At 43.3% G+C, this 143,264-nt stretch overlaps 2 protein-coding genes and 1 long non-coding RNA gene across 3 annotated transcripts; 1 reads left to right on the top strand and 2 right to left on the bottom strand.

Moving 5' to 3' along the window:
- Window positions 1-41,490: 41,490 nt before the first annotated feature.
- Window positions 41,491-122,688, bottom strand: LOC311241725 (uncharacterized protein; the record flags this gene model as incomplete). The annotated part of the gene is made up of 7 exons (XM_084330609.1): window positions 122,562-122,688; window positions 103,519-103,742; window positions 78,975-79,043; window positions 78,377-78,511; window positions 55,788-55,898; window positions 50,932-51,516; window positions 41,491-41,564 (listed from the first exon to the last, which is right to left on the bottom strand). The coding sequence occupies exons 2-7, from the start codon at window positions 103,649-103,651 to the stop codon at window positions 41,491-41,493; spliced, it is 1,107 nt and encodes a 368-aa protein (XP_084186735.1). The 5' UTR covers window positions 103,652-103,742; window positions 122,562-122,688.
- LOC311238739 (uncharacterized protein) lies at window positions 60,768-65,021 on the top strand (the record flags this gene model as incomplete). The annotated part of the gene is made up of 7 exons (XM_084326913.1): window positions 60,768-60,833; window positions 60,934-61,010; window positions 62,311-62,491; window positions 62,658-62,906; window positions 63,036-63,207; window positions 63,335-63,483; window positions 64,843-65,021. The coding sequence occupies exons 1-7, from the start codon at window positions 60,815-60,817 to the stop codon at window positions 65,019-65,021; spliced, it is 1,026 nt and encodes a 341-aa protein (XP_084183039.1). The 5' UTR covers window positions 60,768-60,814.
- Window positions 65,244-67,927, bottom strand: LOC311227640. Its single transcript, XR_014619607.1, has 4 exons — window positions 67,804-67,927; window positions 67,503-67,572; window positions 67,005-67,159; window positions 65,244-65,400 (listed from the first exon to the last, which is right to left on the bottom strand). It is a non-coding gene; the product is annotated as an uncharacterized lncRNA (long non-coding RNA).
- Window positions 122,689-143,264: the final 20,576 nt, after the last annotated feature.

The raw sequence follows: 143,264 nt of genomic DNA, 5'->3' as shown, positions 1-143,264 counted from the left end.
GCACTCATTCAGGGGTACTACGACTATGCTTGCACCTCATGGTACCAAAGCACCTCAAAGGCGCTAAAAACAAAATTACAAACATCTCAAAACAAACTGGTCAGACTACTGCTTGACCTTACTCCTAGAACCCACCTCACCCCTGCCCACTTTGACAACCTAGGATGGCTTAGAGTAGACGACAGAGTACAGCAACTTGCAATGGGCCTGGTCTACAAGATACACTACACGACCAAGGTACCCATGTACATGTCAAAATACTTCCCAAAGGTCAGTGAATACCATGATCACAACACCAGAGGGAGCTCCACAAATCATGTTAAACCCAGATTCGGCTCAAATAAGGGACTAAACACGTTTCGCAATTATGCCACATCAATGTGGAACGCCCTACCCAAAGCTGTAAAGGAATGTGGATCACTACCCACTTTCAAAACCTCTCTCAAGGGACACCTACGGGAGACTGCAATTCAACACTGGCCCCTGTAAATATCCTAACCCAACCCCCTCCAATGTACAGTCATTTATCTAGTATGGTTTTGTCAATAGTCCAATGTACAATTTTGTTTGTTTGTACAGTGTCTCCCCCCCCCCCTCAATGTACAGTTTTGCTTGTTTATACAGTGTGCCCCCCCCCCCCCCCAACCACCTCCAATGTAAATTACCCAGTATGGTTGTCAATATCCCAATGTACCCAACCCCCCCCCACCCAACCTCCTCCAATGTACAGTTTCTACGTCAAATGTATATACTCCCTATTCTTGACTCCTTCTGTATCACAAACAGTACTGTATTTGCAAATCTGGTATGTCATAAATGTATAGATGTAGCAGTACTGACTATCTGTATGTCATGTATGTCATATATGTCCTGATGAATTGAAAATGGGGGACCCTGATGTAAACAAGACGAAAGTCTTTCTCTGGTCTGCATCCCCTTAACAATTGTGTGTATTGAGTTGTACTGTATTGTACCCATTCTGCAATCTGTTAATAAAGTTTTCAATCAATCAATCAATCAACTATAACCAAGTTCTGTTAACACTAGTGGACGCTCAGCGTCTCATTGCATATATCTCGCTTCAGCATATATATACTGAATACATTTCAAAATGTACCTTTAAATGCCAGCATTCATCTGGCCACACCCCCATCCGCTTACCTACATAAGCAGGGGTGGTGCCACACACTCATCTCCTTCCCAACAAATTTCACCACAATGAAAAATCAAGGGCCGCAGCGGCGTCTAGACGCTGAGCGTCCACTAGTGTTAACAGAACTTGGTTATAGTCATAACCTAACGTTCTGTATCACACTAGCTCCCGCTCAGCGTCTCATTGCATAATAGGAGCTGAGCGGGAGCTAGAAGCTCGACAAATGTACCCCGCTGAGGCCCCCCACAACCATCAGATCAGGGAGGACCGAGCCCTCCCGACCCCCCCTAATGGAGGGCACCCCCCCTATTGGGGGCTTCAAGGGAGGGCGACGGACCCGACCGTGCGAAGAGGCACTCAAGCAACTCAACGCACAGGGTGAGCAGACCGTGGCTTGACCCCACGACTACACACACGCACAACCCGCATGCCACCCGGGAACAAACGGAGGGAACAACCTCGTTACTGCCCCCAGAATCACGGGGTCAAGGGCAAACCCAACCCTGTGGCAAGGCCGTAGCAGCGGAGCGCGAAGGAAGACCCAGACCCACCAAAGGGACTGGACCCCCTGGAACGGGGGCCCGGAGAAGTCCATGATGCCAGCATCAAGACCCCACCAGGTGGGCACTTAGTGACCCCGCCCCCCACATCGCCAGCGTATTCGGACAAAGGCCCCTCAGCCGAGCGGGCCCTGTCCCCCCAATAGTACACCGCCTGGCACACTGACCCTGCAGAACAGGCAGTCAGCATGGCCGTAAGCACACAAAAAAGGTCAACCAACGGAAGCAGGCAGCGCACCGGGGAAAAACCAGGCAACAGGCTGTTAACCCTAGCCTGGAGACTGCGGACGAGACAGGTGCCAGAGGGGACAGCTGAACACAGCCGCACCGGCGGAAGGGGCGTAAGCTGGCGTTGTTGCATGACCAAGCCTCCATTTAAAAAGCCCCCACCCAGAGGGGTTGAGGCAGAGAAGGCCGACACGATTGGCAGACGTCATGAACGTGCAGGGGCACCCTCAACCGGTGAACCCGGGAGTTGACACTGCTCCAACACACCAGGGAATCAACCACCTTGGTGTTACCCAATGCGGTGGTTGTTCCTATAACCCATAAAAAAAAATCCAAAACACACCTGCGGGTATACACCGGCTATACCGCAGTACAAGTGTTTCAGTTTTTCAAAAAAGGGTTAACCCAGGCCTACGGGTCGACGAAACATGACTTCGGACCGGGCCCGGCGATACGGGAAGCACAGGGTCACCAGAGGAGGTCAAAGACCACCCCAACAGGCCCCTCTTCGCCATGCGTGAGAGAGGAGCGAAAAAGAATGGAGAACTGATTGATTGATTGATTGAAAACTTTATTAACAGATTGCAGAATGGGTACAATACAGTACAGCTCAATACACACAATTGTTAAGGGGATGCAGACCAGAGAAAGACTTTCGTCTTGTTTACATCAGGGTCCCCCATTTTCAATTCATCAGGAGAACCAGCCCCAAGCACACCGTACTTGGTATTCCCAGGCGGTCTCCCAACCAAGTACTAACCAGGACCAACCTGTGTAGCGGCCGAGATCTGACGAGATCGAGCGCGTACAGGTTGGCATGGCCGTAAGCCATTACGACAGTGCTGAGTAAAAAATGTACCCAACCAGGGTCTCCATAGCGCTTAACCCTGTGACACCCGGACCGACCTGGCATTTTTCCCCCTGAAAAAAGTCCCTCAGGGTACCAGAACAGCAGATCTGCATCCCCGGCGGACAACGGGTTCAACTGATCCGGACCAGCGTGACCAGAACCAGTCCCGTGCCCTAACCACGCCGACATGCCTACTCCAGGAGAAGGGGCAGATATGCGTGTTGATCTTAAACATGAAAAGAAGGCGCCACCCAGACGTTCGGGCGAACCGCGCCCGGTGGCCCACCCCCAGGGCGTGAGACCCCTCTACATATGTTCAGATCCATTCCGTCATCATCCCCCAGATATGAACGAGAATCCGTCAATAACCAAACCAGGTCGTCGGATTTGGTCGTCGGAAGAGGAAAAACCTCCATCCCAGTTGCTTTATAAAAACGCCGTTTTAACCTCAAGCAACCAAGGCGTGCCAGTCAGTCGCCTGTTTACAGAACACCCCGAGCTAGCACTATACGTGCGTCGAGACACACCCACATCAATGAACAGGCTATTTAAACCTGTCATTGAATCCCCAAGGCGCCCAGGGGAACGACAAGAGGGGTGTGATACTTCCTAACTCCAACTCTTTTTAATAGAAAAGAAGGAAGCACCAACAGTATGTATCCCAGTCTACACATCCCACCACCCTCCCATAGGAAGGAGACGGGAATCCCCAGAGAGACTTCCCACGCGAGCTGTACAGATTGAAAAGAATATATTGCACCTTGAGCCATGTAAAAAATTGGTTTTAGGGCTCTCCGGGGAAGAGGCACTGAACCCATACACACTCAATAATCGAATTGAATCGAATACATACACAATAGAGTAGGACTCCTTCTTGAGGGTCCACTCACCTTGACAATCTGAGGAGGAGGCTCTGTACTCTGAAGGAGGCTCCCTCACATGGAAGGAGAGTCCCAACTCACAGAAGGCCCGAATAGGAGCTTGGTGAGGAGGAGCCCTGACCACCCCCCGAAACAGATCCATCACATGGACCTGAACAGCACACGGAAGTCCTACCAACAGAGACGCGCACAGTGACGTACTCTATGGCGGGGGAATTTCTGCGGTGCACACGCCCAATATTCCAGGCCGTGGGACCAGGAAACTCCCCCCCCCCCCCCCCCCTCACCCTGTAACGTGCCGAACCGCAACGTGACAGGAACCTTGAAGGACAGGTGGGTTTACCCCTGACCAACAGAAAAAAGGGGGAGGAAAGGTTACCAGTTCACCCCTTTACGACCCCACACCCATGATACGATGTAATGACAAAAAGAGAGTATGACACAGTCATAGTCAGCTCCATGAAGCGTCTGACAGCTTCACACAGCGCATGAGCTAACCTGCTATCTGATTTTTACTAAGGAAAAAACACAGAATAGAGAGGGCTCTCCAAGAGCCCCGGTACCAAACTTACACATGTGCTTCTGTGGCCAGTCCAACCCAGTTGTAGGTCACATGACACACACAACCCATCATCACCTACAAAAAATGGCAAAAACACTCTACAGAGGAACGCCGTTTTTCATAATGAGAGAATACATAATTCTCGATTAGTATCGGCCACAGGCCTTGCTAAGCACACACGAAAGCGACCAAACAATCTTTTCTTTTAGGAAAATAAAGTTTCTCCAGCAGTTTTAGCACAACCTCAGCAATCAAGCTAAGGGTTACATCGTATCCCTACTCCACACAGTGACACAATGTAGTGCAACAACATGTCTGAGAGGACGATGAAGAAGTCCCCAGGGAACTGGGGGGAAACACAATCCTCCTACTTTACCCTTAATACGGCCAGTTAAAACAGGAAAACCTGTTAATATGTGAACACACTGTTCATTGTCATTACAGGCTGAGAAAAGAATCATTCTTTACTCATTTGTCACTAAGCATAGCTTTATAGCAGGGGTGGGCAACTTTGTATATGGTGAGGGCCACAAAATGTCCACAATCAATCTGGGGGGCCGCATTGTTTATCGGCAGTCCCGCCAGTAGTACCCCATCACTCAAATAGCCCATAATAGTCACAGATGTGATAAATAAGGTATATAAACAATTATAATTTGTTGTAACTTTGTTTTTATTCCATTTCAAATGCATTTAGTAATGCAATTTCAACTTTATGAATTTATAAACAGCTGAATTTAAAAGTATTGCTGTAACCCCAAATATATACAAAAATTATCAATTATAATTAAGGCTTCTAATAAAATAAATGTATGAACTTAAAGCCCACTGCTCAACAAACACAAAGCAGCATTCCTGCTGCATTTCACTACAACAGTAAATCAAAAGTGCAATAATAAATGATTTTGTTAAATGTATAAACTTTTATCCTGCTACTAAACAAAACATTATAACACTGAAATGCATGTTATGGATATGAAGCACTCAGGAATGTTTTGTTTAGTAGCAGGATACAAGTTTATACATTTAACAAAATCATTTATTATTGCACTTTTGATTTACTGTTGTAGTGAAATGCAGCAGGAATGCTGCTTTGTGTTTGTGTTATTAGTGTTATCTGAACACTACAAAAGTAAACAAGTAAAGTGCACGTAAAGTAAAGTGCAATACTACATGCCTCCCATTGACCCTTTATCAAACTGGCATGACATTCACCCTCGCCCCACAGTGGGTCAATAATGGTTATAATAATAATAATAATGGTCCCCTCTCTACACCTCTCCATCATCTCCCCCCCCCCTCTCTACACCTCTTCATCATCTCTCCCCCCCTCTCTACACCTCTTCATCATCTCCTTCCCCCCCTCTACACCTCTTCATCATCTCATCCCCCCCCCCTGTCTTTAATGAGACACTTGTGGTCTCTCCATTTGGCGCACAATAGCAGGAATGTCAACTTCAATGTTTGTGCATGCAATCTGTATCAGATGAAATAATGTTTCATCCGACAGCCTGTTTCTCTCCTTTGACTTGATGTGCTTCATGTTTGAGAAATTGCTCTCACGTATGTATGTGCTCCCAAACATACTGGCCATAGAGAGGGCAAAGTCCCTGAGGAGTGGGAAGCGGGGCTCAGGTAGCAGTTTCCAAAACGAAATTCCCCTCTCATTTCTCTTTGCTTGAAAAAAAGGATCTGACTGTAGCTCGCACAGTTCAAGCTGCAACGGTGGGGGCTGCTCTGACACCGTAGCGGTGAGGGGGCCGGCAAACAGCGCTATCCGTGACTGCATGCTGTTGAAATCTTCAAACCGATCATTGAATTGCATTTGCAGTGTTTCAATGTTGCTCCTGTACTTTCCGACGGCTCAGCCATCGGATTTCTGTGTGTAGCTGCAAGTCGCCATAATCAGTGTCCATCTCTTCCAAAAAGGAGACAAACTTTCTATGGTTTAGTGACCTGTTGCCTCCACGAATTAGATTGGTAACCTTGGTAACCAAATCCATAACATGGCTGTATTCAAGCTTCTTGGCGCAGAGAGCCTCCTATATCAGATAAAAAAAAAGAAAAACGATTTAACGACTCTCGCATATAATTTGACTACACTCGACTCGCATTGGTCATTATAGTGACGCACAATAGATGGAAATTATGTTAGCGAACTTACCTGATGTATAATGCAGTGCAGCATTGGACACTCAACGCCACTCTGCCTTAGAAGCCCGGCGAATCCATCGGTAACAACAGCCGACAGTTTATCAAAACCCCCATATTGCTGCACGGCACTTTCAACAGTGTTGAATATGTGCACACTAGGGCTGACCCCTATTAGTCAAATAGTCGACTAATCGATCGAAAGGAGCCATAGTTGACTGCCAACTCTTCTTAGTCGAATACAATACAAAAAAATAAAAAAATAAAAAAAATAAAAAAAATAAAAAAATAAAAAAATACAAAAATATTATAATTTTTTTTTTTTTTTAATATTGGCCTGGGGCCGCATGGAACGTCGGTGAGGGCCGCATGCGGCCCGCGGGCCGCCAGTTGCCCCTCCCTGCTTTATAGGTTAGTTAACCCCCTTAGTTGTGAGTACACGGTACATATAAACACACATGATGTTTCTCAACACAACAAACCAGATCATTTTCACATCTGTAACAACAACCCGATTTGCATGGAGAAGCTAAATACCAGTGACAAGACAATTCACACATAACTCACGTCGTATCCTAAATGTAGTGCAGCAACACTCGTTTTGGAAAACATCGTTATTTACAAAACATTTAGAAGGGAAAGCCAGAAGAAGTGTACAAGGTCTGGTCAGGCCTTGCCTACCCGGAGCGTAGATCAAGCGAAGTGCAGTCTCAAGGCACCGTAGTAAACACAGCCGTTCTGTGTTGTCTATCTGGGCAGCGTCGCCGCTCCATCCCGTCGCTACGGTCCCCCTTGTTGACGCAGTCCTTGCCGTCCTGGCCCAGGGCAGGTTCGACGAACATCCTCTGACAAAGATGACGTCGTAGTCAAGAGTGTTTAAAACATGTTATAATCAAAGCACGTTCAACAGAGTAGCATTAAGCTAACGGCCGCTCTAACCGTCGGGCGCTACCGCCCCTGCCCGCGAGACACCGAGCGAACGGCGCACGCGACCAGAGGGGAGACTTCGAATCCCCCCCGCCTCTCCCCGTGAGGGAGAGGGGAGTTGGGAACCTCGGCGGCGCGCGAGGGGCCGGAGCCACCCCGCGCTGGGCTAACGTTTCCTAGCCTAGCCCAGGTAGGCCACCTAGTGATCACAGCAGGCTAGCGCCGCAGCTAACAGCTGACTGGCTAACAGTAGCCACCACTAGCACGTAAGCTAAGCAGCTATCACCTGAACTTGTACACAATGATATAACACTCACTCAGACAGGCCGCCGTTCTGAAACCCTCCTCACTTTTTAAGAGAAACAAGATGTTAACACAGTTTTACAACAGTGATTTTACCAACACCCGACGGAGCCAGCACAATACCAAACTGGCCTGTAGCTGACTTGAACACAGATCTTCCACTAACGAAAATCTATGCCCATATTTCCTCGTGAGGGAATACTCTCATTTGGATATGAAAGATGGGGCCTACACGGTGACAGAGAAAACATCCACTCGTCCAGAAAACACAGGGATCACCAGTGTTAATGGTCGTGGTCCACTAGTTAACTAAAATGGGCTTCAGACTAAGGTCTTCCGCTGTTGCCTAAGAGGCTGAACAAAAGACTTTAATCTGGGGCCGGTTTTCGTAAACATTGTCAGTTAGCCCCCATAGCACTAACAGACAAGTGGAGCCGCAAGCAAACAGTACTCACCAACCTGAAACCCACCGCTTCTCACAACAGCGGCAAGTCCTACAGTTCAGCTGTGTCCTGAAAGGTTTCACCCCAACCAGCACAGCAAGGAACTGCAGTTGAGAGGCATGCAGCGGCGTGCTCCCAATACGAAACCCGGTGGAGGATTTTAGAATGATCACCATCTTCCAGACACTCCAGTGACGAAGACAATATCGCCGTATTTTCTCGAAAATAGTGAGAGAGAAAATAAAGATATGATGTCAACGTATCTCTTGTTCTTCCTTTCCTCGTAAACATTGTCAGCCAATATCTTTCTCCACGTCAAGTGGGCATATGAGCAACACGTTGCTTGTGATGAAATTTGAGAAGGAGATGAGTGTGTGGCACCACCCCTGCTTATGTAGGTAAGCGGATGGGGGTGTGGCCAGATGAATCTATGTCCCCTCCAAAACAAGTTACAATCTAAAATAACACCAAGAGGCTTTGTTTCTTCTTCTTGCTCAACAGCTACATTGTTTAACATCAGGTTCAGCTGAGGTTTAAAGCTCAACAGATAATTTGAACCAAATAAAATGCTTTTAGTTTTTGGTATGTTTAAGACTTGTTTATTGCTGGTAACCAATTCTAGTACTGTTTGCAATTCTTTGCAATTCAAATTATCTGATTTTGTTCAAGGTTCATTAACGGTGGGTGCTTTCGTGTATATTGTTGCATCGTCAGAATACATGGACATGTGTGGTTTTTTTTTTTTTTTTTTTTTTAAGCAAATGGAAAATCATTAGTAAAATAGAGATAAGTAAAGGGCCAAGCAAACTTCCTTGTGGAACTTCACTCTCAACGTGTCTAGCATCTGAAAAGCTGCCAATAAAGAAAACTCTTTGAGTCCTATTGGATAGACAGAATTCTATCCATGATATAAGCCATAATATGAGTTTATTCAATAGTAGTTTGTGGTCAAACCACATCGAATGAAGCACTAAAATCTAACAATACCGCTCCCGCAATGTCCTTTTGATCAATTTCTTTCAGTAATTTGTGTAAGTGAGGTAGCTGTTGAGTGGCCCGCCTGCCTCTATATGCGTGTTGGAGTGGTCACTTGTCAGATTGTTAACAGAGAAATACCATTGTGTTTGTTAAGAACAGGTGGCAAGCTTATTGGTCGGCTGTTACAGCCAGTAAAGGCATTCCTAGCATCCTTAGGTAGTTGGATGACTTTACCTTATTTCCAAGGTTGAGGGCAGGGGTGTAAAGTACTTGAGTAATTGTACTTTGTTACAATACATAAGTCCTGTTTTGGGGGATTTGTACTTTACTAGTATTAATAGGTTTGTATACTTGTACTTTTACTCAATTACATTTCAGAGAAAAAAAACATACTTTTTACTCCTTACATCACTCCTTACATCACCCGACTCCATCACCCGGCATATTAAGCTAGGTAAGCCAGCCAAGATCAAATGTTTTGGGGGAGCCAGAGCTACCGACATTGAAACCAACCTGAGATTTCTGGCGAATAGCATAGTCAAGGGAAAAGGTAACCCACATATCACACCCACTGAAGATAAATTCGACCATATTGTTATACACGTCGGAATTAATGACTGTAGGATGAAAGTCTCTGAGGTCACAAAGATCAACATAGTTAGGCTTTCTGACCTCGCCAGAAAGATGAGTCGGCATTGAGTAATCTTCTCTGGCCCCCTGCCTGTAAACCGGCATGATGATGAGTTCATGAGTAGGACAGCTTCTCTACACCGATGGCTGGAAAAATACTGTAAAGAACAGGGCTTAGGGTTTGTGGATAACTGGTCCTCCTTCTGGGGGCACCCTGGCTTGCTGAGAAAGGACGGTGTGCATCCTAACATGCAAGGCGCCTCTCTCTTATCTCGCAATATAGACAAGATTATAGCTTTGGGCTGACAGCCACCCCACAAGCATGCCAGGGTGCAGGCTCTTAGCGAGCCTGCTAGTCATGCTAAACCGATGGAGCCTGCCAATCCTTATACCTTTCTTGCTGGGTCCCTCCTCCACCAGGCTCCCCACTCCTCTCTTTCTATCTCTACCCTTAAACCGGTATACCCAATCAAAACTAGAATATCTCGTTACGCTCCGCTTTACCCAGCTCGTCCTTGTGCGATAAACCATGCCAACTTAATTGCGATTAAACCTACCCGCATGGCTGAAAATCGCGCTGCTAAGTATACAGAGTGTGTGAAGGTTGGTCTTATCAACATCCGCTCTCTGCCAACCAAAGCTCTTTTGGTAAATGAACTGATAACAGACCATAGTCTCGACCTATTGGGCCTCACTGAGACATGGCTTAAACCTAATGACTTTCTGCCCTTAAACAAGGCCTCACCCCCTAATTTTAGTAGCTCCCACATCGCACGCACCTCCAAGAAAGGAGGCGGAGTTGCTCTAATTTACGACTCTAAGCACAACTTTACATCCGACGCAAACTGTAAGTTTTCCTCGTTTGAGGTGCTCCTGTTGCGTCCCTCTCCACCCAACAGAAAGTGTGGCGGTCTGATTCCTACCTCCACTGCATCCTTTGTAATGGCTGTCCTATACCGCCCCCCAGGCCCTTACACCCTCTTCCTAGATGAATTTTCAACTTTCATCTCTGAGCGTGTTATGCGCTCAGATAACATTTTAATTGTTGGTGATTTTAACATTCATTCCAACAAAACTCTAGATCCACTAAATAAGGCTTTTACCGACATCATTGACTCTGTCGGTCTCATTCAAATCGTTGACCAACCCACTCACAGTGGTGGGAACACCCTTGATCTAGTCCTAGCCCGCGGTCTCACTGTGTCAAATTTGACTGTCTCCCCCTATGTTCCTGCTCTCTCAGACCACTACAGTACCTCATCAAATTTCAAATTGATCTGACGGTTTCTCGCCCAGACAGTGTAGAATCCTACATGAGCCGTCGTATTAACGCCTCAACTGTCCCAACTCTAGTTAACTGCCTACCAGACACCCTCTCTCCCTCCCTCTCTTACTCTGGCCCCCTTGATCTCTTTACAGACAAACTTAATGCCGCCCTTCGTAGCACGCTCGACATTGTCGCTCCCCTTAAGCCTAAAATTAAACGTGCTCCGCAAAAACTAACTCCCTGGTTTACGGAGGAAACTCGCTCCTTTAAAAAGGCTTGTCGCAAACTTGAACATAAATGGCGTTCGACCAAACTCGAAGTATTCCTCCTCGCCTGGAATGATAGTTTACGTAACTACAAAAAGGCGCTCTCACTTGCCAAAACCTCATATTTTTCCAGGCTCATAAATGAAAACAAAAACAACTCAAAGTTTCTGTTAGACACAGTTGCAAAACTTACGCAGAAACAACCAAGTGCCCTAAACCATGCGTTCTCGGCTAACGAATTCATGACATTTTTTACCAAGAAAATTGACCTCATTAGAGATGAAATTGTTGCTTTACTCAACAATCAGAGTCCCTCCCAACCTCTGATGGGCCTTCCCCCTGACTTTGATTCCAGCCATACGCTATGCTGCCTTGAAAACGTCTCACTTAGTGCCCTCTCTAAACTGGTTGGCGCGGCTAAACCCTCAACCTGTCTGTTTGACCCTCTTCCAGCAACTCTCATCAAAAAACTATTCCCAACTCTAGGCCCTGCCCTACTCAATATCTTCAACACCTCCTTGTCTACTGGCGTGGTGCCCCTGGCCTTTAAATCAGCCGTCATTAAACCACTACTTAAAAAACCGAACCTCGACCCTCTAATCTTGAAAAATTACAGACCTATCTCCAATCTTCCGTTCCTATCCAAAGTGTTAGAACGGATCGTCGCAACGCAACTTACTGACCATTTATCAAACAATAATCTTAATGAATCTTTTCAATCTGGCTTTAGAGCCTTACACTCCACCGAAACGGCGGTTACCAAAGTCACAAATGACTTACTGCTCTCTCTTGATTCAAACCTCACTTCTGTGCTCTTATTGCTTGATCTCAGTGCAGCCTTTGACACTATCGATCACTCGATTCTTCTAGGTCGGCTTGAGAATTATGTTGGCATTCGGGGTCTCGCACTAGCTTGGTTTAAATCCTATTTAACTGATAGAACACACTGCATGGTCTATAATGATTTAACATCTGAGACCCTCCCAGTGCAATGTGGTGTCCCACAAGGCTCTGTCCTGGGCCCTTTGCTATTTTCGATTTACATACTACCCCTCGGCGATATCATACGCAAATTTGGCATAAACTTTCATTTTACGCTGATGACACCCAATTATATATACCTATTAAGCCAAATGATTCCTCCCAACTACAAAACCTTGAGGCCTGCTTGCTTGCCGTCAAAAAATGGATGTCGCAAAACGTTCTACTCCTTAATGCAGATAAAACTGAGATGTTAATTGTTGGCCCCCCAAACCACAGAGGCCTGTTTCAGGACATCTCCCTCAACTTTGATACCTGTCATGTATCCCAGAGCTCCACCATAAAAAACCTCTGAGTCATTCTTGATTCCTCCCTCTCATTTAATGCACATATAAAAAATGTCACCAAAATTGCATTCTTCCATCTTCGTAATATCGCAAAAATTCGCCCCATTTTAACTCTGGCTGATGCTGAGACCCTGATTCATGCTTTTGTCTCATCACGTCTGGACTACTGTAATGCACTTTTTTCAGGCCTACCTAATTCAAGCATCAAAAATCTTCAACTCGTGCAAAATGCGGCTGCACGGATACTAACTAGAACTAGAAAATTTGATCACATCACACCAGTTTTGTCCGCCCTACACTGGCTTCCTATCCAAGCCCAATCTGACTTTAAAGTGCTACTCATCACCTACAAAATGTTTAATGGGCTTGCACCGCTCTATCTATCCGATCTCATCTCCCGATACTCGCCTGCTCGTGCTCTGCGCTCACAAAATGCGGGGCTTCTATCGATCCCTAGGGTTAAAAAGAAATCCGCCGGCCACAGAGCCTTTGTCTACCGCGCTCCCTACCTGTGGAACAAATTACCTGCCGTCATCAGGGGCGCCTGCTCTGTCGAAGCTTTTAAATCCCTGCTTAAGACTCATCTTTTCTCTCTCTCCTTCAACCTACCCTGATCTTACCTGGTCGGGGACTGACCTTTAGATTAATCTGTCTAGTTTAGTTAGGGTACAGGGTACTACATGGTACTACAGGGTACTACATGGTACTACATGGCACTACAGGGTACTACATGGTACTACATGGCACTACATGGCACTACATGGTACTACAGGGTACTACAGGGCACTACAGAGCACTACATGGCACTACAGGGTACTACAGGGTACTACAGGGTACTACATGGTACTACATGGCACTACAGGGTACTACATGGCACTACAGGGTACTACATGGTACTACATGGCACTACAGGGTACTACATGGCACTACAGTGTACTACATGTCTGCTCTTTTGCAGCACCACAAACATGGGAACTCTCTAACTCCCCCCCCTCCCTCCCCCTTCTCCCCCCTCTCCCCCCCCCCCCTTCCCTCCCCCATCTCTCTGAGTGCCCGTCTCCTAGCGCTGACTAAGGTGATGGATGCCTCGGGGTCTTGGCCAAGATTGCAGTGACTGCTCTACATGCACCACCGTGGCCTTGGATCAGTTATCTACCGTCGTCTGTCCGTGGTCCTGTCAACTGATTAACAGTATTAACAGACTGTTAACAGATTAACAGTCAACGCGGTTTCATTGCTGGGTTAAGTACTTCTATTCTATTCACATAATATGCTTACTTCATATATCTACTCCATTCACATATATGCTTACCACTTGTATCTATTGCTATGTCCGCCCACTACAATCACATGAGCTGTCTAACGCCTGTCCCGTCTCCCTGTCCCCCTGTGAGTTGCCGTCCTGGAGTGCTGACCGGAGTGTCGGACGTCCCGTGATGAAGGCCGGGAGGTTGCGACCCCCTCTGCGTGCCCCCCTGTCTCCGGAGGTCTCGTAGTGGTGACCGGAGTGCCGGACGTCCCGCGATGATGTCGGGGAGTTTGCGACCCTCTCTGCGCCGCCCCCTATCTCCCTGTCTCCGGCTGTCCCTGAGCAATGACCGGAGTGTTGAATGTCCCGTGATTAAGACGGGGAGGACGCGACCCTCTCTGCGCCGCCCCTGTGCCTCAAATCTATCTTCAATCTTTCAAAATGTTCAGTTGCTATCGCTATCAGCTCTATCTTTAATCTTTCAAAATGTTCAGTTGCTATTGCATGCACTCATCTGTGTTTCACTACACACTTGAGTGCATGCTTACCAACTGTCCGTCTGCAACACTACTATCACCGACATCTAAGAAGGGAGATCCCCCCTTGAATGGCCGTTCTAAGGTTTCTCTCCTCCACACTGCCTGTGGAGCATTTTTACCTATTGTTAGGTTTTAGTGAGTTTTTCCTTACCTTCGCGTGGGGTATGTCTGGGAGTGCTTGCATTCTTTCATTTATTTGCATTTATTTTAAATTTGTTGGACCTTATGGTGTCCTTGTTCTGTTCTTGACTTATTGTTATGTTTTCTTCTTGACTTGTTTAAAGAAGACCTGTACGGCCCATGGGGACATTAACGTGTGTTGTTGGGCCTTATAAATCAATTTGATTTGATTTGATTTGATTTAAAATGCAGACCTACAGTACAAAGTACAAATCTCGCAGGTTCAACCATTTTAATTAGTATATTTGTTTCTTTGGCCGAACTAACGTTAACGTTATTAATCCTGCGGTCACTCTTTATTTAAAAACAGCCAATCAAATCCCCATCAATGGAAAATGAACCCGCCCGCCCATACCCATGCTGATTGGTCCTTGTGCAAGACTAGTGTAGAAGGGTGGATTATCCCTGCTTATGGGAGTAGTAGTACACAGCCACCTGGTAGCAGGATACTATAGAATTGGATCTATATGTACCCCCGTCTTTGGCCCGGAACGTCGTTCTGGAGGGCTTGCAGCAGGAGTGGATGGGGCCCAGGATTTACTAACCTGGGGAATGGTACTCTGGTCTCCCTCGCCTTCCTAGGCGGTCAGCAGTAGCTCCCCACACACTCTCACTTCCCCCAGTACCTCCGACAGCCCTCCCACACCCGGTGACTGTCAGTTCAATAGTGTTATTGGGCTTCCCTTTAAGCAGTACCCTTCCTTGACCACCTGTATAGACCCTTTAAATGCTATGCTGTGAATGGGGTGGAAGGGTTAAATAGTTATACCAGTCACAAGTATTTACCCAGGGTTTAGGTTAGCATATATGGAAGAAACAGACACACACACAGCGCTCCCAATTCTGTCTACTTTATATGAAGCCTGGGCAGTTTATCAGTTACAGGTTGTACTTCAGATTTATTCAGATAGCACGTATTCATAAATGGCACCGGGTGCTCTCACTGGTAATGTAGGGGAACACTATTCCCATCATAGGCACCTCGTGCTCAATACATTAATAATAACCCCGCTTGGATTAGGGGAGACCCAGGCATAAAGTAGATGATTCATTGGGAATTCAAACAACCATAATAAAAATACAAAAGAAACCAAGTAAATGTGGGCCCACGTTACCAAAATAAAACCTACACTAAAGCCGGCTTATATTGTTTGGGGTACCCCTTAGACACTGGTCGTTAGCGTTCACTTGAATGGACATTGCTGTGGACACACGAGGTACCGTTCGTACTTAGCCACCTCTCGTCCAGGTGACAAGATGGCATCGGGCGATCCCGCAAGCACAGCCAGCGGGCTGGGGTGAACAGCATGGGCAGTGGTGAACTGGAGGAGCGTGCTGTGATGGCGACTTCTGCTGGTGGGAAGAGGCGTCCTCTGCGGCGTCGGGGAGACGTTCACTGCTGGCTGTTGTTTGCTGCTGTCGCGCGAGCTAATACTGTTTGGCTACCCTAAACACAGCTAAACAACTGCGGGTCTGAATGCACCCTCCTGCTATATCGGTTGTACTACTAATGCAACGTGGCTGACTGTGCCACCGGTCTTCAGCGCCGCGCGCCCGGTAGTCTACTGGAGTCAGATGGAGCCGTTAGCAGCATGCTAATACACCGCACACTTACTACTATAACCCGTTAACTATGGACGTTAGTCCTTCGTTCTGTATCGCTTACTCACACACTATCGCTGGTACTTCTAGGATAACACGTCAACTAGCAAGTACTTCTTATCACCTGTCGCTCTCCAATGGGGCTCTTCAACATAACTTCTCCAACGGGACTCTTCAGGAGCACACGCCCGTTGTGACTGTTCATGGTCGAGTTCACTGCCGAAGAGAGCTTCCTGGTGCTCTGGCTCATAGATATCTATAGAACACTAGATAGCTTAAGGCGGAGTCACCAGCGTCACTGAACCGCCGCCATCTTGCTCCAGTTAGCCTTGAGTGAGAGTGAGTGAGCTGCACAGACAAAAATACTCATAACTTGCTGAAATATTGACGGATTTACAAACGGGTTGGTTTGCTATTAAACATCAAAGATGTAGTTATGATACTGCATACTTATAATTTTTTTCTTTTAAAGATGTTTTTTTTTACAAACCGCTTGAATCATAGCCACGTTAATAATGCTTGTAATAAACCAAACCGTTTGTAAATCCGTCAATATTTCAGCGAGTTATGAGTATTTTTGTCTGTGCAGCTCACTCACTCTCACTCAAGGCTAACTGGAGCAAGATGGCGGCGGTTCAGTGACGTCGCTCTCCATTGGCCGGCAGCGCGGGCAAGCTATCTAGTGTTCTATATATATCTATGCTCTGGCTCCCAGGTAATCCTCTCTTCCTCATTGCTTCCCTCTCTCCTCCGCTCCACCTGCCACCACCGCCACCGCTGCCCCCTGCTGGCAACCGCCACTGATCCCACTATAGGACCACTTCAGCACGGGAGAAAGATGCTTCAATTTTATTGTTAGTGATCCATAATGAAGCCGGAGAAGAGTAGCACCTCACCTCGTTATTAGACCGGGCGAGATATCAAAAGGAATACTGTTTATCACACTTTATACACACACAGGGAAAGTAACAGTTAGTCAGCACTTCTGAATACTTAGTAGAATATTCAGGATGCTACACTAGAATGCGGGGATCTTTGATTAAACACCTGCTATCAGAAGAATACAGTCAGAGTGACAAGCTACAGAAGATGGTCGCAAACGATAGTACGAGTGATGAAGAGGATGAAAAAACGTATGTTTTACTTTTATAGTACTTAAGTACATTTAAAAAAGTAGAAACTTTTTTCCTTTTACCCAAGTGTGTTTTTAGCCAGATACTCTGACTTCTACTTGAGTACAATTTTGAGATGGTACCCATACTTTCTGGGTACTTTTTACACCCCTGGTTGAGGGCACACATTACATTCAATGTAATCTGTGCCCTCAAACCTGGAAGGAAGCAAGTCATTCCACTACCTAAGAATGTTAGGAATGCCAAGGAGCATGAGGACGAGAGAAAATAAAACAGATAAAACTTGTAGAGCTTTATGCGTGATGTACCAGTTTCCCTCAACCTGTCCTGAACCCAACGTCATTCAACAGTATGCTATAATCATATTGTAATGGGAGTCCAAGACAAGTCAGAGGAGGCAAATGATTATGTAGCACCCTTCATATTAAAGCAAGTGGTTTGGTAGGCTATGTCGATATCATATTTACTTATTGTATGATATTATAAAGTGACCTTATCGATACCTTAATATAGATACAAGATAAAATCCTTTTATTCAACGATTATAAGTATTTGGATAGAGAACCACCCCTAATCAACCATATATGGTAATTAAATACACATGTGGAATGTGGAATAATGGCTATAAGCGAACTATAAAGAGAGCGAGATTGATCACGGAGGTCATCTAATGAACAAATTGAAGGTAGAAAGCATTTAGTTGTGAATGTGAACAATCTTATTTGGAAACATGACACACAAAATAATATTCCGCTTTTCTTAAAAACAATATTTAATCGTTTAATGATTTTAAATATTTTTTGAAAATAAATAAATCCTATGAAGTTGTCCATTCCAGTGGACACCCAGGAGGAAGGAGCATCTAAGGGTGTTGACTGACGCAGTCCTATACAGACCCAGCACATTGACAGAAATAAATGACAAGCTGACCCGACATTTGCACTATAATGACTGAAATGAACAAGTCATTGAAGAAAATTGCTACCTGTGCAACCAGGGCCGCCTTAGGGGGTGTGCGAGCAGTGCGGTCGCACAGGGCCTCGCGGGAAGGGGGGCCTCGCAAATTTTTTATTTTTTTTTGCGAGGCCCCCCTTCCCGCGAGGCCCTTTTTCATCACAGACCTAAAATCTAGTTTTGCTTATATGCTTATATATTTCACATTAGACACGTTTGTAGAATGTGTCTGACTTGTTCCTGGGTCTGCAGTGACATACTATTGGTTTCAACGAAGGGAGCTCTGGTGCTCTGCAGCAGACATACTATTGGTTTCAACGAAGGGAGCGGAGTGGTTACTTACTTGTGTAGTACGCCGGCGTGAGTCAGCTGCGTTTGACTATTTCGCGCATGCAGCTTTTGACTATTATGCTTAGTTATGCCAGCCAACTCGAAGAGGTCGGTCATTATCAGTCGGTCGGTCACCAAGGAACGTTGACGAAAGGCGGGACAAATGGCCGGAGCCTTGTCATGATGCAGTCGGGATATAGCCATGATGATGTCGGCTAGTAGCTAGCTTAGCTAAAGGCTATCTAGCGTTAGCTAACCTAGAGACATGCAGCCAAGATGAAGAGGATGGTCGTTTGGCAGATGAACTTCGTCAACTCCACGCGGTTGTCTCCATCCTCTTGGACGTTTGGTGAGTTTTTAACCTATTCTATTAACTCTATTCTATTCCCGCCGTGGACATCGCTCTCTCTCTCTCTCTCTCTCTCTGGAGCTAAACTGGCCGACTAGCTGTTGTAGTACTACTAGTAGCTAACGGTGTGTGCCTGGTGTCAGCACCTGTATGTAGCCGCATAGCTTGCTTCTGCGTTAGCTAATGGTTAGCGATAGCCTGGTTGAGCTAACTGTTAGCCAGTTAGCTGTTTAGCTTCGACGTTCGTTTGGGAACGTTCGTTTGATGCTATCAGTTAGCCTTGAGTTAGCTGTTAGCTTGTGCTACGACCATTGACATTAGCCGTGAGAATAGCAGGGGGTTCTGGCACTCTGACTACGACATCATCTTTGACAGAAGATGTAGTCGGGCCTGCACCATGACAAGGCTCTGGCCATAGCTTATTTTTGTCCCGACAGCGAGAGGCCTTTCGTCAACGTGGAGACCTGTGTTGCGGCCTTTCGCCCTGCGTTCCTTGGTGCAGGTAAGATTAATGAAAATGTCATGACATTACCCCACTCTTCCTTCCTTCCCCTCCCGAATGTTTTGTTAATAACGATGTTTTTTTCCAGGCAAAACATATGCTACTTCACAACATTTGGAGATACGACATGTGCTGTGTGTGAATGTCTTGGTCGTTTGTGTAGCTTGGGTAGCGTTGGGCCGTTGGCCAAAGCTGTGTGTGGCCTGGTGTCACAGTACCTGGCTAGCCTATTTAGCTGATGTCGGCCATTGGCTCCTTGCTGCTTTGGTTTCTCTGGTATAGACCCTCTTCTCTTTGGATTTAAGTGTTGATCTTTGTCCTTTTGGATCTCTCATACATGCTCTCTCTCTAACACACACACACATGACAAACACACATGCTCTCTCTCTCTCTCTTTCTAACACACACAGTCTGCCTATGGCGGCCTTTCTCGATGGCTAGGCTGTGCTCGCTGAGTCTGTACATAGTCAAGGATCTTCAGTCACAGTGCTCAGGTATTCTGCCACTGTGTACTCTCTGTTTAGGGCCAAATAGCATTTCAATTTCTTTCCAATGTGTCTCTCTCTCTCTCTCTCTTTGGATTTAAGTGTTGATCTTTGTCCTTTTGGATCTCTCATACATGCTCTCTCTCTAACACACACACACATGACAAACACACATGCTCTCTCTCTCTCTCTCTCTCTTTCTAACACACACAGTCTGCCTATGGCGGCCTTTCTCGATGGCTAGGCTGTGCTCGCTGAGTCTGTACATAGTCAAGGATCTTCAGTCACAGTGCTCAGGTATTCTGCCACTGTGTACTCTCTGTTTAGGGCCAAATAGCATTTCAATTTCTTTCCAATGTGTCTCTCTCTCTCTCTCTCTCTCTTTGGATTTAAGTGTTGATCTTTGTCCTTTTGGATCTCTCATACATGCTCTCTCTCTAACACACACACACATGACAAACACACATGCTCTCTCTCTCTCTCTCTCTCTCTCTCTCTCTCTCTCTCTTTCTAACACACACAGTCTGCCTATGGCGGCCTTTCTCGATGGCTAGGCTGTGCTCGCTGAGTATGTACAGACTCAGCGAGCACAGCCTAGCCATCGAGAAAGGCCGCCATAGGCAGACTGTGTGTGTTAGAAAGAGAGAGAGAGAGAGAGAGAGAGAGCATGTGTGTTTGTCATGTGTGTGTGTGTTAGAGAGAGAGCATGTATGAGAGATCCAAAAGGACAAAGATCAACACTTAAATCCAAAGAGAGAGAGAGAGAGACACATTGGAAAGAAATTGAAATGCTATTTGGCCCTAAACAGAGAGTACACAGTGGCAGAATACCTGAGCACTGTGACTGAAGATCCTTGACTATGTACAGACTCAGCGAGCACAGCCTAGCCATCGAGAAAGGCCGCCATAGGCAGACTGTGTGTGTTAGAAAGAGAGAGAGAGAGAGAGAGAGAGAGAGAGAGAGAGAGCATGTGTGTTTGTCATGTGTGTGTGTGTTAGAGAGAGAGCATGTATGAGCGATCCAAAAGGACAAAGATCAACACTTAAATCCAAAGAGAGAGAGAGAGAGACACATTGGAAAGAAATTGAAATGCTATTTGGCCCTAAACAGAGAGTACACAGTGGCAGAATACCTGAGCACTGTGACTGAAGATCCTTGACTATGTACAGTGTACATAGTCAAGGATCTTCAGTCACAGTGCTCAGGTATTCTGCCACTGTGTACTCTCTGTTTAGGGCCAAATAGCATTTCAATTTCTTTCCAATGTGTGTCTCTCTCTCTCTCTTTGGATTTAAGTGTTGATCTTTGTCCTTTTGGATCTCTCATACATGCTCTCTCTCTAACACACACACACACGACAAACACACATGCTCTCGCTCTCTCTCTTTCTAACACACACAGTCTGCCTATGGCGGCCTTTCTCGATGGCTAGGCTGTGCTCGCTGAGTCTGTACCTAGTCAAGGATCTTCAGTCACAGTGCTCAGGTATTCTGCCACTGTGTACTCTCTGTTTAGGGCCAAATAGCATTTCAATTTCTTTCCAATGTGTCTCTCTCTCTCTCTCTCTCTGTACACTGTATATTGACTGTAGAACGGGAGCTCTCTCTCGCTCTCTCTCTTGCTATATGTTGACTGTATCATGCCCCGCCTCGGGCAGCGCTATTATTTAAGAATATGTTGACTGTATGAAAAAAAAAATATATATATATATATATATATAATTTTTTTTTTTTTTAAACCTTTTGGGGGGGGGGGGGGGGGGGGGGGGGGGGCTCGCGTTTAAATCTCGCACAGGGCCTCGCATTTCTCCCAGGCGGCCCTGTGTGCAACCCAATGTAGAATACAAACTCGTAACCACTATTTTGTGCTTGCGTTTACTGTAAAGCGCTGGCTTTAGAATGTTGTAGAAAGTTTCAACTGCCATTCATCAAACGGAAACTGTCAACATGACCTACTCCACGGACAATGTTACGTTTGATTTAACGTACCACCGGTTAACTATAAATGAGTGGATAGATATAGAGCTTTAAATTAATGGGTGGGGTGCTGCCGGACTAGATGTGTCAATTCACGCTGTAATTTAGCATCCCATACATTCTCAACAAAGGTGTCAGGAATGACCATGTCTGGGTTTGGAACACCCCGTGGATCTTTGCTTTTAAGAAAAAATCCAATAACTCCAACAGTGCCTGGGCAAATTCACGAATGGATTCATTTCCTCATTGCTGCCGCTGAAAGAACTGTTTTTGCAGCGTCACATATTACATTTTTTATTTTTATACCTTTATTTACCCAGGGTAGGTTCGCTGAGCACAGATGCTCTTTTTCAGGAACGCCCTGCTTCACATTCACACAGTTCCATTCACACCTGGGAGCTGCCCAGTACAACCACAGTCTGACACCATTGGCCACTGAGCAACTCCACTGGAGCAGTTGGGGGTTAAGTGCCTTGCTCAAGGGCACTTCAGCGGCAGATTTTTCCTGCCTGTCCCGGGGATCGAACCGGCGACCCTCCGGTCACAAACCCGCTTCTCTAACCATTAGGCCACCGCTGCCCCCAATATGTCTGATCACAGCCAAAATTATCCAACAGCATAGTAAAGATTGCCTCCGGGTTAGCTTTATCTGTAGCAGAGCTAAACTTAACCTCCCTCTTAGCCTCTCCATCTAGAAGATCACAGAGGAATGCTGTCTGTTCTACCAGGGATGTTTACTGCACAGACAATGACTTTCGTGCTTCCTCCACCCACTCCTCCACAGTCATATGATCCTGGGCCATAACGCCGGAAAAACGTGGACACTTCCTCTCCCTGGGTGCATAAATATACACTCTCTCAGGTGCTGGGTTAATAGTGACAATATTACTCGCTGTCTGGGCTAGAGGCCCAGAGGATCCTGCTTGGACTCATGCTTCAGGGGTTGGTATATTTCCCCTGTCTCGAAGCAGAGTATTTTCTGCCTGCAGCTGTTTAACAAGCTCAGTCAAGGCCTTAATTTGTTCTTGAATGTCAGTATCCGTCAGACTCATTTTAACTGTCTTTGTCTCCCGCACACACAGGGAAGGTAGAAATGTTCACTGTGAGACTTCCGGTTTGAGATGTTCGGGTAGACGACCATTTAAAAGAGCTCCTGGTCAAAGAACATCGAAAAAGGAAGTTAAAATATCTAAAACAAAATAAAAAGTGACAATTCAATGATAAAAGAGAAAAGGAAGGATGAACACGAGAAAAAGCTAAAGATATGCGACCCCAGAAGAAATACAAGCAACGGAGGAAAGTTATAGACACGAGGAGGTGACGCAGGAGGTAAATCAAGCTAGCATGGTGCAAGGCGACTGTGAGGGCTGTGTGTGTGTGTGTGGGTCATGAGCAGATAACAGGGACTCTTAAAGTTATCCGTAAAACGGACAACCACTAGACTGCTTACGCAGATATTTTAGGAGAGGGAAAAAATTAAACAACAGAAAACAACCTTTACAGGTGGACATCTCAAAGTGAGTAATTAAGAAAATAAATCAAGTCCCAAAAAACAGGACTACTCTCAATAAAGAGGTATAGTATAAAAGTAAATAAGCCACAAAGCCACCTCCTAATAAAAGGAGTTTATATTGGAAAAAGTAAAACAATAAACCTCCACTAAGGGAGTTTATGTGTAGAATCACGTGAGTAGCCTAAAATAAGAATGACTACCATAAAGCTCAATTCTGAATCAGAAATCAGACTACACTTCAATATAATGAATGTGACCAAAAGGACAGCCAACACTAGGAAATGAAAAGGCAGTTGACACTGCGATCTCCAAACTTAAATAGACTCCACATGGCCATAGGCACAGCTGCACTGCATCAGGTGTAATCAAGCCCACACACCTGCCGACCCATGAGGCAATTAACCACAGGGAACAGGGATTGACAGCTATCCCTCACAGAGAGGTGAAATAAAGCAAAAATAGACAGCTGTCCCTCACAGAAAGGTGAAATAAGGCAAAAACCATGACAGCGACAGAGATGAGGTGCCCACTTGGGTAGAGGAGCTACAAGCTAGCATACAGACTAGCATCCAAGCTAACATGCAGAACATTCAGAATAACATTGACAGACTCAGAGAAGAATTAAAGAAGGGTCAGGACGAGCTCAGAGAAGAAATAAATAAGAGACTCGAGACAATGGATGAAAAGTTACAGAAACAAGCGAAAGACATAAGGATGTTAGAAAAAAGGACTGCTGAAATGGAGGAATGGAATACAAGGAATTCTAATGGCGACGTTCGAACAACAAAACACGATGAGAGAAAAGCTAACGGACTTGGAGGGGAGGTCAAGGAGAAATAATATACGAATATGGGGACTGAGAGAAGGGATAGGAGACTCGATGACCAAATATGTAGACAACCTAATTCGAAAAGAATTAGAAATGTCAGACCTCGCCAAGATAGAGATTCAAAGGGCGCACAGGACCCAGGCGCCGAAGCCACAGACAAACAGACCACAAGAGCAGTTATAGTTAATTTCTTGAAATTCGAAGTCAAAGAAAACATTCTCAGAGCAGCCTGGCAAACGAAGATGGAGGTGGAGGGACGGAGGATAACCTTTGATCATGACTATTCAACAGAGGTGGCTGTAAAACGTCTGAGCTATGTAGAAATAAAAAAGGCTTTGAAAGAGAAAGGAATCAGATTTCAATCACCAATGACCACGCTGAAGGTCCATTGGAAAGAAGGCATCAAGGTGTACAACGACGTGCAGGAAGTGACGAGGGACATGAATCGGAGAGGATGGAAGGTGCTGGGAGGAGAAGGAGAGAGACTGACGCTGATGCAGAGGTTGGAGAAGGCGCGCAGATGGACCAGAGTCGAGGGGCGAGGACGAGGAGGACGGGAAGGTGACGGGGATCTGAACTGATTCAAAGCGGACCAACTGAGAAGAACGACAAAAAGACACGGGGAAGGGGAGCAGAGAGGAGACGAGGGGGAACACGGTGATCCAAGGAAGGATAAGTACAATATCAATATGAAATTACAACAAATGTTATGAAAAAAAGACAAGGAAATTCAAGAAATACACATTGGACTGGTATACACGTGACACACACAATACAAGTAAATGTGAACATGCAAATGACTTATGCAATGAGAAGATGGTAAAGTACATACGAGATAATTATACCAAAAGTTCAAAAAAAAGGACATGGAGATTCAAGAGATAAGTTGGGAAAAAACACATGAAAGAACCACAGGATTACACGTGACACATAATACAAATAAACATGAACATGAAAGTGACTAATGCAGAGCTTTGACCGGGAGCTCGGAGGTCGCACACAGAACAAGTTGGACATGTATAGTGCGCATCTTCTTGCCACTAGGGGGAGGCCTCTCACTAGGAGAGCCACTACTCCCCACCCGCCAGCGGGGGAAAGAGGGATACGACTGAGATCCTCTACTACCATGGAAGTACCAAATGTTATTGTTGATGTTACTGTTTATTATGGTTCTATATATGTAAGTCAGACAGGGATAGCAGTGGCTACAACCACAAATATTATTTTATGTGACATGGGTAGAATGGGAGAACATTTGGAAAAGAAATATGACACAAGTTAAGGGTATCAAAATGATGTCGTTGAATGTTAATGGTATGAATAGTCCGATCAAAAGGAGTAAGGTGATGACGAAACTTAAGAAAGAAGAGGCACAGGTTATCTTCTTACAAGAAACACATCTAATATCACAAGAACATGAAAAACTGAAGAGATTCGGGTATGCGAATTTGTTTTATAGTTATTTTAAACAGAACCTTAGAAGAGGAGTAGCAATACTAATTAAGAACACAGTGAAGTTTGAAATGATCAGGGAAATAAGGGATAAAGAGGGGAGGTATGTAATGGTCAAGGGGAAAATGGAAGGTCAAATGGTAACACTAGTGAATGTGTATGCTTTGCCAGAAAGTGAGAAATATCTATTTGAAACAATCTTTGATATCATAGCGATGGAAGGGGAAGGGGTCCTAATCTGTACAGGTGATTTTAATGTAGTATTGAACTATGACATAGACACAACAAGCACAAAGAAATGGAGGACAAACATTAGCAAATATATGAATATACAAAAGACAGAATTAGGAATCATGGATATATGGAGAGAAATGCACACACTAGACAGAGAATACACACATTATTCACATCCACACACAACATATTCAAGGATAGACTATTTTCTCATGACAACAGGGGACAGATACAGGGTAGGAGACTGCAGGATAAGGGTAACAGACATATCAGACCATAGTGCAATATATTTGACGGTAAATCTTAAAAGTAGATGGAGAAATACAGTTTGGAGACTGAACGTAGGGCTATTAAATAACAAAGGTTTGGTTAACGAAGTAAAAGGAGACATAATTAGATACAGAGAAGAAAATGACAATGGAGAGGTAGACCCAAACATTTTATGGGATGCACTAAAGGTAGTAATACGAGGAAAATTGATAGCAAAGACGGCATTACTCAAGAAGGCCAAAATAGAGACATACCAGAACTTAATAAAGGAACTGAAAGAATTAGAGAAAGAACACCAAAACTCAAAGAACCAAAGGACACTTATGGAGGTAAAGGACATTAGAGAAAAGATAAACAAAGAACTGCTGACAGAAATAGAGAAGAAAGCTAGATACATGAAACAGACATACTATGAAGGAGGACCGAGAGCGACCAGACTTTTAGCTAGATGAATCAGGACACAACAAAAACTGAACACAATACACACACAAGTGACACGAACACAAACTAAATACTAAGAGAACCAGCTGAAATAGAGAAGACATTTGAAGAATACTATAAGAAACTATACACACAACCGATAGCGGCAGGAGAAGAGGAGATAAAGAAATTTTAGAAAAACTAGATTTACCGTCGATAGGGAAGGAACAGAACGAAATATTAAATGCAGAGATTACAGAACAGGAAGTGGGGGATGCGATCAGTAAAGCAAAGAACAGTAAGTCACGGGGTAGCGACGGATTCCCTTCTGAATTCTACAAAACATTTAGACAGGAACTGAGCCCCATATTAGAAGCAGCATTCAGACACACTATGAAAGAAGGCACAATGCCACCCTCATGGAAAGAAGCCATAATTACTATAATTCCAAAAGAAGGGAAAGATAGAGAACTATGTAGCAGTTTCAGACCAGTGTCCATACTTAATGTAGATTACAAGATGTATACATCAATAATATCCAAAAGATTTGAGACATTTATTTTTAAACAATGTTTTTATTGCATTTTTTTCTTTTATACAAACATACATATATACAGACAATAACACATGACAAAAATAAAAAGACACCCTCCAATCCCCTCCCTTCCCTACTTATAATACAAATGACATTTCTGCAGACATACTACAATAGAAATAATTATTGTTAATGTTAATTTATAAAGGGGAACTATCCTATACACGGCATTCCTCAGTGTCCAGTACCTTTCCCCAGCTCTATGGATCCACATCAACAGTATCCACGTATCCAACTCTCAATGTCCGAGATTTCTCACCCGCCTAAGTGGCAGCCTGTGTGGCATTTGGCACCCGTCCACACAGTGGTGGGAGCCCAGCCTTAAAATGTCCCAAGATCCTGAGATAGAACCATGTTGCTTTTCAGTACCTGATTAGAAATATAGAACAATGATCCTCTTATTTTATTTATTTATATATATATATTATTTTTTCAAACCTTTCCGAGGTGTTCCATAGATTCACCGGAACTGTGCAAAAGTCCCCACATAGTGAAAGAAACATCCCAATAGCTCTCCTTTAAATTACCTACCAGAAACCACGGAAATATAAGCACAAAAATAAAAATAAAAATACCATAAAAGACAAACTAATAAAATACATAAAATAAAATAAATAAAAAAAATTAAAAATTAAATAAAGATAAAAATAAACAACTGTTCTTCGGCTTCTCTACCTCCATCCACATTTCTTTTTTTTCTTCTCTTTTTTCCTTCTCCTTTTTCCCCTAAACCTTCCTCCCATTTTCCCTTTCCTTTCCTTTCCCTTACCTTTCATGTTTCCTATCTCTCTCCTTTAGATTCTTACCCTTTCCAGGAAATGTATAAACGATGACCAAGTCCTCTCAAATTGTTCTGTTTTTCCCTTCTGTATGTATGTTAGTTTCTCCATTGCTAAGTTTTCTGACACTTCCTTTAACCATTGTTTAGCCCCTGGTCTCTGTATCTCCTTCCAGTTTAGAGCTATCACTCTCTTGGCCTGTAGCAAACAAAAATTTATCAATTTCCTCTTTCTAATATAAGCTGGGAACTTCTCCGGGTATAAGTGTAGTATACATAACTTAGGATCGGTCGGGATTTCTATCTCTGTCATCTCCGATATGAGTTCCAATACTCCTGTATCTTCTCACATTCCCACATACAGTGGTATAGTTCAAGTTCAAGTTCAAGTTCTTTAATAGTTGTCATACAGAAGTACAGAATACTTTCGTACAAAATGCTTCTTACTGTTACGCTCCAGAGACTGTGCTAGACAAGATAGTATCAAATAACATAATAACATAATATAGCATGAATTTAGAAGAAGAAAATGAGGTCACAGTGTTCGGTATAGACATATGTACAATGTTCTGAGTTACCATATAATATACAATACACAATACTATGCAGTGTACTAATGTACAGTACTATCTAGTGCAAAGCAGAAATGGGATGAGGTACAATTTTAGGTACAATTTACAGTAAGGTGTACGAGTTGTAGTGCAATCCTTCATCCATAAATATAAAGTGTGGGGAGTGGGTGCTACAGTGTGTTTGTTTAAAGTGGGTGTGTGCTATAAGTGTGTGGAGTGGGTGCTACAGTGTGTTTGTTTAAAGTGAGTGTGTGCGTGTGGATGTGTGTGCTATGTGCGTTTGGTGGTTGTTGTTGTGTAGTGTTCATTCATTGTTCGTTTAGCAGCCTGATGGCCTGGGGATAGAAGCTTCTTCTGAGTCTTTCTGTGCTCGCCTTGAGACTCCTGTATCGCTTGCCTGACCGCAGCAGTTCAAAGAGGCAGTTGTTCGGGTGACTGGAGTCTTTAATGATTCTCTTAGCCTTGCCCTTGCAATGCTTGTAGTAAATGTTCTGGAGGGTGGGGAGCCCCCCTCCAATTGTGCGTTCGGCTGAACGTGTCACTCTTTGTAGTCTGCTTTGGTCTTGTGCAGTGCTATTCCCAAACCAGGAGGTGATGTTGCCGGTCAAGATGCTCTCTATTGTACATGAGTAGAAGTTCTTAAGGATCTTCTGGCTGACTTGGAACTTCCTTAGGCGCCTGAGGAAGTAGAGGCGTTGTCGTGCCTTCTTCACAACACTGTTAATGTGTGTGGTCCATGTCAAGTCCTCGGATATGTAGGCTCCGAGGTACTTAAAGCTGTTGACTCTCTCAACCGGTGCCCCGTCGATGCTGAGGGGGCTGTAGTCCTTGACCCCCGACCTCCTGAAGTCCACAATCATCTCCTTTGTTTTGCTGACGTTCAGGGAGAGGCTGTTTTCCTGGCACCATCCCGCCAGGACCTTGACCTCTTCCAGGTAGGCCCTCTCGTCGTTGGCAGAGATCAGGCCCACCACCACTGTGTCGTCAGCAAATTTGACGATTGTATTGCTACTCCGCTGAGCCACACAGTCGTGTGTGTACAGGGAGTAGAGGAGGGGACTCAGAACACAGCCCTGGGGGGCCCCTATGTTGAGGGTGATGGATGAGGAGGTGCAGTTGCCTGCTCTCACCACCTGGGGTCTGCCAGTCAGGAAGTCCAAGACCCACTGGCAGAGGTCATAGCCCAAGCCCAGGTCCCTGAGCTTGGCTATGAGTATGGAGGGGACTATGGTATTGAATGCCGAGCTGTAGTCGATGAATAGCATTCTCACATAGTTCCCCTGCCTCTTGTCCAGGTGTGATGCTGCTGTGTGCAGCACATGGGATATGGCGTCCTCCGTGGACCTGTTGGGGCGGTATGCAAATTGCAGGGGGTCCATGTTGATGGGGAGGGAGGAGCAGATGTAGCCCTTTACTAGCTTCTCGAAGCACTTCATGGCTATGGAGGTGAGAGCTACAGGGCGGTAGTCGTTGAGGCAAGCAGGCTTGGATTTTTTGGGTACAGGGATAATAGTGGACTTCTTCAGGCAGGTGGGGATGACAGCCTGTTCTAAGGACAGGTTAAATATGTCAGTGAATACTGGGGCCAGTTGGTCGGCACAGACTTTTAGGACGCGGCCGGGGATGCCGTCTGGACCTGCTGCCTTCCTGATATTCACTTTTTTAAAGGTCCGCCTCACCTCATGCTCTGTTACCCTGAACACTGCGCCTCCATCAGCAGCCGACCCCCCCCCCCCCATTGCCGAGGCTTGTGAGCTGGTGTTGTTATTACCAGCATCAAACCTCGCATAGAAGGTATTGAGGTCATTTGCTAAGGAGATGTCACTGTTCAGTTTGAGGGAGGCGCCTTTGTAGTCTGTCATCGTTTTGAGCCCCTGCCACATAGCTCTAGAGTCAGCTTGTTCAAACTGGAGTTCAATTTTATCCCTGTAGCGTCGTTTGGCCTCTGACACAGTCCTCCTTACGTTGTATCGCGCCACCTTGTGGTCATTCATGTTGCCTGCCTCTAGGCCGTCGTTGTATGCTTTGGTGCGCTCTCTCAGAGCTTCACGGACGGATTTGTCTACCCAGGGTTTTTGATTTGGGTAAACTTTCATTTTGGTAGTGGGGATTGTTTCTTTCACCCTAGTACAGACATAGTCCAGCACTGTCTCCGTGTAGGCATTAATGTTATCTGTGTCGCGGAACACATTCCAGTCTGTGTTGTGAAACACTGACCGGATCGTATCCTCTGACGTCACATCCCATTTCTGCACCTCTCGCGAGACTACGGGAGTACTTTTAATTCTCTGTCTGTACTTCGGTGTAAGAAAAATTGATGCGTGATCTGACTTACCGAAGCCACTATCAGAATGAGCCTTGTAGCCACCTTTAAATTGCGTGTAACAGTGATCTAGGATGTTACCGCCTCTGGTGTTGCAAGTCACATGCTGATAGAAGTCGGGCAATACCTTTCTCAGATTGGCGCTATTGAAATCTCCCAGAACTAAAATGGCGGCGTTAACATTCGCCTCTTGGATTCTATTTACCTCGTCGTGTAGTCTGGAGAGCGCGACCTTGTTGCTGGCTTGCGGTGGAATATACACTCCGACCAGGACGATCGCCGTTAACTCCCTCGGGAGGAAGAAAGGACGACACTTGATGGTTATATATTCCAGTTCTGGGGAGCAGTGGTTGGATAATTCCTTCACGTTAGTTGGGTCACTCCAATTTTTGTTCAACATGAAGGCAATACCTCCTCCACGTTGTTTACCGGATTCTGCTGTTCTATCCTTGCGGTGAATGAAGAAATGATCGGCCGGTTGGATGGCGTGGTCTGGGACTTCTGGCGCCAGCCACGTCTCGATGAAGCAGAGAACGTTACAGTCCCTAACGTCTCTCTGGAATTGAATCCTTGCTCGGATGTCGTCTAGTTTATTGTCTATTGATTGTACATTGGCTAGCAATATACTGGGTAGTGGTGTCCTGTGCCGCCTGGTTCTCAGCCTGTTACGGACTCCAGCTCTCTTTCCTCGCCGTCTGGGTCCTTTGTCCCTGGGGGCGAGATCCGGTCCTGATGTCCTCAAGATCTCAACGGGCCATTGTTGCGGTTCAGAGAGCTGATCCAGAGAGTAATCCAGTCGGTAAGTTTCCCGTAATCCAATGTCTATAAGTGACTGACGGTCATACACATTAAATGCACCTACTGTTGGTACAGACAAAACTCTTAAAACTATAAATATTAACAAAAGTATGCACAGTCTCGACGGAGCGCACAGACAGGCAGCCGGTCGTAGCGGCGCCATCTTTTAGTCTAGGGTCCCTATCTCTACCCCACACCTAGTACATTCATTCGGGATCACGTGTTAGGGTTTGTAACCGACCCCAAGCGCAACGGCACAGAGAGAGTTGTTTCAGAGTTAGCCAAAGCAAGGGCGTATTTATTCTCAGAGTCACAAGATAGAATTAGGTTGAGCAACAGAACAAACTGGGAATCTGGCATGTGAAGAATGTTGCGGCTCTGCAGATTCTCCCAGTAGGTGGTGGTGAGGAATTAGCTTGTGACGTCTGAGCCGCTCTGCAGATCCTCCCAGCATACACTCCAGGTGGAAACAGAGGGAGAGAGAGAAATCCCAGTTAGCCCAGCGCACAACAGAAACAGAGAGGTGACTGATCCAAATAAATATCCAAGTGACTTGATCTTCGGTGTGATACACACAGTTAGCAGAGTCCAGAGAAAAAACAATACGGTAATCCAAAGTGTAAATCCAACAACAAAAATTAGGTGAGAACAGTATAACAAAAACGGGATCTCTTCGGTGTTTCACAAACACACAAAAAACGGGTGATCCAAAAAGAACTGTTTCCAAAAACTCACCAGAGCGCAACGCGTAAAGCGGGCAGATAAACGAGGCGCAGCTTCGTACGGGGAATCAGGTTCTCCACAGGGATACTTCACGAAAGTCCTGGGGAGCAACAGACAGGGAACAGCGACGGGAAAGAAAGGCAGATGCAGGGAATATTCAAAACGATCCAACATCGATACTAGGGGAATCAGGGTATATAAAGCCACAGGGCGCTGATGACAAGCTGTGACAGCTGCGGGATGAAATTGATCATTGCTCCAGAAGCGTGTGGTGGGAAGAGCACCAATCAACACGGCATCTTACAGGAAAGAAGCGTGTGGCGGGGAATGCAATTAATTAACAAAATACCTTAAAGGAACGGAGCGAGTGGGTGGGGAGCGGACCAAACCTCACATCACGGGGTAAAACTTGTGTAATTTCTCTGGTGTCATATATACTCTGTGTATCACTTATATTGTAGGAGTTTACATCTGGTATTGATTGAAAGTGTCTGTGACATCTCACATGCTTGTTCCCAGTCCTCTTCTGCTATTTCTACCCCCATGTCCCTCTCCCATGCCCGCAAACTGCTCAAAGAGCTCTCATCTGATCCTGATAACATCACATCATAAAACTTGGATAATTGTCCTCTTCCCACCATATTGTTCCTAGTAAGTCTTTCTATTATGGATGTGGGTGGTTCCTCTGTGCCCCTGTTCTTTGATACTACGTAGCTCCTGATTTGAAAGTATTTAAATCTATGTGATCTTGGGATTTCAAATGTGCTTACTATCTGTTCGAAAGTCATCAATTCCCCCTCTTTGTATAAGTCTTTAATCTTACCCAAACCCCTTTCTGCCCACTTTTTGAATCCCCCATCATTCCTTCCCAGTTTAAATTCCTCATTCCCCCAGATTGGTGTATACCCCGATAATTTATCTCTTCTACCTAAGTGTAAGTGTGCCTTGTGCCAGATCCTTACTGTATTTTTGAGGAACGGGTTCTTTGTATTTTTTATCAACAAGTTACTCTGTCGTGAATACATATATGCGTCTAGTGTTATCTTTGTCTCCTCTTTTTCTATCTCCATCCAAGCCGGTATATCTGTCTGTTGAAAGTAAAACATTGCTGTCCTGAGCTGTGCCGCCCAGTAATAAAGCCTCATATCTGGAAGTCTAAGCCCTCCTCTGTCATACGGGAGGTAAAGGAGTGTCAGTCTCAACCTGGGTTTTTTATTGTTCCATATGAAACGTGTGAACATCGTTTTCAATCTCCGAAAGAAGGTTTCAGGCAAGGGCATTGGGATTGATTGGAATAGGTATAGGAAATTAGGCAATATAGTCATTTTAATAACATTCACTCTGCCTATCATTAATATTGGTAATTTGCTCCATCTTTCAAGGCTATTTTCTACATCTGTCATTATTGGATCGTAATTACTCTGTACTAAGTCTTTAATCTCCGGGGTTATCTTTATCCCCAAATATGTAAACCCCTTGGGGGAGCTCGCAAACTGCGTGTGCACCGGCGCTTTTCCCCTTTCTCTTTTATTAAGTAACATAAGTGCGCTTTTATTTTAATTCGTTTTATATCCTGAAAATACTCCAAATTTCTCTAGTATTTCATTCGCATTTCTAATTGAGGTATCTAATTTTGTTAAAGGATAACTCCACTATTTTGGGAAATTAGCTTATTTAACATCTTCCCTGGAGTTAGACAAGAAGATGCATACCTTTTTTGTCTCTGTGCGTGCATTTTAGCTTTGGGAATAGATGCTCCGTTAGCATAGCTTAGCTTCATCACTGGAAGTGAGGCAGGACAGTAGCCTTACAGTGCCTTACAGTGTATTGCAAGGTCTGACATTGACCAAACTTGATATGCATGACCTTGGTGGGCTCTAGGTCAACTCCTGAAAAGGGGGTCAATGTCAGACCTTGCAATCAAAAGTTAGGGGCGCACTGAAATTATGGCAAGGGTTATTAGCCCCCTAGACCTAGCTAGCGCCTTACATAAAATCTTCGTATCACAGGACATGAGGGACACAGGACGATATGAAGTTGTGTCCGAGGGTGGTTTACCCGGTTTCTTAAGTACAGAAATCATCGCCGATCTTAAGGATGGAGGCAAAGTCCCCTCTTCATATGCTTCATTGAACATTTCCAGTAGATGGGGTAGCAGTTTCCCTGCGAATATATTGTATATTTCTGTTGGTATCCCATCTGGGCCCGCCACCTTCCCACTATTCATAACCGTAAGCGCCTCGTTTAATTCTTCTATCGTTAGCTCTTGGTCAAACTGTTTCTGTTCCTCCTCCGTTTTTTTGGCGAATTCTAACTTGTCCAGGAATTCCTTTTGTTGCTCTGTGTGTTTCGGGTATTCCGATTTATATAACTTTTCATAATATTCCTTAAAGGCGTTATTTATTTCTATTGGTTCATTCGTTTCAAGTCCATTCCCTAATTTGATCGTATTTATCATTCTTTCCGCTTGTGCCTTCCTAATTCTCCACGCTAGTATCTTGCCTGCTTTTTCCCCTTGGTCGTAGTACGATTGTTTTAGCCACTGTAAGTCCGATGTTATCTTTGTAGTGGATAGATGTTTGTACTGGGCCTTTAATACCCGCAGTTCCCTCTGTTTTGCTCGGTCTTCTCCTCTATATAGCTGTTTTTCCACTTCTTTCACCTGTCTTTCTATGTCCTCCATTTGTTTATAATGTTCTTTAGATTTATGCTTAGTATAGCTTATCATTTCTCCCCTTATATACGCCTTAAATGCCTCCCATCTCACCGTTGCACTTGTCTGGTCTGTATTTATAGAGAAGTACATGTCTATTTTTTCACCTATAAAAGTCATAAATTTCGGCATTCCCAGATTTCTAACACTACTTTAAGGCATACACTTTAAGACCACTAACAACATGGTTTGATCCCCAAGCATCAGTATCCTGGAGAAATTTAGAAGAAAATATAGTAGCTCCACATAGGCTGAAGGGCATAGTATACACCAAATTATCAATTAAGCAATGCGAACGGAAATTTGGCCCCATAATCACTCATGCGATCAGGACATGGCGTGAAACACACAAAAAATATTCTATCCCACATAAATGGCATAATCATACTCCCTTATTCAATAACAATGCACTCTTGATTGGAAAACAACCTATAAGATTCCCTAGATGGGAAAAGCAAGGCATACACTCATTAGGAGACGTTTTCAACAAACAGGGTTTTTGTAGTTTCAATGAAATACGCAAAAAAATGTATCTCACCAAGTCCACATACTATTATTATGCACAGTTATTGGCATGTTTGAAAGCTCACGGTGTTCCATTAAAGATACCAATTGTACACCACAGATACCACAAATGTTTCTATGAAAGAGAGACATCGAGAGGTTTTGTTTCAGATTTTTACCATCAATTACTAACGGCCTCGTATGAAACCCTCCATCTAGACTCTGTCTGGAGGAGGGATATACCAGACCTGGAGACAGACTTTGACTGGCAAGAGGCCTGGGTAAATGTACGACTTGCATCAAGGAACCCGGACCATCAACAAATCAATCTTAACTACATTCACAGGACATACTTAACTCCTATAAGACTGAACAAAATGGGTCTTAAACAAGACTCCAAATGCTCCCTATGTACAAATGGGGACGAAGGGACATTTATGCACATGTACTGGGACTGCCCACCAGTTAAGATATTTTGGAAAGAAGTGACCCAGCAATTATAAAATCTCTTGGATCTGGATATACCTGTACACCCCTCTGTATTACTGCTGAATGATGTCTTTGAACATGCAGTACCTCCACAGCTAAAGAGATTGGTTTTATCCGGTATCACAGTGGCTAAAAAGCTGATAGCATCACGATGGTTTCAACCGGAAAAAATTTGCCAGAAGGTCTGGACTCTTACATATCTCGATGTGATTTATCAAGAAATATCTACAGCAAGAATTTTGGGTCTCAATGAATCCAAAATGACTGTGGTTAGAAGTGGTGGAGAGAGGCGGTTAGGTGGCCGAGCGGAGATTGCGTTCGTCACCAACCCCGGAGCTGTGAGCTGGATTCGCCTGTTCGAATCCAGCTCACAGCTCCGGGGTTGTCACCAGCTTGGCTGGCCGTCTGCACTAATACAATTGGCTGTATTAGAGGGTGGGAGAAGCTGGCGGGGTGGGTCCGGGTCGTTGTAAACAGCGACTCCTACAGTTCGGTCGGGGCGCCTGCTAAGCGCGGATAGGACTTGAGGGGGATAGTGTGATCCTCCCACACGCTACGCCCTCTCGATGAGAATCCGCGCTGCCAGGTGAAAAGAAGCGGTGATTGGCTGGACGTGTGTCAGAGGAAGCATGTGGTAGCCTCCACTCTCCCAGATGATCTGACTGTGGGGGGTAAGTGCGCAGCGACCAGGAAGGGACTGGGAATTGGCATACGACTAACATTGGGATGGGAGAAAATCGGAGGAAAATGGAGGGGGAAAAAGATCAAAAAAAAAAAAAAAAAAAAGAAGTGGTGGAGAGAATAAAAGCTAGCATATAATGGTAGTGTCTGGTTAGGAACAAGTTATAATGGTTGGATTATCCAATGGGGGGTCCGGGAGGGGGGGGTACGAGCTAGAGCATATGTGTGTAGGTTTTTAGATAACAGGTATTAGGGGTATATCCTGTATAAGACATTTGACTAAATGGTAATTTCATTGGATATGCACTGTAATTAATGCTTGTATATCTTATCGTGTGTTGTCATGTTTGTTTATATGTTTGTTTAAAAAATAATAAAAAAATTAAAACAAAAACAAACAAAAATTCGGGTTGTTGAGCCATGTGGTTTGGAGTCTAAATCTAGGGGGTGCCTTCGCTATTTCCGGCATGTTCATACTTAACGTCATTGGAGAATGGTCAGACAGTAATCTACTGTCATATTCACTTCCTGTAAATTTAGATATCAAGCTCGTTGAAACTAGAAAATCTCCACCAAGTCGAGGTCTCTCATAAACGTATCCATTACTTTCCTTGTTCTTCCGTGGGAGGTATCCCCTCCCCCTGACTTATCTATTTCCGGTCTCCTCACGCAGTTAAAGTCTCCCCCCATGATGAACTGGCCCGTGAGAGTCGCCATTTTCATAAACAGTTCTTGAAAAAACAGCGGGTCATCATTGTTTGGTCCATATATATTTACTATGTTCACCTACATGGAGACTATAGTACCGCTTAATATTATAAATCTCCCTCCCGGGTCTACAATTTTATTTCTTAAAGTAAATGGTATCGACTTGTCTATCAGTATCATCACTCCTCTAGCTTGTGAGTTGAATGGGGCCGAGTAGACCTGTCCTTGCCACCTATTCTCAACTCTCCTGACATCTTCCCCAGTGCTGTGTGTTTCCTGTAAATAAACTATTTTCGCTCCTGATCTTTTTATCTTCCCTAGAATCTGTTTTAGCTTAATAATGTGGCTCATTCCCCTCACGTTCCAGCTCATATATTTTATTTCGTTCCTACTCATCCCTATGTCCTATGTTGCCCACTCTCTTCTTGCCCCCCTCCCCCTCTCTCTTCCATGTTTTGTGATGTGGTGTTCCAGCCGAAGTGTCCTGTAATAGTAAATAAAAAAAGAGAAAAAACACAAATATCCCCAGACCCCACAAAGCTAACGTCCCCCCCTATTGGGCGTGGACTTCTGACCCTCCTCTTTTCCGACTTCCCACAGGTCCCTTTCTGCTTCCTATTAACAGGATGCATCTTACCTGCCTTTCTCTCTCTCCTGCCGCTCTCTCCTCCTAGTATGCCCTAACCCCATGCTCCCTTTTTCTCATTTCTGTTATTTAACGTCTAACTTGACTAAACTATCTTCAACTTGAGTCTGTATCATTACTCTCCCCCTTCCTCCTCCCGTAACCATCTCGAGGAGTCCTCTATTTCAGCCTCCAAACTCCTAGGTCTCCATCACTTTAAAACATTGGAACATTGAAACAAAACTCTTGAAACAAAACAAAACCAAGTCCGCCACCTACCGGGCATCAACCATATCCAATACCTGTTAAGAAAGGGGATATGGCCTACGAAAATCCCTAAGCTATACCCATTACCCGTTAAGAAGGGGGGTATCCTTTGTAGAGTTAAACCAGAACTTGTTGCGCTTCTATGTAATATACTCTTCCCCTTCCTCCACAGACCCTAACTATCCACCCCTCCTCACTTCTATGCTGGGTCCTTGACCTCTCCGTTGTATTCCTATATAGCTATCCCTTTTTTCTGTCTGCGTGTGTCCAGTACTTATACTGAACGGTAGAGGTCGCCAGGCCTTCTAGCTTACACACTTTTCCCTCTCTATTAGTTTCCCTTGTCTGTACCAAAAATGTCAGTGTTTTTATGAAATATACATTTTCCCTTCATCCCCATTTCCTAACTATCCACTCTTCCTTCTGTCTATGTTTGGCCCTCGGCCTCTCCATATTACCTTTAACTAACTATAACTACTTAACTATACCCGCCCAGTCCACATATTGAAAAATAGAAATTACCCTTTCCCCCAGAATATACCATTCCCCTGCTTCAGCTGTTCTCAGAATTCCCTCCCCCCCCCCCCCCTCTTCCCTCTTTTAAGTTGGGACCTTGTACCTCTTATTCCTACATAAAGCCCCCATCCACATATTATATTCATATCAATTATCTGGTAAGAAGGGGGGCCCGCCATATATACCCATGCCTTTTCCCTTGTATATCAAGCATGGGGGAATGTCTCTTAGAGATTTCCCTTAGAAATTACAATCCCTAATGTCTCCGTACCCGTACTGCCTATATATTGAATAATTGAAATTGCCCGATTTTATAGATTATTTCCCTTACCCCCCTCCCTTCCCTAATATACCATTCTTATCTACCCGTGTCATCCTACTGTGTCGGTCCTTCCTGTTGCTTTTCCTCTGCTCCTTGCCGCGGGTGACTGTCCCCGTCGCGCTGGGTCTGTCCCCACCGTCATACCACAGGCTTGTCGTGCTTGGTCGGGAGTTTCACACAGAGTGGTCCTTCCTTCCCATGTCACCTTCAGGATGGCTCCCCGTACAAAGCCCATCTGTCCTCTCCCCCGAAAGCAGTAGTCTCTCACTTCCCTGTACTCCTCCCGTTTCTTGACCAGGGTCGGGGCGAGGTCTTGGTATATCCTCAATTGTAATCCTTCGTGTGTCAAAACTCGTTTCTTCTTTGCGATGTCTAGTATGGTTTCTTTGTCCCGTTTGTTGGAGAATACCACTATGAGTGGCCTCCTCCCGGTTTCCTTTTTCGCCTTTCTTTTTCCTTCTTGCGGGGGCTCCTCTGTACACCGCCTCCAGCTTGGGACTTTTAGTGAAGACTCCTGCCCCCGCTAGCCCCCCAAACATCTTTGAGTAGTATTCTGTCATCGTCCCTCTCTGTCCTTTCGGGTCCTGTTCCTCTGGTATGCCGATCACTCTCAGATTCTACCGTTTAGCATAGTTGATCATATTCTCCATATTCTCTCCCATCTCTTTACTATCAGTTCGGAGCCTCTGGCACTCCCTCTCCCAATGATCTTGGTCCGTAGCTTTGCTGTCCAACGAGGCCTCTCTTTCCGTGTACCTTCTCTCCTGTTCCCTCATCCTCGCTTCTAGGTTAGCCACGGTAGCCTCACATGTCTCCATCTTTTCCTCCAACCCGTCTTTTATCTTTCTTTCCCAACTTGCCCATAAAGTTTCGCTTTGTTTCTCCAGCTTTTCCTCCAACCTCGCAAATTCCCCCATTAACTGCTGGTTCCTTTTTTCCGCTTCTTCTTTCAACAGTAAGCGCATGGCTTCCATCGTCTGTTGGTTTCTTTTTTCGGCTTCTTCTGACAAGAGCGTGCGCATGGCTTCCATTGTCTGGTGGCTTCTTCTTTCTGCATCTTCTCTCAAGAGTGAGCGCATGTTTTCCATTGTCATAGCCGTCTTTCCTTCTCCCTCTCCCGTCTCCACGCCCGCTGTTATCTCTTCCTTGTTTATCTCTTTGCTAGCGCTTAGTTCAGCCCTACTTGCCATCTGTACCCTGGCGTCTACCGCTGTTAGCTTCTTGCTAATCGTTCCTAGGCCCAAAGCCTCCGGGATATGGGTCTGGCTGTGCCTGGTGGAGCGTCTGCTTATCTCCGACTCCTTATCGCCTTTTCCTTCTGATTCAGAGTTCTCCATTTCATCTTCACGACAGGGTAACCTTGAAATTGTCTTCCCCTTCGTTTTTCTCTGGGGGTATTCAGAATTCAACCGTGTTTTCAGATAGTTTAGTCAATTACCACCGGGAACATGTGGTGTGAGTTGCTTACTGCACGGCCGCCATCTTGAAGTAATTTGAGACATTTATGACATATATTATAGACGAAGACCAGACCGGATTCATTAAAGGAAGACAGACACAGGATAACATAAGGAAGACAGTGCAGATAGTAGAGGAGTTACAAAAGGAAGGAGGAAGTGCCTAGTTAGTTAGCCTAGTCGCAGAAAAAGCATTCGACAGTGTGAGCTGGATATTTTTATATAAAGTATTGGAGAAATTTGGATTAGACAAAAACGCTATGAAAACAATTAGGGCATTATATCAAGAACCGACGGCAAGGATTAAGGTAAATGGTAGTCTGACGGACCGGATTCAACTAGAGAGAGCTACCAGACAGGGTTGTTGTCTTTCGCCCGACGCTCTTCGATGTATTCATCGAACCACTGGCTCAACTAATTAGACAGACCAAAGACATCAAAGGGGTGGAGATAAGGGGAATAGAACATAAATTGGGACTGTTCGCAGACGACGTGATAGTATATATGAGACAACCAGACACAAGCTTCCCGATACTGATGGATTTACTGACAGAATATGGACATTACTCAGGGTATAGACTCAACGTGACGAAGACACAGACTTTAGCACTGAACTACACTCCAATGATAGAGATAAAAGAAAAATACAAAATTAAATGGGACATGGACAGGATCAAGTACCTAGGGGTGAACATTACAAGAGGGGTGGAGGGGTTATACGATGCAAACTATACACTGTTAGGATAGGGGTTTGGCGGAGCCCAATTGCAGAACACAGGAGGAGAGAGAATGGAGCGGTTTAGGTGGGTTTTAATTATGATTCCCCAAGCAGACAGTTTCACAAATAGGAAATGTGCGACAGGTACAAGAATGTTCACGGGATGATGAATGGTGCGTTCCATGTGCCGCACGGGGCGTCCAGGTGAGCGGAGTACCGGGGCGGTGGTCCTGGGGCACAGAGAGAACAGGATTAGCGACAAGGCAATTCAACAAAGTTTTGAGTAGCAAGGCTAGAGCTAGTCGTCGTACCTAGGAAGTAAGGTTAACACTCCGACGAGGGTAGAACAGGATCTGTTGGCTGAAGTATCCTCACGCTGATGAGGGAATCCGTCACAGCCGTATTGATTGATGGGCTGGCAGCGTGGGAAACCGGGGAACGGATGCTGCCCATATAAGGGTGTGAGAGGATAAGGGGTGAGGGAGGCTTCCGCCGTGATGGTGAGGAAGGAGGAGGGGTGAGGAAGGCTCTCGCCGTGATTACAACATACACAGATTAATCAGAAAATCAAGAGAGACCTAGAAAGATGGACAGTAATGCCTCTAGACTTTAGCTCAAGGATCGTCAGTGACGTCCATGAGCGCCCTGACAGACATTGGGATTAAGCCTAATGCCGCGTTCATGCAGACAATTTCTTGGCTCACCCATCCAGCTCAGTCTGCAAATGGTAAATGGCTGCATAACAGCTTTTACCCAAAGCGCTTTACAATTTGTTCCTCACATTTGACCCATTCACTCACACATTCACACACAGACCATGCAAGGTGCCAACCTGCTCACAGGGAGCAGTTTGGGGTTAAGTGTCTTGCTCAAGGACACGCTGCTGGGAGGAGCGGGAATCAAACCGGGAACCTCCGGATAACCAGACGACTGCTCTACCTACCTGTCGCCCCAGTGTTCATAAGGGTCCATGGTCGATTACCTTGCCGTTAAATTATTATCATCTTTTTATTGTTGTGTAGTAAGTCTAGTTTGGACTTGAATAGTCTAGTTTTCACACAATATTAACTTCTGTGGCTGCTGATAATGGCTTATCCTCGTTTTCTGGTGATGTTGGACCTATGTACAGGAATGTGGGAAGGGCCAATTGTAGGCTTGCCACCACTGAGCTTTTAATTAGAAATGTCTGGCCCTCCCCATGCGTCTGTATGTAGGTCCAATGTCACCAGGAAATAAGGATTGGCTTATGGAGTTAAAAAAACATTTCCACCAGGAAAGACTAGGTTTAAATAGTTGAATTATAGCTTTTATTTTCACATAACAAAAAAAATCACTGAAATTATTGTTACAAGAAATGCACAAAAGAATTTTTCCTTTTCCTGTAAAATCAACTGAAGAGTTGCATACTGAAATGGCACACATGGTATAACAATTTGAATGAGAGAACTGTCAAGTTCATGCTATGCCACAAATTGACATGCTAACATAAAAAAAGCAATACTTTCAGTAAGTACATTGTATATCATATTTCACTGCTTCATGTGTAAAGCTGTTTATGTGAGAAATGGCAATTACTGGCAAATGGACAAGACAAGCTGAATGACAATAATTATCTGGGATTGTTTAAATCTGTTGTTTTGGTGCATTGATTTAGTCTCGGATAGTGATGGATAAAACAGTGAGATGGCGATCCCATTCAACTCAGTGTCAGCCAAATTGGTGTTTCTTTAAAGATTCTTGGTGACTAAAGCTATTCCCACATTTGTCACAGGAGTAGGGCTTCTCTCCTGTGTGAAATCTCTTGTGTAATTTCAGTTTACTCAGATGACTAAAGCTCACTGGTCACAGGAGTAGGGTTTTTCTCCTGTATGAATTATCTGGTGTGATTGCAGATTACCCAGATGACTAAAGCGCTTCCCACATTGGTCACAGGAGTAGGGTTTCTCTCCTGTGTGAATTCTCTGGTGTGATTGCAGATTATGCAGATGACTAAAGCTCTTCCCACATTGGTCACAGCAGTAGGGCTTCTCTCCTGTGTGAATTCTCTGATGCAATTTCAGACGAGACAGTAGACTAAAGCTCTTCCCACACTGGTCACAGGAGTAGGGCGTCTCTCCTGTGTGAATTCTCTGGTGTAATTTCAGACTCTTCAGTTGACTAAAGCTCTTCCCACACTTGTCACAGGAGTAAGGTATGAGATTTCTCTTTGTAGTAACGATTGTCCCATATTGGTCAAACCATTGCCTTGGTTTGTCAATGTTCTTCTGTTTGTTAGTAGAGGGAAGGCCAGGGAAGATATCTGTGTTGGAGAAAAGAGGGAAGAAAAAAGAGATTTAACTCAAATAAATAAGAGAACATAGAGGGTCAAGCATGAACAGGGATGACTAAAAAGGTACAATCAAAGTTTTGTTAAATCCACAAAATGTAAGCACTTTACTTTTAGATGGAAAATAAGCTTTGTGGTTAGTTCATCATAACTCAAAATACAATTATTTTGTACTCTGATGTTTACAAACAAAAGATACACATTCATTTTGAAACTGTTGCATTTAAGCTTTTGTGTGGTCAGTGTTATCAGTATATCGTAAACAGAACATGTTAGCATTTGTTAGAAGGCCCTGGTCAATGGCAAGTTGATCCTCCCTCAACATAGGGGCCCCCCAGGGCTGTGTTCTGAGTCCCCTCCTCTACCCGCTTTACACACACGACTGTGTGGCACAGCGGAACAACAACACAATCATCAAATTAGCTGACGACACAGTAGTGGTGGGCCTGATCTCTGCAAACGATGAGAGGGCCTACCTGGAAGAGATAGAGAATCTGGCGCGGTGGTGTCAGGAGAACTGCCTCTCCCTGAACGTCAGCAAAACAAAAGAGATGATTGTGGACTTTAGGAGGTTGGGGGTCAGGGACTACAGCCCCCTCAGCACCAACGAGGCACCAGTTGAGAGAGTGAGCAGTTTTAAGTACCTCGGAGTCCACATATCTGAGGACTTGACATGGACCACACACATTGACAGTGTAATCAAGAAGGCAAGGCAATGCCTCTACTTCCTTAGGCGCCTAAGGAAGTTCAAAGTAAGTCAGAAGATCCTTAAGAACTTCTACTCATGCACAATAGAGAGCATCCTGACTGGCAATATCACCTCCTGGTTTGGGAATAGCATCGCTAAGACCGTAGCAGACTATAGAGAGTGGCCCATTCAGCCGAACGCACAATTGGAGGTGGGCTTCCCACTCTCCAAGACATTTACAACAAGTGTTGCATGGGTAAGGCTAAGAGAATAATTAAAGACTCTAGCCACCCAAACAACTGCCTCTTTGAACTGCTGCGGTCAGGCAAGCGATACCGGAGTCTAATGGCCAGCACAGAGAGACTCAGAAGGAGCTTCTATCCCCAGGCCATCAGGATGCTCAACGACAATAACACTATGTAACAAACCATCAAATACACTCACAGCACACACACTAACTTTAAATAAACAACTCACTGTAGCACCAACTTTAGACACTTTACACACTTTATATTTATTGGTCAAAAGAGTTGCACTACAACTCATACCTCATTGCACCTTACCCTAAGTTGTACCTCATCCCATTCTGCATTGTACTCTATATTGTATTGTAACTCAGTTACACATTTTTCTTTCTACTCTGTATACTCTATAATATTGAACACTTTTGTTTACACTTGTTACATACTTTTGACTTCTATTTGTACTTATCTATTTTATTTTTATCTAGCACACTCTCAGGAGCAGAACAGGAACAAGCATTTCATATAAAAGTACTCTGTATTTTTGTATGACAACTAATAAAGAAACTTGAACTCCCTGGTGGAGTGAAGTAATTTTCACTGGCATCTGTTCGTATAAAAGGCCATTATTGGTGATCTTCCATCTGATATCTCCACACTGATGAAATGGTCCTGTGGATTTTACTCGTTCCAGTGACTGGCTTGTACTTCAGGTACCTAAAGTTAACTCTTTATCTTCTCTGCCCTCAACACATGGAACATCTTACAATTCATTCTGAAACGCAATACACTGGTATCCATTGGTCAGTTTAGATATTTGAACACTAATAATTCTGTCAGTCTGCAGCTGTCCTCTGTGATGTAGTGGCAAGTGACAGTATCATAGCGGTCGGTCGTCATGGCAGTCCAGCTGTCTTTCGTCAATGCAACCTTGCGAGTGGCGGTAACGTTAGCTAGCTGCACGAGCAACTCCAAACTTTGCATCGGTGTTAGGGATGCTCGATATTGGCTTTTTTACCGATACCGATATTGTCCAACTCTTAATTTCCAATACCGATCAATCAACCGATACCGATATATGCTGGGTCCCCCCCCCCCCCCCCCCCCCCCCCCCCAAAACGGAATAATTTCAGGTAATTAACATTACATATCTCTTGTTGTGGAATGAACACAACATTATGCATACTTTTGACAATAAATAAAATCAGAATTTTTTCTTACTTGCTTGCCTGGGTAAATAAAGGTTATATAAAAAAAATTAAAAAAATTAAACCGATAGATATTTTCCGATATCACATTTTAATGCCAATATCGGCCGATAATATTGGACATCCCTAATCGGTGTAGCTCTCCTTGATGCGCGAGGTGGTTGTGCCTCAGGATGGGATATGGTACGCTGGCTCAAGCAGTTGAATCATTTGCCAAAATCCTTTGCAGTCAACCATATCGATCATGTCGTTTTTGATAAATGCAGACTGACTTGGGTTACTTTTTTCAAAATCAACGCTTCTCTTAGCCTGCTTAATTTTGCAAGTTGCTGTTGCTCTTGTTTTTTTCCCTCGCTTATTTTCCAGACACGGATGTAGTTGCCTCCTCGTCATAGTTATATTGCACCCTCTATCTGTTCATTGAAACATGCTTTGAAAATACACCATTCTACTGATGGCTACAATGTAATAAGAGACAGACAACATTGTAACATATCATTGTTTGATAGTAGATTGAGTAAATGCACCACAGTTTGGGAACCACTGAAGTAAGCTATAATACAGTATATAATATGGCCACCAGACATATTCTCTCTGTGAAATTGCATTTCTCCGTCGCGCAAAAAGCAGTTTTCTTTTACTTTGAAAAATGGTCACTTCCGCCTAAGTACTCAGCTACAGTATGAATGAAAATACGTTGCTAAGCTAGCGAACATATTTGCATTCCTTATTAATTTCAGTAAACGTTATGTTTTCTTTTTTCCCCCCGATCAAACTTTATTAATTTTCTTTTTTTTCAAAAACAAGACAAGACACAACACAGTAATAATAATTATAAACAGGACTTCACATGACAATAACAGTTTTCCTAAACTATTCGGTGGTTTAGACATGCATACTATATTGTAAAATAAACACTTCTTCTTGTGAAAGTAAAAAACATGTCCTACTAGGAATATTGACAATATGTGTGACATTAGTTAACTAAAGGGGACATGCATTATAAATGGCTTTTTTCAGTGTTTAGCATTGTTTTATAGTAATAGGGGTTAGTATCAATGGATCTGTGTCTCTAATTACCATATTGGCGGATTCCTCTAATTCAGTTGAGACCATTTCCTCCTCCATTGAATTAGGTAATTCTGATTTGACTCGCATGGTGACGTAACAAGGAGCTGGTGGAGCTGATTGTGATCTGATTGGCTCTGTGGTTGACAGCGACAGCAGAGCGAGTGGAAATATCTTCATTTAAATGTTTTCCATCCTATCTTCACTTCCTCAAACAGAGCGAGGCAGAGAGAGAACGAGCGAGAGAACGAGCGAGCGAGAGAGAGGGAGAGATAGAGGAGCTTCTGTCGGGGAAACACAAACACACACATTTTACACACAACCTGACACGCAGGGCTTCTCCCTGGTAGAGAGAGAGAGAGGGACCGCGGCGCAGGAGTGTGTGAAACACAAACGCATTTGACGCACAGGGCTTCTCCCTGGTAGAGAGGGACCGCGGCGCAGGAGTGTGTGAAACACAAACACACGCATTTGACGAGCGGGGCTTCTCCCTGGTAGTGAGAGAGAAAAAAGGGCCGCGGTGCAGGAGTGTGTGAAACACAAACACACACGCATTTACACACACAACCTGGACCGCGCGGGGGAAGCAGTGGAGAGAGAACTTTATGCTCCATGCCACTCTCTCCCTCCCTCTCTATCTCTCTCTCTGTCTGCCAGTCGCAGACTATGGGTGACCCTCACTCAAATCGCTTATGGGCGGAGCCCATCCAAGAATAGCCTGAAATCCTGAGGCTGAAAAATTATGCTTTTGAGTACTTGATCAAAAATATAAAATGCATTTTTTTGAAAAACTTGAGTTGTGTAAAGTTGCCCAAATAGTGCAAGGAATAGCAATGCATGTCCCCTTTAACTAAATCACTAGTGTCCACATACAAATATAAAAGTCCATACCAGAAGCAGTTTTCCCCTCCAGCTAACTAGCTTGGCTTATGGCTGGTCACCCCATACTGCGGTCAGAAAGTTCCTATGATCCCAGTATTTAAAACACTAGAACAATGTGTGTTCACTCTTATACCAATGACACATTGTCCCAGGAACATCCACACCGTCTGTCTCACTCCTCAGAGCGACATAAACACAACTGTTGTTGTCAATGAAAACTGTGTAGTACTGCTTCTCTCTCACAGATGCTTCTGTGCAGGTCAAACGCTCATGGTAGTAGTTTTTCATTTAAAAAGAACGGTCAAATATTACTACCACTATTATTCTTGATGGTCTGATAGCTGTAATGACATACTGAAGTGTTTTCAACACTGGGCCACACATTCATTATAAGTGGAACTCTTCTAACACTGGCTACAGCAGTAGGGGTTCTCTCCTCTAAGAATGTAGGTGAATTGACAGGTTTGACATTTCACTGAATCTTCTCTCTCACGTGAATTTTCTCAAATGTACTGAATATCTTATCACAGACCACTATGATGTGGCTTCACTCCTGTGTGAATCGTCTGGTGTGATTTAAGACTAGACTAATTATGAAAAGCTCTTCTCACACTGGTCACAGGAGTAGGGCTTCCATCCTGTGTGATTGCAGACTAGACAGTTGCATAAAGCTCTTCTAACACTGGTCACAGGAGTAGAGCTTTTCTCCTGTGTGAATTCTTTGGTGTAATTTCAGAGTAGACAGTTGCCTAAAGCTCTTCCCACATTGGTCACAGAGGTAGGATTTCGCTCCTGTATGAACATGTTGGTGTTTCTTTAAAGGGGAACTATTTTACTATTTCTTTCACTATTTGGGCACTTTTACACAATTCCTGTGAGTCTATGGAACACCTCTGTAATATATATATATTTTTTTATTCATTGTTTTGTATTTCTAATCAAGTCCTCAAAAACAGCATTTTTCTACCTCAAGATCTCGAGCTGTTTTGAGCCTGGGCTCCTAAACCACTGCGCAGCGTCGGCCCCGCCTGAACATTAACATGCAGCGGTGTCTTTATGACATCACATATAGGGCACATTTTCAAATGACTCAGTTCAGTGAGGGTGAATATTGTGAGAGGAGAATTGGAAGAATGCGCCAATATGAGAATTTTGAGACATAGATCATATTAATATAAGTTCACATAGCTAGGAAACAATGCTAAACACTCAAAAAGGCCATTTATAGGTGACATGCATTATAAATGTCATTTTTCAGTCTCTAGCATTGTATTATAGTAATAGGAGTTAGTATCAATGTGTTTTTGTGTCTAAATACCATATTGGCAGATTGCTCTGATTCAGCTCAGACCATTTCCTGCTCCAGTAAATTAGGCCATCCTGATTTGAGCCATGTCATGACGTCACTCGGGCTCTGGGTAGCGGACAGTGATGTGATTGGCTCTGTGGTTGTAGCTAATGCCCGCCCACAATCTACCTAGACTGACTACACAGCGAGTGGAAACCACTTCCTCATACTGCGGCAGAGTGAAACCCACCTCTGCATGCACTCTGGAGGGAGAGAGAGAGATAGAGGGAGAGAGAGAGGGAGGGAGAGACAGAGAGAGGGAGAGACTGAGAGAGAGACGGAGAAAGAGACACCACTGTGCAAACACTCCACGCGCAGGTGCCCCCCCCCCCCCCATTCGGGAGCACTTGGGAGGGGGGGGGTGGTTGGACCTGCCGCGTGGCACACACCCCCGAACGGGAGAGGGAGAGAGTGAAAAAAAGAAAGGAAGAAAGGAAGAGAGAGGGAGGGAGAGAGGGGGCCTTATCAATAACGGCCTGTCTTTTTTTTTTCTCTCTCTCTCTCTAACTCTCTCTCTCTCTCTCCAACTCTCTCTCTCCCACCCCCCTCTCTCTCTCTCTATCTCTCTCTGTCTACCAGTCGCAGACTGTGTGGACTGACTGTCACTCAAAGTGCTTATGGGCGGAACCAGGCCTTACAGATGTCTTCAATAGACCCACAGGAATTGTGTAAAGTTGCCCAAATAGTGCTAGGAATAGCACTGCATGTCCCCTTTAAAGATTCTTGGTGACTGAAGCTCTTCCCACATTAGTCACAGCAGTAGGGCTTCGCTCCTGTGTGAAATCTCTGGTGTAATTTCAGACGAGACAGTCGACTAAAGCTCTTCCCACATTGGTCACAGCAGTAGGGCTTCTCTCCTGTGTGAATTCTCTGGTGTAATTTCAGTCTATCCAGTTGACTAAAACTCTTCTCACACTGGTCACAGGAGTAGGGTTTTTCTCCTGTGTGAATTCTCTGGTGTGATTGCAGATTATTCAGATTACTAAAGCTCTTCCCACACTGGTCACAGCAGTAGGGCTTCTCTCGCTTCTCTCCTGTGTGAATTCTTTGGTGCGTTTTCAGAGTAGACAGTTGCCTAAAACTCTTCTCACACTGGTCACAGGAGTAGGGTTTTTCTCCTGTGTGAATTCTCTGGTGTGATTGCAGATTAACCAGATGACTAAAGCTCTTCCCACACTGGTCACAGCAGTAGGGCTTCTCCCTTGTGTGAATTCTCTGGTGCGTTTTCAGAGTATACCGTTGGCTAAAACTCTTCTCACACTGGTCACAGGAGTAGGGCTTCTCTCCTGTGTGAATTCTCTGGTGTAATTTCAGTCTATCCAGTCGACTAAAACTCTTCTCACACTGGTCACAGGAGTAGGGTTTTTCTCCTGTGTGAATTCTCTGGTGTGATTGCAGATTATTCAGATTACTAAAGCTCTTCCCACACTGGTCACAGCAGTAGGGCTTCTCTCGCTTCTCTCCTGTGTGAATTCTCTGGTGCGTTTTCAGAGTAGACCGTTGCCTAAAACTCTTCTCACACTGGTCACAGGAGTAGGGTTTTTCTCCTGTGTGAATTCTCTGGTGTGATTGCAGATTACCCAGATGACTAAAGCTCTTCCCACACTGCTCACAGTAGTAGGGCTTCTCTCTTGTGTGAATTCTCTGGTGCGTTTTCAGAGTAGACCGTTGGCTAAAACTCTTCTCACACTGGTCACAGGAGTAGGGTTTTTCTCCTGTGTGAATTCTTATCTGGTGTATTTTCAGAATACCCAGTCGCCTAAAACTCTTCTCACACTGGTCACAGGAGTAGGGTTTTTCTCCTGTGTGAATTCTCTGGTGTATTTTCAGAATACCCAGTCGCCTAAAACTCTTCTCACACTGGTCACAGGAGTAGGGTTTTTCTCCTGTGTGAATTCTCTGGTGTGATTGCAGATTAGTCAATTGACTAAAGCTCTTCCCACACTGGTCACAGGAGTAGGGCTTCTCTCCTGTGTGAATTCTCTGGTGTAATTTCAGACTATCCAGTCGACTAAAACTCTTCTCACACTGGTCACAGGAGTAGGGTTTTTTTCCTGTGTGAATTCTCTGGTGTGATTGCAGATTATTCAGATTACTAAAGCTCTTCCCACACTGGTCACAGGAGTAGGGCTTCTCTCCTGTGTGAATTATCTGGTGTGATTGCAGATTACTCTGATTACTAAAGCTCTTCCCACACTGGTCACAGCAGTAGGGCTTCTCTCCTGTGTGAATTCTCTGGTGCGTTTTCAGAGTAGACAGTTTCCTAAAGCTCTTCTCACACTGGTCACAGCAGTACGGTACACAGGAGTAAGGTATGAGATTTCTCTTTGTAGTAATGTTTGTCCCATATTGGTCAAACCATTGCCTTGGTTTGTCAATGTTCTTCTGTTTGTTAGTGGAGGGAAGGCCAGGGAAGATATCTGTGTTGGAGAAAAGAGGGAAGAAAAAAGAAATTTAACTCAAATAACTAAGAGAACATAGAGCGCGTCAGCTGCGGTCAGGCAAGCAATACCAGAGTCTCATGGCAAGCACAGAGAGACTCAGAAGGAGCTTCTATCTCCAGGCAATCAGGATGCTCAATGAACAATAACACTATGTAACAAACCATCAAATACACCCACAGCACCCCACCCACCCAACCACCTCCAATGTACAGTCCCCCCCCCCCCCCCCACCACCCACCCAACCCCACCCCACCCCACCCCCCCAACCTCCTCCAATGTACAGTTTCTACATCAAATGTATATACTCTCTTTTCTGGACTCTTTTTGTATCACAAACAGTACTGTATTTGCAAATCTGGTATGTCATAAATGTATAGATGTAGCAGTACTGTCTATCTGTATGTCGTGTGTGTCATATATGTTATGATGAATTGAAAATGGGGGACCCTGATGTAAACAAGACGAAAGTCTTTCTCTGGTCTGCATCCCCTTAACAATTGTATGTATTGAGCTGTACTGTACTGTACCCATTCTGCAATCTGTTAATAAAGTTTTCAATCAATCAATCAAAACGCCAATGTGACCCCAGTGGCTGGGAGCGAACAAGTTAGGAGCCAAGTCTCCCTGGTTCGACGTCCCGACGATGCAACGAATAGAATAGACTAGAAATATTTTATTAATCGCGAAGGAAATTCAGCACCACAGATCGCTCACAATAAACATTTAGGTAGACAAAAATAAGAATACCCAGTCAATCATTTTAGCATTTTTGTATAAAAAAAAGAAAAAAGCTGCATTCTGTACTTCATTCATTGTTTGCATTTTGTACTTTAGTTTGTACTTTGTATATTGTATAATATAGTGTTTTGTCTTTATTCTTTTAACTTTTTGTTACTGTATGAAGCACAATCTCAGGATCTAGGCTCATAAAACCAAGCATTTCAATGTAATGTACAGTTACCCCCCCCCCCACCCCCAGTTTCTTCCCCCTCAAATGTATACTCTCTTTTTTAGACCCTTTTTGTATCACAGTACTGTATTTGTAGATCTGGTATGTCATAAATGTCTAGATGTAGCAGTACTGTCTATCTGTATGTCATGTATGTCATATATGTTATGATGAATTGAAAATGGGGGACCCTGATGTAAACAAGACGAAAGTCTTTCTCTGGTCTGCATCGCCTTAACAATTGTGTGTATTGAGCTGTACTGTACTGTACTCATTCTCCAATCTGTTAATAACATTTTCAATCAAGCACACATCCACACGCACACACTCACTTTAAATAATCAACTCACTGTAGCACCCACTTTAGACAGTTAACACACTTTATATTTATTGGTAAGGAGATTTGCACATCATCTCATACCTCATTGCACCTCACCACCACAAGGTGGCACCACAAGCTAAGCTATACCTCACCATTTCTACACTGTACTGTATATTGCTGTACCTCAGTTACTTTTATTTTTTGTTTTGTTTACACTTGTTTACGTACTTGACTTTCTATTTTATACTTATATTATACTTATTTTACACTATCTTTTTATTTTATCTAGCACACTCTCAGGAGCAAAACAGAAAGAAGCATTTCATGCAAAAGTATTCTGTATTTCTGTATGACAACTAATAAAGAAATTTTTTTTGTATCCACTTTTTCTCCCCATTTTTCAATTTTTCTCCCATCCCAATTTCGTATTTCCAATTCTTCCCTCCCCTGTCTTGAACGTTGCTATACTATGCCTCCCACTGGTCGGCTGTAGTGAGGATAGAAGCCTTGCATCACGCGTCCCCTCCGGTACACGAGGAGGCAGCCTGTCACATCTTTTCACCGCAGCAGCTCGTGGCGTGGGAGGCTCACGCTGCCCCCGCTACTTCCTGCTTCCGCCGCACCGGCGTCACCCAACCGACCTGTAGGAGTCACTGTCCACAATTCCGATCCCCACCCACCGGCTTTCCCACCCTCTAACACTGCCAATTGTGTTAGTATGACGGCCGGCCAAGCCGGTAGCAACGCAGAGAGCTGGGCTCGATACCAGCATATCCTGCGTTAGTGGCGAGCGCCTTGCCCACTGTGCCACTCAGCCGCCCGCAACTAATAAAGAAACTTGAACTTGCGGGTCAAGCATGAACAGGGACAACTAAAAAGGTACAATCAAAGTTTTGTTAAATCCACAAAATGTAAGCACTTTACTTTTAGATGGAAAATAAGCTTTGTGGTTAGTTCATCATAACTCAAAATACAATTATTTTGTACTCCGATGTTTACAAACAAAAGATAGACATTCATTTAGAAACTGTTGCGTTTAAGCTTTTGTGTGGTCAGTGTTATCAGTATATCGTAAACAGAACATGTTAGCATTTGTTAGAAGGCCCTGGTCAATGGCAAGTTGGTCCTCCCTGGTGGAGAGAAGTCATTTTCACTGGCATCCGTTCGTATAAAAGGCCATTATTGGTGATCTTCCATCTGATATCTCCACACTGATGAAATGGTCCTGTGGATTTTACTCGTTCCAGTGACTGGCTTGTACTTCAGGTACCTAAGTTAACTCTTTATCTTCTCTGCCTCCAACACATGGAACATCTTACAATTCACCCTGAAACTCAATACACTGGTATCCATTGGTCAGTTTAGATATTTGAACACTAATAATTCTGTCAGTCTGCAGCTGTTTCAAAATATTTAAATTAATATTATAATTGTATTGGTTTAATTGTCCTCTGTGGTGTAGTGGCAAGTGACAGTAACATAGCGTTCGGTCGTCATGGCAGTCCAGCTGTCTGTCGTCAATGCAACCTTGCGAGCAGCGGTAACGTTAGCTAGCTGCGTGAGCAGGGCATGAAATTAACTTTTTGACTCACCGGCCAGTGGCGGGTAGATGGGAAAAATCGACCCGCCAAGCATATTTCTTACCGGCCAAAAAAACGCATTTTTGTGTCACATATAAGAAAATCTCCATTATGCTTCAATAACAGGTTTCATATAGTAGTCATAGTGATACTAATTTAAGAGAATAAACATGTTCACTTACTCGCACATCCACTCGAAGTCCATAAAGGGTCTTGCCTTCTTTCCAATGGCATGTACAGTCTGAAACAGCATCTTCATTTTTGTGCTGGTCTGATCTGACATGGCTGTTAGCCTAGCCACAGAGGGTCTTGAAAAGAGAGGCTCCGATGTAATCTGGGACGCAGACATGCAGCCAATGTGACACTGGCTCTGTTCATGGTCACGATTTACTCCCAATGACAAAAGTGTTGTTTCTGTTTTTTACATACTTGCGGCACACCGAACAAGTCATCACTCCAGCCCCAGCATCATACTGGAGCCAGTCTCTTGAGACACCGCTAACGGCATCTCCAAATGTCCACTCCTCTCTAAACTTTATTTTATTCGGTGGTCCCGCTCTCGCTGCCACTTCTTCCCCCTTTTCGTGTGAGAAAGCCGCGGTGAGTTCTCTTTTTACCGGCCGGCTTACTCCTTCAATATGGTTCCACATACTTATTTGTATCACATTTAACGTTAATATACGCTAACGTTGGCTAACCGGCGGATAGCTAGGTGGGCGTAACGTTAGCTCCCTACAGAGCACTAAGAGCAGAAGAAGAGTAGCGGATGTGACGTGGGTAAACAAGCCAACGAGATGCCGCGCCGTGAGAGACGGCGCTGCAAAAAAAGGCGACTGTCGTAAGACCAAAACACAGCCATTTTAATAATTTTACATGACTATTTGGTTGCCCGCCACATGACGGACAGACCTCTCAGTCTCACTCGCCACGAGGTGATGCACAAGGTGGTTGTGCCTCAGGATGGGATATTGTACGCTGGCTCAAGCAGTTGTATCATTTGCCCAAATCCTTTGCAGTCAACCATATCGATCATGTCGTTTTTGATAAATGCAGACCGACTTGGGTTACTTTTTTCAAAATCAACGCTTGTCTTAGCCTGCTTAATTTTGCAGTTGCTGTTGCTCTTGTTTTTTTCCCTCGCTTATTTTCCAGACACGGATGTAGTTGCCTCCTCGTCATAGTTATATTGCACCCTCTATCTGTTCATTGAAACATGCTTTGAAAATACACCATTCTACTGATGGCTACAATGTAATAAGAGACAGACAACATTGTAACATATCATTGTTTGATAGTAGATTGAGTAAATGTCATGTGTTCGAGTAAATCCTTAACAACAATCAATCGATCTTTGATTAATTGTTAACCTCCCTAGTAGAAAGAGAAAGTAACATACCGATATCCTGGTCTGTGTCGCCCTCCTTCATCTCAAAGGAAATATCCCCGGGTGGGTCAAGTGTGTCCTCCTCCTCTTCTGTTTTAATAATCAGTAGGTCGCTGGCTGAACCTGGGGCAGAGGGAGACATTTATAGTAGGGCTGGGCAATTAATCAAAAAGAAATCACGATCTCGATTCATAGACCTATGCAATCTCATTTCCAAGTTATGACGTTTTTTTTTTAATATAATATATATATATATATATATATAAAAATTACTTTTTACTTTTTAAATGATTTTATTGAAAGAATAAGAATCGTGAGATAATCGTGATCTCAATTCTTAGAGAGAAAAATCGTGATTCACATTTTAGCAAGAATCGCCCAGCCCTAATTTATAGTATGTGTTAGGGGTGTAACGGTACACAGAAGCCACGGTTCGGTACGTACCTCGGTATTGGGGTCACGGTTCGGTACAACAGAAGAAATTATTATAATAATTATTATTAATATAATATTTTTTTTTATATATTATATTTATGATAATTATTATAATTAAATAGAATAATTTTCTATAGGAAAAGTATGTTTCTTTTTTTTATTTGATCAGCTGTGCCTGTGAGTCCGGCAATGTATGGGGCTGCGGCACTGCAGATTTACCCTACTTGAGTCCGGCGGGGGAGAATGTTGGTGTGTTTGTTGGTGCGTTTCTTTCCATTGGTTTCATTTGGTTAACATTATTGGGCGAACAAGAAAACGAAAGAAAACTGTAAAATTGTAATGACCCTGCAGCTATTCCAATGTAAATGTGCCTCGGTGTGCCCGGCCACGCGCGCTGTTCTCGCACCGACCTCGCGAGTGCCTGCATGTGCGACTGGTGTGTTTGCGCTGTAAAGAGGGAAGGCTCCTCTGTGCCGCGCGAGGGAAGGCTCCTCTGTGCCGCGCGAGGGAAGGCTCCTCTGTGCCACGCGAGGGAAGGCTCCTCTGTGCCGCGCGAGGGAAGGCTCCTCTGTGCCGCACGAGGGAAGGCGCCGAGGCGTATCCTTCGTATGGCTGCACGTACCGCACCGTGACGGCCGTACCGTAAATTCACGGGACGAATACACGTACCGTTACACCCCTAGTATGTATAGTCCAGTACTTTGTAAAGCATTTTAAAACCAAAAAGAAAATAATCTATCTAAAACGGCATTACCAATTTCTTGGAAGGAGCAGCTTGATAAGACTCACACAACAACAATGAAGTATTTTGGGAATATTACAAACAAGAGGACTCGCATCACATTTAGCCTAAAGGCAGCATGTTGTCATAATGAATCTAGTCAACTTCCTCTTATAGATTGGACTGATTGATTGAAAATGTTATTAAAGGGGAACTATCTTATAAATGACCTTTTCCAGTGTTTCGGGTTATTTTATAGCTATGTGGACTTATAGTAATAGAATCTATGTCTCTAATTCTCGATTTGGCGCATTCTTCCAATTCTCCCCTCACAATAATGTCCCTCCCTCAAGTGAGTCATCTGAAAATTTGCCTATATGGGACGTCATATGGTGAATTTGCATAATAACACCCGCCCCCCTCTATCTGCCAGGCAGCCACGAGCCAGCGCAGGTAAACACAGTTGAACAGTATTTATTGCAGGACGCAACCGCAAGCAAATTGAATTGAAGTGAGTTACTTAGCATTGGATTATCGTTATGAACAGATCGGGGCTACGTTGTGCTGTTCCTAGCTGCCGTGCAACGAATGTGACCTTGCATTTATTCCCTGACGATAGCGTGACCCGTCATCAATGGACAAAGTTTATTTTCGGCGACCCGCCGAATGGTTTTCCAACTCATCGTAGTCGCGTCTGTACCGCACATTTTTGCGAGGATGACATTGATAACAAAGGACTTTATGATGCTGGGATGAGTTCCAGGATTACACTAAAGAAGGGTGCTGTACCGTGTATTCGGGACCCGAACTAATCCGTAAGTACAAATGTAATTAGTCAGCTAACTAAATAATTGTTGCTAGCTTAGCTAACGTTATTTTAGCTCTGTGCTTCATTATATATATGTAGACCTAGTTGTGTGTATTGCGAATGAATGATTGTGTTCCTTGTGTGTGTTTGGGGGGGAATAGCTAGGTTTATCTCAGCTGTTTATTGCGCCAAGGAAATCTAACGTTAGTACACGCTGTGTGTGTAGGTGTGTGTTATGGTGCGTTCACGTCAGGTGGGAAGAAGCGGACGAACCAGATGACATCTCGTTGCTACAACTAGGAAGCATTCACGCGTTGAACTCGAGGAAACGCCCACATCCAAGATGGCGATAGCCTACTGTAATTAGCCTACTGCTAACTGTAGACGAACAGCAGCAAGTATAGCTCGTTTTTCATATGAAGAGTACAGCAGTATGATTGTATTATTCTGATTATGTGATCAAAGTGATCATTTTGATTTGTATTGCCGACATCGCCGTCAAGCTTGCTGCCATGATGGTTGATACTTCCGCATTTCGGGACGCGAAGTGGGAGATATCGGGGTATATAAAAAACTCCCATATGACCTAGTAGGAATTACCACTAGGAGGCTGACGTGAATGGCTTTTCCCAGTCGGAAGCTGGTTCTTCCGCTTCTTCCCACCTGACGTGAACGCACCATTAGACGGAGTGTAAGGTATTCCATCCTAATTGTGAAATAAATGATCAGATAATCCAGTCGGGCCTGACTATATTCAATATCTAAACTTTACCTGCACTATTCTTACCCTACCTTCAATGGTTTTATTCCAAGTAGTGAATCAAAATATGTTAGACAGATTATGCATTGTATTGTATTATATATGTAATTGTTTTTATCCTTAGGGCAATGTAAATGTAAGCAGGCCTTTGCAGCGCCCAGCTACGCGGGACGCAACACGCTCCCGGGACATCTGTTGCCAGACCGACCCCCCAAATAGAATATCTATTGGCACTCAGCTCTCTATAAGAACTTTACAGACGCATGTCAAAAGTCAAGGTTTGTAACATTTCTGATCAATTAGCAAATTATGTATTCCAGTTAGTGCTGTGATGTGTTGCTTAGAATATCAATTCTGTAGCTATTGCACATGTAATGCACACATGTAGTTTTGGTAGCTATAATAGCCTTTAGATATCAATCTATTTACTGTAATATCATCCACAGGCCATAATCTGTACACATTGAACTAAAGTCTGCCTTCTTTGACTAAACTACTGTATGTTTTCTAAATAGCTGTTCAGGCAAAAGTGGCGTCTGTAGAGGTTGGAGTTGGAACCCCAGGCTGCTGGTTCAATGAACCTGCTCCCTCCACCTCAACACCAGTGAAGACGGTTCGATCCGGTAAACGACCACGGCTGGATTTGGATGACGATGACTTCTTCAGCTCCCCCTTTGAGGACCAAGAGCCTCATGACTCCACCTACACCCCTGACTCAGCGACGACCGAGTCCTCGATTCTAGCGTAAGTTCTTAGCCAGTAAATAGTAATGCTGTTCTAATAGTAATGTGCCAGTTCTGATGTAGATGACGTCATTTATTTACGTCATTGTGTTTCTTTTTTCTTTATTCTTACGCTCATATCCCTTGAGCAGGCAAGCCTCACCACCCATATACGATGTACCTAAATACATCGTATACGAAGACTGTCTCCTCCAGTTATTCCAAAAGTGTCCGGTGTGCAGTGCTGCATGTGATGTCCAGAAGACAACGCGAGGAACCTTCTTGGCTGTCAATCAACGGTGCCCCCATTGCCAGTTTAGCAGAAAGTGGGCGAGTCAGCCATTGATTGGAACCACACCTGCAGGGAACCTACAACTTTCTGCTGCTGTCTACTTCACAGGGGCATCTTTCAACCAAATGGAGAAGGTATTGATTGCATAAGTCATGTATCCATTATGTTTCCATTTTGTTTGTGTTTAGCGTTATTAATTTATTATTTTCTTGTCTTAAAAAATATTAGGTTCTCAATGCATTCCGCGTCAAGACGATGAAGTACAGCGCGTTTCGGAGACACGCCAGGATGTACTTGGAACCTGCCATTATTAACAAATGGAAGACACAACAGGAGGTAAACGGTACTCTACCCCCCCCCCCCCCCCTCACAGTGAGCTGTGTGGTTTCCACAAGGAAGCATACTAGGACCGCTACTCTTCCTAATTTATGCAAATGACATGTCGGCAGCCTGTGAAGCAATATAATCCAACCAGAAAAGGTTCTGCAGTCGCCGGTGTAGGTTCTCCGGTCTACATATCCAACGGTTCTCGTCTAGGACTCCTCGGGTGGGGGCACGAGTTTAGGCCGCCCAGCCTGGATAAGTGCACTAGCTATATACACGACGAACCGGTGGTAATGCTGGTCACTGAAGAACGGTAGCCGCACGATACACTATAAATGATAGACTATTACTTCACATTAGAATAAGTCGAACTCAACGGTACTGCGTTAAACTCTGACACTTTAGCAATCTATTCGCACGCGGTTCTCAAGGCTCTATTCAGAGGCAAAGTTGCCCCCTTCACTACACGTTGTCTCGTGGTGAAGGCTTTACTAGTAATGAACGAATTGCTGCTGTTTCCACCTGCGTCGTATTTATACGTAAGGTGAATTATCTAGTGCCAACCTCAGTTCTGTCTCGTATTACTGCGCAGACTTGGACATGTTGAGACATGCCTTGGCGTTGCCTTTGAACTTGCCATTGGGTGTATGGTCGTTGGCGCCTAGGGGTCGCTGTCCAAGAGGAGAGCGAGTATTATGGTCTGGTTTGTACCCAGGTAAAGGGATATTCCGTGTATATAAAGAATATACAAGGGATATCAAACGATATACAATTATTATACAAGGGATCTCAAGCAATAAATATATATATTCGGTTTAATCTGACCCTTTGTAACAGTAGTAGTATGGCGATATTGTGTGTATTGAGCCGTACTGTATTGTACCCATTCTGCAATCTGTTAATAAAGTTTTCATTCATTCATTCAGGTGACTCTTGCAACTTTGAGCCAGAAGAATAAGGTCATCGTTGGCGGCGACATGCGTGCAGACTCCCCAGGTTAGAAGCATTTCCCAATGTCAGATTTCTACTTTATGATTTAATTCAGAGTATTGCACTACATTGATGAAATTGTTATTCTACTCCTGTATGTCCACAGGCCACTGCGCAAAGTACGGCAGCTACTCCGTCATGGAACTAGACTCCAACACTGTCATAGACATCCAGCTAGTGCAGGTGAATACCGGTATACTACTTGTAGTGGCCGCTTGTCTCATTGAATGACTTGAATGTCCAAGATGCAGCCGATGTAGTTTGCAGGGTTTTATTGTCCAAAGGAAAAGATGAATGATGAAGTTGAACAGAGCAGTTGTCAATTGTTTGTTGCAGATAAGCAGTTCCAGGTTTGAGAGTGAATCCTCGCAGGTGCATGTACTAGCTCTGAATACAGAGCCTCTTATAATAGAGCTGGTGTGCCCCCTAGTGTCCAAACATAAATACTGTTCTACCGTTACCCCCTCCAAACGGTTACTGGAAAGAATTACACTCCTCCACATACAAATTTATTTGGAATAACAAACCACCACGTATAAAAAGATCCACAGCACAGAGAAACAAAGCAGACGGAGGTATGGCATTTCCAGATTTCTACCACTACTTTAAGGCGACCACTAACAACATGGTTTGATCCCCAAGCATTAGTATCCAAGGAGAAATTTAGAAGAAAATATAGTAGCTCCACATAGGCTGAAGGGCATAGTATACACCAAATTACCAATTAAGCAATGCGATCCTAAATTATTATTATTATTATATAAATGGCATAATCACATAACGGGTATTAGGGGTATATCCTGTATAAGACATGACTAAATGGTAATTTCATTGGATATGCACTGTGAATTAATGCTTGTATATCTTTTTTTTTTTTGATCCACTTTTTCTCCCATTTTTCTATATTTTCTCCCATCCCAATTTCGTATCATCCAATTCAACCCTCCCCTGTCACGAACGCTGTTTCTTGCCTCCCACAAGCCGGCTGCAATGTGGACTACACATACATAGCACAAGTCCCCTCCGGTACTTGAGGTAACAGCAGTCGCATCTTTTCACCTGCGCAGCTCGATCTCTCAGTGTCGAGGAGTAACGCGTGGGAGGCTCACGCTGCCCCCGACACTTCCTGATTCTACTGCGCAGGCGCACCAACCGACTTGTAGGAGTCGCTTGTTCACAACGTTCGATCCCCACCCTTCAGTTTTCCCTCCCCGTAATACGGCCAATGTGTATTACTGCGGACGACCAGCTAAACTGAAAACAATGTGGAGAGCTGGATTCGAACACGCGAATCCTAGCGTCTCCACACTGGTGGCGAGTGCCTTGCCCACTACACCACCTAGCCGCCTTAATGCTTGTATATCTTATCGTGTGTTGTCATGTTTGTTTATATGTCTGTTTAAAAAAATAATAATAAAAAAAAATACAAAAAAAAATCTAGAAAAAAAAAAAAATACTGTTCTGCCTCTGTTCTGTTCAACAGAGCAATGAGGTTGGTGGCAGTTACCATATGGAAAAAGAAGGATTGCAGCGAAGCCTAGCTCTTCTGAAGGACAGTGGTGTGACATTGGATTGCATTGTCACAGACCGTCACCCCCAGATTCAGAAGTTCCTGAGAGATCAGGGCATCAATCACTTCTATGATGTCTGGCATCTAGCAAAGGGTATGACACATTCAATCTCTTATGCTGTTGTTATCCTGTTCTGTTTAAATATGCATGATATCAAAGGTCTAAAATTAAGCTGTGTAAACAATGTATAGCTTGGTAAGTAAATCAATTATGTAATAGACTGGATGATGACTTATGTTCTGCAAAATCCTATTACAAGGGTTGTCTAAGAAGGTGGACCAAGTGGCCAAGGACAAGGACTGTCTGGTGGTGAAGAAGTGGAGGCAAGCCATAACAAACCACCTCTACTGGACTGCATCTTCATCGCAGACAGGCCCTGAGAAAGTGGCAAAGTGGACGTCACTGTTCAACCACATGCATGATGTCCATACACATAAAGACCCACTGTTTAAAAAGTGTCTTCATGCGGACCATCTCTCAAGAGATAAGAGCAAGTGGTTGAAGCCTCGTATGTACACACTATGGTTATGTGTCAGAAGTTGATATTGTCAAAAGACCTATGTATGTCTGTCCATCTTTCATGATGAGTATATATTTAACATATTTTTTTCTGAATGCAATTTATTTTTACCTTTAGAATCAAAGGCTGCCTTCAGACTTGAAAAAGTGCTTCTAAACAAGAGAATCCTGAAGGATGTCGCTAAACTCAGTCCACACCACCAAACGTCTCCATTGGAGTCTTATCACAGTGTCATCTTACGGTTCGCACCAAAGAACGTTGTGTTTCCATTTCTAGGAATGCTTTGCAGGTAATTTAGATTGTGTACAGATGACTAATTATGAACACCTGATGTGTAATCACTCATTATGTAGAAAATAGATTACCTACTAGATCTATTAAAAATATATTGCTTATATATATTTTTGTTCTTTCAGACTCTACCTATCTGCAATGCATTTCAATGAAAATGCCAAACGCCCACAAGCTACAAGTTCCACCGGAGAGCCTGCCTTCAAGTTAAATTTTCCCAAGGCAAAGAAGGGGGGCTACACTCTGAAACCCATAAGGGCTGCGGCAACATTCAGTGAGTAAAACATGCAATTTCTTGGAATGTTAACTTATTCTTGGGCACTTGGGTTTAGATTTTTCCATTTCTATTTCGAGGTCGATTCCATGCCGTATGAGTAAAATTAAAACATTTGGTTATTACTCTGGATATAAAATTAACAGACAAAACAGAGGCACTGGCTATTGGGGGTAACATTTCTCAACAGGCCATATCCCTCTTCCCTTTTAAATGGCCATGTACTGGTATTTATACACATTTGACTAATTGTATAAAGCCAAGTACACAAGGCTTATCAATATGATATTTATATATGATAAAGTGGGCTTGTATAGAGCGTATAGGGTTATAAAGGCACTGCATATTTATTTTCATCTTATTAGTTTATCTTATTTCCCATTTGATTGTCATTTTCTGCATAAACTATATTATTGAAAGACTAAAACAGCAACGATAACAATAAAGTTATAAGAATACAAAAACATATGAGGACTTGGTGAGATTAAATTTTTTGCATATCTCATCAAAACTACAAAAACCCTGTTTGTTGAAAACGTCTCCTAATGTGTGTATGCCTTGCTTTTCCCATCTAGGGAATCTTATAGGTTGTTTTCCAATCAAGAGTGCATTGTTATTGAATAAGGGAGTATGATTATGCCATGTATGTGGGATAGTCTTTTTTTTGTGTTTCACGCCATATCCGGATTGCATGAGTGATTATGGGGCCAAATTTCCGTTCGCATTGCTTAATTGATAATTTGGTGTACACTATGTCCTTCAGCCTATGTGTAAGGGACATTTATGCACATGTACTGGGACTGCCCACCAGTTAAGATATTTTGGAAAGAAGTGACCCAGCAATTGTCAAATCTCTTAACTCTGGATATACCTGTACACCCCTCTGTATTACTGCTGAATGATGTCTTTGAGCATGCAGTACCTCCACAGCTAAATAGATTGGTTTTATCCGGTATCACAGTGGCTAAAAAGCTGATAGCATCACGATGGTTTCAACCGGAAAAAATGTGCCGTAAGGTCTGGATTCTTACATATCTCGATGTGATTTATCAAGAAATATCAACAGCTAGAATTTTGGGTCTCAATGAATCCAAAATGGCAATGTGGTTAGAAGTGGTGGAGAGAATAAAAGCCAGCATATAATGGTAGTGTCTGGTTAGGAACAAATTATAATGGTTGGATTATCCAATGGGGGGTCCGGGAGAGGGGGGTACGAGCTGGAGCATATGTGTATTTGTATATCCTATTGTGTGTTGTCATGTTTGTTTATGTGTTTGTTTAAAAAATAATAAAAAAATAAAATACAAAAAAAAGAATACAAAAACATTTATAACATGACATGGCATTTTTTATTTACAGACTATGTGAACGAGCTCATGGAGTTCTTGTTTGACAGCGTCATCCTTGAACCGGAGCGTTACATGGAGCAGGTGCTTGAGATTCCCATCCCTGAACATCTGTCTGCGCATTTTGACAGGCCTTCGATGGAGGATGCCATTGCGGGATATGAGTCACGCTTTAATGAAGGGGCGGTCTGAAGCCAGACCAGGCTATTGGTCCAATGAACCTGCTCCCTCATAGTCAGTAATGTTCTTTATTTATCTCGAACATTTCAACCATAAAACAATGAGTACTGTATACACTATTACCAACCCATACTTATATTCATTATACACACTCATACCAACCAAGACTCATTATACAGTAGTAACACAAAGGTTTTAGAGTTTTTTTTAATGTTTTTATTTTCTTTAGTCAAGGGGCGGCGGTCTGAAGCCAGTGTATACCCCCTCCTCGTCTGGGTATTCTGCATGGATGCGAAGGACCACACAAGAGGGAATGACGACCCTCACGTGGCGGCCCAGAAAACCCCAGCACCAGCTGACAAAGCTTCGATAAGCTACATATCTGAAACGACTAAAGAAGAAAAAGAAGTATTTTATTTATGAAAAGGTCCATGAAAAGGAGCGCTGCAGTAGGGATACAAGGACAGTGTCATCTGAAAACTTAACCAGATGCCTTTGGTCATCAAGCGATCTGCAGCTGTCCGTGTACATAATGAATAGAGATTTAATCTTTCACTAGATTACAAAAAATGTGAATCCCTACCCACCTTCAAAACCGCTCTCAAAGAGCACCTACGGGAGGCTGCAATTCTAAACTGGCCACCGTAAATGTCCAAATCCTTGTATGAAAGGTGCTATACAACTAAAGTGTATTATTATTATTATTATTATTATTATCAGCGTTGGGATATTTTGCATTCCACTGATATAGGTCTGTTTGAATTCCCAGTGGAATTAAGGTGATACCCGGCCGTGCCAGCTAAGTCTATAAAAGAAATTGAGACGCATGCTTTGGGCTCAATCACTATTGCCCAATGATGTGTCTGTCTAACCCCAAGATTTTTATATATACGGTATATATTCAATAAATTTGAATATCGTGGAAAAGTTATTTTATTTCAGTAATTCGAGCAAAACTCGGTTATAGATTCATTACATACAAAGTGAAATATTTCAAGCCTTTATTTGTTTTAATTTGGATGATTATGGCTTAAAGCCCAAAATTCAATATCTTGAGAGTTTGAAGAGAAATGTAATATAGAAATGTCGGCCTTCTGAAAAGTATGTTCACTCAGTACTTGGGTGGGGCTCCTTTTGCACAAATTACTGCAAAATATATAGACTTTTACACTGTTCTAATTTATTGAGCTGTGTGTGTATATAAACACATGGTGGCGCTCTGCACCCCACATCATTGTTTAGGGAAAGCCCCGGCTCATTTACTCCCTACATTGAAACAACTGCATTTTGTTATACGAGCAAATGATGTGGACTTCAATTCACCCTGTCCTGTAAACTGTACATCCTATGTGCATTACACAACGGCTACCTCCATCACCTTATCATAAGCTCTCAGTTAACCGATGTAAAGCTTTCTAAATAGTCATAGGCTGATTTTCAATGACCTAACCTTAGTAAATAGCATTTGTACTATTTTGTGGTAAATATTTTGCTAACTAGATATTTTTACTTGTTGTAACATTAGCATGTAGAGTAATGTATATAGCTAGCTAAGCTAGTGGTGTATGGAAGATGCTGTTGGAATTTGTGAGCTTGTCTCAGAGTTCAGAGGCAACTGGGCAATGCGTCTTGAAGCCACAACACTGGGTCCTTCATGTGGACTATTCTCGTGAACACTGTAAACACTACCCCATTTAATAATTAAAAGTGTTTGGCAAGTCAGTGCTATTTACTCCTCTTATAGTAGTGGATTTATTCCTCCCAGTATTAGTATGTGTTTATGGAAGCCAACGTATATACTTGAATTGTCACTATTTGCACAACTGCCTTTGTTCATTTACAATTACACAATTGTATGATGTACAAGTAATATTCGCTGGTATTATAATGTAAAATAAATTGTGTTTTGTGCTGTACAACACAGTGACATTCCTTCATGCACAACACAGTATTCAAATACATTATACAGCTGTACTGTTATTACATTATACATACTTGTTTACGCCCCGGATTGGCAGACACCCATAATCTGCCCTGTAAATGTTGTTTGCCATTTGCAGCGAATATCGGTTTAGGCAGACCGGTTCCAAACCTGGGTGGTCTACCATGCACAACGGGGGTTCCGGTGCTTGGTCACATCTTCTCCTGACCTATATAAAACAACACAGTTAGTCCATTTATTCACCCTAAACCCTGTCCTCATCCTTCAAGGTCAATCTAAAGAATGTGACATTAGCCAGATGCATGTTTTCTGTAACTGTTAGCCAGTTTATGTTACTCATAAACAGTACTGTATATTTTGTAGATCTGGTATGTCATGAATGTCTAGATGCAACAGTACTGTCTACCTGTATGTCATTTATGTTATGATGAATTGAAAATGGGGGACCCTGATGTAAACAAGACGAAAGTCTTTCTCTGGTCTGCATCCCCTTATGTAATTGAGCTGTACTGTACCCATTCTGCAATCTAAAGTTTTCAATCAATCAATACCTGAGGTATTTCCAGGCAACAAAGATTCTCCACCGCGGTAGGCATTCGAGCACAGTTGCCACAGACACACCTGCAGTGCATAAACGAAAGTGCATATACTGTAAAGTGAACAGATTCAACACAATTCCTACTGTACTTGTAAGACGTGGATGCAATATATAACATAATGCTTCTCTTTTCGTTGGGCATGCTACCTAATTTACCCAAAGAAAACTAACGTTATACCTCGCTATAACGTCATAAATAACTACTAACTAACGTTACTGTTACTGACTGTTGTTAGACAGTATACATTACCCACCACTCAGAAACAACTTGAAGCCCTCGTCGTTCAATCTCGTCCTCCTCCTCCTCGGAGTCGCAGTCGGGGTCACTCTCCGGATCAAAAATATATGCGTGCGCCATGTTTGTTTACGAGTTCACTTTCGCACGCGTATGGGCGGAGCTACAGGTGGGGGTCTCTCTCTCTCTCCCTGTCACTCAAATCGCATTCAGAGTATGGGCGTGGCCAAGCCTCAAAACGGCTTAAAATTTTGAGGTAGACAAATGCTGCTTTTGAGTACTCGATTAGAAAGGAAAAAAAATATATTTTTTTTAAATAAACCTTACACATGTGTTCCATAAACTCACAGGAATTGTGTAAAAGTGCCCAAATAGTGAAATAAATAGTAAAATAGTTCCCCTTTAACAGATTGCAGAATGGGTACAATACAGTACAGCTCAATACACACAATTGTTAAGGGGGAGCGGCTAAGTGGCACAGTGGGCAAGGCGCTCGCCACTAATGCAGGAGATGCTGGGTTCGAGCCCAGCTCTCGGCATTGCTACCAGCTTGGCTGGTCGTTCATACTAATACAATTGGCAGTATTAGGGGGTGGGAAGCTGGTGGGTGGGGATCGGACTTTGTGGACAGCGACTCCTACAGGTCGGTTGGTGCGCCTGCGCAGCAGAATCAGGAAGCAACGAGGGCGGCGTGTCCCTCCCACGCAGACCCTCGTCGCTGAGAGATCGCGCTGTTCAGGTGAAAAGATGCGACAGCTGCCTCCTCGTGTACCGGAGGGGACACGTGATGCAAGGCTTGGTCCACATTGCAGCCGACCTGCAATGGCCTAACAGCGTTCGAGACAGGGGAGGGTAGAATTGGACAATACGAAATTGGGATGGGAGAAAAATAGAAAATGGGAGAAAAAGTAGATAAAAAAAAAATTTGTTAATGGGATGCAGACCAGAGAAAGACTTTCGTCTTCTTTACATCAGGGTCCCCCATTTTCAATTCATCATAACATATATGACATACAGATAGACAGTACTGTTACATCTAGACATTTATGACATACCAAATCTACAAATATACAGTACTGTTTGTGAGTACAAAAAGAGTCTAAAAAGAGAGTATATACATTTGAGGGGGAAGAAACTGTACATTGGAGGAGGTGGGGTGGGGGGGGTGGGGAACTGTACATTGGAGGGGGTTGGGTTTGGACATTTACAGGGGCCAGTTTCGAATTGCAGTCTCCCGTAGGTGCTCTTTTAGAGAGGTTTTGAAGGTGGGTAGTGATTCACATTCCTTTACAGCTGTAGGTAGGGCGTTCCACATTGTTGTGGCATAATTGCGAAACGTGTTTAGTCCCTTGTTTGAGCCGAATCTGGGTTGAACATGATTTGTGGAGCTCCCTCTGATGTTGTGGTTGTGGTATTCACTGACCTTTGACCAAAAGTATTTTGACATGTACATGGGTACCTTAGTGGTGTAGTGTATCTTGTAGACCAGGCCCATTGCAAGTTGCTGTATTCTGTCGTCTACTCTAAGCCATCCTAGGTTGTCAAAGTGGGCAGGGGTGAGGTGGGTTCTAGCAGTAAGGTCAAGCAGTAGTCTGACCAGTTTGTTTTGTGATGTTTGTAATTTTGTTTTTAGCGCATTTGAGGTGCTTTGGTACCTTGAGGTGCAAGCATAGTCGTAGTACCCTTTTTTTTATCTATTTTTTTCTCCCCCTTTTTTCCGTATTTTTTCTCCCATCCCAATTTAGTCGTAATGCCAATTCCCTTCATGGTCGTTGCGCGCATTTGTCCCCCACTTGCCGGCCTAGGGAGGGTTGATAGATACTATCATATGTCTCCTCCGATACATGTGGAGTCAGCCAGCCGCTTCTTTTCACCTGACAGCGAGGACTCTCACTGGGGGAGTGTAACGCGTGGGAGGATCACACTACCTCCCCCAGATTCTTTCCCTGCTGAACAGGCGCTCCGACCGACCTGTAGGAGTTGCTGTTTACAAACGACAAGGATACACACCCCACCGGCTTCCCACCCGCTAACACTGCAAATTGTGTTAGTAATAATAATACTTTATTTGTATAGCACTTTTCATACAGAAGTTGCAGTTCAAAGTGCAGTAAAAAATATAGGCATAAGCGAGCATGAGCAAGGTAAGGTAAATCACAGTGTTTCACATTAGGACCTAGTATCCCAATAGGTTCTCTGTTTACAGTTTCATTCAGTACAAAAATAGTTTAAAATGATTCGGTTTAGAAATAAACTAAGAATTATAAAATGGAACAGACATACAACAGGGTATTTAACATAGAAAAGTGATAAAATAGTTAAATTTTGGATTACAACAGAGCAGTGCTCTAAGATATTCAAGAGGCTTTCACAATTATTACATTTGGTAGTAATAATTGCACAGTCTTAAATTCATCAGCAGGGCCGGGGGTGAGGTAGGTGGGGGCGAGTGCAACGCGCGTAGGAGGAACGCTATGTTCTGTTCTTATCTCTCGACTCCCCGGCGTGACCTTGTGAGTTCTAAAGGCTCCAGCACACTTGAGTGGGGGGGGGGGGTGCATCAAGCAGCGTCGGATTGATGGGCAGCAAGTCTCTTTACAAGTTCCATGTGGAGGGCTTCCAGTCTGTCCATAGCTATCTCCATATGGTTATCGTGTTTCCGAATTAATCTTGTACAGATCCAGATCCCGATAACTATTGCTAGTTGGTCCATATTGTAGTTTGAGTAGGGAGTCAAGTCCGTTGAAGAAGGTAGAATCGACACGTCTAAACCGGTTATAGGGAGGCAGTGAGGGCTGGTGATAGGAACGACCTCGACAGTCTGGGGAGTGGAGATGTGAGTTGTCTCGGCAGAGAGGAGGGAGGAGATAGAGAGATAAAATTTGCATAGAATCGAAACATGAATTTGATAGGAATCTTCATTTAAATGCCTGAGCAAAGAAGTAAGTTTTAAGCTGTCTTTTGAAGATATCTAGTGAGTTTGCTTCTCTGATGTTTTGGGGTAGTTTATTCCATAGTTTTGGGGCATAGTTGATAAAGGCTGCATTACCGATCCCTTTTTGACTGTTTCTGGGAGCCTCTAGTAGTCCAGCAGTTGATGATCGCAGTGTTCTTGCTGGCCTGTAATTTATTAGAGTGTTGGTGATGTAGCTAGGTCCCTGTCCATTTAGAGCTTTGTAGGTAAGGAGAAGGACCTTAAAGTCAATTCTAAATGTTACAGGAAGCCAGTGTAAAGCAGCTAAGACTGGGCTAATGTGCTCTCTCCTTTTGGTTCTAGTTAGCAGTCGGGCTGCAGAGTTTTGGATAAGCTGAAGCCTCCCTGTGGTTTTCTTAGGGAGACCCGTGAAAAGTGCATTACAGTAGTCTAACCGGCTAGATATGAATGCATGAATTAGCTTCACACCATCGTTTTGATTAATAAATGGTCGTACTTTTGCTATATTTCTGAGATGGAAGAACAATGTTTTTGTCACTTTGTTAATATGAGAATTGAAGTTCAGTTCTGAATCTATGATAACCCTGAGACTAGTGACCTCAGATTTGATCCAAGGGGTTAGTCCTCCCAGGTTCTTTATTAACGTTTCTTTTTTTGTTTTGGGGCCGATAATTAGAATTTCAGTTTTGTTCTCGTTTAGTTTCAGGAAGTTCTTACTCATCCATTTATTTATTGCCAGTAAGCAGTCGGTAATGGAGTTAATCGCTGTATCATTTGGTTCAGCAGATATGTACAATTGTGTATCATCCACATAGCTATGGAAACCTACATTATGTTCTCTGATGATATCACCCAGCGGTAACATGTAAAGGGAGAAGAGTAAAGGACCTAAGCAACTCCCTTGTGCAACTCCATAGTTGTTGTCATATATCTCAGACATGTGGTCTCCTAGTTTAACATAGAATTTCCTCCCTCTGATGTATGTTTTAAACCAGCTCAGTACATGGTCTGAGAAACCGACAAGGTTTTCAAGACGATCAATTAGAATATCGTGATCAATTGTATCAAATGCTGCACTGAGATCTAACAGGATAAGGAGGTCACTGATTATTTTGGTGAGGGCAGTTTCAGTGCTATGGTATTTTCTGAATCCCGATTGAAATTCTTCTAAGATGTTGTTTTCTTCAAGAAAGGAATTCATTTGAACTGAAACTATCTTTTTCGAGTACTTTACTAATGAATGGTAGGTTCGATATTGGACGATAATTTGCCATTACATTACTATCCAAGTTAGGTTTTTTTAGTAGTGGCTTTACAACTGCTGTTTTAAAGGCATCTGGGAAAGTACCGGTTCTAAGGGAGGTGTTTATGATATCTAGTATGGACGACCGACCAAGCCGGAGGTACCGCTGACAGCTGGATTTGATACCAGAGTCTCTGTGGTGGTAGGCAGGCATTTCCTCACATTCGAGCAGGTCCGTCTGTATGTGTGTAGCGCCCCCCCCCCCCCCCCCCCCCCCCTCCGCTCTGACTTTTATTGGCTCTGATTGGGTAAACAAAGCCATGTGCATCTGTGAAACCTGAAACCGCGCCGCGCGTGTGTGTGTGTGTGTGTGTCCATGCGCACACCTCTTATTTCACTTAATTACTTACTAAAATGAGGATACTCTTCCGTAATGCACACGCAATAGCGAAAAAAATCAAGACCCTACAAAGACTTCACTTGGATGTGCGAGTAAGTTGATTGTGTTTTTGTTATAGTTCCGCATGTTTATATAGGTGTGTCGGCTTTCACTTTACGTTATGTTTGTAAAGCCTGGATGTTAACGTTAGCCAGCTAGTGCAGAACAATGCTCGAGAAGTCGAGGAGCCTTTTCTCTCTCTGTGTGTCTCTGTCTGTCTATCTATCCGTCTGTCTGTCTGTCTGTCTGTCTGTCTGTCTGTCTGTCTGTCTGTCTGTCTGTCTGTGTGTGTGTGTGTATGTGTAATTAGCCGATAGTCGACTATGATTCTTTTTTTATCCGTTCAGAAATTAGTATTTTAGAGAGATCCGGGTAAACCGTGTGCCAAGAAAAAAACTCAATTTCTCCATTTCCTCATCCAAGTCAATTAATTCGAAATTTGTTTCACTTCCTGTATTTGCTCGTAAATGTTCACCTAGATCCCTGAATCGCACACCCCCACGTGCTATATCATTGGAAAGCTACACTAATTCGCTACAACGCTGACCAATCATTTTCGCAATCGGCGGAAGATTGACATTTCTGGAGCCTCGGGAGTCCGGGAGAGTAATCTGACGCGTGTGCTGAAAAAATTACACACCAGACATATCAGCATGTAACTCGAGAACCGAGGGTACCGGTCCCAAAATGACATGTCATAAATCAAGCTCTCCAGACTGTCTGACATAATTAGCATATTTGTTTTCAAACATATTCAAGAGTAAACATCATAACCATTTCACAACAGCAGTCATAGTGTATATTTTCAGCAATACGTTTGTTTACCAATAGGTTAAAGTGTTATTAGTGAGATTATCGTTTTTGAAATGTGTTGTGATCGCTGGGATACGCTATTTTGAAAAAGCGACCGTCGCTGAATGTAGTCATTTTGAGAAGAGGACATCCAGAGGTCTCAATGAGCGTTGGCATTTTTTTAAACTACACTTCTCAACGGCCTCTAGCTGCCTTCAAACAAATGACTAGTGTATTAAATTTTTTCATTTATATTATTATTTGGGATTATATACGACAAAACTGAACGTTATTGGCATATATTGGAGCGCAGTTAGTTTGTCTCCCCTATTTTGAACATTTAGCAACAATCCGATTTGAAATCAGTTTTAAAATGGCTGAGCCGTCGCAAGAATAAAAAACCTACTGTACATAGATTTCATTCTGTTCTTCATGCACGCCTGGTGATACTAAATCCAAATGTAACTCTGCCATTTGAAAGGGGATATTTGGCCCGATCCATAGTGTGCAAGTTGGCTATAATAACATCATTTATAGGCCTCATATTCTATATTCTATAATAATATTTCAAATTGCATGGGTCCAGATGGCAGAATTCAGTACTGTATCTACAAAACCTTCTGTTTAATCATCTTCCCTTTATTCATTTCCTTAGGTTTTTGTACACGTGATCTCAACAAGGTACTGAACGAGCTCAGTGGCAGTTTCTTATGTCTGGAAATTTTTTGCATGGTGTTATTCACTGTCAAAGATGCAAAGAAAAATCATAATTCATATTCTCCTTTGTTTCATCACAATTTAAGCAAGCCTAGTAATAGACACAGTATTTCTGACACTGGGAATACATTCACTGAGGTCCATAGATCTCTCTAGATACCAAGAACATGCAAATGGACCTTGTAAAAGTGGAGCAATATTCCATTTACTTGTGTATTTTAGGTGGATTTTCAAAAAATAGGGCTCTGGGCTTAAGAGGTTAAGACAATCAGGAATCTTTGAGTAAACTTTGAGTAACATTAAGTATCTTGAGGCTGAAACCAGCATGTCCTCTTTTTTGGAAATCAAAATATGGTCACCCTACAGTGTAGCTACTATTTAACGTTAGCTCACCAGTAGCCTGCATTACTTTTAGAGAACACACAGCGTAGCTGCTAGTTAACCAGCTCACCAGTAGCCTGCATTACTTTTAGAGAACACACAGCGTAGCTGCTAGTTAACATTAGCTCACCAATAGCTTTCATTACTTTTAGAGAAAACAGTGTAGCTGCTAGTTAACGTTAGCTCACCAGTAGCCTGCATTACTTTTAGCGAACACACAGCGTAGCTGCTAGTTAATGTTAGCTCACCAGTAGCCTGCATTACTTTTAGAGAACACACAGCGTAGCTGCTAGTTAACCAGGTCACCAGTAACCTGCATTACTTTTAGAGAACACACAGCGTAGCTGCTAGTTAACCAGCTCACCAGTAGCTTTCATTACTTTTAGAGAACACAGTGTAGCTGATAGTTAACATTAGCTCACCAGTAGCCTTCATTACTTTTAGAGAACACATAGCATAGCTGCTAGTTAACCAGCTCACCAGTAACCTGCATTACTTTGAAAACAGTAAAACACAGAGCGTAGCTGCTAGTTAATGTTAGCTCACCAGTAGCCTTCATTACTTTTAGAGAACACACAGCGTAGCTGCTAGTTAACATTAGCTCACCAGTAGCGTGCATTACTTTTAGAGAACACACAGCGTAGCTGCTAGTTAACGATAGCTCACCAGTAGGGGTGGGAATCACCAGTTTCATCACGATACGATACAATATAGATTCTTTGGACAACGATACAATATCGTTGCAATTTCCTGGTCAGATGCTTGTGTACACTTGGTCTCTGATTAGTAACTGAGCACTTTTTCTGTGATCACAGAAAGACATGTTCATTTTTTACAACTCGACTCAATCCGAGTTACTTAGCTTATTGTTTCTTCTCTTAGAATAATTTCCACAACACTACCTAAGACTAATAGTCTAGTTTTCACACTGTCACCCCAGTGTTCATAAGGGTAGCTCCATGGTCAATTACCTTGCTGTTCAATTATTATTAGGGATGCACCGAAAATTCGGCCACCGAAAATTATCGGCCGAAAATTGTTAAAAAGGCTCTTTCGGCTTTCGTGACCGAATGTCAAATAAGGTGTTGTTGTGATGATGTAATCAAAACGTGACTACAGACATAGCATGCGCAACATGTAACGTGAGCAGCTTGGCAGCTCTTCCTGCATTCTACAGCCTGTGATAACTAACTCCTCTTGGGAGTAGGGATGCCCCCCGAAACCCGGTTCTAAACTAAATTAGAAAAAACCGGAGTATTGATAAGCTCCGACGTTAACGATACTGCTATCGGTAGTCTCTAGGAGCGGATTAGCTACGGAGCTAACAGTTTACCATCCATCTGCGACGCAACGGTGGCAGCAACAGTGGACACGGAGTAATGTTAACGTTATGTCGAGTTCATACTACACTACACGTATGAACTCGACATAACGTTAACGTTACTCCGTTTCCATGAAGTGTTTAATTAGCAGCAATCTGTTTAAAAATTTAACGTTAAACCGGAAATGGAAATGAGGACAGGAAGCCGTCATCAAATCGTTGTAGTCTTTTAGTCTTATTAACTAAAAGATTTTAACAAAATAAAAAGCAGCAGCACTATTGCATAACTGAGTCATGTTTGCTATGTATTTCTTTCTTTAGGGGAGTAGGACATTTGTTTCACAGTTTTAGCATGATGTTTTATAGATGGCTAGGTTAAACACAGGTTTTTGTTTTTAAGAGGGGGGGTTTGATTTGATTGAAGTTTATTTCAAATATGCAACACAACAAACAAACATCAAGTACATCAACACCTCTCGTGTGTGTGCGTGTCTTTATGCAGATCTTTATACAGTTTTAAAGCACCTTGGCTTTGTTCTGAATGCACTTTGTTGTAGTTATCCTACAGAGAAAAGAAAATGCATTTGACTTTAATGCACATTTTGTTGTATGCAAAGAGAAAATGTTTAAATTGTACAATCTTTCAGCAGTCTGTCTGGAATTAATGTATGCATTCAAAAGTGCTGAATAAATGTTTTATGGGCCCATAAGTGATTATTAATATTATTTAAGTTAAGTTTTGCCATAATCAGGTAGCAAAAAAAAGAAAATAAATACATTATATATATATTTATATTAATCATTTTCGGCCTTTCGGCATTCGGTTTTCGGCCAACTGTTTCCTATTTTCGGTATCGGTTTCGGCCAAGAATTTCCCATTCGGTGCATCATATTTTTATTGTTGTGTAGTAAGTCTAGTTTGGACTAATAGTCTAGTTTTCACACAATATTAACTTCTGTGGCTGCCGATAATGGCTTATCCTCGTTTTCTGGTGATGATGAACCTATGTACAGGAATGTGGGAAGGGCCAATTGTAGGCTCGCCACCACTGAGCTTTTAATTAGAAACGTATGGCCCTCCCCTTGCGTCTGTATGTAGGTCCAATATCACCAGGAAATAAGGATTGGCTTATGGAGTTAAAAAACATTTTTATCAGGAAAGACTAGGTTTACATAGTTGAATTATAGCTTTTATTTTCACATAACAAAAGAAATCACTGCAATTATAGTTACAAGAAATGCACAACATAATTTGTCCTTTTCCTGTAAAATCAACTGAAGAGTTGCATACTGAAACGGCACACATTGTATAAACATTTTAATGAGAGAACTGTGTCAAGTCCATGCTATGCCACAAATTAATTGGCACACCAACATAATAAAAAAACAAGCAATACTCTCAGTAAGTACATTGTATATCATATTTCACTGCTTCATGTGTAACGATGTGGGAAATGGCAATTACTGGCAAATGGACAAGACAAACTGAATGACATAATTCTCTGGGATTGTTTAAATCTGTTGTTTTGGTGCATTAATTTAGTCTATGATAGTGATGGATAAAACAGCGAGATGGCGATCCCATTCAACTCAGTGTCAGCCGAAGTGAACGTTTCCACACTTGGCACCAATGAGCGTTCATGTACTACACAGTGAAGTGATCACCCTTCCTTCTTTTATAGTTTCCTTGTTGAGAACTCAAAAATACATCTTGTTAAGTCCATGAGGGCTCAGTCCACAGGTCTGTTGCTTGGACATTGAATTGGGATGTAGCCTTTTCAGGCTCAGTCCATCTGCTCTAACTGGGGTGTCCCCCATCAGAATCTCTTCAGAGGTAAACTTCTGCCTTCCATCTTATCCTGTTTTATCTTCACCTTTTATTTCTTTGGAAAGCTTTTCTTGCATTTCTTTTTTAAGTGTAGGGCTTGGATTTCTTCTTCAAATGAGTTTACCAATGTCCTTAACATCCGTCTTTGGCTGGCTACTCACACACTAACAACACGTGACTCACAAGAGGAGTTTTCAAGGGGCAACATCTAATCCACTGTCCATGGTGCTGAACTGGACAGTGGAGAGGTGCTGAACTGAAAAGTCTAATTTCTCTCTCTCCAACATTCAATTATACAAAAACAAAGACTGAAACAGAATGTTTAATTCTCGTATCATAGAATTGTTATGCATTTTACTAAATTTACTTGCCAATTGGCAATATATTAATATTGTGTGGGCCAGATGGTAAAAAGGGCTGCCAGTTGACGTTGCATGACCTAATAGATCCACAGTCACTCACTCACTCACTCAGTTTCCCCTCATGAAAATCTGTCCTCTTGCTTCCCCTCTAACACTATGGGTCCTTGATGAAAAAGTAACACAAACGTCCATGTGGAGGGTCTAACAAACTTTGAAGCGGACAGGAGCTCAATGGTGTGTGTCAAGCTAGCGACAACAACAAAAAGAGTTCTGGTCAGAATCTTTCAAAATAAAAGCTGCAACAAATATGTATTTTCCGCTTTTTCTGGATGATAATATAATTCATTGTTGTTTTTCTTAAAGCAATGTTGTCCGTAGAGGAATTTCAATCAATAAATCTACATTTTCTCACAGCGGGTACAGTGGAAATCCTTTTTAAGTAAGTAAGCATGCTAAGTTGTTGCATGAGAACACAGTTTGATACAAAAAAGATTATAGGAGAGAAGGTTATATACAAATATACTGGAGCAAAGGAAGGAGAAAGAGAGAAAATAAAGATATGAAAGTAACATACTGATATCCTGATGGTCTTTGGGCTCCTCCTTCAGCACAGTGGAAATATCCTGATGGTCTGTGGGCTCCTCCTTGGGTGGGTCTAGCGGGTCCTGAGCCTCTTCCTTTTTAATCATCAGTAGGTCACTGGGTGGTTCTGGGACAGAGGGAGACGGACACCAAGTATTTATATTGTGCCAGTATTATTAACTATGTATATTCATACTCCAGTGGTCCAGGGATTTTCCTGCATAGATAAATTCCCGGGCAGCCTCCATAAAAATGTATAAAATAAAGTGTAATCCCAGAAAAGCCCAGTCCTCAGTGCCTGAGAGCAACGGTCTAATGTACATTCATGAAAGACAACGTAGTTGCTTTGATGAAAAATATACAAAAGCAAATTATAAGAAATAAATAAAACTTCAAATGAGGCAAGTTTATATATATATATATATCATGTTAAAACTTGCATTTTGTGGAGATTTACACAATACTTTCTTTACACAAAGCTCTCATAAGTATGTCATTATACAGATATCTCATATCTACAATTCATATTATGTATGTAAATGCTCCACTTGTTTTGTCTACTCTCCTGTATAAATACTTTGTTAGCTCACCGTTCTTTAGAGATCTAGGGCCTGTAACCCAGGTCTCTCCATGTTGCTGTAACCAGGTCTCTCCATCATCTACCCAGAAGACAACACTGCTTCTTCATTTGTGATTCAGTGGTGGTTAGAACACAGAACCGTACATTACTGCCACCTAGTGGAAAGAGTGATTGATTGATTGATTTTATTGTGGATTAGAGACATCATCCAAGGGATAAAAACATGATAAAATGCAAGCACTTATTTATTCCCATCATGGTCCCTGGTATTAAAAAACCGGATATACATCAACATAAAACATAAAACATTAAGATACAATATGCATATACAGTTGAAGATAAAAGAATAATAAATAAATATGCTACCCTCTCTTTCCTATGCCGATAGCCATGATCGTACATACTTTTTGAAACCAGTTAACCCGGGGGCCTGTTTGATGGGGATCAATAACCCCTGGGATTAAAGCAAAGAAAAATCTCCTGACTGAACTTTTTTTCAGGCTAAGTCATATTCTTATTTTAACCTCCACTGTATTTTTTTTTAAATAGCGTTAGTGTTTTAAGGATGCCTACTTGTTTCGGTTTCGTCGATAATCCAAAGTACAGTTACCCCCCCCCCCCACCCAACCACCTCCAATGTACAGTTTCCCCCCCCCTCCACCCAACCTACCCAACCTCCTCCAATGTAGTTTCTTCGTCAAATGTATATACTCTCTTTTTTTAGACTCTTATTGTATCACAAACAATACTGTATTTGTAAATCTGGTATGTCATAAATGTATAGATGTAGCAGTATTGTCTATCTGTATGTCATGTGTGTCATATATGTTATATTATCATACTGGCCAATCGCGTCTCGCTCTTCGCCATAATGAGATATCTCTTATCTCCAGCACCTACTGTGCTCATGAACAAACGATTGCACTCACATGCACGTGACGAGGCCACGCCCCCGCATTCTACTATATGACGCCAGACATGGTCACGCTGCAGTGCACTCCATGAACTAGTTATGAAATGCAGAGAGAAATTACACAATGTTGGGTTTTCGCCGGAGATTCGCCAGCCCCTGGAATCTTCTCGGCACATCCTAACAGCGCATGGGGCCTGGCCTGGGGTTTCCTCGTCTCGTGACAGCGGATCGAGGGACGTCGCGCGGCGGCTAGCTGTCGGGCTAGGTCGCGCACAGGTAGGGCCTGCGCTGCCAGGCATCAATGCTAGAGTTTGTGATACTGCTCGTTGTCCCGTGAGACAACCGAGTTGTGTATTGGCGCAAGGGGCAGGATATCTGGGTAAACGTTGTCGTCATGACTCTGAGTTGGATGTTTTCCCAGCTATCCTGGAGCGTGCAGCTAATGCTAATGCTACGATGCTGGGTCACTGTTCCTTTGTTCCCCGCCGTGGGCTGTCACCACTCTTCCCTCCTCTTAACCGGTTCATTGCTGAAGGTCAGTCGGTATCTAATGTGGGGGTTTTTGCTGAGGCTTATTTACCCCTTTTATGGGTGAATGGGCTGACAACAGGGCGTAAGGCAGGTGTGCCCTGGCTTGAGAGCCAGGTAGCATCGATCCTTTGCCCTGGCATGGTTGAACGGTGTCCCACCCGGAAGCCGACGCCTGAGGGCGAGTCGGCCCGGCAGGTGGTGGTATGGACTGATGAAGTTTATACCGCCACAGGATGGAATTTAGCAGCGACCAGTGTCATTGTTCAGTTGACTGTTTTTCTGTCCACATTGGTGTCGGGTAGTGGGGCTGTAGGGCCAGCCGACGCCGAAAACATTACACATGTTTTGGGGGTTATAGAACTTTTAACTCAGTCGCAGGCTATAACCGCAGGGAGGATCAGGATGCTATCAACTCTTATTCACAGGCATCTCTGGTTGGAGCAGTCTTCCCTTAAGGAGGAGAAAAGGTTTCTCCTCCTTAGGGCTCCCCTCTCCGCAGAGGGACTCTTTGGTCTTTCCGCGGAAATGCTGGCGGTATTTGACCTGGGCCCCACACCGCCTCGCACCACGCAGCCAGAGGTGAGAGCGCGGCCTCGTCAACGACTGTGGCGAGGCCCTCAACCAGCGGCCATGTTTCCCTCGCCTGAGGTACCCTGGACACAACGAAAACAGGTGATCGCAAGGCCGACAGCCTTGGCGGCCGAGGGATCGGCTACATTAGATGAGCACGCCCTAAAAAAACGTCGCCGTCTGGCTGTGTCTAGCTCGCTCTCCGGTCACTCCCCCCCCCCAACACCAGCGGGATAAGGGCTCTGATTTGTTTCCTTTGGTTGCGGGCCGTGTGCCTTCAATGAAGCGCAAGCGGCCCCACGTTTCGCTTCTCATGGGGACAGGGGCTGACACCCAGTTGATGGCTAGGCCTGGGTCTGTCCGTGAGAATGTTGTGCTGTCAAGCGGCTCCCACGCCACGTGTTCTGCGTCTGTGGTTGGTGAGCCTGGTGTTATATCTGTCAACAAAGGTTGTCAGCGGGGGGGCTCGAGGCCTCTTGAGGCACAGCGCGGTTCCCCCAACCTCGCCTCACGTTAGTGCCTCCCACGGCCGGATGACCGGCAGTGGTTAGGCAGGCGCGCGCGATTTGAGCGGTAGTATTATCACTGCAGGGCTACGGTGTGTAGAAACCCACCCTATCGGGCAGTGTGGGGACCTCACACCTTGCATGTCCAGCTGTAGAACAGTTCCTCAGCAATCCATGCTGGCGAGGTGTTCAGTGGGGGAGCTTTTGTCACCCAGTGTGATGTCAGCTTCCCGCGTATCAAACCGGCCCTTTCTGTCTGGGTCCCTTCTTGGGTGCGATTGCCTCGTTGGTAGTGTCAGGGTCCGATATCCCGACTCCACAAGACACCCTGCTCGCGCGGTTGGCGGGTCCAGGGTTGGCAACGCACAGCGGGTGGGACCGGGCCGCCTATCTACGGTTCCTGGCGGACCAGTGCCAAGTGGCGGCAGGTGCGCTTTGGGATTATCATCACATATGGCTACAGCAGTGCCATATGTCGAGGTGGATGGAGAGAACGCTGAGGCAGGGGCTTGTGTTGCAGTTTGCGCTACCCCACCCTCCGTTTTCAGGTTTGGTGCAGACCTTGTTGTCAGGGTCAGCAGCAGTGACAGCTCTGGCCGACGAGATCCAATCTGTTAGCGAAGCAAGCCATAGTCGTGGTCCCAAGGGAGGACGCGATGTGTGGCGTTTACTCCCGGTATTTTCTGGTGCCCAAGAAATCGGGAGGTGTCAGACCTATTCTGGATCTGTCTGCGTTCAATCGGCTGATTGTGACGAGGCGTTCAGGATGTTGACCGTCAAACACCTGATAAGCTCCGTCAGAGTGGGAGACTGGTTCACCTCCATAGACCTGAAGGATGCGTACTTTCACATCCCGATCTTCCCTCACAGGAAATTCCTTCGCTTCCTCTTTCAGGGTGTGGTGTACGAATACCAGAGGCTGCCGTTCGGCTATTCTCTGGCCCCCCGCACATTCACCAAGTGCGTAGAGACCGCGCTGGAGCCTCTACGTCGTCAGGGGATAAGAGTTATTTTCTATCTCGACGACATTCTGCTCCTCAGCCGGTCGGAGGAGGTCGCCAGGTCTCATACCAGGCTGGTGGTGGAATTCCTCACCAGTCTGGGTTTTGCTGTGAACTGGGAGAAGAGTACTCCTCTTCCCAGTCAACAGGTGGAGTACTTGGGCTTGGTTCTAAGCTCAAGGCCCATGAGGGCAACCCTCTCGGAGCGGCGGCGAGTGGCTATTCTCGACGCGCTCAGGGGGCTCCGTCCTGGCAGGGCGGTTACGGTGCTGTCCATGATGCGCCTACTCGGTATGATGGCATCTGCTCACTCTGTGGTCCCTCTTGGCCTCCTCTTCATGAGGAGGATACAGAGGTGGTTTTCCAGTATGGAAATAGACCTGGTGAGAGGCAAGTGGAAACGACTGAAGGTTCCTGTGTCAATACTGGGGGATCTCGACCACTGGGGGAGGACTGGTACCCTCACCAGCGGGATCTCCATGGGCAGCAGGCTATCACACGTCACGGTCTTCACCGACACCTCCCTCACGGGATGGGGGGGGGACATGTCGGACCAACGCAGTTCAATGCTACCCGGTCTGCACTGCATATCAATGTGTTGGAATTGAAGGCGGTCCTTCTGATCCTCAAACGGCTCGGCCACCTGGTGGTGGGCGAGCACGTGTTGGTCAGGATGGACAACACGACGACAGCGTCGTATATCAACAGACAGGGTGGAGTACACTCCATCCGTCTGCACCGGGCAGCGGTCGAGCTCTGGCTGTGCAGCCTGAGGGCGCTCTACATCCCTGGCAAGCAGAATGTGGGCGCGGATGTGATGTCGTGGGGCGGTCCACATTCCGACGAATGGGGACTACGTCCAGACATAGTCAGACAAGTCTGGGACCAATTCGGGGAAGCCACGGTGGATCTGTTTGCGAGCAGACAGTCTCACCAGTGCCCCTTATGGTTCTCGGTCAGTCGGGGGGACAATCCTCCCTTGGGGGTGGATGCCTTCTCGATGTATCCATGGCGGCCTGCGATTCTGGACGCGTTCCCCACCATACATCTGATAGCTCAGCTGTTGGAGCGGATACGTCGGGAGCACAGGACTTTGATCCTGATCGCGCTGGACCGGGGCACGGCTGTGTGGTTCCCGGTCCTGATCCAGCTCTTGGTAGCCCCGCCGTGGCCTGTTCCTTAGTCATCGCCTCTCTCAGGTGCGCGGGTCTCTGTGGCTGTTCCCTGTTCTGGGACAGCCACTGATGGTTTGGCTGTTGAGGGGGTGAGTCTGGAGGGGATGGGTCTTGACCCTTCTGTGGTCGACACCATCCAAAACGCGCATGCTCCCTCCACTATCGCGGTTTACGCGGGTAAGTGGTGTACTTTTCAAGAGTGGTGTAAGGTGGGGGGCTGGGACCCGGTGTCCTGCCCCCTGGACGCTGTCCTTTCCTTCCTTCAGTCTATTTTGAGTAGACTGTCGGCCTCGACGGTGAGGGTATACGCCGCAGCTATATCCTCTTGTCATGTGGGTTTTGAGGGCGTTACATTGTTCAGCCACCCTCTTGTGAAACGTTTCCTGCTCGGCGTCTCAAGCCGGTGGAATGTTCTCTGTCTCCAAGTTGGGACCTCCAACTGGTCCTTGGCCGGTTGTCTGAGGCTCCGTTTGAGCCTCTTGAGCAGGCGTCGTTGGAGCAGCTGTCTTTCAAGACTGCGTTCCTACTGGCCATCACTTCCGCTAAGCGCGTGGGTGAGCTGTGTGCTCTCTCGGTGCAGCCTGAGTGCCTGTCTATTCGTGCCATTAGCGGTGCGACTCTGAGGCCTAATCCAGTCTTTGTGCCAAAGAATATCCGGAGCTCTTTTTCGCTCCGGGGATATTGTGATTCAGGCGTTTCATCCGCCTCCTCACGCTAGTGAGTTAGAGGCGAGCCTTCGTCTGTCGTGTCCTGTCCGTGCTTTGGGGGTTTACCTCAGTCGGACTCGGGATCTCAGGGCTGCCGATCAACTTTTTGTTTGTTACGGTGGCCCTCGCGCTGGTAAGGCACTGTCCAAGCAGCGCCTGTCACTAGGGATGCACGATATTGATTTTTTGACATTGATACCGATAACTTTATGCTCCTCAAGCCGATACCGATAACCGATATTTATTGTATTATAATATTTTTTTTAACTGTATACATATATATATATATTTTTTTTTTATCAAATTTTTTTTGTCATCGGTACTGCTATCGGTACTCGAGAAATTATGGAGTTTTTTTTGAGGAATTTAAACGTCGCAAACTAATCTTGTTGGCAGTTGTCTATCTCTCCTGCCTCTGTTGTCTCTGCCTGTGCGGGGAGCTCTGTGCTCTCTGCCTGCTGTGCTCTCTCCTCTCTTCCCCTCCCACACACACACACACACACACACACTCACTCACTCACTCACACACACACACACACACAGACACGGGTGCTGCGCTGCCACAGACAGCTCTGCTCTCATAATGGCGGACAGAACGAAATGTTCAAAAGTCTGGGTCTATTTTACTAAAGTCGATGCTGACAACGCTCGTTGCCACAAGTGCAACAAGACGTTTGCCAGTAATGTATAAGCGCTGGTACTTGTCAATGTGGCTGGCGGGGAGATAACGTTACTGTAGCTCCGAGTAGAGTAATGGCTGACAATCCGGAGGTAAATAAACGAACGAGAGCTTCTGATTGGTGGTAAGAAGAAGAGGTGGGTGCAAGCCGTGGGACGTAATTGGCAGATCGACTGTCTGTCTCCGAATGTAACGTGACTACGTCACAGCCAAGAAAGGGAGCGCTGGATTTGTGAAAAACTCCCTGTTCCTAAACCACACGCTATCAGTTTTACCACAGTACTGGCAAAACGGGAGGAGGCTATAATAAAAACAAGCGCCCTTCATCCAAATCCACCCACGCCGGATTTCTTTTAACAAAAAAATTTATTATGTTATCGGAGCTATCAATAACGTTATCGAGTTTATCGGGATGACGTCATAATTGCTGATATCGGCCCGATAATCCGATAATTATCGTGCATCCCTACCTGTCACATTGGTTGTGCGAGGGCATTGCCCTTTGCTACACGTTGGCTGGGCAGGCGCCCCCTGGGGGTGTCAGGGAGCACTCCACTCGTGGAGTGGCGGCCTCTGCCGCCTTGTTAGGGGGGGCCTCGGTGGAGGACATCTGTGCTGCGGCCTCCTGGTCCTCCCCGGGTCCCTTCGTTAAGTTTGACCTCATGGACATGACTGGGGGTTCTGTGTCCCAGGCGGTTCTGAGGTCTGGGACCTCCTTTGCGTCCCGCCTGTTGGTGGGTTAGCAGGGGTGTGTGCCACGGGGTGATGTGTCACACATGGTCCCGCCTGTACGGTGCGTTTTTAGGAGTCTCTGGTTCCCTCTTTTTCGCACTTTGGCGGAGTTGATGCCTCCCCCCCTTCGTTAGGACGGACGGGTGGACGGGACTCCCCTCCCCCCTGGTAGTAGGGCTTGCGGGTCCTCAGGGGGTACACTTGTCGGGCCACGTGTCTGCTCTGCCCCATATCTCATTATGGAGAAGAGCGAGACGCGATTGGCCAGTATGATAATATAACAAAAGGTTATCCTATAACCTAGTTATATGAATACTGGCTGAGCGTCTCGCTCTTAGCGCCCTGAGGTCCCTTGGTTGGGTTTTCAGTGTTGGAAACTTTTTCTGAGGAAGGGGGAGTGTGACCATGTCCGGCGTCATATAGTACGACGTGGTGGCATGGCCTGGTCACGTGCATGCGAGTGCAATTGTTTGTTCATGAGCACAGTAGGTGCTGGAGATAAGAGATATCTCATTATGGCGAAGAGCGAGATGCTCAGCCAGTATTCATATAACTAGGTTATAGGATAACCTTTCGTTATGATGAATTGAAAATGGGGGACCCTGATGTAAACAAGATGAAAGTCTTTCTCTGGTCTGTATCCCCTTAACAATTGTGTGTATTGAGCCATACTGTACTGTACCCATTCTGCAATCTGTTAATAAAGTTTTCAATCAATCAGACAAATGTATAGAAAAGCTTTTATTATAACCATATAACAAAAAATTATATTATTGTTTATGAAAATGTTTTAGCCCTATGCTTGACTATTATTTTAGGGATGGCAACAAATAAAATAATAATAAAATGAATAAATAAAATATTAAATAAATAAATAGGCTACACGTCTCTCTTTTTGTGTTACAAATTGTGCTCACCGATATGAACATAGGCCTCTTTACTTACTTATGGTACTTTATGGTATTCCACCATGCCATGTGTGTTTTTATTTTATAATGCTCATGAGTCATGATTATTGCTGAAGTCTGAGTCATACAATACTCACTGGCTTTCATAACCTAACAGACTAACTTGTCTTGCTCAAGACTTGTTTATGAGTTTTATTAACCCTGTAATCGCCAAGGACGACTTTAGACGTCATTCCTCGCCATGCATAATCTGCCAATGACGTCTTACAGCGTCTTTGAGATCAATATTTCAAAAATCTGTCATGGCAATCATATTTCACCCATGGAGACTTGAGACTTGCTGTTGATCTCCTCTCAACTCTCCAACGGTTCAAGACCGCCATCTGGTGGCCGATCGGCGAATCACCAAAACCGGAAGTGCCGCGCCGGAAGTGGTGCTCACCCATATTTCGTCCGGCCACTCGCTATCGCTAGCGGGACTCCAGCTTGATACACTGGATAGCGATCCGTTGCCAATAACTCGATAAACAACATGATTTGGACGTATATAGCATTATACAACCTGGAAATGGATCGCATATAACAACATCCCATAATAGCGATCTTTCTGCTCCACGCTGATCACCCAACGGTCAGAGGAAGCTGCGGTGAGTTTCACCGTGTTTGATTATTATTAAACATACACACTGCTCCGATCAACATATCACCCATACTAAATAAATTATTTAACGTCGGCCACAGACTTATAAACCCCCCCCCCCCCCCCCTCCGGTCACCAGCAGATGATGAGGCATGACGTGTAGGACCTTATACAATTTTTTATCTGACGTCAATCGGTATCAAACTACATTTGATTATCTAATATATGTATTTAGGGCTATAACTCACGTTCTGCAGAATGCTGCAGAAAACGATAAAAACATATTTATACTTTAGACCGTATTTTAGTATGAAAAAGTAGAACGTTGCTACATCCTAAACGATAGATACTTGACGTTGAATGGGCCATACTAATGTCAATTTAGCAATACAATTTAAAAAGTTATAGCCCTGCAAAGAAGGGGAACATCTCCATAGACAAATAGAGCTGGCAGAGGACGGTATAAGGATGGATATAAGCGTGGCAGAGAAAGGGTTAAGAGAGCACTATCTCTCTCAACCAAAGCAATGCAGGTAGACGGCAACAGAACAATTTTGATTGACAGTCGATTCTGCCAATTACGTCACACGGCTTGCACCCGCCTCTGCTGTTCTTACCACCAATCGGCAAGCGCTTATTCGTTTTTTACTTCCGGGAAGTCCGCCATTGATTTACACAAGAGAATCAATAACAAACGTACCGGAGCTAATAACAGGAGTACCAAATGAGGCATGATGATTTTACTGCAACGGATGTGATAATAAAAGCTTTTCTATACATTTGTCTGATTGAAAACTTTATTAACAGATTGCAGAATGGGTACAATTCAATACGGACTCTCTGAGCAAAGGAAGGAACTGAGCTATGAATGACCAACAACAATGCTATATGGTCGGGTAAATACGCTGATGTTATTGAACGTGTAACTATAACGTTAATGCCACAAAACGAATGCCTTTGTTAATCATAAGTAACTTTGATGCAGTAGCGTGTGTGTGTGGGGGCGGGGTTGTGCAGGTCGCTTGACTGAAACTTTTTTCTACTATTAGCGTAATCCTGTCTCTCGAGTCGCTGCGTGCGTCCTGCCATTATTGCTCGCCATGACTGCTTGGCGTGGCCGCGGTAGGAAAAAAATTCCCTTTTTCATGATATTTGACGCCTGATTGGCTCAATTTAGTTTCAATCTGTATGCATCTACAAATCATATTATACCAGGTAGCCAATTGACGGGAAATCCTGAATCAAATGGACGGAACTCGGAATCAAATGGACGGAATTCCGTCTCAAGACGGAACGCTTTAATGCCACCCCATTATAGGAGTGGGACGATACATCGATCCAGATCGATACATCGATATAATTATCAACAATCGAATCGGATCGATGCAATGTAATAAGATCGATTCATATCGATACTCTTATTTTGAAAATCCTGTGGCGAGTCTCATATCCACCCAAGAACAACAGCAGTAGCTCCGTGTGTGTAGACGTTACAGCATAGCATTCTCCCTTTCTGTGTGTGTGTGTGTGCGCGCGTCTTTGGAAAGACCAGATGAGGTCAGAGGAGTTTGATGTTTAAATGTTATTTAAACATAAACAATATAATACATAATAAATGTAGGCCTATACATGATCATGCAACATCAACAAATTGTTGTAGGAACGGTTTGGGAGAGGGAGGTAGGGAGGGGTTTTAGGTTGAGTTTTGAGTTCCAAAAAATGGAGCTTAAAGTTTAAAGCTCAATATATCAAAACGTGGCACTTTACAGTGAACAGGAGGTCTATTTGTATTAAAAACAATAGATTGATTTTCCTTTAAATGTCTGGAAGAGCTCAAAAATACAAATGTCAAATGATATTTGTGTTACCTTTTTTTAGTTGATCTAAATGTTACTGATTGTGTTAAATGGGCATATGATATCATCTCATATCGATTGCAGGCACCTGAATCTAATCTAATCGTATTGTATCGTGAGAGACTTTGTGATATCGGCAAATATCGTATCGTTGTCCAAAGAATCGATATCGTATCGTATCATGATGAAACTGGTGATTCCCACCCCTACCCCATTACAGAATAAATCGGGAGCCATTAGGTGACAGTATACATAAAGAGTACGGTCAATTGCCCTTATGCGTGTCGTAGTAGACCATCTGCCCCAAATGGTGTAATAATAATAATAATAAACGTTATTTGTATAGCACCTTTCATACAGAAACTGCAACTCAAAGTGCTTCACAACAGAAAAAAGACAGGCATAAAATGAGCACATAAAGTGCAGACATATAAAATCAGTTTTTCACATTAGGATCTAACATCCCAACAGGGCACCTTGTTTATGGTTTGATTCAGTTTTAAATAGACAAAAAAAGAGTAAGCTAGAATAGACAAGAGTAAAATAGTGCACATAAAGTGCAGACATATAAAGTCACAGTTTTTTTACAGTGCAATAAAATAGTTCTGGATTACCGTTTAAAGTCGTCTTTACCTTCTCTGTTTGGTATCCACAGTTTAAAACTTGACAGTCTTCCCTCCTGTTTGATACCCACTTTGACCCTTTGAACCTCCCACTCAGGGCAAACCTCCCTCTCAGGGCGCAGTTCCCTCTCTCAGGACGCAGTTCTGGGCCTGGGTCCTACACAGTTTTAAAGCCTGACAGTCTTTCTTGTTTGATACCCACACAGTTTAATACCTGACAGTTTTGAACCTGTAATAAAAAGAGTAAAATAGTACAGTGCAATCAAATAGTAGAATCATTAGAGTAGATAGTAAAATTATGCAACAGTGCAGTGCAATAAAAGGTTAAGTAAAATGATGCAAAGTGAAGTGCAGTGCAATAAAATAGAATGGACAGAGTAAAATACTATAGTGCTACAGTACAATCAACAGCGGAGTGTATTAAAAGACTATGGTCCATAGGTAGTGTTGTGAAGGGCCAGATTAAACCGAATATATATATTTATTATATATATATATTTAATTGTATTTGTATATTCTCTAATATTCCTTGATATCCCTTGTATATTCCTTGTACAATATGCATTGAATATCCATTCTAGCCTACTGAACATCCCATAATAGTCTCCATTCTACTATTGGTCGAGACCTTGGTGCCAGGCTGCCATACCCCCCAGACCCAGTTCAAACGTACCGCTCAACATGTACGAACAAGTCCTAGTTCCGCGTAGGAATCTGGCTACCGCACCACTAATGGGACTATTTGTTCATAGTGCGTATATATACTGCGCTACTAAAGTAGGACTTCTTTTTCAGTCCAGTTTCTTACCCTCCAATAGAGTCACAGACGTAAAGCCTCCCCGCGACGCCACGTGTGGGAGTAAGGCCAAGTTCGGCCTACCATCGGTATTGAGACATCGTGTATATTAATATTTGAATAGTCATATTTGGCACTATATCGTCGAGTTGGACGTAGTCTATTAAGCTAATAATAGTCTATTCATATGTAGTGCTTCGTGCGGTGAGAATACTATCGTAGTCAGTACCCCATCGTTTCGGGCAGAGAACTGGCTGCTTATCCAGGGTGGTCGACCCCATGTGAGGCTGCACCCGAGGAGCCCCAGAGCCGACGAGCGAGTGGACCTGTATACCGGATTATTCTACCGACGACAGCCCGCCTTCCCAGGCACGGATTATGCTTTGTGTACAGTGATTATTCCATGGATAAAGACCCCCGACACTGCCGTGTGTTGGAACCCCCCCCCCTGGAGAGGACGCAAGGTGAGGAGGCGCTCTGCAAGACGAGGTCGCCTCACGTCTCTCCTCCGTGGACCGGAGAGAGCCGGCCCACAGAGAGTCCAGCTGCTTTCATCTGTGGTCCAAGGATCGCTGGCGCATTGAACTGCACTACTGTGGGTTCACCCAGGATACCCTTAGCCGGACGAGGCAGCCAGACTCTACCCCCCCCCCCCCTCCTACTCCTGTTGTCTTACAAGCGACCGGATTAACCCCCCTAGTGTATCGAGTCTTATAATCATTAAAGTATCATTGCTGTTATTCCCTAACTATTCCAGGTCGTATATTTACCACCTGCGCCATCAGAGATTGGACATTCTCTATTGATATACCGACGAATACTCTTTGCCATAAAAGTGCATACTATTTCAATTCATAAATGTAATTAAGTGATTAAGTGCTTGCTCTACACACCATTGCTGTGTAGTAATAAACGCATACTTCGACTTCGTACATTTGTGTTGGATCCGTTTCATCTACGTGAGAGTGTTTATCATAATATATTTATGCCGAGTACTGGGTGGCCGAATATAAAGTACAAAGGTAGTGGTAGTAAGTATCATATCTAGTAATACAGTCAGGGAATTGTACCCCTCAGTTACAATTGGTCCTTCGAGCCGGAGGGTAATTAGTGTAATATTAATATAGTGTTATTAATATTGAAATGGCCTATGATGAACACTCCACGAAACGATCCTCCTAACCAACGCCCGCAGCGCGAACGACGGCTCCCTCAGTACTTAGAGGCTTACGCTGTCAGTCAACAACCTAGTCTTCTACTAACAGTAAACGCGGTAAAACTAGAAAGTAAAAGTATGTCTAACCCCAACGCCCAGACTACCCCGACCATAGAGGCCCCTACGGGTTCTAATGTAACTGACCAAGTTCACGGTGGGGACCAGTGGGAACCAGACATGACTTCACACCCCGCCAGTACTGAAGAAGTAGTCCCCGATGAGTCCCGGGAGGAATACAACGCTACCGAGAGAGAACTCGGCACGGAAGAAGACGGGGAGAGCACCGTGGAGATAGAGCTCCAAGGCTCCGCAAGGAGTACCCCGAGGGAAGGCTCCCCTATACAACCGCCTTCTCCCAGCGAGGCAGAAAGGACCCTACAGCAGGCCTTCCTCATCAGCCTGAACGCCGCTGCTGAACGCGACCGACTGCAGATCCAGCAGCGGAGCGAAGAAGAGCATATACGTCTAGAAATAAGACGCATTCAGAGGGAAGAGAATGTGGCCCGAGACCGAGCAGACAGCCAGCGAGCAGCTGCTGGTGCTCTACGGGACGCAGAGCGTGACAGACAGCAAGCGCAACTAATAGAACAGCTGATCAGACGGACAACACCCTCTCCCTCCGCCAGAGGCTCCAGGAACTCGTCTAGACACACCTCCAGGGCGGCATCCCCTAGCCGAGTAAACAACCCTGAACTTGACCAACAGACGAGGTCTATACCCCCCACAGACCACCTCCCCCCACCGGTCCAAGCGAGACCTAGCAACCGGGAAGGAGCAGCATATCCTGTGGAGAGGCTAAACCAGAGACTACAAGCACTGGATGACCTAACTGAAGACGAAGAGGAAGAGGAGGAGAACCACGCCCGACGACAGCACAGTACTCTACCGGACCAGGAGGTCCGGTACAGCCCAGGCTATACTCCCGCGGAGCTGCGCTACAGACCCCCGACTCTATACCCGGGTGAGCACGACGCACGACCCGCACCGAGGAACAGCACCTGGACAAGCGGGCCATGGTACACTGCCGGTACCAGCCCATACCAAGGAGCGGGAGGAGACTCGCCTAGGAGGCCTCTCCCCCAACGCTCGCCGATGTATCCACAGTCAGCGTCATACATTGGCACGCCTATGGTACCCGACTTCACCCAAGAGAACCGGGCCCAGTATACAGAACTCCGCATGTGTCTGGAGACCATGTTGGTGGATGTATTGGATGAACGCCATAAATACGCCATCCTACTGAAGCACTTAAAGGTACCCCGCGCACATAATATAGCGCTCGCCTACGCGACTTCCACCACCCCATACACAGCAGCGCTGGTAGCATTGGACCAGAGGTATGGGCGCATATGGGATTACGTGATCCAGGAGATCCGACACATCGACCGCTTACCCCCAGCAATAGACAATCGAGCACTGGACGACCTGTCCATCAGAGTGCAGTCCCTGGTAGGGATGTTGGGAGCGCAGAGAGAGAAGGGGAGGCATGAACTTTACGCCAACTCAAATGTGGAAAGGATCTTGGAGAAGCTGCCGCCCGCTCGACAGGAGCGTTTTAGGCGGCAGAGAGACCACCGAGACCCGAATAGCCCCGAACCGAACCTCCTCGATCTAGCAGACTTCCTGGCGAGAGAAGTCAGCAGCCTACGGCTAGATACATTCGGACGGAGCACCCCTGGCTCCAGAGAAGGAACCAGACGACTAAATGATGGAAGAAGATCGGTGACTGTGATGCACCAATCGGAGTCAGTACCGAGCAGCAGGAGCCACAGTACCCCCTCCAGAACGGAGAAGTGGAAGATAGTGTGCCCCTACTGTGAGAAAGAACACTGGCTAGCGCAATGTGACTCCTTCCCCAAGCTGAACGCGGAGGAAGCAAGTCAATGGATAAAGTCCAACAAGCGCTGTTTTCGCTGTGCGCGCTCACACATGGCAGCCGAATGCCGCTTAAAGAAAAGGTGCACCAAGTGCGATGGAGCCCATCTGGACATACTTCACGACAGTAACAGACGGCGCCCTTCACCCGCACCATCCAGCAGCAAAGCGAGCGTCATGTACATCGATCCCGCCAGCAGCAGTGGAGCCCGAGTACTCCTAAAAGTAGTGCGTGTGACACTAAGCTACCAGAATAAAGTCCTGGACACTTACGCCGTCCTCGATGACGGGTCAGAGAAGACCCTTCTGCTCGCCTCCGCTGCGGCCCAGCTAGGGCTGCGGGGAAGCGAAACCCAAATGACAATTCGGACAATAAGACGAGATTTGAAGACGATAAAGGGCGAGAATGTCTCATTCTCTATCGCAGCAAGCGGCCAGCCTGAGCGACGGTACCAGATTACAGACGCTTTCACCAGCCAAGAAATAGGACTGTCGCGGTACACATACCCCGTCGCCAAGCTGATGGAGAAATATGCACATCTGCGCAAGTTACCGATCCCGCTCATAGACAATGCTATGCCGACCCTGTTGATAGGCTCCGACCATGCAGACCTCATTGTCCCGATAGACCGGGTTCATACCGGACCCCGAGGCTGTCCTGCAGCAGTCGAGACCCGTTTGGGATGGACTCTCCAAGGCCCGCTCGCCAAATCTCTCAACCGAAGTACAGCCACTAGATGTCTCCACTCCCGAGTCACAGAGGGAGAAACCGCACTCCTGCAACACGTAGAGCGGCTATGGACCTTGGAACAAATGCCCTTTAAGAACGGAAAGAAAGACATTCACTCTAAAGATGACATTTACGCCATTCACCTCCTCGAGACAGGGACCAAGAGAGTCCCGGTCAACGGCGTGTTGAGATACGCCACGCCACTCCTGCGGCGAGAAGGAATGCCTACTTCCCACGCCAAGACAGACGCCACAGAACGGTACCTGCTGAACACGGAGCGGCGCTTAGCCAAGAACCCCGCCCAAGAGAGTGTATACCGCGCCGAGATTGAGAAGCTCATCACAGCGGGACACGTCACAAAGATGGACATTAAAGAGGCTGACCAGACCACTGAATCGTGGTACGTGCCTCACCACAAGGTCCATCACAACGGTAAAGACCGCATAGTATTTAACTGCAGCTACCAGATCGGATCCCAAAATCTGAATAAAGAGTTACTGCCCGGTCCCACACTCGGCCCCTCCCTACTCGGCGTTCTACTCCGCTTCCGCCAGGAAAAGGTGGCCATCAGCGGGGACATTAAAGGAATGTTCCTGCAGGTGAGATTAGTAGAGGAGGACAAGCCCCTGTTACGGTTCCTATGGAGAGAGAAGCCAGGAGATGAGCACCCAGCCATCTACCAATGGGAAGTCCTCCCCTTCGGAACGACGTGCAGCCCCTGCTGTGCTACATTTGCACTACAGAAACATGTAGCAGAGGACCCAGCAGCGGACGAAGAGGTCCGACACAGCGTAAAGAACAGCTTCTACGTAGACAACTGTCTACAAAGCCTTTCAACCCAGGAAGAAGCCGAGGCTCTCCTGATTAAACTCCGCGCCTCATTGATCAAAGGCGGCTTTGATCTCAGGCAGTGGGCCAGCAGCGATCCGCAAGTACTGCGCAGCCTCTCCTCCGAGGACAAGGCAGCCAGCAGCGAGACCTGGATGGCTACAATCCCGGGAGAAGCCCAGGAGATGACCCTGGGATTGGTGTGGCGATTCAAAACAGATTCGCTTCACTACAGACACAAGCCCCTGACTACGGAGCAGGGAAGGCCGGCGGCGGCGCCGACCACCAGACGGAGTGTGTACACAACACTCGCCCGACAATATGACCCGCTAGGATGTATTCTACCGTACACCACCAGGGCAAAAATGATTGTACGAGCATTGTGGGACAAGGACCAGGGCTGGGACGACCCCATTCCCGCACACCTTGCATCCACCTGGAGAGAGTGGGAGATGGAGCTCCACTCACTCCCAGGCGTTAATATGCGCCGAAGCTACTTCCCACCCACGGTGAGGCCAGAGACATGTAAAATGGACTTACACGTCTTCAGTGACGCCTCAGAGGTCGCATACGGATCAGTAGCCTACTTGCGGGCCCAAGAAGAGGGGGGAGAGATCTACACAGCATTTGTTCTCGCCCGCTCGAGAATAGCCCCACGCAAGCAACAATCTATCCCACGCCTAGAGCTCTGCGCAGCCCTAGCCGGAGCGCACCTAGCCACGCTCATCCAACGTGAGCTCACCATACCGGTGTCTAGAACATTCCTGTGGTCAGATTCCACGACAGTACTCGCCTGGATCAAATCGGACTCATGCAAGTACAAAGTCTTCGTGGGAGTCAGAGTCACCGAGATTCAAGACTTAACCGAAGAGTTAACCGGAGAAACAGAGTGGCGCTACGTTGATACAAAACAGAACCCAGCTGACGTCATCACCCGGGGAATGCCCCTAGATGACCTCACCCGTCGCAATGTCTACAGTGACGGCCCAGCATTCCTAAAGCTCCCGGAAGGAGAGTGGCCCACGCCTATCCCGAGGGAAGCCAGTCAGGAGGAGGCTGAGAATAAGAAGCCTGTGTTCTGTGGATTGAGCACTGTTATCTCCGCAGACCCCAACATAGATGATTGCACTACCATAGAGAGTGCACAACAAAGGACATTCCTACTGCACTACCTACCGTCTCTACAGACCCGCCAGAAGTGGGTAAAGGAGAGAGACAATTTGACAGAAGGAACAGTCGTCATGATTATTGATCAATCACTGCCCAAAGCTATGTGGCCGGCCGGCCGCGTAAGCAAAGTGATCACCGGTGCCGACGGCAAGGTCCGAGCAGCTGAAGTGCTTGTCCAGGGTCGCACTTACACCCGTCCCGTGGCGAGGCTCATAGAACTGCCCCGACTCCCAGACACAATCGATGATGACCATGACCCTATAACCCTATGACTTTGTGAAGTTGACTGACCCCTACAGCAAACCCTTATGTGTAAATAGACAACGCGATTAATCTGTCTCTGCTTAACTGATTAGGTCTGGGACCAATCAGGGGGTGGCTGTTGTGAAGGGCCAGATTAAACCGAATATATATATTTATTATATATATTTAATTGTATTTGTATATTCTCTAATATTCCTTGATATCCCTTGTATATTCCTTGTACAATATGCATTGAATATCCATTCTAGCCTACTGAACATCCCATAATAGTCTCCATTCTACTATTGGTCGAGACCTTGATGCCAGGCTGCCATACCCCCCAGACCCAGTTCAAACGTACCGCTCAACATGTACGAACAAGTCCTAGTTCCGCGTAGGAATCTGGCTACCGCACCACTAATGGGACTATTTGTTCATAGTGCGTATATATACTGCGCTACTAAAGTAGGACTTCTTTTTCAGTCCAGTTTCTTACCCTCCAATAGAGTCACAGACGTAAAGCCTCCCCGCGACGCCACGTGTGGGAGTAAGGCCAAGTTCGGCCTACCATCGGTATTGAGACATTGTGTATATTAATATTTGAATAGTCATATTTGGCACTATATCGTCGAGTTGGACGTAGTCTATTAAGCTAATAATAGTCTATTCATATGTAGTGCTTCGTGCGGTGAGAATACTATCGTAGTCAGTACCCCATCGTTTCGGGCAGAGAACTGGCTGCTTATCCAGGGTGGTCGACCCCATGTGAGGCTGCACCCGAGGAGCCCCAGAGCCGACGAGCGAGTGGACCTGTATACCGGATTATTCTACCGACGACAGCCCGCCTTCCCAGGCACGGATTATGCTTTGTGTACAGTGATTATTCCATGGATAAAGACCCCCGACACTGCCGTGTGTTGGAACCCCCCCCCCTGGAGAGGACGCAAGGTGAGGAGGCGCTCTGCAAGACGAGGTCGCCTCACGTCTCTCCTCCGTGGACCGGAGAGAGCCGGCCCACAGAGAGTCCAGCTGCTTTCATCTGTGGTCCAAGGATCGCTGGCGCATTGAACTGCACTACTGTGGGTTCACCCAGGATACCCTTAGCCGGACGAGGCAGCCAGACTCTACCCCCCCCCCCCCTCCTACTCCTGTTGTCTTACAAGCGACCGGATTAACCCCCCTAGTGTATCCAGTCTTATAATCATTAAAGTATCATTGCTGTTATTCCCTAACTATTCCAGGTCGTATATTTACCACCTGCGCCATCAGAGATTGGACATTCTCTATTGATATACCGACGAATACTCTTTGCCATAAAAGTGCATACTATTTCAATTCATAAATGTAATTAAGTGATTAAGTGCTTGCTCTACACACCATTGCTGTGTAGTAATAAACGCATACTTCGACTTCGTACATTTGTGTTGGATCCGTTTCATCTACGTGAGAGTGTTTATCATAATATATTTATGCCGAGTACTGGGTGGCCGAATATAAAGTACAAAGGTAGTGGTAGTAAGTATCATATCTAGTAATACAGTCAGGGAATTGTACCCCTCAGTTACAGGTAGTGTGTTCAATAGTTGTTCCATAGTTGTGCATAGTTTGCAAAGGCTGCATCCCCGATTCTCTTTAGGCTGTGGTTTGGAACCTTCAATAGACCAGTAGTAGATGATCACAATGTTCTAGAAGGCACATAGTTGACTAGAGAATTAGCAATGTAGCTTGGTCCTGTGCCATTTAGTGCTTTGTACATAAGGAGGACCACCTTGAAATCGATTCTAAATGTTACCGGAAGCCAGTGTAGGTTAGCTAATACTGGACTGATGTGGTCTCTCCTCTTGGTTCTAGTTAGTAGCCTAGCTGCCGAGTTTTTAATGAGTTGGAGTCGTTCTGTGGTTTTCTTTGGGAGGCCAGTGAGGAGTGCATTACAGTAGTCAAGTCGGCTTGTCACCTTGTTGATGTGTGATTTAAAGCTTAGGTCTGAGTCTATTATAACACCAAGACTTGTAACTTCGGGTTTGATCCAAGGAGTAAGTTGCCCCATATTGCTCTGTAATATTTCTCTTTTTGTTATAGGACCGACTAGTAGGATTTCAGTTTTGTCCTCATTTAATTTGAGGAAGTTGTTCGTCATGTGTTACGGAACGGGAGTACACACTCTATCTATATGTATCATCGATTCTGTAAAAGATTGTGTTGAGGTTCTATCGGTTCTCATGTTGCCTGCAACTTCCTGGATGGAAATTTATTAAAACAGTATAACAATTTAAAAAATGTAATCTCAAAATTTCCCAAGTCAAGAAAAATAAATAAATGGGGGCGGCTGGGTGGCGCAGCGGAGATTGCGCTCGTTACCAATGCAAGAGACTCCGGTCTCGAATCCTCCGGCTTGGGCCAGCCGTCATACTAACTCAATTGGCAGAGTTGGAGGGTGAAAGTCGATGGGTGGGGATTTGGACGTTGTGGACAGCAACTCGTACAGGTCGGTTGGGGGACGCCTGCACAGCAGAGACAGGAAGTAGCAGGGGTAGTGTGAGCCTCCCATGCGTTACACCTCGCCACTGAGAGTCCGCGCTGGCAGGTGAAAAGATGCGACAGGCTGCCTCCTTGTGTACCGGAGGGGACACGTGATGCAAGGCTTCTATCCTCCCTACAACCGACCAGTGGGGGGCATAGTCGAGCAACGTTCAAGACAGGGGAGGGGAGAATTGGAAATATGAAATTGGGATGGGAGAAAAATAGAAAAAATAAGGAGAAAAAGTAGATACATTTTTTTTTTTTAATTATCATCATTATTTGTATTTATTTATAATGTGTTTTTAGTAACATTCTTTGTTTGCCTCATTGGATTGAATTGCAGGGTGGAGAGCTGTAGTAATCATCTTGAGCACCCAGAAAAACCCAACTCACCAACTTGTGGTTCAGCTGACTAGATTTTATTCAGAATTGATTGGTAAGATACAGAAATGGGGACTCGAGTTTAAGTCGCATGCAAATCAACTTGACATGACTTGAAACTCATACCCTGGTGACTTCAGACTTGAGTCAAGACTCAAGATTAGGGACTTGTTCATTAGTGAACCATGTAAGAGAATGGCACAGCCTAAATAAATAAAACATTTTATTTTAATTTCATTTTCAAGGTAATATTCTGTGAATTGTGCCTGCATTGACCAAAAAGAGCAGTCATCCAAACATATGTGTGCCTGTCAATCGGACCCTTAACACTTTGAGTGCCAGGGACGTGTTTTGTCGTTAGTTCATGCCGCCAGCAGAGTGCCACCAACGCTATATAGCGTTTGTTTGTCGTATTTTCTTTTATTAGCGATTTGAATTCATATTTCATCAATCGAGCCTCACGCTAGTGTTGCAGACTCTCTCTGAGCTCAATTGGGAAAATGCCGCCCCCTATCGTCTCTCCCTGTGTAACTGCACCCCATTGGTTTAGACTGATGAAGGGGGCGGGGCAGTTTCCTCATGTTACTTCTCCGGCGAGGCATCTGAAGAGACGCAAGTGATTCGCCGAGCCGGAAAACGCGTGGAATACATAATTTACAGTACCCAACGCTGAATCAATAAACGCGATCGATATTTGGAATGGTGATCAGGAATTGGAATAATCTTTTTGGATAACATCTGATCTGAGGGCAGCTAGGTGGTGTAGTGGGCAAGGCGCTCGCCATCAACGTTGGAGACGCTGGGTTCGAATCCAGCTCTCGGCGTTGCTATCAGCTTGGCTGGTCGTTCATACTAACACAATTGGCAGTGTTAGGGGTGGGAAAGCTGATGGCAGGGTTTCCGTTAGAATTTTTTTTTGCAGGTCTGAGTGTCCGGTAGATTTCAATCTACCGGACAAATGGGATAGATTCCGGTCAGAGTTTATTGAGCTTAAAAACAATTGATAGGCCTATATAAAGAATGACATCATCAAGGCATTTATAATATTTTAACTTAAAACTAGGCTACTTTTGCGTATATACAGTCATTAATATATTCCAAATAAAATAAGTCCCTCGAGACTTCGTGCTGCTGCCGACTTGAGGTGTCGGTGGGCAGTCTGCCCGACCTTAATAAACAGCAGTCTGTTATAATCACATTTTTATGAGCTAACGAATTCCGTTATATTGGACATTTGTATTAATTATATCAAGCGAAGAACTGAGAAATTTGGCAGAGAGAGACGGCAACATTATCGTGGGTTTGCGCCGTGATGTATATCTCCACCTCCCAACGACTTGGTGATGCTCATAATGTCCGGTGAAAATAATTCCCTCTAAGCACAATTTGATTATTTGAATTGTATTAAAATAGGCAAAAAAATTAAATAGCCTATGCGATGAACGAAACAATCATTACATTTGTCGTTGCTTCACCAAGCAGCCGGTCTAATAATGACATCCTGCTGTCAGCGCGAGCTGGCTGCTGATATATTTACGTGAAGCATGGAGCAGGCAGAGCAAAGCAGCGGTGTCAGCAGCGCCCCCACCCAACAGCTGAATTGCCAATGGCTGAATTGGAGTACTGCACCCTGCCAAGCCATGCTTCTCGCAAATATATCAGCAGCCAGCTCGCGCTGACAGCAGGATGTCATTATTAGACCGGCTGCTTGGTGAAGCAACGACAAATGGAATGATTGTTTCGTTAATCGCATAGGCTATTTAATTTTAGCCTATTTTAATACAATTCAAATAATCTAATTGTGTTTAGAGGGAATTATTTTCACCGGACATTATGACCGGAGAGATTAAATATGTCGGACTTCAACAGATTTTGCCGGTCAAATACCGGTAATTACCGGCTAACGGAAACGCTGGCTGATGGGTGGGGCCTGGGCGTTGTGGACAGCGACCCCTACAGTTCGGTCGGGGCGCCTGCACAGCGAGGGTAGGATCTGGAGGGAGGTAGTGTGGCCTCCCGGTGAGAATCTGCGCTGCCAGGCTGGCTGCCGGCTGGCTGCACATGCGTCGGAGGAAAGCATGTGACAGTCTCCGGCCTCCCGGACCAACAGTAGGGGGGGAGTGCGCAACAACCAGGAAGGGGATTGGGAATTGGCATAACGACTAACAGTGGGATGGGAGAAAAATCGGAAAAAGGAGGGGGGAAAAAAGATAAAAAAAAACATCTGATCTGAGGTAAGCAATTTATTTTACCAGTCTTAGGGTAATCGGATCTATTTTGACCTATATATCAGCGTGTGCCCCATGTGTGTGTGTGTGTGTGTGTGGGTGTGCTCGCTGATCAGGAAATGAGAATATATTTTTCAGATCGCTTCTATAGCGTGCATAAGTACACATATACTATCGATAATCTAGCGTTCATTTGAAAACTATTCATAAATAGGCCGAAAAATTGCAACGTTTTTTGTGTATGCCAGAATATTCCAGTAAAGGGCATTTCTCACGGAATCTATATATTTTCCTGAAAAACGAGGCTTTTCAAAATGCTATAAAAACGGAAATGAACCGATTAAAAAACAATCCGTCTCGACAATGTTGACCGCAAACAAGTCATTGATAAACGACGGGCAGATTAGACACATAGCCATAATTTAAGACAGAGATTATGCGTTCACAACGCTATCATTGAAGTGGGTGGTGGCATTCAACCATGCTTTACCATGTTAACAAGTGGCACTGATAGTGTTAATGCACACAGAGACATGCGTCTGTTAGATATAAATGCACAGAGACATGCGTCTGTTACAGATATTAATGCACAAAGAGACATACGTCTGTTAGATATGAATGCACAGAGACATGCGTTTGTTAGATATTAATGCACACAGAGACATGCGTCTGTTAGATATTAATGCACACAGAGACATGCGTCTGTTAGATATTAATGCACACAGAGACATGCGTGTGTTACAGATATTAATGCACCCAGAGACATGCGTCCGTTACAGATATTAATGCACACAGAGACATGTGTCCTGTTAGATATTAATGCACACAGAGACATGCGTCCTGTTACAGATATTAATGCACACAGAGACATGCGTCTGTTAGATATTAATGCACACAGAGACATGTGTCCTGTTAGTTATTAATGCACACAGAGACATGCGTCCTGTTACAGATATTAATGCACACAGAGACATGCGTCTGTTAGATATTAATGCACAGAGACATGCGTCGGTTACAGATATTAATGCACACAGAGACATGCGTCTATTACATATATTAATGAGCTGGATGAATGTAAAAATAAAGAGAATTAGGCAAATATCTTTTTAATTTAAGCTCGTTATTCTTCTAATATAACTCTAGTCCAGTAACCACACAATATGCCACTGGTGGCCGTGTTGGAAAGCAGCCTAAATCACGCTCTCTCAGCCCACAGGAATACTTTCACTTTCTATTAACAGTGTATTGAAGTTATTTAGTTTAAGAAGAACGAATGTAGGCTACAAACTGCATAAACATCTGCGTCATGATCTGACACTGGACTGGATTGACTGATATTGTTAGAATCAGCTTGTTGATGTAACAGCCGTCTGGTTCTCTAATGCACACTGGTTGCCATTTGTTTTATTCCATCAAGGTTTGTATTTTTCTTCACATCTTACACTACTGGCCAGGAGAGTCGATTGTCTTGGTTTATTGATTGATTTTTATAGTGGAGTAAAAGACAGCATCCAAGGGATAAAAACATGAGACAGTGCAAGCACTTATTTCCATTATGGTCCCTGATTTTGGACATGGACACACATCAACATAGAGCATATTTGAGTCAAGTATAAAAAAAAAGTATTGAAAATGTAAGATAAAGCCTTGTATACAATGATGAACAAAACAATTATACAAGATTGCAGAAAGAGATGTTATAGAAAAAGAAGGAATGTGAACTTACATATATCCTGATAATCTGTGGTCTCCTCCTTCAATCTAGTATAAATGTCCATAGGTGGGTCTGGAGAGTCTAAAGTCTCTTCTTTTTTGATGTTCAGTAGGACGTCTTGGTCCCTGGGTTCTAAAGAAGTCATCTTCTACTGGAGCTGAAGTCCAGAGTGTCTTCATGTAGGACGTCCTGCCCCCGGTCAGAGTGAGTTACACCAGGTGAGTTCAGGTAGAGAACTATGGAGAGAGGATACTGTAATATATTTATTCATTAATATTCCACTGAAGGATTACAGATCCTTACATCCAGCTCCTCTGGTGAGAGCATAATCTCCCCCACTCTGGAATGTGCATCTGTGACCAAGCTCAGGCCATGCACCCAGAAATACTTTGACCTGATGACCTGTGTGACCTGATGACCGGTGCATGCATGGCTGTATCGGGCCTCCGGCCACAGGCCAGTGAGAAGGAGAAAACTGGGAACTAAATTGGGAACTATATAAAGAGTATATAAATCACTGTCATGTATCATTCTAGACGAGGCTCTTAGCCCATGGAGGGCTGGTCTCCAGGACTGTTTCTCTTCTCTGTGTGTTCCAGCCAATAAAAATCACTGATTGAATTCACCGTTGTCTCCTGAATCTCTGTTCAGAACTCAGCTTTTTGATACTATCAATACTAAGGTAAACTTTTGTAAAGGTTTGTACTTTTTTATATTATATTGTATTTGTATCTATACTTTAAGTGTATATAGGACTGTGAAGCTATGCATCCCCCACCCTGTATCTCCCCCCCCCCCCCCCCCCCCCCCCCCCCCCCCCCATACTGCTTTGACACCCGAATGTCCCCAAGGGGATCAATAAAGGATTATCTTGTCTTAAACCAACAGGCTAGGCTATCCAGTCTATTTGTCAGACTGAAAACAAAATGTGGAGATTCTGACTTGGAAATGATTGGCTTATCAGGAGAACAGACCTTATATAACTATGTATGTATGTAACCAGAGGAGGAAATTAGGCCATTTTACTCGCCAAATGCGAGTATTATTTATTAGGGGTGTAACGGTACACAGAAGCCACGGTTCGGTACGTACCTCGGTATTGGGGTCACGGTTCGGTACGAGTTTGGTACAACAGAAAAAATATATATATTATTATTATTATTATTATTAATATAATAAAAAAAATATATATATTTTTTAATATATTATATTTATGATAATTATTATAATTATTATTATTAAATAGAATATTTTTCTATAGGCTTGCCATGGTAATTAGTGATACTGGTGTCATTCTGTGTTCAGGCATCCACTTGCCTACTGCCCCTTTAAACTTATCCTTGCTAAGTTTCACTTTCACTTCCAGAGAGAATTTAACTTCACGACCAGACTGAATACTAGAGAACAGATGACATATTACAACAATGGCAGAGGATTATTTGGATTTAAACACAGTGGAGCTCAGTTGATCTATCCGGAAAAGTATGTTTCTTCTTTTTATTTGATTGTGCCTGTGAGTCCGGAAGGGGAGAATGTGTTTGTTAGCGTGTGTGTGTGTGTGTGTCGGCGACGAGTGTGTCTTTCTTTCCATTGGTTTCATTTGGTTAACGTTATTGGGCGCACAAGAAAACGAAAGAAAACTGTAATGACCCTGCAGCTGTTCCGTAAATGTGCCTTTCTCCGTGCACTTTTGCCGCTCTGAAGTCTGACTCGGTGTGCCCGGCCACGCGCGCTGTTCTCACACGGACCTCGCGAGTGCCTGCATGTGGGTGTGTTTGCGCTGTGGGGCGTATTCGTCGCATGGGTGCGCGTACCGCACCGTGACGGCCGTACCGTAAATCCGCGGGACGAATACACGTACCGTTACACCCCTATTATGACAAATACTGAAGGACCCACACCACCCGGGCAACAAGCACCTCGTGCGGCTGCGCTCGGGCAGGCGTTTCAGCGTCATGCCACCCGGACTAACAGACTGAAGTTTAGTTTTTACCCCAGGGCCATATGTGCACTAAACTCAGCTAAATTTGAAAACAACAGCCTCCTTGCACCCCCCCCCCCCCCCCCCCCACCATGCACACGCACACACACCATTAAGAGATAGTGCAATTATATTTTATACCCCCCTGTTTTATTAATGTTATTTACGCCCCACCCTGTTTTTATATTTAACACTGTGTTTAGGACTGTTTTTATTCTTATTTTACTAGCACCTAGGGTTGCATTTTTTTATTTCGTTGTAACAACTGTAACAATGACAATAAAGATCTATTCTATTCTATTCTATTCTATTCTATTCTATTATTTATGTTTGGCGAGTGATTCATGAAGAGCACTCGCCACACTGGCGAGTAGTAAACAAAACAAAAAAAATCATTCTGCAATCTGCTGATTCGCTCACCGGCACAAGCCGAACTCTGACTCCCCCCTTATGATTCCTCCCATTTGCGCCTCATAATAATCCATAACTAATGAACATCATCGTTGCGCTCTAAGCTCCTCCAATGAACACTCGTTTTCTAGAAGATGTCGCCCATCTAGGGGAAGTGGACAGACCACTGCGTGCGGCCCTACAGACTCCTGTCACCGGCTTGACAACGTAGACAAACTTAGACAAAAACACATCAGTGGATGAAAATAATTGCATGTAGAGTCGTCGCTTTCGGATATCAGTGCGGTCTGACATGGGGGCGAACAACAGCACACGACGCGTCTCCTTCGAGTCGGATGAGAATGACAAGGCTAACGATTCCATAGCCCCTTTCGTGACTGCGATACGCAGTCACTGGCTCCCACGTTACTAGCCATGTTAATGTGCACATCAAGCACTGGTTAAAGACGAGCGGTGGGTCCAAAATATATCAGATATAAATTTCAAAGGTACTCACTGTTGCATTAGGGTTTCACACACACACGGCAGGGTTTAAAGCTCGGCGTTGCTAATAAACATTTAATCAACATTTAAAAATCACTGAGCTAGCCTTGGCTAAAATGGCTGCTTCCGCATTTTCACGCAGGAGCGCTGTGATTGCTGGGCGCACCAGGCACGCACAAGGCTAGCTCAGTGATTTTTTTACTCGTTTATAAAAATGATTTTAAATGTTTATTAGCAACGCCAAGCTTTCAATGCAGCCGAGTGACATTTTATTATTACCGAATTATTACCGGGTTTCCCCCCATATCACCACTCGCCCATATGCCCTTCACAACGGTGATGTTGTCATTTGTCATACTTGTCATTCAGAATACACCTGCTGAACCCCTAGCGTTGACATGAGATTCGATTCCAATGTATTGTCATCATACAGCACAAGTACAGTACAACCAGAATATGTTTGGCATCCAACCAGAGTGCAAATGTAACAAGTCAAGTTCAAGTTGTGTTTTATTTAGCTATTACATTACAGTGAAATGCTTGGTTCTTTCACTGCCCAGCCCAGTCCAGCCCAACCCAGTGCAACCTAGACCAGCCCAACTTTCCCTACCCAACCCAGTCCAGCATCTTTCACTGCCCAGTTCAGCCCAACCCAGTCCAGAATAGTTCCCTCTTCTTTCATGTTAATATCCTAATATTTTGAAGAGTAGAGACGGTGTGATTAATATGTTTTATGCTAATATTGTGAAGAGTAGAGACACTTATTAATGTTTTATGGTAATAAATATTTTAAAGAGTAGAGACACGGTGTGATTATTACTATAATTGAAATCAATTTAGACAAACACATACAAAGAAGTAATTATCACAATTTGTGATTTATTTATGGCTGGTAAAAAATCTGTTTGGCTGGTAAAAAAAAATCATATACAGTACTCGACTGCGGTCAAGTGAGCCGTCTTTTGCTTTTGCGTGGTCAAGTGAGCCGCTCTTGTTTTTCGAGTGCGCGATTAGTTCCAGGTTTACGGTAATGCATTCAAACAACCCTGGGAGGCTGTTGTAATGAACCGACGTGACTTTTGAACACAGTCTCGCAAGTAGATCTTACAGAAATACTTAATATGACATTGAATGCGCATCGAATCAATAGGACGTTTAGTCTAATCAATAGGACGTTTCGTATGTGCAGTATTATTGAACATCGAATCAATAGGACGCGCAGTATATTCGACCACTAAACAAAAGCTACAGACAATTCCACAGAGGAACACTTCCGGTGAGGATTTCAAAGTAAAGGATGGCATGTGGTTCATTTCTATTATTTCATAAGTAGTTTATTACACTGCCATGTTTGTACTTAATACTTCTCAAGACTACTTGCACAAATAATATTAACTACTTTTACTGTGTACTTTGAGTAATTTGAGTTTCAAAGTCCTTTTTATAGAACAATGAGTATTTTCGACTAACTTTGATGTGGGATAAAAAAAAGATTTTCCCATAAGCACTTTATGAAACTGCCATGGTTGTACTTAGTACCCCTTAGACTACTTGTACAAATTATATGAAATATTTTTACTGTGTACTTTTTGAGTAATTTCAGTTTTAAAGTCCTCAGAATCAGCATTTTCGACTAACTTTGATGTGGGATAAAAAAAGATTTTCCCATAAGCACCTTATGAAACTGCCATGGTTGTACTTAGTACCTCTTAGACTACCTGTACAAATTATATGAAATATTTTTACTGTGTACTTTTTGAGTAATTTCAGTTTCAAAGTCCCCAGAATCAGCATTTTCGACTAACTTTGATGTGGGATAAAAAAAGATTTTCCCATAAGCACCTTATGAAACTGCCATGGTTGTACTTAGTACCTCTTAGATTACGTGTACAAATTATATGAAATATTTTTACTGTGTACTTTTTGAGTAATTTGAGTTTCAAAGTCCCCAGAATCAGCATTTTCTACTAACTTTGATGTGGGATAAAAAAAGATTTTCCCATAAGCACCTTATGAAACTGCCATGGTTGTACTTAGTACCTCTTAGACTACCTGTACAAATTATATGAAATATTTTTACTGTGTACTTTTTGAGTAATTTCAGTTTCAAAGTCCCCAGAATCAGCATTTTCGACTAACTTTGATGTGGGATAAAAAAAGATTTTCCCATAAGCACCTTATGAAACTGCCATGGTTGTACTTAGTACCTCTTAGACTACTTGTACAAATTATATGAAATATTTTTACTGTGTACTTTTTGAGTAATTTCAGTTTTAAAGTCCCCAGAATCAGCATTTTCGACTAACTTTGATGTGGGATAAAAAAAGATTTTCCCATAAGCACCTTATGAAACTGCCATGGTTGTACTTAGTACCTCTTAGACTACTTGTACAAATTATATGCAATATTTTTACTGTGTACTTTTTGAGTAATTTCAGTTTTAAAGTCCCCAGAATCAGCATTTTCGACTAACTTTGATGTGGGATAAAAAAAGATTTTCCCATAAGCACTTGATGAAACTGCCATGGTTGTACTTAGTACCTCTTAGACTACCTGTACAAATTATATGAAATATTTTTACTGTGTACTTTTTGAGTAATTTCAGTTTCAAAGTCCCCAGAATCAGCATTTTCGACTAACTTTGATGTGGGATAAAAAAAGATTTTCCCATAAGCACCTTATGAAACTGCCATGGTTGTACTTAGTACCCCTTAGACCAGTGGTTCCCAAAGTCGGGGTCGCGACCCAAAGGTGGGCCGCGAGCAGCCACGGGAGGGCCGCGAGATGATAAAAAAAAGAAAAAAAAAAGGAAAAAAATCATTTTTTTTTTTTTTTTTTTTTAGGCCACTGAACTTAGAAGCAGGCCAGGACAGTGTTTCTAGTTGTATTCTAAAATTCTATTCTATTGTATTCGAAAATGTGACTATATGGTTTTATATAAACTTAATAAATAAACAAAAACGAAAAATCTACTTATTTCAACGAACATTTCAAACTAAATAACAGATTATGCACATAAAACGCTGAAAACAACCGAAGCAACAATAGTATTTTAATGAGGCTATTATTATTATCATTATTATTTTGCAACAAGTTAGCCCTCTCATACATAGCACATATAAATGAATAACTAACTTGAACTAACTTAATAGGATTGAAGTGATATTTGGCTTAAACAATCGGTCGCCTGGCAAAACAAAAGAAAAAAAAGCCTGACGATGTGCATTGGGCCGCGGCTCTCTGACGCCTTATTTTCTGGGTCCCGGCCTGAAAAGTTTGGGAACCCCTGCCTTAGACTACTTGTACAAATTATATGAAATATTTTTACTGTGTACTTTTTGAGTAATTTCAGTTTTAAAGTCCTCAGAATCAGCATTTTCGACTAACTTTGATGTGGGATAAAAAAAGATTTTCCCATAAGCACCTTATGAAACTGCCATGGTTGTACTTAGTACCTCTTAGACTACCTGTACAAATTATATGAAATATTTTTACTGTGTACTTTTTGAGTAATTTCAGTTTCAAAGTCCCCAGAATCAGCATTTTCGACTAACTTTGATGTGGGATAAAAAAAGATTTTCCCATAAGCACCTTATGAAACTGCCATGGTTGTACTTAGTACCTCTTAGATTACGTGTACAAATTATATGAAATATTTTTACTGTGTACTTTTTGAGTAATTTGAGTTTCAAAGTCCCCAGAATCAGCATTTTCTACTAACTTTGATGTGGGATAAAAAAAGATTTTCCCATAAGCACCTTATGAAACTGCCATGGTTGTACTTAGTACCTCTTAGACTACCTGTACAAATTATATGAAATATTTTTACTGTGTACTTTTTGAGTAATTTCAGTTTCAAAGTCCCCAGAATCAGCATTTTCGACTAACTTTGATGTGGGATAAAAAAAGATTTTCCCATAAGCACCTTATGAAACTGCCATGGTTGTACTTAGTACCTCTTAGACTACTTGTACAAATTATATGAAATATTTTTACTGTGTACTTTTTGAGTAATTTCAGTTTTAAAGTCCCCAGAATCAGCATTTTCGACTAACTTTGATGTGGGATAAAAAAAGATTTTCCCATAAGCACCTTATGAAACTGCCATGGTTGTACTTAGTACCTCTTAGACTACTTGTACAAATTATATGCAATATTTTTACTGTGTACTTTTTGAGTAATTTCAGTTTTAAAGTCCCCAGAATCAGCATTTTCGACTAACTTTGATGTGGGATAAAAAAAGATTTTCCCATAAGCACTTGATGAAACTGCCATGGTTGTACTTAGTACCTCTTAGACTACCTGTACAAATTATATGAAATATTTTTACTGTGTACTTTTTGAGTAATTTCAGTTTCAAAGTCCCCAGAATCAGCATTTTCGACTAACTTTGATGTGGGATAAAAAAAGATTTTCCCATAAGCACCTCATGAAACTGCCATGGTTGTACTTAGTACCTCTTAGACTACGTGTACAAATTATATGAAATATTTTTACTGTGTACTTTTTGAGTAATTTCAGTTTCAAAGTCCCCAGAATCAGCATTTTCGACTAACTTTGATGTGGGATAAAAAAAGATTTTCCCATAAGCACTTGATGAAACTGCCATGGTTGTACTTAGTACCTCTTAGACTACCTGTACAAATTATATGAAATATTTTTACTGTGTACTTTTTGAGTAATTTGAGTTTCAAAGTCCCCAGAATCAGCATTTTCGACTAACTTTGATGTGGGATAAAAAAAGATTTTCCCATAAGCACCTTATGAAACTGCCATGGTTGTACTTAGTACCTCTTAGACTACCTGTACAAATTATATGAAATATTTTTACTGTGTACTTTTTGAGTAATTTCAGTTTTAAAGTCCTCAGAATCAGCATTTTCGACTAACTTTGATGTGGGATAAAAAAAGATTTTCCCATAAGCACCTTATGAAACTGCCATGGTTGTACTTAGTACCTCTTAGACTACCTGTACAAATTATATGAAATATTTTTACTGTGTACTTTTTGAGTAATTTCAGTTTCAAAGTCCCCAGAATCAGCATTTTCGACTAACTTTGATGTGGGATAAAAAAAGATTTTCCCATAAGCACCTTATGAAACTGCCATGGTTGTACTTAGTACCTCTTAGACTACTTGTACAAATTATATGAAATATTTTTACTGTGTACTTTTTGAGTAATTTCAGTTTTAAAGTCCCCAGAATCAGCATTTTCGACTAACTTTGATGTGGGATAAAAAAAGATTTTCCCATAAGCACCTTATGAAACTGCCATGGTTGTACTTAGTACCTCTTAGACTACTTGTACAAATTATATGCAATATTTTTACTGTGTACTTTTTGAGTAATTTCAGTTTTAAAGTCCCCAGAATCAGCATTTTCGACTAACTTTGATGTGGGATAAAAAAAGATTTTCCCATAAGCACTTGATGAAACTGCCATGGTTGTACTTAGTACCTCTTAGACTACCTGTACAAATTATATGAAATATTTTTACTGTGTACTTTTTGAGTAATTTCAGTTTCAAAGTCCCCAGAATCAGCATTTTCGACTAACTTTGATGTGGGATAAAAAAAGATTTTCCCATAAGCACCTTATGAAACTGCCATGGTTGTACTTAGTACCCCTTAGACTACTTGTACAAATTATATGAAATATTTTTACTGTGTACTTTTTGAGTAATTTCAGTTTTAAAGTCCTCAGAATCAGCATTTTCGACTAACTTTGATGTGGGATAAAAAAAGATTTTCCCATAAGCACCTTATGAAACTGCCATGGTTGTACTTAGTACCTCTTAGACTACCTGTACAAATTATATGAAATATTTTTACTGTGTACTTTTTGAGTAATTTCAGTTTCAAAGTCCCCAGAATCAGCATTTTCGACTAACTTTGATGTGGGATAAAAAAAGATTTTCCCATAAGCACCTTATGAAACTGCCATGGTTGTACTTAGTACCTCTTAGATTACGTGTACAAATTATATGAAATATTTTTACTGTGTACTTTTTGAGTAATTTGAGTTTCAAAGTCCCCAGAATCAGCATTTTCTACTAACTTTGATGTGGGATAAAAAAAGATTTTCCCATAAGCACCTTATGAAACTGCCATGGTTGTACTTAGTACCTCTTAGACTACCTGTACAAATTATATGAAATATTTTTACTGTGTACTTTTTGAGTAATTTCAGTTTCAAAGTCCCCAGAATCAGCATTTTCGACTAACTTTGATGTGGGATAAAAAAAGATTTTCCCATAAGCACCTTATGAAACTGCCATGGTTGTACTTAGTACCTCTTAGACTACTTGTACAAATTATATGAAATATTTTTACTGTGTACTTTTTGAGTAATTTCAGTTTTAAAGTCCCCAGAATCAGCATTTTCGACTAACTTTGATGTGGGATAAAAAAAGATTTTCCCATAAGCACCTTATGAAACTGCCATGGTTGTACTTAGTACCTCTTAGACTACTTGTACAAATTATATGCAATATTTTTACTGTGTACTTTTTGAGTAATTTCAGTTTTAAAGTCCCCAGAATCAGCATTTTCGACTAACTTTGATGTGGGATAAAAAAAGATTTTCCCATAAGCACTTGATGAAACTGCCATGGTTGTACTTAGTACCTCTTAGACTACCTGTACAAATTATATGAAATATTTTTACTGTGTACTTTTTGAGTAATTTCAGTTTCAAAGTCCCCAGAATCAGCATTTTCGACTAACTTTGATGTGGGATAAAAAAAGATTTTCCCATAAGCACCTCATGAAACTGCCATGGTTGTACTTAGTACCTCTTAGACTACGTGTACAAATTATATGAAATATTTTTACTGTGTACTTTTTGAGTAATTTCAGTTTCAAAGTCCCCAGAATCAGCATTTTCGACTAACTTTGATGTGGGATAAAAAAAGATTTTCCCATAAGCACCTTATGAAACTGCCATGGTTGTACTTAGTACCTCTTAGACTACCTGTACAAATTATATGAAATATTTTTACTGTGTACTTTTTGAGTAATTTCAGTTTCAAAGTCCCCAGAATCAGCATTTTCGACTAACTTTGATGTGGGATAAAAAAAGATTTTCCCATAAGCACCTTATGAAACTGCCATGGTTGTACTTAGTACCTCTTAGACTACCTGTACAAATTATATGAAATATTTTTACTGTGTACTTTCTGAGTAATTTCAGTTTCAAAGTCCCCAGAATCAGCATTTTCGACTAACTTTGATGTGGGATAAAAAAAGATTTTCCCATAAGCACCTTATGAAACTGCCATGGTTGTACTTAGTACCTCTTAGACTACCTGTACAAATTATATGAAATATTTTTACTGTGTACTTTTTGAGTAATTTCAGTTTCAAAGTCCCCAGAATCAGCATTTTCGACTAACTTTGATGTGGGATAAAAAAAGATTTTCCCATAAGCACCTTATGAAACTGCCATGGTTGTACTTAGTACCTCTTAGACTACGTGTACAAATTATATGAAATATTTTTACTGTGTACTTTTTGAGTAATTTCAGTTTCAAAGTCCCCAGAATCAGCATTTTCTACTAACTTTGATGTGGGATAAAAAAAGATTTTCCCATAAGCACCTTATGAAACTGCCATGGTTGTACTTAGTACCTCTTAGACTACCTGTACAAATTATATGAAATATTTTTACTGTGTACTTTTTGAGTAATTTCAGTTTCAAAGTCCCCAGAATCAGCATTTTCGACTAACTTTGATGTGGGATAAAAAAAGATTTTCCCATAAGCACCTTATGAAACTGCCATGGTTGTACTTAGTACCTCTTAGACTACCTGTACAAATTATATGAAATATTTTTACTGTGTACTTTTTGAGTAATTTGAGTTTCAAAGTCCCCAGAATCAGCATTTTCGACTAACTTTGATGTGGGATAAAAAAAGATTTTCCCATAAGCACCTTATGAAACTGCCATGGTTGTACTTAGTACCTCTTAGACTACTTGTACAAAGTATATGAAATATTTTTACTGTGTACTTTTTGAGTAATTTCAGTTTCAAAGCCCCCAGGATCTGGGCCTCCCACTACAGATTGGGTGAGTGTTTGTCGTAGTGTATAGTGTGTCTAATCAATTCTAATCAAATTCTATTTATGATATTAGATGTATTTACAAAAGTGTTGAGTCACTGGGTCTATCCAGATCAGGCGGTCCAGTGAAAATGCTGCAGGGCCATGCTTCGATTTCTACTTTTCGGCGCATGGCGAATAATGTTTTTACGCCAACCTCGTGCGTCAGCCCTGCTGCAGCCCACACACATTAACTCTATTCAAAATGACTGTGTAACCGATATAAATTGATTTACTAACAAAACAGTCAAGACAACTTCTCTCAGATAAATGGTAATGTATATACATTGTTTACACATATAATGAACAGAGAGAATATAAAATGTGATGAGTAGTGGAATAGGGATACTGACAATTCTAATCATGTCTAATAGCAACATATTAAATTAAAGTGTAACTTCACCCCAGGTTTGAGCCTAAGTCCACCCACATGATGACAATAGCCTCAATGCAGCGTTGACAAAGCTACATTAGCTTGGAAAATAGCAATATGGGGCACTGAATTAGCACACCCCGCGGTTCCTCCACCTCACTCTACGCCGCTGGGAGACTGATGGTACATGTCCACCAGATCAGGCCTGGAAACCAAATTATACCTTGAGGCAACACAAATTGACCACTTGGAGAGAGGTTTGTGTGTGTTATCTGCTGGTGTCCTCTTTCACACACCAACATCCTGTAAGTCACTATTAAAACATGGGAAGCAGGGAGAAGCAGGTCGTATGCAATACATAACTGACCAATGAATACCAAAAGGTAACTACATTATAGTGATGCAACATGGGGTTTTCCCAGAACTATAAATCTTCTACCTATAACTACCTAAAAAACATTTCTATTTGAAAAACTGAAAATTTAGACATAATATACTTATTTTCTGATATTATTAAACTGGTGTTTGAGGCGAGTATGCTACAGACTATAGCTACATGTAATAAAGTTGACATGAATCTAATTTTGCCAAAATTATTCTCTATTGCACTTCATTACTTCATCATTTCCGATGACAAGATGTATCAGATTTGATGGTGACTCATTTCATTTTACAGCTACAGTGTGACACCTGTGAAAGATGGTTCCATGAGCAGTGCCTGGGGGTGAATCAGGACCAACTCCAAGAAGCCAGGAAGCCAGGAAGCCAGGAAGCAATTGGAATTGCTGTCTCTGCAACTAGGGCAGAATAATTAAGAAAAAGGGGGAAAAATCTGTGTTGACAGAGTCACATGGGGAGCAATAACTGGTCATGACGACGAGGTCTCCTTTAGCCTTAACTGGCGTGGTTTATTTAATATGTACATTTGCGCCACTAGACCTGCTCTCCATGAGAGCTAGAGAGAGAGAGAGAGACAGAGGGGCAGGGAACAATCCCTTATACCTGATACCTGACGTCAGTTACAATAGCTGCGTCTCCTTACGCCTATAGCGCCCTCTTACTGTGGAACAGTTAAAGTGCAGTTACATGCAAACATTAATACTGTACTTACACTTAACAATCTGTTTGCCTGTTTTTGTCATACATAAACACAATCACTGAATGACAGTGTTTCAGTTGATAAGCTTTCATTTTTTGTTTTTAATATTTTCTCCTTTAGCCTTAACTGGTGTGGTTTATTTAATATGTACATTTGCGCCACTAGACCTGCTCTCCATGAGAGCTAGAGAGAGAGAGAGACAGAGGGGCAGGGAACAATCCCTTATACCTGATACCTGACGTCAGTTACAATAGCTGCGTCTCCTTACGCCTATAGCGCCCTCTTACTGTGGAACAGTTAAAGTGCAGTTACATGCAAACATTAATACTGTACTTACACTTAACAATCTGTTTGCCTGTTTTTGTCATACATAGACACAATCACTGAATGACTGTTTCAGTTGATAAGCTTTCATTTTTTGTTTTTAATATTTGCTCATCTCCTATGCTTATCTATGTAGTTTAGTTGGATATTCATATTTTTATTATTGGCATGACTACTTACTTTTAGTAGAATGTATATATATAGTTAAAGGTGTTCATATTCATTTTATTTTCAAATATATGTTATAAGTATCTACGTTTATTGATATTATATGTGTAAATAGTAATTTTGTATTTCAAATACATCATGCTAATTTCAAAGATGCTTGTATGTGTGTTTTTATTGCAACATCAAAGCAACCTAGGTAAGTTGAACATCAAAAGCCAAAACAAAAGTTAAAAAACAAACTATAAAAACTCTAATATTGGCACATGCTACTACAGTTATACTGTTTTAAAGGTAAAAGTTAAAATATCTTCTTGCAATACATCCAAAAATAATTTTCACTGTGTTTCGTGAAATTTTGACAATGCAGTCTAAAAGTATAATGAACCAACCCTGTTCATTTGTGCTAGATAATCAAAAACAGTCATTCCACAACTACATGTTCATGACTTTTTGCTAAAACTATTGTATTGATTCAATCATTTAGAATTGCAATGTCATTGTGAAATAGAAATGTTCATCATATTTTTTTATTCAGCATAAAATCAAGACAGTACAGATATGCAGATATACTTTACAACACGTTTAACATCATGTCTGTACCGAGACTGCTATGCTTGGGGAAGGGGCGTGGGGGAAACATAAAAAGAAAAAGAAAAACAGGTACACCAGAATTTGCAGATAAAAAAATACAGTACTGTTGAGTCCAGAAAAGAGAGTATATACATTTGACGTAAAAAAGACGTACATTGGAGGAGGTTGGGTAGGTGGGGTGGAGTCGTGGGGGGGGGTTTGGTTAGGCGGGGTGGGTGGGGAACACTACAAGCAAAACTGTACATTGGTAAGTATTACTGGTGAGATAAATCAAACACATTTTTTAAAGAAAATGACAATCAAATGGGAAATAAGATGAAAATAAATATAATGCAGTGCCTTTATAGCCCTATACGCTCTATACAAGCCCACTTTATATCGAACTGTTCACCTTGCAACCTGATCAGATGAGTCATCCTCTCCATGTCCTGAATTTCTTTAACTTTGTTTAGCCATTGGTTATGTGTTGGGGGACTGTGTGATAATTTTCTTGGCAGCAGTTAACAGTATTTGAAGAAGATACACACTTTTCCTTCCCTCAATGCCCTCCGTTATGACTCCGAGGATGGCAGTTTTGAAATCTTGTGGGATGTCCATGTCGAATACTTTTTTTTACATCCCTGAATGCAAAAAGTCCAAAAGCAGGACAACAGTAAGATTTTGGTGGGACAAAGTGGGACAGATAGATAATGTAAATTTTTGTATTAGAATAACTCGTCTTCACCGAATAGATTAAGGTTAAATCAAAATAAATACAAATTAAATACAGAATTATATCTCTCCACATTCATCTTGGCACTGGCAGCCGGCTTGTTACCACCTAACATCTGTTTTAAATATTCAAACTTTATCACTTGACAGGAATGTCTTGTGTTCGATTTTTGCTTCGAAAAGAGGGACATCCTCTCAATACGTGGGACGCGGTCTCAAATGGTGGAAACAGTACAACCAAAAGGGGGACACCTGGTCACCGTACCCAGAAGTGACATAATTTTGGGCATGTCCAGAAAATGTATGGTTAATTTGTTCACCACATCCCCTCCAGCATTGGCTTGTGGGAGTTGTACCTGCTTTAGCAGTCAATAAGGGGGTCTTGAAAAACATACTAATGACCTTCCATATATATTCTCTCCAGGAGTTAGAATTAGTCACCTTATGTAATTCAGTACAAACATCGAACCACTCCTCTTCTTGTGAGATCTCCTGTTGGAGCTCAGCCTCCCACTTCAACTTAATGTATAGCGAGTCGTTGGGGTTCATTGATATTAGGTTTTGATATAATTTAGAACGAATTTTTTGTTTTGAAGCATCAATTTGTATATTAGCTATAAAGCGTTCTATTGGAGAAGGGTGTCGAATTTTTTGTCCCAATCTTCCTGGTTTTCAAAAAAATGCCTTAATTGGAGACATCTGAAAAAGTCAGTACTAGGAAGGCTAAACTCCACTCTGAGTTGTTGGAAGGATTTAAGCTGGCCGGAGTGAATAAATTGGTAAACAAATTTCAGACCCTTTGTCCTCCATCCACTGAATCCTGCATCCAGAGTTGATGGTGTAAAGTCCCCAATGAAACCAATTGAGGTCAGGCCCGATGTTAAAGGCAAACTGAACTCTTTCTGGACCGCTCTCCATATTTGTATCGTAAATCTCGACCATGCTTGGCCAGCTGTAATGTTTTAAAACGCACTAGGTAATTTCCCCTGCCATATTAAACGTGAGAGTAATTGATTTAGTAAATTTAGTAAAAGTGTGGTTACCAATTGGGATGGCCAGCATTAGAAACGGATACAGTAGTCTAGGGAGTATGTTCATTCTGATTATTTCCACCCTCCCTATCAAGGAAAGAGGCAGAACAGTCCATCTATCCACGTCCTCTCTGATCTTATTGATAAGCCTCGTGTACTTGGCTTTATACAAATTGGTCAAATGTGGGTGTTATGGTATGCCTAAATATTTAATACCAGTACTTGGCCATTTAAAAGGGAAGAGGGATATGGCCTGTTGAGAAATGTTCCCCCCAATAGCCAGTGCCTCTGTTTTGTCTATGTTAATTTTATATCCAGAGTAATAACCAAATGTTAAAATTTTACTCATACGGCATGGAATCGACCTCGAAATAGAAATGTTAATTAAAAGGAAAAAGGAAAAATCTAAACCCAAGTACTAAGTACAACCATGGCAGTTTCATAAAGTGCTTATGGGAAAATCTTTTTTTATCCCACATCAAAGTTAGTCGAAAATGCTGATTCTGGGGACTTTGAAACTGAAATTACTCAAAAAGTACACAGTAAAAATATTTCATATAATTTGTACACGTAGTCTAAGAGGTACTAAGTACAACCATGGCAGTTTCATAAGGTGCTTATGGGAAAATCTTTTTTTATCCCACATCAAAGTTAGTCGAAAATGCTGATTCTGGGGACTTTGAAACTGAAATTACTCAAAAAGTACACAGTAAAAATATTTCATATAATTTGTACACGTAGTCTAAGAGGTACTAAGTACAACCATGGCAGTTTCATAAGGTGCTTAAGGGAAAATCTTTTTTTATCCCACATCAAAGTTAGTCGAAAATGCTGATTCTGGGGACTTTGAAACTGAAATTACTCAAAAAGTACACAGTAAAAATATTTCATATAATTTGTACACGTAGTCTAAGAGGTACTAAGTACAACCATGGCAGTTTCATAAGGTGCTTATGGGAAAATCTTTTTTTATCCCACATCAAAGTTAGTCGAAAATGCTGATTCTGGGGACTTTGAATCTCAAATTACTCAAAAAGTACACAGTAAAAATATTTCATATAATTTGTACAGGTAGTCTAAGAGGTACTAAGTACAACCATGGCAGTTTCATAAGGTGCTTATGGGAAAATCTTTTTTTATCCCACATCAAAGTTAGTCGAAAATGCTGATTCTGGGGACTTTGAAACTCAAATTACTCAAAAAGTACACAGTAAAAATATTTCATATAATTTGTACAGGTAGTCTAAGAGGTACTAAGTACAACCATGGCAGTTTCATCAGGTGCTTATGGGAAAATCTTTTTTTATCCCACATCAAAGTTAGTCGAAAATGCTGATTCTGGGGACTTTGAAACTGAAATTACTCAAAAAGTACACAGTAAAAATATTTCATATAATTTGTACAGGTAGTCTAAGAGGTACTAAGTACAACCATGGCAGTTTCATAAAGTGCTTATGGGAAGAATTGTTTTTATCCAACATCAAAGTTAGTCGAAAATGCTGATTCTGAGGACTTTGAAACTCAAATTACTCAAAAAGTACACAGTAAAAATATTTCATATAATTTGTACAGGTAGTCTAAGAGGTACTAAGTACAACCATGGCAGTTTCATAAGGTGCTTATGGGAAAATCTTTTTTTATCCCACATCAAAGTTAGTCGAAAATGCTGATTCTGGGGACTTTGAAACTGAAATTACTCAAAAAGTACACAGTAAAAATATTTCATATAATTTGTACACGTAGTCTAAGAGGTACTAAGTACAACCATGGCAGTTTCATAGGGTGCTTATGGGAAAATCTTTTTTTATCCCACATCAAAGTTAGTCGAAAATGCTGATTCTGGGGACTTTGAAACTGAAATTACTCAAAAAGTACACAGTAAAAATATTTCATATAATTTGTACAGGTAGTCTAAGAGGTACTAAGTACAACCATGGCAGTTTCATCAAGTGCTTATGGGAAAATCTTTTTTTATCCCACATCAAAGTTAGTCGAAAATGCTGATTCTGAGGACTTTAAAACTGAAATTACTCAAAAAGTACACAGTAAAAATATTTCATATAATTTGTACACGTAGTCTAAGAGGTACTAAGTACAACCATGGCAGTTTCATAAGGTGCTTATGGGAAAATCTTTTTTTATCCCACATCAAAGTTAGTCGAAAATGCTGATTCTGGGGACTTTGAAACTGAAATTACTCAAAAAGTACACAGTAAAAATATTTCATATAATTTGTACAGGTAGTCTAAGAGGTACTAAGTACAACCATGGCAGTTTCATAAAGTGCTTATGGGAAAATCTTTTTTTATCCCACATCAAAGTTAGTCGAAAATGCTGATTCTGGGGACTTTGAAACTCAAATTACTCAAAAAGTACACAGTAAAAATATTTCATATAATTTGTACAGGTAGTCTAAGAGGTACTAAGTACAACCATGGCAGTTTCATAAAGTGCTTATGGGAAGAATTGTTTTTATCCAACATCAAAGTTAGTCGAAAATGCTGATTCTGAGGACTTTAAAACTGAAATTACTCAAAAAGTACACAGTAAAAATATTTCATATAATTTGTACAAGTAGTCTAAGAGGTACTAAGTACAACCATGGCAGTTTCATAAAGTGCTTATGGGAAAATCTTTTTTTATCCCACATCAAAGTTAGTCGAAAATACTCATTGTTCTATAAAAAGGACTTTGAAACTCAAATTACTCAAAGTACACAGTAAAAGTAGTTAATATTATTTGTGCAAGTAGTCTTGAGAAGTATTAAGTACAAACATGGCAGTGTAATAAACTACTTATGAAATAATAGAAATGAACCACATGCCATCCTTTACTTTGAAATCCTCACCGGAAGTGTTCCTCTGTGGAATTGTCTGTAGCTTTAGTTTAGTGATCGAATATACTGCGCGTCCTATTGATTCGATGTTCAATAATACTGCACATACGAAACGTCCTATTGATTAGACTAAACGTCCTATTGATTCGATGCGCATTCAATGTCATATTAAGTATTTCTGTAAGATCTACTTGTGAGACTGTGTTCAAAAGTCACGTCGGTTCATTACAACAGCGTCCCAGGCTTGTTTTAATGCATTACCGTAAACCTGGAACTAATCGCGCACTCGAAAAACAAGAGCGGCTCACTTGACCACGCAAAAGCAAAAGACGGCTCACTTGACCGCAGTAGTACTCGCCAGTTGGCTGGTAAGCCAAAACGTTTGTTTTCTCCCCTGTGTAACTATGAGACCATGAATGACATGCTCTTGCTGTTTGGATTACCTCATGTCCCCAATGTCTCAAGATCGTAGTTAAAATATGTAGGGCTGCAACAATTATTCAAATTAATTGACTAATTTGATTGTAATGGAGCCTTAAATCCTGCTGAAGAGAACGCCGTAGGCATAGCATTACAAAACATATAGCATTATATATTTATGTAAAAGAAAATACAAAAAGTTACAAATCTAAAATAAATTGAACGTGAAAGAATGTCACCCTGACGCCTTGGAAATGGTCAAGATAAATCCTTTGTTAGGACACTGGGAGGCCCTTTACCATGCAGGTCTGGAGTGTTCTGGTTGGACAATTAAGACACAACCCGCTGACCACCCCAGAAATTGTCAACAATACCCAGGATGTACACGATGTAATGTCGCATCGACTACTGTTTTATATCTGACTATAATTATGGATATCAGCTAGAACAGCTGTGTAGGAGAGTGATCATTAGCAAAGAGGTTAGTAGATATATTTCTGTGTTTCAGCCTCTGATCTTTTCTTACCAACTCAACGGCAACACTTGAGAAGGGCCACGTGGTGTAGAATCTCAAAACAATATCAGTAACATAACTATTCTCCGTGATATCTTGTAGGCCAGTGTGTTTTTCTGCAGCAATCCCGCAAGTAAAAGTAGCTGGAAAACAAAGCCACAGTCCGTATGTTGTGTCAAAACATCGATCGGTGAAAATCAAAATGGCTTGAATATAGTGGACTTCCTGGTTACTTGATCGGCATTTGTTTTCCCCCAATGGGCTCAAGGAATATAGAGAGGAGGTGGGTTCTCGGAAGTATTTTGCACCAATCAATCACTGCATTATTTGGTCGTGGAAAACGGACCTGTCCGATGACAGCTCCGTCAAGGCAGCAACACTTGGCCACGGGATCACTTCCGGTTTAACGATTTAGCCTTAAAAATAAAGGCACGATAAACGTTTTGAATAACAACTGATCTTTAGTGGTTATGTAACTTTGCAGTCAGCAAAAATGCACACCAGAGCACTAAGAGAAACTTGGACTTAGATGCTTGCATGGATAATGCAACAACATAATCTATATGTCCCCTCCACAACAAGTTACAATCTAAAATAAGACCAAGAAGCTTTGTTTCTTCTTCTTGCTCAACAGCTACATTGTTTAATATCAGGTTCAGCTGAGGTTTAAAGCTCAACAGATCATTTGAAGCAAATACTGTACAATGCTTTTAGTTTTTGGTATGTTTAAGACTAGTTGGTTGCTGGTAACCCATTCTAGTACTGTTTGCAATTCTTTGCAATTCAAATTATCTGATTTTGTTCAAGGTTCATTAACGGTGGGTGCTTTCGTGTATATTGTTGCATCATCAGAATACATGGACACATGTGCTTTTTTAAAAGCAAATGGAAAATCATTAGTAAAATAGAGATAAGTAAAGGGCCAAGCAAACTTCCTTGTGGAACTTCACTCTCAACATGTCTAGCATCTGAAAAGCTGCCAATAAAGAAAACTCTTTGAGTCCTATTGGATAGACAGCATTCTATCCATGATAAAGCAGTCGGTGCAACGCCATAATATGAGTTTATTCAATAGTAGTTTGTGGTCAAACCACATCGAATGAAGCACTAAAATCTAACAACACCGCTCCCGCAATGTCCTTTTTATCAATTTCTTTCAGTAATTTGTGTAAGTGAGGTAGCTGTTGAGTGGCCCTCTCTATATGCGTGTTGGAGTGGTCACTTGTCAGATTGTTAACAGAGAAATAGCATTGTGTTTGTTAAGAACATGACAAGCTTATTGGTCGGCTGTTACAGCCAGTAAAGGCATTCCTAGCATCCTTAGGTAGTGGGATCACTTTAGCTTATTTCCAGGGTTGAGGGCAGGGGTGTAAAGTACTTGAGTAATTGTACTTCGTTACAATACATAAGTACTGTTTTGGGGGATTTGTACTTTACTAGTATTAATAGGTTTGTATACTTTTACTCAATTACATTTCAGAGAAAAGAAAAAAACATACTTTTTACTCCTTACATTTAAAATGCAGACCTACAAAGTACAAAGTACAAATATCGCAGGTCCAACCATTTTAATTAGTATATTTGTTTCATGGTTATTAATGTTATTAATCCTGCGGCCGCACTTTATTTAAAAACAGCCAATCAAATCCCCATCAATGGAAAATTAACCCACCTATACCCATGCTGATTGGTCCTTGTGCAAGACTAGAAAGCGGGGATCTTTGATTAAGCATGTAATCAAGTAAACATGTAATAAGACGGACTCGCCTGTGGCAGAAGGTCAATCGGTCAACCTACCCAATTTCAGAATGTTATTCCTCTAGTCTAAGATGGTACTAAAATACTAGTGAAAATGAGCAACTCTCTCCCAAATCCAAAAACTGTGTTAAAAAAGAAACTTGTGATGTCATCAAGTATAAAGTCTGAAACTGCTCCACAGACAATCAGATGACACTGAAGGCACCCAGGGGAATGTTCTGAGTTCATATGTACATATTATGTTGCAACTGAGACCACTACTACCAGAAGTCCACCCTTCCCCAGAAGTCCGCAACCTGGGTGTCATACTGGACTCCACCCTCTCATACGTAGATGAATTGATTGATTGATTGATTGAAAACTTTATTAACAGATTGCAGAATGGGTACAATACAGTACAGCTCAATACACACAATTGTTAAGGGGATGCAGACCAGAGAAAGACTTTCGTCTTGTTTACATCTGGGTCCCCCATTTTCAATTCATCAGGACATATATGACATACATGACATACAGATAGACAGTACTGCTACATCTATACATTTATGACATACAGATTTGCAAATACAGTACTGTTTGTGATACAAAAAGAGTCCAGAAAAGAGTATATACATTTGACGTAAAAACTGTACATTGGGGGAGGTTGGGTAGGCAGACCAGGCTGCAGAAACAAATTAGTGGGGGGGCATAAAATGTTCTCGGGGGGGCACAATGGTTTTTCAACACAGGTTCCCTTTTATACGTTTCAGCTGGGACAGCGGCACTGTGGCTTGCTTGGCGCTGCCCACGGTGCTGAACTAAACAGCAATTGAAAAATCTAATTTCTCTCTATCTTAAGAACTTTCACTTATACAAAAACAGACTGAACGGATATATATAACAGACCTGCTGGGGCAGCGGACTGAGAGCAGGGGACACAAACAGGCTGGATAAGATGGTCAAGAAGGCCAGTAGCGTGGTTGGGGTGGAGCTGGACTCTAGCGAGGGTGGCGGAGAGGAGGAACCTTGCTAAGCTCCAGGCCATCAGGGAAAACCCCTCCCACCCACTATACACAGACTTGGCTGACAGGAGGAGCATGTTATAGGCTCACACTACTACCTAAATGCAGCACTGAACGGCACAGGAAGTCCTTCATTCCGACAGCCATCAGACTATACAATGCATCACTGTGCCTCACTGCATCACTGAGCACAGAGTGACAGTTACCATCTTCCTGGACTCTTACTTTTTAAACAGCACTGTCAGGGACCGAAACTAAAGCCCGCCGCCCGCCAGGGGCGGTCAGTTTTTACCTTTGGCGCTTGACACTTAGAGGGCTGCCCGCCGTGTGGCGTGTAGACGTGTAGTTCATAACGATACTCTTATTTTGATTGTGCGAGTACAGATTATAGCCGCTCTCGTCTTTTTTTTCTCCGCCGCGAGATCGTTAAAAAACTACAAGTCCCACATTGCACTCAAGTCAACGGTCCAATCACAGTAGAGTGACGTGACTGGTTTCATGAGAAAGAAAGCAAATGACCAATCGGAAGCTCTCATTTGGCTTGTTTACTTCCTGAAACGCCACCATTGCGATATGCGGGCTGAGCTACCGTTACTGTTTAAACAATGACCCAGTCAACGATTCACTTTTAGTTTAATACATGACGAGGCATTGTCTAACGGTATCTAGCTGGCTAGCTACTGATAGCTGCTGATATCAACAAATGCTCCAGCAATAGTCGACTCGAGTGCATAATACCTCCGTTCCCTCGTTAGCTAGCTTAGCTAGCTCACGTTAGATCTTATCTGTCCCAGTAAACTAAATTGTCTTAACGTTATCTACCGGGCTAGCAGTAGCTACAGATAGCTCCTGATATCAATGTCTTATAACATTGATTGAATGCGTATTCTAGCTGAGGGCATGTTGAATGTGATTTGACAAAAGAACAGTAACGTTATAAATAGGGTCCAGCTGCATCGCCGGAGAATCCTTGCATGCTGAATGTAGGGTCTAGCTGAATATAGGGTCTAGCTGCAGGGCCGGAGAATCCTTGCTGGAGCTGGAGGCTACTCAAGTATATATATAATAATAATAATAATAATAATAATAATAATAATGCAGGACCTGTTGCAGAGGTCTTTATTCGGCATGCAACGACACTCAATGTTTTAGCGGTACACACAGCGGTTCGTTTTTTTTTTTTAGCACACACACCGGAACACACACGCATGCATTGTCTCTTTAGAATCGCCGATGCGATTAGTCTCTGCGATTAACCCATCCCGTCGTCCTTCCCCCCCCAAGGGCAGCTGGGAGCAGACAGGCGTCAACGTGAGCCGCGCCAGGGGACCAATCCAAGTGCTCCTGTCCGTCTTCGTCAAGGACGCCACAGCGTTAGCGATCTGTTGTTGTGCATGTTTTTCCATTGGGTTTATCTTATCGGGGGGGAAACCCTTGCGAGCACGGGGAGAACATGCAAACTCAACACTTCTGAATTCACTGACAAACTGAACTGAACTGACAAAAATAAGGTGCATAAAAAAGCAAACAAAATTCCTCCACAGGCTAATCACCATCATAAGTAGAGAGGCAAGCAGTGTTTGGGGACAGAGTGAAATCTTCTTAAAACACTGCCCCTCCACTCATTCCTGAACTTTTTTGTTAAGTCCTTCTCAAATGCCAACTGAATTAAATTGGCCTTAGTTGCGTCAATGAAGCATACTAAGGCGATGTTCTGTAAAGACAATCTTGAGGGTAGAAAACGAATTCTCACAGAGTGCCGTGCTAGCTTCAGTAGTGTTGTTGTTGACACCAGTGCCCACTAGGGCTGTCCCCGACTAAGGATTTGGATAGTTGACTTTGATTGACAAAAAAAATAAAATTACCAGGGTGGGCACAGCTGACTCAGTGGGCGGGCCCGGCCCCCTAATGCCCGCCCATGGCGCCGGGACTGTGGGTAGGTGGGGTGGGTGGGGGGGGGGCTGTACATTGGAGGTGGTTCGGTGGGTGGGGTGGGGGGGTGGGGGGGGGGTAGTGGGGGGGTTGGGCAGGAGGGGTGGGGGGGGGGGAACACTGTACAACTGTACAAGCAAAACTGTACATTGGAATATTGACAACCATACTTGGTAATTTACTGTACATTGGAGGGGGTTGGGTTAGGACATTTACATGGGCCAGTTTCGAATTGCAGTCTCCCGTAGGTGTTCTTTGAGAGTGTTTTTGAAAGTGGGTAGTGATTCACATTCCTTTACAGCTTTGGGTAGGGCGTTCCACATTGATGTGGCATAATTGCGAAACGTGTTTAGTCCCTTGTTTGAGCCGAATCTGGGTTTAACATGATTTGTGGAGACAGTAGTATATATTATTAGATATTGCGATACACGCTGCATGTGGTTATTTTAATAACGCCGCATTGCAAATGTGAATCCCGCGGGGGTATTTTTAATGGATGAAACCTATCGGCCGTTTGGCTCTGATTAGTTTCATATATTCTCCGCTGTAGATTTGCTTAACGGAGCGCCTGGATTGTGTTTCATTCAAGCATAAAATTGAAGTGTCTATGCGTGGATTGTGGTTTTTGTGGATTATGAATTACGAGGAATCTGAGAATTGTTGAATTGTATCATCACTCACACGTTATTGTGATATTGTAACTGGGATTAAAATGTCTGATGAGATGCGCTGTTTGACGGATTTGAGCAATTGAATGAGCCGTTGACGTCACATTAATGCATTTGAGAATAAAGAGATAAAACTTCATTCAAAAGAAAAATATTCGAAACACGGGTCTCTTGTCCATTGACGGATACACAATTGATATATCCCGTCTGGCACAGTGGTGCAACGGCTAGTGCTCACTCCTGTCAAGCGGACGACCATAGTTCGAAACCCTGCGTTTCCAATATATTTTTTTTGGAATATAATATTAATGAATATCCGCAAAATTAGCCTAGTTTTAAGTTAAAATATTATAAATCTACATGCATTGAGGATGTTATTCTTTATATAGCTCTCAAAGTGCACCAAATTGAAGCATTTACATTGCAAAAAGAAAAACCAAAAATAGAAAAAGGGGGGATTCGAACGCGGGTCGTCCGCGTGAAAGGCATAAGGACCAACCATCACACCACAGTGCAGATAAATAGAACATCCACCATACATCCATCAATGGATAAGAGAGCCGTATCGTTATTCTGAAAGAGTTGAACTAATTATTTTCGCTAGCAAGATCTCATTTGATTATTCAATCCATAAGCCTACTGCCAGCAGGCACGTTTAAAGAAATATAATCTGATTGATTGGGGTAATGAGGGACTTAAAATTAGCCTATAGATTATGCATTTAACTTGTCGGCGAGGCTATTGAGCCGTACTGCATTGTACCCATTCTGCAATCTGTTAATAAAGTTTTAAATCAATCAATCAATGCCGTTAGAAAATCAGGATTTCTGCGATCGACATCTGCTGTCTTTTCAGCTGAAGCGGCCGCGCGCAATTATCCTGAGTCTCATGTCTGGTTCAAATGAACGAGACTGAATCAGCGTTCGAGGAACAGGAAAATCCCGGATTCAAACATCGGGTTAATTGAATCTGGATAATGGGACTCTTGATCGACTTAGTTGAACCAGGTACGGGGAATAGGGCCCTGGAGGATATTGCAGCGTTATTGCTCCAAAATGAGTCTGTTAAGGCGACGGATATGTTACGGAGACCCTCCATGATGTCAACACCTGTTGAACATATCCGGTGTTGTGCCAAATTCTGGCTCTTAGCTTGTCGGACGTAGCAACAGTAACCTAGGGGGGCGTGGCCTTGAGAAAGGTAAATTGCATCGGACTCAATGTCTTCATTGATAAATATTTGAGATGTTGTGTCCCAGTCAAGGCTGGACATTGTGCTGGAAATAGTGCAGAATGAGTGAGAATAATAATAATGCAGGACCTGCTCAGAGGTCTTTAATTGGCATTGGCTATTATCCACAACACACACACACCGGAACACACACGCATGCATTGTCTGTAGGATCGCTGATGCGATTCATCTCTGCGATTAACCCATCCCGTCGTCCTTCCCCCCCAAGGGCAGCCGGGAGCAGACAGGCGTCAACGTGAGCGCGAGGGGACCAATCCAAGTGCTCCTGTCCGTCTTCGTCAAGGACGCCACAGCGTTAGCGATCTGTTGTTGTGCATGTTTTTCCATTGGGTTTATCTTATCGGGGGGGAAACCCTTGCGAGCACGGGGAGAACATGCAAACTCCACACAGAAAGGCCTGGGAGATACCCCACCTGGGTACCTGGCATCATGGAAACCTGGTCCCCAAGCGGGAATCGAATCCTGGACCTTCTTGCTGTGAGGCGACAGTGTTAACCACTACACCACCGTGTATGAGAATGAGAATGAGTTGGCGGATAAATTGGCCAAAAAGGCTTGTGAACTTCCTCGAGTCAAAATAAATATACAGAGTAGTACAGCTGAAATTATTCCAAAGTATAGTCAAACTAAAGGCTAAGGAAAAATGGAAAGTCATGTGGGATAATGAGAGGACAGGGAGATGGTTTTATGGGGTTCAAAAAAGGGTGGGTTGGAGTAGGGCTACTAAACAAGCAAGAAGAGGAAATTTTTACAAGAATGAGTGAAACCGCTCCTATTTGACATGCCCTGGGTGGGAGTTGAACCCCGGTCTCCCCCGCCGCGGGCAACATCGCAGACCACTATACCAAGAGGTGAATTCACTTCTTGGTAACTGTATGCCTTTTAAGGGGGAGTGAGTTTACTTGCAGTACCGCTACGTGCCACAGTCACTTCACAACACTTGAAGTCCATCGTGACTGTGGATATACTCGCGGTACCTCCGTTACATGAGGTTGGGACATGCAGGGTTGAACAGTACGTTAGTAAAGTTAAAAAAGCATACTAATGGGCTATGTGAGTGCGGTGTTAGTCAAGAAACAGTGGAACATGTCGTAGAACAGTGTCCATTATATCAACGACAAAGAACAGTTCTTATCAGGAAATTGCAGAGTGAAAAGATTGCACTAAAAATAACTGACATATTGCAAAGAAATTCTGGAGACGTTTGTCTGAAGAGTTTATTTTATTTTCTGAGAACGGGTTTCTTTTATAGGATTTAAAACATCCAGATCCACACTCCTTATCAGTAGATGGTGGTAATGCTCATGAAAAGTGATTGCCAACCGCCAATAAAATAGAAAAGAAGAAGAATAAGAAGACTTTTATTTTGATATTTCTAGTCCATTTTAGACCGGAAGTATAATCCATTATTTAATCTAGTTTGAAATGACGCCATCATTGTCGTTTTGTAGAGTGTAATTTTCCAAAGACCTGCAAAACGTGTACACTAACATTACATCCCGTAATTCTATCGCCGGATCAAAGTTGTGATAATCGATTTAGCGGGATATTTCCACCGGATTTGAGTAAGTTGTAACGTTAGCAATTTTTACCTTCATTCATTTAAAACACATTTTTTAAACCACAAAACAACAAGGTTGTTTGTAGCACGACAGTTATTCGAACATGACGGGGACCCATAGAACAAGACTATAATTGTTTTATAAAACCTGGATCGTGAATTGTATCGTTTCGCCCACTCTGTTTAAAATGTTTTTTTAAATTGGCAGCGAAACGGCCGAGCGGTTTATGGGTTGACAAATTAATGAATGAATGAATACTTTATTAAACAGATTGCAGAATGGGTACAAATACAGTAGGCCTACAGCTCAATACACACAATTGTTAAGGGGATGCAAACCAGAGAAAGACGTTTGTCTTGTTTACATCAGGGTCCCCCATTTTCAATTCATAGTGACATTTGGATCAAATCTGAGGTCACTAGTCTTGGGGTTATCATAGATTCAGAACTGAACTTCAATTCTCATATTAGCAAAGTGACGAAAACATCGTTCTTCCATCTCAGAAATATAGCAAAAGTACGACCATTTATTAATCAGAACGATGCTGAGAAGCTAATTCATCCATTCATATCTAGCCGGGTAGACTACTGTAATGCACTTTTCACAGGTCTCCCTAAGAAAACCACAGAGAGGCTTCAGCTAATCCAAAACTCTGCAGCCCGACTGCTAACTAGAACCAAAAGGAGAGAGCACATTAGTCCAGTCTTAGCTGCTTTACACTGGCTTCCTGTAACATTTAGAATTGACTTTAAGGTCCTTCTCCTTACATACAAAGCTCTAAATGGACAGGGACCTAGCTACATCGCCAACACTCTAATAAATTACACACCAGCAAGAACACTGCGATCATCAGCTGCTGGACTACTAGAGGCTCCCAGAAGCAGTCAAAAGAGGATCGGTAATGCAGCCTTTATCAACTATGCCCCAAAACTATGGAACAAACTGTTCAAGTTATGACCGATATAATAAACACTCTTGACGACCTGCTTTAACTCCATAGGTTGTGGTGTTTATTATCCTTCTCGTAGACACATACACACAGCGTTGTTTCGGTAGCATACATGGAATTAACTACTTCCGGCGCATGAGCGCCTAATATGGTCTGGTCTTAGAGACACACACATGATTGTACTTCCAGTACAATCATTCACATGACATCTCCCCTTCTTTGAGTCAGACACAGTGTATACTGTTGAATACAAAATTAGTGCAGTGTCCTCTCAAACGAGCAAATAATCTGAGCTCTTAGAAGTGCAAGGTAATACTGTAACCACAATATCAATCAGTTCATTCTTTTTAAATAGAAAAGTGCCATTAATCAAAGTGCTATAATAATAAATAGAAAAGTGCCATTAACCAAAGTGTCATCATAACAATACTTCCTTTCCCCTTTTCCCCCTTTTCTTTTAACAGAGAAAGTCACAATAGAACATTAACCAACATTGTGTGTTACTTTTTTTTTTTTTTTTACTGAGGGTATGGGGTAGACAACCCAGTCACCTCTGTAGCTGCCGGAGGTTATTCTGCTCCATTGAGGCAAGCCACATGTCTAATAACACACAAAGTCTTTAAATCTCTCAGGTGGACGGATGACTCTGCCCCTGGAAGTCACCCGAGCTGGTTCTGGAAGACGATTCTCAGGCCCTGCCGGCGCCGGGACAGTCTCACGAACAGGGGAAACAGGCTCCCTAGCAGGTGATACGGCCCCTCCAAGAGCCGAAACCCCGATGATGATCTCGTCGTCTACGTCGTCGTCGTCGATCACCATGGCTTTCCTCCGCTCCAGATAGGACGGGGTGCAGAGCGGCGTGACGTCACTCGGAGGTGTAAGCTGGGGTGGCGATGGTTGCTCGCTCGCCTGCATGTCCTCTGCCTCTCCAGGAAGGAATGTAGGTCGTAGGTGGCGCCTGTTCCTCCGCAAGGTCCCGTGGTCTGTCTGGATCAGATAGGACCTCGGAGCTGAGTGTGGCTGCTGAACTGTTGCTGCTGTCGTCCAGCCGGACTCACCGTCGAGTTTCACTGCCACGCTCTGCCCTGGCCTGAGAGGTGTTAGTGCTCTGGCACCATAGCGTCGGTTGTAAGCATGCCTGTAGCTCCTTTTCGCCCTGGCGTCAGCTTCACGCACCTTAGCGAAGTCGGGCCACACAGGCAACAGCACTTTATCGACTGTAGGCACTGTCGTCTTGATCTGGTGGCCCATCATCAGCTGTGCAGGACTGGCACCCGTGGCTTGTATTGGTGTAGCTCTGTAACTCATGAGAGCCAGAAACGGGTCATCCTGCCATAGGATCCTCTTCGCAGTCTGCACTGCTCTCTCAGCCCCACCGTTGGCCTGAGGATAGTGAGGACTAGAGGTGATGAGTTTAAAGTCATATGTCACAGTGAAACTCTCAAACATCTTGCTCGTGAACTGTTTAGCATTATCAGTGTGAAGCTCATCTGGACAACCCCACCTGGCGAAGATATTTTTCAGACGAGCAATTGTGGTCTCACTCTTCATGTTTGGTAGATGAGCTATTTCTATGTAGCGAGAATAATAGTCAACAACTACCAAGTAGTTTTCTTTCTCGTACTCACAGATGTCCGCCCCGATCGCCTGCCAGGGCCTCTGTGGTAGTGGCGTTGTAATCAGAGGCTCCTTCCTCTGTGTAGGTCTGACCTGCATGCACTCGGGATATTTTGTCACCAGTTCCTGGACCTCTCTCTCCAGCCCGGGCCACCACACACTCATGCGTGCCCGTTCCCTGCACTTGGTGATGCCCTGGTGCCCGTCATGCAACCGGTTGAGTATCTCTTTCCTCATACTGTGAGGAATAACGATGCGGTCTCCGTACAGCACAAGACCCTTTGATAATGACAGGCTGTTACAGCAGTGGTGATATGCTTTGCCTTGTGCTGGTACACTGCTCACGTGCTTCGGCCATCCATCTGTGATCAGTCTGCTCACCACCAGAAGGTCGTAGTCTACGCTCGTCTCCTGCTTGATCCGGTCCAGTTTGGATGGCGACACTGGCCACGCTGCATGAGCTGCGTCCTCGAACGCTGAAACATCAGAGGTTAGTTCTGACACTTCACTCAGAATTACAGACAATGGCTGCCTGGAAAGTGTGTCAGCTACTGTCAGTGTTTTCCCAGGCACGTACTCTGCAATGGGGTTGTACTTCATCAGACGCATCAGCAATCGTTGGCACCGCAGGGGAACTCTATCGAGGTCCTTGTTGTTGATCAAAGGGACCAGCGGTTTATGGTCTGTATGGACTATGAAGCTGTCTAGGCCATAGAGGTAAGTGGAAAATCGTTCACAGGCCCAAACAGCAGCTAAACACTCCTTCTCTATTTGCGCGTAGCGCTTCTCAGCATCAGTTAGTGTCCTTGAACAGAATGCAACGGGTCTCAGTCCATCTGAGTGTCTCTGTAGCAGTACACTGCCCAGCCCGTAGCTGCTTGCATCTGAACTCACTATGGTAGGTTTGTTTACATCATAGAATGCCAGTGTAGGTGCGGTGGAGAGGAGTTGCTTTACCTTGTGGAATGCGTTGTCTTGTGCTGCGTCCCACATCCACACAGCCTCGCACTTCAGCAGGTCGTTGAGTGGCTTTATCACTTCCGATAAGTTAGGCAAGAAGCGCCCGAGATAATGGACCATGCCTAGGAACCTTCTTAAGCCTGGCACGTCACTTGGTGGCTGTAGCTCTGTGATGGCGCTTACTTTTGAGGGGTCAGGCTGGATGCCCTCACTGTCAATTCGATGCCCCAAGTAGCTCAGCTGCCTTTGGCGCAGAAAGCACTTCTTGTCGTTGAGCTTTAGACCTGCACTCTCCAGGATACGCAGAACATTCTGGAGTCTCCCCTCGTGCTCCTCATCATCTGCACCATGGACAAGGATGTCGTCCATGTACACCTCCACTCCCTCTTGGCCTCTGAACAGCCGAGACATTTCTCTCTGAAAGATCTCCGGTGCACTGGAGATCCCGAAAGGAAGCCGCTTAAAAAAAAATCTACCCACTGGGGTGATGAATGTGGTCAGTTTAGCGGTTTCTCTCTCTAGTGGAATTTGCCAGAAACCACTTTCCGCGTCGAGTAGGGAGAACACTCGAGATTCCGCCAGCTTTGGTAATATGTCATCTATGGTGGGCAGAACATATCTCTCCCTCTTCACAGCCACGTTCAGTCGTTTTAGATCAACACAGATCCTCACCTCATCAGTTTTCTTGGGGACTGGAACCATGGGAGCACACCACTCTGTTGGCTCACTGATCTCCTCTATGACGCCGCACTTGAGCATCCTCTCCAGCTCCTTCTTGACTTTGGGAAGCAGAGGAGCAGACACTCTCCTCGCTGTGGTAATGCTGTATGGGACAGCATCGTCCCGCAGGCATATTCTCACAGGTTTTATTTTCTCTTCACCAGTCCCATTGCCACCGCAACATCACGGCCTAACAGGTTGCTGCCATTTGCTGTCTTAATCACATGGATGTTGAACTTATATTGCCGGCCCTTGTACTTAGATGTGGTAGTGAACAGTCCTAGACATTCAAGTCTACCTCCGGGGCTGTCGAAAGCTGTGAAGTCCCTGGATAACTGGGGCAGGTGTTTGAGCTGATGGTAGGTGTCATCTGAAATCACACTGGCGTCTGCACCAGTGTCAATTTTGAAAGTGAGAGGAGTGTCACAGACGTTCAGTTCAACAGTCCATGGCCTATTGGAATCTGTCACGTAGAGGTATTTTGTTTTTATCTCACCAAGGAAGTGTCCTTCACTGTAACTGTCATCCTGCTGCTCCATTGTCGTCAGCTCATTCACTCTTGCAGAGCGACACACGGCGGCAAAATGTCCAATCTTCTGGCAGTGTCTGCACTTTGCCTGCCTGGCTGGACACTGCACATTGTTCGGGTGGTCCCTTCCACACCTAAAACACTTCGTTCCTGTAGCACCACCTGCTGCTTGGAAGCCGCCACTGCCCCGCGCTCTTCCCCGCCCTCTGTTATGTTGGAAAGGCGCAGCGCGCGCATTGTGTCTGACCTCACTCAGGAATGTAGTATCTCCGCAGTTACAACAGCTGTGTGTGACCTCACTGAGGAATGCTGCATCTGCCGAGCCCGCTCTAGACTGTTGGCTAATTTGCCCCTTTATCTGCTCAGACTGTCTCACCATCTCGATGGCTTTCTCCAGCGTCAGATCTGCCATTAATTGTAGCTTTTCTGACATCTCTTTATCCAGGATTCCTATCACCAGTTTATCCCGAATATTTTCTATCTTCACCGGACCAAACTGACAGGTCTCGGCCAGCTCGTAGAGCTTCCGGATGTATTCCTCCGCAGACTCGCCCCTCTTTTGCGAGCGGAGGTAAAAACGAGCACGTTCGTGGATAATGTTTACTTTCGGAGTGAAATAACGATTCAACTTGTCCAACACAATCACATAGTTGTCCTTGTCATCAACGTCCTCCCAACTTTCCTCGAAATGCAACGTGTTGAAAACTTGCTCAGCCTCCTTGCCGAGCGCATATAGCAACATGCTAACCTGCACAGGTCCATCCTCCCTGTCTAGCTTTGTGGCTAGCCGGTAGCGCTGGAACCGTTGCCTCCACTCCGGCCACAGTTCTGGGCGAGTGAAATCAAAGTTGTCGGGAGGGTTAAACTTGGCCATCTTCACTGGTTTACTTCTGACACCATGTTCAAGTTATGACCGATATAATAAACACTCTTGACGACCTGCTTTAACTCCATAGGTTGTGGTGTTTATTATCCTTCTCGTAGACACATACACACAGCGTTGTTTCGGTAGCATACATGGAATTAACTACTTCCGGCGCATGAGCGCCTAATATGGTCTGGTCTTAGAGACACACACATGATTGTACTTCCAGTACAATCATTCACATGACACAAACTACCCCAAAACATCAGGGAAGCCAACTCGCTAGACATCTTTATAAGACAGCTTAAAACCTATCTCTTTGCTCAGGCATTTCACTGATAGATATCTGCTACCACCTAGTGGCAAGAGGAAACATCAGGGATATCCTGACACAACTTGTATTTACCTGCACTATTCTTACCCTGCCTACTCTTATACACTGCCTATCAAATTCATGTGTCGGTTATTGCACTTTTTACTTCTTACTGATGACTATTTTTAAACTGAATCATTTTAAACTCTTTTTATTATTTGCTAGATCCAAATGTGAAACACTGTGATTATCTGTTCATGCAATAGGTCCCACTATTTAGTATGGGTTCGAGTCCCTGTGATCTAATATCACTAAAGTTACAGTGTGGGTTCGAGTCCCTGTGATCTATATCACTAAAGTTACAGTGTGGGTTCGAGTTCCTGTGATCTAGTATCACTAAAGTTACAGTGTGGGTTCGTGTCCCTGTGATCTAGTATCACTAAAGTTACAGTGTGGGTTCGAGTCCCTGTGATCTAGTATCACTAAAGTTACAGTGTGGGTTCGTGTCCCTGTGATCTAATATCACTAAAGTTACAGCAATATGTACTGTGAAGTATGTTGGGAATTACAGGAGTATTACTGAATAGAGAGCCTATTAGGATGCTAGATCCTAATGTGAAACACTGTGATTTGCCATATCTTGCTATGCTCGCTCATGCCTGTATTTTTTATGTCCGTTCTATTTTATAATTTTTTGACTATTTTTAAACTGAATCATTTTAAACTATTTTTACTATTTGTGTTACTGAAAACTGTAAGCGGAGAGCCTATTGGGATGCTAGATCCTAATGTGAAACACTGTGATTCTACCTGTCTATCTTTTTATGCTCGCTTATGCCTGTATTTTTTACTGTTGTGAAGCACTTTGAACTGCAACCTCTGTATGAAAAGTGCTATACAAAAATAAAGTTATTATTATTATTATTTATTGGTGAACGTCCATCCCCCAAATTGTCCCCCATTTTCAATTCACATGGACCCAACTAGCTGGTAGAAAATACCATACGCCAGTAAACAAATGCTCGTCGATTGGCCGTGACGTTATGTAACGTGACATTCGTTTATTGGCTTTGTCATTACGCTACATTGTCATTGGTCTTGCAATTATTCAGTTCATGAAAAAGAGCATTATGAATTGAAAATGGGGGACCCTGATGTAAACAAGACAAACGTCTTTCTCTGGTCTCCATCCCCTTAACAATTGTGTGTATTGAGCCGTACTGTATTGTACCCATTCTGCAATCTGTTAACAATCAATCAGTTGATCGTTTGTAAAGTGCAATGTTTATAATGTTTTTCTCAAACTGAGCTACACAAGCTGACACCTGATTGCATTTAAGTTCCAATCAATCGATTGGAAGAAACAAAGAATGGATGACACACAGAATGTATTAAACGTCTTGGCTTAAGAAGCATGTTTGTCATTTTGCCATTTTAATCACAGCCTGAATCAAGCCACAATCCATTATCTTTAAAACATTTTGGGGTAAATGAATCCTATAAGAACATGAATGGTGAGTTGTATTTCATGAGTAAAATGTGCTTTACCCCATTGTTATTTTAGGCATCAGTCTTAAAATTCTTTCCCTGTGTTTTAAGTTAACACATTGAGTGCCACGCCCCTTCCGGGAAGTGACCACTTCCGTGCCGCTCATTAACCCCATGTAAATGTAGTTGTAGTTTGTAGAACTAAACCTATAGTTTATAGTATCGCTATGGGTCTAATAACGCCCTCGAGTCTCATTGAGCTGCTTCTGGTCAACGTGCAAAAAAACTGATTCTTTTTTCATCCGTACATTTCCATTTGATACCGTTTTGAATATGAACATAGTCCGGCCGCTTCTGAGCATTTCCAGGGAAAAGACACGAAAACAGCATTTTTGTGTAATTCAATAAACACGTTGTCATTTTTCGCCTGATTATCGGATCTTCCTGAAATCAACGCTAGATCATCACTATTATCCTTTGTTGTGCACGCATGCAATGCCGCTTAGACCGGTGCGCAAGCTTTCATATATGGTGTCCTTACCTGGTCTCTGAAGTAATGGAAAAAAAAGAATCCAATAATCTCATCGCCATTCCAGTTATCCACAGCGATCGTGCCTCCGACGTTATTGGGCATTGGTCTTCAACGGGCGGCCGGGTCAGTTGTCCAAGCCATCCCTAGAAGCGTGTATTTTGCCGGAGTGTTTAGGACCTGCCCCCACGCCGCAGCTCAGTATAGAAAATAAACGAACCCGTTTCTAACCGGGTGCATTACTGGCCGAAGGCGTTATAGAGGGCGGTATAATACCGTCTGCCATCTCAGACACACTCAGAACAGTATGCACAAGGTGCCCCGCTGACTTATTAATGGATATAGATAATAAAATAAATACCGTGACAGAAACGTAGATCTACGTTTCCGGCACTCAACGATCGGACGACAGAAACGTAGTTCTACGTGAACGGCACTGAAAGTGTTAATTAGGCTATGTATGTGGGTAGTTGATGTTTTAGGCTGAAAAGAAAATCGCATATATGAGTAATGGAAATCATTCAGTTCTGTTTTACGGACTCTTGTCTTTCCAAAAAAGATGTGGTATTGTAGATCATTTTTGTGGAATAATTTTTTTTTCATTAGTATAATGTGCTAGTGAGAACAATTGTCATTATGGTGTGACATGAAGGTTATTCTGTAAAAAAAAAAAAAAGTGGTGTGGTATCAGCATTCCTCATCACTACTATACACATTTCTAGCTCTTCCTTGTGCAAATGAGTTAGCCGACATTTTGCATTATATTTCATAATCAAAACTCATGGTAAGACGATTGCACAAAATGTTACTATGTAGGCCTACTTCTAATTAATTTTGGCATACCTTCTTATAAAAACACAAATGTTAGAAACATTTTATTGTTTCACTGTTATTCATCTGTCCCATTGATGATTTGAAAATGTCTTACCAAAAAGCCTTCTTAATGTCATAATTCTGAAAGTCACACCAAATTATATGCCGTCACGCCATATTAGGATGAATCACACCACACAACAATCCGTAATGCAAGAACGATTTAATCCATTTAACAAACAACCAAAGATTGTTCAAGACATAGGGCTAGATCCACAAAGAATGGATTGCACGGAGCAAGTTGCACCCTTACTTACAATTCATTATGAATTGAAAATGGGGGACCCTGATGTAAACAAGACGAAAGTCTTTCTCTCGTCTGCATCCCCTTAACAATTGTGTGTATTGAGCTGTACTGTATTGTACCCATTCTGCAATATGTTAATAAAATGTTCATTCAATAAATCACTGTGCAGATTGATTGATTTAATGAAAGTTTTATTAACAGATTGCAGAATGGGTACAATACAGTACAGCGTCTTGTTTACATCAGGGTCCCCCATTTTCAATTCATAATGAATTGTAAGTAAGGGTGCAACTTGCTCCGTGCAATCCATTCTTTAGCCCATACTGTATGTTCCTAATTTATGCAAAATACATGTCATCAGCTAGTGACTGCAACTTGTTTCTGTTCGTGGACGACTCAGCCCTGCTGGTCTCTGACAAGAACAAGTTACAGGTTGAACAAACCCTCAGAACTCGGCAGAATCTGCACCTGACAGAGTCCATTCTCTTCGGATCAAATAACAAACTCAGCAAGACCAACAGCTTCTCTGTTACAGTGGGTGACAATATTGTCACAAGGAAAGATGAAATTACATACCTGGGTTCCATCCTAGAGGCAAATCTTTCCTGTGACAAGATGGCATCCAATGTAATAAAAAAAAGTCAACCAACGAACAAGATTCTTGTACCGGATCTCCTCTCTGGTAAACAAGAATACCCTGAAGATTCTAACAGGAGCACTCATTCAAGGGTACTATGACTATGCTTGCACCTCATGGTACCAAAGCACCTCAAAGGCACTAAAAACAAGATTACAAACATCACAAAACAAACATGTCAGACTACTGCTTGACCTTACTCCTAGAACCCACCTCACCCCTGCCCATTTTGACAACCTAGGATGGCTTAGAGTAGACGACAGAGTACAGCTACTTGCAATGGGCCTGGTCTACAAGATACACTACACCACTAAGGTACCCATGTACATGTCGAAATACTTCCCAAAGGTCAGTAAATACCACAACCACAACACCAGAGGGAGTTCCACAAATAATGTTCAACCCAGATTCGGCTCAAACAAGGGACTAAACACGTTTCACAATTATGCCACATCAATGTGGAACGCCCTACCCACAGCCGTAAAAAATGTGAAACTTCAAAACCGCTCTCAAAGAGCACCTACGGGAGGCTGCAATTCGAAACTGGCCCCGGTAAATGTCCAAACCTCCCCTCCCTATGCTTGCACTTTGCACCTTGAATATTTCCTTATCAATTCTATTAATCATTGACATTTTCTTTTATTCAAGGCATACATTCAATTTAGTTGAACAATGACTGAACAACAAGCCTCAATGATACATTTATTGCCGGCTCAGTACTGATTGAACAGAAGCCAGTCGTATTTCACAAGCATGGCAAACCGACTGCATTGCTGGGGTTGTGTGATTTCATTTTGGTCGTAGAAAATGCAAATGTGAAAATGTGTGGCCACACACAAGCATTCTGCCCCCCAAGCTGCTCCAAACAGTTCACCTTCAGCTGATCCTCATGTATTTCCATTATCTGCCCCACGTATGGCCCAGGGGCGTTTTTAGGGTTAGAAAACATTGGGGGCTTAGTTTCTTATTTATTTATTTATTTATTTAACCTTTATTTAGTCAGATAAAACATTGATCTGGTCCAAGAGGCCACAACAGGAGTACAAATATACATATATACACATATATATACTGTACACATATACACATATACTGTACATACATACACACATATACACCAATAACAAAATAAAAACAGTTAAGAATCATACACATAAGCAAATAAACAAACAAACAAACATATGCACAGCCTATGTACAAAAGAAATCAACAGTTCATCTCTAGTCTTTACAGTTTTCTTCAATTGCATAAACACTCAAATCAAAAGTATTACACAATTATCAAAACCTGACACTCAAGGAGCAAAACATAGGCCCAGATTTGCACCCCTATAAGCACAATGTCAGCCTCACACTTTTTGCAAAACAATACACACAGTGATTTGCAAAACACTAAACACACTTGCATTACATTAGACACAGAATGTCAAATTTAAACACAGCCATCAGATGCACAAACACACCATTGCTTAATTGTAGATACACCAATCAGGTTTAAGCACTATAAAAATGCAGCAGGTGAGTTCACCTGTCTTCAACCAAAATGGAAGGAGAGTGAAGTACTGTACACAGAACGTGAAAATATACAATACATTCAGTTTCACCAAACACTACACAAGACAACCAATGATGCAGACGGATGAAAATATACATTTTCTCCCATTTTCCCAAATCAGTCAACATGTCAACATGGAGAATCACAACAAAAAATTATCTTGCCAGATCCAGCTAGGCAAAGAGATAATGTCTGGTATTTTCTGTACTCTATTTAAAAAATTTAATTTTTTTTTGTTTTACTGTAATTTTAACCTGTACTGGATACAGTATTTTATGTATGTCTGATATTTGCTGAGCTTACAGTGTTATGCACATAGTAGCATGTTTTGTTGTGATTCTCCATGTTGAAATGTTGACTGATTTGGTTTCTGAAAGGAACAACCCAGCACAAGATGGACCATAGCAGTCAAACAAGATAACTGGACATCGTCAGCAAACTCCAGGGTCTGTAGCACAGATTATCATGTTGTTTATTTTTTTTTTTATTGGTCTTTTTCCCCCTCCATTTTTCCTCCGATTTTCTCCCATCCCAATGTTAGTCGTATGCCAATTCCCAGTCCCTTCCTGGTCGCTGCGCACTTACCCCCCACAGTCAGATCATCTGGGAGAGTGGAGGCTACCACGTGCTTCCTCCGACACACGTCCAGCCAATCACCGCTTCTTTTCACCTGGCAGCGCGGATTCTCATCGAGAGGGCGTAGCGTGTGGGAGGACCACACTATCCCCCTCAAGTCCTATCCGCGCTTAGCAGGCGCCCCGACCGAACTGTAGGAGTCGCTGTTTACAACGACCCGGACCCACCCTGCCAGCTTCTCCCACCCTCTAATACAGCCAATTGTATTAGTGCAGACGGCCAGCCAAGCTGGTGACAACCCCGGAGCTGTGAGCTGGATTCGAACAGGCGAATCCAGCTCACAGCTCCGGGGTTGGTGACGAACGCAATCTCCGCTCGGCCACCTAACCGCCTCAGATTATCATGTTGTAAATGATATACCTTTTTCTTACATGGGCCCTATTTAAGCCTCACCTGACATTAAAGATACACCGGTATCTTAGAGATACTCTGGGCTGACAGTGCATCTCTTAAAGCTCTTGTTATGCTATGTTGAGTGACCGCCTAGTAAAAGGAAACTAGACATTGGATCTCATGATCGAATGTGTACGTAACTATCTACGTAGTTTGTAAGAACAAATTTACAAAAGACCTCCGGATTCCTGAACACGTGAAAAGGTGTTTGTAAATAGCCAAAGTGTTTCTCA

The sequence above is a fragment of the Notolepis coatsorum genome (genome assembly GCF_963971535.1).
Source record: "Notolepis coatsorum genome assembly, chromosome: 1".
In the NCBI taxonomy this organism is placed as follows: domain Eukaryota; kingdom Metazoa; phylum Chordata; class Actinopteri; order Aulopiformes; family Paralepididae; genus Notolepis; species Notolepis coatsorum.
This window is presented reverse-complemented; position numbering and strand designations above follow the sequence as displayed.